This window comes from Pristiophorus japonicus, chromosome 8 (genome assembly GCF_044704955.1).
Source record: "Pristiophorus japonicus isolate sPriJap1 chromosome 8, sPriJap1.hap1, whole genome shotgun sequence".
Taxonomy (NCBI): Eukaryota; Metazoa; Chordata; class Chondrichthyes; family Pristiophoridae; genus Pristiophorus; species Pristiophorus japonicus.
In genome coordinates this window covers 223,973,810-224,117,988 of record NC_091984.1, presented here as the reverse complement: position 1 = coordinate 224,117,988, position 144,179 = coordinate 223,973,810, and the positions used below count along the sequence as shown (strand labels likewise).

The window sequence follows — 144,179 nt, the reverse complement described above, 5'->3', positions numbered from 1 at the left end:
CCGTTCTGGCGCCAACTCCCGCCCGCATAAATATCGCATCTCGGCGGGCGGGAATCCACTTATGCTACTCGGCCGTCCGCTGACGTCAGCGGGCACTTCCCGGCAGCTCTCCCCTCCCGCCCACTGCAGGTCACGACGGCAGTCGGCGGTAAGTTCACCAATTTCAGGCCCCCACTGTCTATGTTTCTTGTAGTCGGTGGCACTATTGGCATATGCAGCAGAGCCTGGTCTCCAATCATCTTGGATATCCTTGCCATTGGACCAAGACCGTGCTCTGTTAAGCCTGTGTGGTAGCTGGTGTGCAAAGGCCACCCCACGATAAAATAATACACGCACAGGCATCTTCCACCCTTATCAAGTCATCCTCGACTCCAAGGGACTGCCTAAGAGAGAGAGTGCTGCTCCTGCATTGTATTTTTTATTGACTACCAGTCATGGTGTTTCTATTTTTTTTATATCGGCACACCCTGAAACCCACATAGTTCCAAACTCTAAAAATCCCCTCCCCAATATGTTTTTTGTAAACTTTCCTGCATAACCTTTGCCTCACTATTCTCTTCACTCATCATCATCATAGGCAGTCCCTCGAAATCGAGGAAGACTTGCTTCCACTCTAAAAGTGAGTTTTTAGGTGACTGAACAGTCCAATATGGGAATTACAGTCTCTGTCACAGATGGGACAGTCGTTGAGGGAAAGGGTGGGTGGGGAGCCTGGTTTGCTGCACGCTCCTTCCGCTGTCTGCGCTTGGTTTCTGCATGCTCTCGGTGATGAGACTCAAGGTGCTCAGCTCCCACCTGGGTGCTCTTCCTTCACTTTGGGCGGACGACACTTGCATCTGCACACTCAGAGGTCAAACTCCAAGCCATCGTCAATGTCATGTATTCAACTGTCATTGCAACCCATGTATAAGCTGACCTAAGTTGTACACCGTGAGAACATTGACCACGAGGTGGTGAACTTGTGGGAGACACTCCTAACCTGGACTTTCAGGTATAAAAGGGGAAGCTCCACCCACCTTCATCACTTCAGTGCTGGCTAATAAAGGTAACTGGTCACAGAGTGACCTTCTCTCAAGTATGGGCCTCGTGTGCATTTATACTGTATAGTAAGGACATATTAGTCAACACCTTCACCGAGGCATACGAAAGCATGGGCCTTACGCTATACATCCATAAGACAAAGGTCCTCCACCAACCTGACCCCGCCACACAGCACTGCCCCCTGGTCATCAATATCCACGGCTTAGCCTTGGACAATGCGGACCATTTTCCATACCTCGGAAGTCTACTATCAGCAAGGGCAGACATCGATGATAAGGTCCAACACTGCCTCCAGTGCACCAGCACAGCCTTCGGTCGTCTGAGGAAGGGAGTGTTTGAAGATCATGACCTCAAATCTGGCAGCAAGCTTATGGTTTACAAGGCAGTAGTGATACCTCTCTTCACTCGAATTGCCCTAACTCCCTCTTTTGAACTTATATCTCACCTAACTAACCTCTTCTATGGTTATCACTTGCCAGCACCAAACTCTGTGAAATTCCTAACTTTCCTCATCCTTCTTGCCTTCCCAAATCCTTCACAAATGCTTCTTTCCCTAATGTTTCATGCATGCCCACCATTCAATACAAACTCTCCATTTACTACCATATTCCATACAATTAAATTGAATACACACATTAAATGGAATTATTTCATTTCCACAGAGTTTATATAACTATATTAAAAGTTCTATACAAGCATGCACTTCATTTAAATGTCACAAATACTTCCTGTAACACTTCCCCATCACGTTTTGTTGATAACATAAGAACCTAAGAATTAGGAGCAGGACTAGGCCATTTGGCCCTTTGAGCCTGCTCCGGTATTCTACAAGATCATGGCTGATCTTCTATGTCAACTCCACTTTCCCGCCCAATCCCATATCCCTTGATTCCCCTAGAGTCCAAAAATCTATCGCTCTGAGCCTTAAATATAATCAACGACTAAGCATCTGCAGCTCTCTGTGATAAAGAATTCCAAAGATTCACAACCCTCTGAGTGAAGAAATTTCTCCTCATCTCAGTCCTAAATGGCTGACCCCTTATTCTGAGACTGTGACCCCGTGTTCTACATTCCCCAGCCAAGGGAAACATTTTCTCAGTATTAATCCTGTCAAGCCCCTTAAGAATTTTATCATCATCATAGGTGGTCCCTCGAATTGTGGATGACTTGCTCCCATGCCAAAAAGGGATGAGTTCACAGGTTTTTCAATGAAGGACCTAATATTCCAGGTCCTGAACTACAGATGCCTGTGCATGGAATTTTTAACATGTGGTAGCCGATGTACACCAACCACCACACGGGCTTGACACAGTTAGGTCTTGATCTAGTGGCAGGGATTAACAAAGACGACTGGAGACCAGCTCTGCTGCACAGACCTAGTGCGCACACATGTTGCAGTGTGGGCTGGCCCATGCTGCCCCTGGGCCCTCACCTCTTCTGGGCCCCGAACTCACGCCTTTCCTGGGCCCCGATCACATCGCTCTATGAACTCTCACCGCTCCTTCGCCCCGACCTCGCCACTCCTGCTGTACCTGCCCTGCGCTCCAATCAGCGACCTGGATTTGGATGACAACAAATCCGGTCACCCTTTTCACAGCCATCGCCCTCCTGCAGCAGCACACGCTGTACTTGCAGTGGCACACCTCCACGCTCTTTTTAAGGCCCCGACCGGCCTCTGGTGTTCCTCACAGGTCGGGGTCGCACCAAATGCTGGGTCCACTGCCTCCATGCTCTTTGTAAGGCCCTGATCTGTGAGGAACACCAGAGGAAGGTCGGGGCCTTAAAAAGAGCGTGGAGGTGGCGGCCCCGACCTGTGAAAATGTTATATGTTTCACCTAGATCACCTCTCATTCTTCTAAACTCTAGGGAATATAGGTCTAGTCTACTCAATCCCTTCACCCCAGGAACCAGTCTAGTGAACCTTTGTTGCATTCCTTCTAAGGCAAGTATATCGTACACAGTGCTCCAGGTGTAGCCTCACGAGAAGGTGCACGATGTTGATTCCTGAGATGGAAGGGTTAACTTATGAAGAAAGGTTGAGCAGGTTGAGTCTATACTCATTGGAGTTCAGAAGAATAAAACATATAAGATTCTGAAGGGGCTTAACAAGGTAGATGCAGAGAGGATGTTTCCCCTCATGGGGAAATCTAGAACTAGGGGGCATAGTTTCAGAATAAGGGGTCGCCCATTTAAAATGGAGATGAAAGGAAGTTCTTCTCTCAGAGGGTTGTGAATCTTTGAAATTCTCTGCCCCAGAGAGCTGTGGGAGCTGGGTCATTGAATATATTTAAGGTGGAGATAGAATGATTTTTGAATTATAAGGGAGTCAAGGGTTTTGGGGAGCGGGCAGGGAAGTGGAGTTGAGGCCAAGATCAGATCAGCCATGATCTTATTGAATGGCGGAGCAGGCTCGAGGGGTCAAATGGCTTACTCCTGCTCCTATTTCTTATGTTCTCCAATGCCCTGTATAATTGTAGTAAGACTTCTTTACTCTTATACTCTAATCCCTTTGTAAGAAAAGCTAACATACCATTTGCTTTCCTAATTGCTTGTCCCAATATTATATGCCAGTCTATCTATCAACTCATCACGAGTGATACCACAAGAGATCCATTAATAAGATATTAAGAGTAGTACACTAATGCCACAATGTGACACGTCATATGCCATATTTGCTACAAGTGCAAAATAAAATGTTGGCTGCTTCTGATCTGCAGCCTGAAACTGACAAACACGTTCCAATCTGCAAAGTCACCAGGCCAAACAACAATTAAATCCAGAGTGATCTCAGGCTGTGTTCACTTGTTGCAATTAGACTTTCTGGCCTTAAAAGGATGGACATGCTTGACACACCTCCAACACAGCAGCAGAATAATACCTTGTGCATTATGTGATATATCATCTGATTTACAGTCAGCTATGTTGTGGCGATCAATATACATCAATGGAAATCCAGGTGGATATAAAACAGGCTGCTGACTCGCTATCTAGTGCCTGTTTTTTTTTATTGGTTCATGGGATGTGGGCGTCACTGGCAAGGCCAGCATTTATTGCCCATCACTGATTGCCCTTGAGAAGGTGGTGGTGAGCAGCCTTCGTGAACCGCTGCAGTCCGTGTGGTGAAGGTGCTCCCACAGTGCTGTTAGGGAGGGAGTTCCAGGATTTTGACCCAGTGACAAAGAAAAAAACAGCGATATATTTCCAAGTCAGAATGGTTTGTAACTTGGAGGGGAACATGGAGCTGGTGGTGTTCCCATACGCCTGCTGCCCTTGTCCTTAGAGGTGACAGAGATCGCTGGTTTGGGAGGTGCTGCCGAAGAAGCTGTGGCGAGTTGCTGCAGTGCATCTTGTAGATGGTACACACTGCAGCCACGGTGGTGGAGGGAGTGAATGTTTAAGGTTGTGGATTGGCTGCTAATCAAGCGGGTTGCTTTGTCCTGGATGGTGTCGAGCTTCTTGAGTGTTGTTGGAGCTGCAGTCATCCAGGCAAGTGGAGAGTATTCCATCACACTCCTGACTTGTCCTTGTAGATGGTGGAAAGGCTTTGGGGAGTTTATGCTACAGTCCAACAGCAATTTCACCCCTCTGTCTCTGTTGACATTTTTGCCCTCCACGTTCCACAACTGTGTCTCAAGCCATCCACTGCACACCACCCATGATTGATAAACAGGCAACACATTGCCAAGTCTTCAAAATGCTGCTCCTAAATCACCAGTAGGAATAGCCAAGAATGATTCTCCCTCCAAAACTTTATTTTCATCTCCCTCTGGGTAAATGCCTAACCTTAACTTGGTGCTTCCCCCCGCCCCAAACTAATACCGCTAACACAAATGCATCGCCACAGCCATGCCCTCCTTTACTTATTAATCCTTATCTCTGTTTTCTTTTCCTTTGAATTATCTGTCTCTCTCCCCTTCCCCCCACCTCCTCATCCACGATGATGAAATCTAATAGTGGCCACACTGGCCGCAACCGAGATAAGCAAGTTCAAGCCAACCCTTAGGACTTGAACTTTCTGACCTCCTGAGCTGTAATTCCACTCACCAAGATAAGCTATGTGGCTGCCTCAGTCCCAAGATCTCATTAATATTTAGTAAACAATACAAGGTGTTCACTGCTGCAAAAAAACACACACAATCAGTGTTTCAATCTGCCCTTACTAGGACGGTATTCAGCATCACATGACTGCCCCGTCCTTCATCCCACTAATCTGTGCGATGTTTTTAATCATAATAGAATTTCAAATCCTTTTCCCCACTGGAAAACAAGCTTTTTTAATCCCTCTTTAATTAGATGTCAGGACAGCCCAATAGGACACGGAATAACCTGACTACGAGCCTGGGCCTGTACATTTTGAACAAAAGCAACTCTCCTAAATTATTGATTTTAATATTAAACACTAACCTACTAATTCTACTCGGGTCTGAACAAGCCTGTTTCTAATTATTTCTATATAAATCAGACAAACTACAAAGACAATGAGCATGGACAGGATGGTTTGGGTACAAGCTGTTCAGCATTTGCTACGTGGAATCCACTATCGGGGTTAATGAGAGCGACAGTGATATATTGTGTTATTATATCCTCAGGCTAGATTGTTCCAGACGGTTGAAAAATTTCCCTCATGTGGTTTTAATAATTCTTGTTACAGCACACCTGTGGCACAGCTCCCATTGTTGGAGTTCAGGGTTATTTTGCCCAATCCTCAGCCCTACTGAAGGCACTCTATTTTCCTGGGGTGCAGTTCTGCAGATGCTGGCCACTCTCTGGTACCATGCCTAAGTGGTCATTCTTCACGCATTCGCCTAAACAGTGATGTCAGCAGGTAATTCAACCACGGAGAGGCAGCAGAGCCAAGCCTAGTCCTCACCCAACTTCCACACGTGTACAGTCTGTTTCCAAGGCTCAAACATGAAGAGTGGCCACTGGACGAGTTGCCAGTGGGCTACCGGCAGTCAAAAAACTGTACATGCCAGATTGGCTCAGCAGTAGCATTCTTAACTCTGAGTCAGAAGTACTTTGGGATGTCCTGGTGTGATAAGGCACTATATAAATGCAAGCGTGATCTTTCTCACTACCCATCACAGCTGAAATCTATTAAGATGCACCGACAAGACACAAAACCTAGGTCAATCCTGATTGAATGCCTCAGTATCACACTGGAAAATAGATATATACTCTCAGCCATTGGGCAGCTCTACCATTTTGGTATACTTTTGTGTTCTTTACAAAGTAGTAGATCCGCTCCCACTTGGCAGTGTCGCCCAATATAACTACTGAACACTTCCTATATTCATATTCTCCCATTGTGCAGTGGGCCCTGCCACCATTAACATAGTGCAGCATCTGGCTTGGATGATGTAATTTCACCAATATAAACATTATTTTTCACACATAAATTTTCATATTGCATTTTTCTAATTTACCCTTATTCCGAGTAATGCAGTGATGTAATAGTACTGACAAGATTTAAGTTATGAAAGTTCAGCACTCAGTCCATGAAAGAGTCAATGCTGTATCGTAATTATTCATAACGCAGTAAATTCTAAATCAAACATTACATATCATAGGGCAGTTTTCTAGGCTAGCATATTGTGTTGACTCGGCAGGGGTTATGGTTCCGCGGGTGCTGTGCACCCTGTGTTACATAAGAATATAAGAAATAGGGACAGGAGTAGACCATTCGGCCCCTCGAGCCTGCTCCGCCATTCAATAAGATCATGGCTGATCTGATCATGGACTCAGCTCTACTTCCCGCCCGCTCCCCATAACCCCTTATCCCCTTATCGTTTAAGAAACTGTCTATTTCTGTCTTAAATTTATTCAATGTCCCAGCTTCCACAGCTCTCTGAGGCAGCGAATTTCACAGATTTACAAGAAAATAAATTTCTCCTCATCTCTGTTTTAAATGGGCGGCCCCTTTTTCTAAGATCATGCCCTCTAGTTCTAGTCTCCCCCATCAGTGGAAACATCCTCTCCGCATCCACCTTGTCAAGTCCCCTCGTAATCTTATACGTTTCGATAAGATGACCTCTCATTCTTCTGAATTCCAATGAGTAGAGGCCCAACCTACTCAACCTTTACTCATAAGTCAACCCCCTCATCCCCGGAATCAACCAGTGAACCTTCTCTGAACTGCCTCCAAAGCAAGTATATCCTTTTGTAAATATGGAAACCAAAACTGCATGCAGTATTCCAGGTGTGGCCTCACCAATACCTTATATAGCTGCAGTAAGACTTCGCTGCTTTTATACTCCATCCCCTTTGCAACAAAGGCCAAGATACCATTGGCCTGCCTGATCACTTGCTATACCTGCATACTATCCTTTTGTGTTTCTCACTCAAGTGGCTATTCACCACCTGTGAACCTACACAGCATGCACTGACTGTTTATGTTGGTCTTGGGGAGTTGCAGAATAATGCCTCCACTGGCAAATGCAATGCCTGTTGTGATACTGCTCCACCCAGAACAGGATGGTCCCTGATTCAGTTCCTGATTCAATCCTTGCTCTGTGCTGAACTAGTTGATCTCACGTGGGGTAGCAAATAGGGGCACTACGATTGGGTTCCTGCTCCTGATTACTATCCAATGACCCCGGCTAGAGAGTGCACATGTATGGATGTTAGGTGTGAACAGGATGAGGCTTGGCTTTTATGCCCTCCGCTGTCAATTCACCATCTAGACTCACACACGAAGAATGCCTAGGTACCAGGGCCCTGCAATTGTACCCAGCTTGTGTCAACTCCTTAAGGAAAGAAGAGAAAATTGAGAATAGTAGAAAACATTGGATCGTTGATTATTATCCCATTAAATGCAAGGCATTACATAATGCCCAAATATGGTTTGGAGCCTGGTTTTACAGAGCACTCGCCTCTTTCAAACTTTCGAGCTCATCCAACAACTCTTTTGGGGGGACAAAATTAACAGTTAGATCAAGCGCCCCCAGATCTGGGGGACACTCCAAACATTTTTCAACTGCCCCTTTTTAGCTCATCCAACAACTCTTTTGGGGAGTACAAAATAAACATTAGATCGAGTGCTCCCCGATCTGGGGGACACTCCAGACACTTATACCTGCCCTCTTTTTTTTTTTGTTTTAGCTCATCTAACAACTTTTTTTTAGAGTAAACAAAATAAACATTAGATCGAGTGCCCCCCCCGATCCAACAGCTCCACAACTCTTTTGGAGTAAACAAATAAACATTAAATCGTGCCTCCCGATCTGGGGGAAGCTCATCTAACAATCACCATAGACGCCAATGCAGGTGAGACTCATTACAGTTAATCCACTAATTACTGCCCCCCCTCATCCCCTCCAACGCCTCTGATTGACAATAATTACTTCAGAGGCATCGTTAGCCTCTCATTAGGTGCACACAGCCACTTTTACCTAATGGATAAACAGTGACACGGCTGGTAATTTGCAGTGAATACACTTAAGGCAGCTCCTTTTGTCTTTTACTTACGGGCATTTCATCGTTGCCATTAAAAGAAAGAATGGTTACCATGGTGATTAATCATTCAAACTCTAAGTCAGCAACTTTTGCCAAAATGTCACTATGCTGTACATCAAACGACAAAAGAAAATTAAATGAATCCATTTTTTTTTCTGTTGGAACATTTTTGGCAATAATTTATCGTTACCCTCGACTCTGCTCCTTATTGAGTTGTCGTCTCATTAACGCCGGATGCTTTCGGCTTACTTTTCTCAATTCTAGACTATGGTCAATAGAAATGAGAGAATTGTAATTTATCAGCAATTGCATTTAATATTATTCTTTTCTTTCCCTAGCTGTCAATTCTGGTTTGATTAAAGCATACTGTGACAATCCACCTTAACATTCCTGCTCTAGGACTTCAGAATGATTCGAGGAATGATTAACTCTTTCAAGACTGCAGTGTCAGCTGTGGCTCAGTGGGTAGCATTCTCACTTCTGAGTCAGAATTCCCACTCCAGAGACTTGAGCACATAAATCTAGGCTGAGGGAGTGCTGCACTGTTGGAGGTGAGACGTTAAATCGAGGTCCCGTCTACTCTCTCAGATGGACGGAAAAGATCCCATGGCACTATTTCAAAGAAGGGCAAAGGAGTTATCCCAGGAGTCCTGGCCAATATTTATCCCTCAATCAACATAACAAAAACAGATGATCCGGTCATTATCACACTGCTGTTTGTGGGAGCTTGCTGATCGGAAATTAGTTGCCGCGTTTCCTATATTACAACAGTGACTACACCGAACAAACACATCTGCAGGAGATATCTCCATCCCGGCTCAGAGTCATTGAGCTGGAGTGCGAGTTGGAGACACTCCAACACGTAAGGGAGGGGGAGGAATTTCTGGACAGTTTTATCCAGAGTACAGTCACACCCCAGGAGGAAAACACAGGTTCAGAAAAGGGAGGGTGTGACTGTTAGGGAGCCGGGTAGCGGCGATTTAGGAGAGGTTGAGAAAGAGGTCCCACAGACACAGGTCCTGTCCAACAGGTACGATGTACTTGCTACCTGTGAGGACAAGGAGAAAGACTGCAGGGAGGACAGCTACGATGCAGATCAAGGCACTGTGGCTCAGAAGGCTGTCCAACGGGGCGGCGAGGGGGAGAGAAGAATAGAAATGTGGTAGTGATAGGAGACTCTATAATTAGCAGAACAGATAGCATCCTCTGCAGCCAAGAATCCCGAAGGGTGTGTTGCTTTCTCGGTGCCAGGGTAAGGGATATCTCACGACGGCTGGAGAGGAACTTGGAAAGGGAGGGGGTAAATCCAGTTGTTGTGGTCTATGCTGGAACAAACGACATAGGTAGGAACAGGGAGAAGGTCTTGCTGAAACAGTATCAGGAGTTAGGCTGTAAATATAAAAGCAGGACTTCGAGGGTAATAATCTCTGGATTATTGCCCAAGCCACGTGCAAATTGGCATAGAAGCAGACAAATCAGGAAAATTAACAGGTGGCTAAAGAGCTGGTGTGGGAAAGAGGGGTTCCTTCTCATGGGACACAGGCACCAGTTCTGCGACAGTAAGGAGCTGTACCGATGACATGGGCTCCACCTGAACTGGGATGGGACCCGTGTCCTAGCGGAAAGGGTATATAGGGATTTGGAAAAGGCTTTAAACTAGTAAGATGGGAGGAGGGAGCTACAAGAAATGTAACCAGCCTAATATAAACAAAACAGGAAAAGAGAGCAGAGGAAAGAATAAAGTAAGGGAGGACATTAATGGTAAGGGAATAAATAGAATTATAGAACAGGAGTCTAAAAAGATGGTTAAACATAAACTGAGAGGAAATCCTATTAAAAATGAGAAACTGTCAGTACAGCAATGCACACAGAGTCCATAATAAAACAGGAGAGCTGGAGGCCATCCTGCATTGCGAGGAACCAGACATAGTAGGGATTACTGAGACATGGCTACAGAAATATCAGGACTGGGATTTAACATTGTAGGGTATAATACATTTAGAAAAGATATAAAGGGAAAAAGGGGAGGTGGAGGAGCTGCACTTATTAGGGATAACATAATGGCAGTAGAAAAAAGTAACGCAGCTATCAGCAAGACAAAAATAGAATCCATATAAGAACGTAAGAAATAGGAGCAGGCGTAGGCCATACGGCCCCTCGAGCCTGCTCTGCCATTCAATAAGATCATGGCTGATCTGATCCTGGACTCAGCTCCACTTCCCCGCCCGCTCCCCATAACCCCTTATCCCCTTATCATTTAAGAAACTGTCTATTTCTGTCTTAAATTTATTCAATGTCCCAGCTTCCACAGCTCTCTGAGGCAGCGAATTCCACAGATTTATAACCCTCTGAGAGAAGAAATTTCTCCTCATCTCTGTTTTAAATGGGCGGCCCTTTATTCTAAGATCATGGCCTCTAGTTCTAGTCTGCCCCGTCAGTGGGAACATCCTCTCTGCATCCACTTTGTCAAGACCCCTCATAATCTTTTACGTTTCGATAAGATGACCTCTCATTCTTCTTATTTCCAATGAGTAGAGGAATCAACCTAGTGAACCTTCTCTGAACTGCCTCCAAAGCAAGTATATCCTTTTGTAAATATGGAAACCAAAACTGCACGCAGTATTCCAGGTGTGGCCTCACCAATACCTTACATAGCTGAAGCAAGACTTCCCTACTTTTATACTCCATCCCCTTTGCAATAAAGGCCAAGATGCCATTGGCCTTCCTGATCACTTGCTGTACCTGCATACTATCCTTTTGCGTTTCATGTACAAGTACCCCCAGGTCCCACTGAACTGCGGCGGATAGAGATAAAAGATAATAAAGGAACAATCACACGACTAGTTATAGTCTGCAGATCACCTAATAGTGGAAGGGAGGTGGAGGAATAAATATGCAGACAAATTAGCGAAATGAGCAAAAAACATAGAATAATAATCATGGGGAATTTCAACTACCTTGATATTAATTGGACAGATAAGGGAATGGAATTCCTACAATGTGCACAGGACTCCTTTCTAACTTAATATGTAAAAAGCCCAACAAGGGGATTTGCTATTGGATATAGTAATGGGGAATGAACCAAAGCAGATAAGAGAAGTAAAAGTAGGGGAACATCTAGGCAATAATGACCATAATAAAAGACGCTTTAAGATGATAATTGAGAAGGACATAAGTATAACGAAAACTAGGGTGATAGATTATAGAAAAGCTGATTATGAGGGACTGAGAATAGAACTTGGGAAAATAAAATGGGCAACAATATTGGCAAAAACAATATAGATTACCAATGGGAAACATTTAAAACAGTGTTTAACAGAGTGCAGGAACAATATATTCCGCTAAAAGGAATGAACACACTAAACACTAATGAGATGTCATGGATGAATAAAGGCATAAGGGAACAATTCAGGGTAACGAAAAGGGCATACATTAAATACATAGACAGCAGGGGAGTGTACGATAAGGGAGAATACGAAACGATTAGGAGAGAAGTAAAAAAAAAACAATTAGGAAGGCAAAGAGGAACTACGAAATTAAATTATCAAGGAACATAATATGAATTGTAAAATATTTTACAGGCACATCAACAAAAAAAGGAAGGTCAGGATGGAATAGGACCATTAAGGGATAGACAGGATAATGCCACAGGTAACAATAGAGAGATGGCAGAAATATTAAATAATTATTTTGCTTCAGTGTTTACCAGGGAGATAGGACTGGAACATTGGGTTCTTCATCGAAACACCTGTGAACTCGTGGAACCAAGTCATCCTCGTTCGAGGGACCGCCTATGATGATGAGGAGGTGGTACTCAGGAGGTATTACTCAGTAAGATAATGGGAATAAAGGCAGATTAAACCCCTGGACCTGATGGCTTGCATCCTAGGGTCTTAAGAGAAGTAGCAGCAAGGATTGTGGATGCATTGGTTGTAATTTACCAAAATTCTCTGGATTGGAAAACTGCAAATGTAACGTCCCTATTTAAAAAAGGAGGCAGACAAAAAGCAGGAAACTATAGATCAGTTAGCCTAACATCTGTGGTTGGGAAAATGTTGGGAAAATGAATTAAAGAAGCAGTAGCCAGACAATTGGAAAAGCAAAATTTGTTCAGGCAGAGTCAGCATGGATTTATGAAGGGGAAGTCATGTTTGACAAATTTGCTGGAATTCTTTGAGGATGTAACGAACAGGGTGGATAAAGGGAAACCAGTGGATGTGGTGTATTTGGACTTCCAGAAGGCATTTGACAAGGTGCCACGTAAAAGGTTACTGCACAAGATAAAAGTTTACGGGGTTGCGGGTAATATATTAGCATGGATAAAGGATTGGCTAACTAACAGAAAACAGAGAGTCGGGATAAATGGTTCATTCTCTGGTTGGCAACCAGTAACTAGTGGGGTGCCGCAGAGATCAGTGCTGGGACCCCAACTATTTACAATCTATATTTACGACTTGGAAGAAGGGATCGAGTGTAACGTAGCCAAGTTTGCTGACGATATAAAGATGGGAGGAAAAGCAATGTGTGAGGAGCACACAAAAAATCTGCAAAAGGACATAGACAGGCTAAGTGAGTGGGCAAAAATTTGGCAAATGGAGTATAATGTTGGAAAGTGTGAAATCATGAACTTTGGCAGAAAAAAAATCAAAGAGCAAGTTATTATTTAAATGGAGAAAGATTGCAAAGTGCTGCAGTACAGCGGGACCTGGGGTTACTTGTGCATGAAACACAAAAGGATAGTATGTAGGTACAGCAAGTGATCAGGAAGGCCAATGGAATCTTGGCCTTTATTGCAAAGGGGATGGAGTATAAAAGCAGGAAAGTCTTGCTACAGCTATACAGGGTATTGATGAGGCCACACCTGGAATACTGCGTGCAGTTTTGGTTTCCATATTTACAAAAGGATATACTTGCTTTGGAGGCAGTTCAGAGAAGGTTCACTAGGTTGGATTCTGGAGATGAGGGGGTTGGCTTATGAGGAAAGGTTGAGTAGGTTGGGCCTCTACTCAATAGAATTCAGAAGAATGAGAGGTCATCTTATCGAAACGTATAAGATTATGAGGGGACTTGACAAGGTGGATGCAGAGAGGATGTTTCCACTGATGGGGGAGACGAGAACTAGAGGGCATGATCTTAGAAAAAGGGGCCCCCATTTAAAACAGAGATGAGGAGAAATTTCTTATCTCAGAGGGTTGTAAATCTGTTGGAATTCGCTGCCTCAGAGAGCTGTGGAAGCTGGAACATTGAATAAATTTAAGACAGAAATAGACAGTTTCTTAAACGATAAGGGGATAAGGGGTTATGGGAAGTGGGTGGGGAAGTGGAACTGAGTCCATGATCGAATCAGCCATGATCTTATTGAATGGTGGAGCAAGCTCGAGGGGCCGTATGGCCTACTCCTGCTCCTATTTCTTATGTTCTTATGATGAGAACAGGTGGGCATGACATTGGACGATGAGATTAGTAATGAAATAAGTACATTTAAAATAAAAGAGGGGATATATTAAATAAACTAATTAAACTCAAAGAGGATAAAACCCCTGGTCCGGATGGATTGCATCGACGCATTTTAAAATAATCTAGGGAAGAGATAGCAGAGGCATTACTACACATATTTAATAATACATTAGAAAAAGGTGTAGAACGGAGGACTGGCGATAACTAACGTAATACCTATTTTTAATAAGGGGGATAGAACATGTCCAGGGAATTCTAGACCAGTCAACTTAACATCGGTGGTAGGAAAAATAATGGAATCCCTACTAAAGGTGAAAATAGAAGAACATCTAGAAACCAAAAATATAATAATGAATAATCAGCATGGAATTCAAAAGGGAAAGTCTTGCTTGACCAACCTCATTGAATTTTTTGAAGAGGTAACAGAGAGAGTAGACAATGGTAATACAGTAGGTGTAATTTATCTAGATTTTCAAAAGGCCTTTGATAAGGTACTGATGAACAAGGTCAGAAAATACGGAGTCAGGAAACAAGTAGCAGAATGGATAGTTAGCAGGCTGCAAAACAGAAAACAGAGAGTAGTGGTAAAAGGTAGTTATTCACAGTGGCAGTGGTGTTCCACAAGGATGGGACCATTGTTGTTCACAATTTATATTAACGATTTAGACTTTGGAATCAAAAACACAATTTCTAAATTTGTAGATGACACCAAATTGGAATTTGGATTGTCAATACTAAGGAGGACTGCAACAAATTACAGGAGGGCATTAATATACTTGCAGAATGGGCATTTAATTGGCAAATTAAGTTCAACATGGATGATTGTGAGATACAGGTTGAGCGTCCAAAATCCAGAGTTCCGGAATTCGGAATGTTCCGAAATCTAGACACTGGGCCGATCTGTGGCGAGGTCATCTGGAATCCGGAAAATGTTCCGAATCCGGACCCACCCCACCCACACTCCGCCGGACCTACTCCCGCTCGCACCCCCCCTCCCCCCCCCGCCCCCCCCCCCCCACCCTTACCCTGCCCAGGCATTTCCAGATTCAGGATGTCTGAAAGACGTTCCGAAATCTGGAAATACCCGACCCTTAGCCCAGGTGTTTCCGGATTCGGAACCTTGGAAAGATGTTCTGAAATCCGGAAATACCCAAAATTCGGAATGGCCTCGGTCCCGAGGTTTCCGAATTTTGGGCGCTCTGCCTGTATTACATTTTGGTAGGAAGGAGGGGTAGAGGAACAAAGGGATCTCGGAGTACAAATACACAAATCCTTAAAAGTTGCGACACAGGTTAGCAAGGCCATAAAAAAAGCAAACCAAGCACCAGGGTTTATTTCCAGAGGTATAGAATTGAAAAGTTGGGACATTATGCTCATCATCATAGGCAGTCCCTCGAAACGAGGATGACTTGCTTCCACACCGAAAAGGGATAAATTCACGGGTGTTTCAATGAAGGACCTAATATTCCGGATCCTGAACTACATCTTGAAGGGTGGAAGATGCCTGTGCGTGGATTTTTTAACGTGTGGTTGCCGTTGCACACCAGCCACCACACGGGCTTGAAAGAGCTAGGTCTTGGTCCAGTGGCAACGATTAACCAAGACGACTGGAGACCAGCTCTGCTGCATGGACCTAGTGCACAGTGTTGGCTGGCCCGCCCCTGGGACCTCGTCTCTTATGCTAAACCTGTATCAAACCTTGGTTATACCACAGTTAAGAGTACTGCGTACAGTTCTGGTGCCATATTATAAAAAGGATATAGAAGTACTGGAGAGGGTGCAGAGATTTACAAGGATGATACCAGAAATGCGAGGGTATACATATCAGGAAAGGATGAACAAGCTGGGTCTCTTTTCTCTTGAAAAAAGAAGGCTGAGAGGTGACCTAATAGAGGTCTTTAAAATTATGAAAGGTTTTGATAGAGCTGACACAGAGAGAATGTTTCCACTTGTGGGGAAAAGCATAACCGGAGGCCATCAATATATGATAGTAACCAAGGAATCCAACAGGGAATTCAGAAGAAACTTTTTTACCCAAAGAGTGGTGAGAATGTGGAACTCGCTACCACAGGGAGTGGTTGAAGCGAATACTATCGATGCATTTAAGAGGAGGCTAGACAAGCATATGAGGGAGAGGGGAATAGAGGGTTATGCTGATAGATTTGAGGAAAGGCAGGAGGAGGCTCGAGTGGAGCATAAACAGTGGCATGGACTGGTTGGGATGAATGGCCTCTTTCTGTGTCGCATACCCTATGTAATCCTATGAATGACCACTTCGGCAAGAATTGTTTTCATTCATGGGATATGGCCATCCTTAATTGCCCATGAGAAGGTGGAGGGTAGTCAAGAGTCAATCACATTGCTGTGGGTCTGGAGTCACATATAAGTCAGCCTAAGTAAGGGCGGCAGATTTCCTTCCCTGAAGGACATTAGTGAACCAGATGGGTTTTTACGACAATCCGACAGTTTCATGGTCACCATTACTGATACTAGCATTTATATTCCAGATTTATTTAATTCAAAGTCCTGAAAATGGATCTACTCACCGCACCAAGAGTTCCAGCTAAAAAAATCATAGGTGTGCCTGCTTTCTGGTGCACCTGAATTTCGGCCCCCATGCTTCCTGTGTAAGCAGGCTATTCCACCGTGCAGAACAGCACAGATGAGGCCAATCCTGTTCTTACTGAATTTCAGTGATCAAGAGCAAGAACCCTGGCTGATTATTGCACCTCCCAAGCCCAGTGACACTAAGGCTAGCAATAGTTCCCTTACTCCTCGTGGAGATAACATAACTAAGGACAGACCTGGATTAAACCTTGGACTTTGCTGGTCTGTATGGCTCAGTAGCACAATGAACAGTGTATATAACTAAGCGTTCGAGAAAAGGATTGACAGAAAGTTCCTCTTGAACTGCTTCAGGAGAGATACAGCTGCCTTTCAAAACACTTCCACTTTTCCTAAGTATGAAAACATAATTTTATGGTGGCAAGTATAAATTATATGTTAATCAACGTGAGGTTCTTGTTGCATTGAAGATTAATAGAGCTCCATGCCTCGTCCCTTGCTAATGGGTGCTCTTGGGGACACAGTTTATTTTTGACAATTATGACTCATAATTGATTAGGCTTCAGTGATTAAGATTTATGGCATGTCCTGTGGTCAGAGCACAAGCAAGGAACAGGAAAAGAGAGTGTACTCAACTGGCTTTCTGTCTTTCTTATTCAAGCCAAACTACAAATTTGAGCACATAGACTATGCTCAGTGCAGTATTGAGGGAGTGCTGAATTGTCAGAGGTGCCATCTTCCTGATAAAATGTTAAATTATTGCCCGTTCTGTCTGCTCCACTTCTGCACCTCCCTCTGCAAAATTCTTCCATTGTGGCCGCGGCAGTGGGCCCTCCCCTTTAAGGGCCGCCACGCTGCCAGGCCGCACACAGTCTTCAGAGGGTGCACCGGCAGAAAAACCTGCAGGGGGCACCGCGCGGTGGGGGATTGTCGGATCGAGCTGAAAATGGATAGGTAAATATTTCTTTGATTTTAATTGGGTGGGATGGGGTCCAGGCCGAAAAATCCCCGACTTGAATTTTGATTGGGGTGGCCTTGTTGACCCCAAAGCGGCAGCCATTCAATTTTTAGGAATGGCCGCAGCAAATAGGCATTAACGGGTCTCTTTGAGACCCTGAATTTCGGCCCCATGGTCTCTTAGGTGAGGTACAGGAGGATGAGTGTAGCTTGGTGAACCATACCACAGCATGAGTCAGTGCCTTGAGGAGAGGAAGGAGGGGAAACTGTGTCTACTCATGAAACACTAGGGTTAAAATGTTCATAATACTTCACAGAATGTAATCCGCATTATCATCAAAATTATTTACAGTGAGAATGCTTCATTAAAAGAATTGGTACATTTTACCACCGCCCCCCAAATTCAAACTGTGCTTCAAGTGTTGACAAGCTATTCAACCATTAGTGGGTGGGAGGGTGAATATCACAACTGAGCCAGACCTGTCCTCAACCAATCTAGATAGGGTCACTAGATAGGGAACACTGGCTAATTATTTTCCCCTCCCTCGCCCAGTTATAACAATCCTGCAGAGAGGTGGAACTTGGGATGGGAAAGGGGAACGGAATGAGTGACAGAGAGATGAGCAAAACCCAACTCTCTGCAGCTTTGTAGTTGATTTTACTTTTTGATCTATCGTTTTTCTTGCCAAAACTCGAGTATCAAGCAGAGCAGGAGCCCGGCTGTGTCTCGTCAGTAACCAAGCTCAGTCATTTCCAGTTGCAGTCGAGGTGTTAATAGCTGAGTTTGTAACATATGGAAACAACAGTTCTACAAAGCAACCCCCAGGGCCGAGGCTTACCATCAGTGCAATGTCATAGCAATCAGTCAGAGACAACTGCTGCTTGATGAAGGACAAGGAGAAAAGATGATGAGTCACCAGTAGCAGTGGAGTCACACCATATATTTCTTTATATTGCCGTTAATACATGCTTTGCTGGTTTTACAGCATCTTGCTGCTGTTTAATAGATCGTAAAAGTGGCTCTGCCTGCTGTCCTCAGCTCTTTGCCTCTGCTTCTTTGTCACGCACGGCTATCACATTAGGAAGAGTAAATAGTTTGGATTTGGCAAATGATGTCCCTTTAAGGGAATTTAATTGTAATTGTTTTCCCACTTTCACTTCTTTAACTTTTTTTTACCTCAATATTTAACTCTCCTCTTGTAAAGATTTTGACTCATGCTGGGGTATAGTTCCACAGGCCTTCTAATACGCCTCTACGTTGCCATTCTACACATGAGCTGAGACGGTGTTGTCAGCGGGTTATTTGATTACAGCGTGCATCACAGCGAGCTACAGTACACGGACGATGCTTACGTCTGCGCACATTCAGAGACTGAACTCCACGTTATAGTCAACATCTTTACTGAGGTGTACGAAAGCATGGGCTTTACACTAAACATCCGTAAGACAAAGGTCCTCCACCAACCTGACCCTGCTACACAGCACTGACCCCCCCAGTCATCAAGATCCACAACGCGACCCTGGAAAATGTGGACCACTTTCCATACCTTGGGAGCCTATTAACAGCAAGGGCAGACATCAATGACGAGATTCAACACCGCCTCCAGTGTGCCAGCACAGCTTTCGGCCGCCTGAGGAAGAGAGTTTTCAAAGATTAGGCCCTCAAATCTGGCACCAAGCTCATGGTCTACAGGGCTGCAGTGATACCCGCCCTCCTATATGGCTCAGAGACATGGACCATATACAATAGACACCTCAAATCACTGGAGGAATACCACCAACGATGTCTCCGCAAGATCCTGCAAATCCCCTGGGAGGACAGACACACCAACGTCAGTGTTCTCGATCAGGCCAACATCCCCAGCATCGAAGAACTGACCACACTCGACCAGCTCCGTTGGGCGGGTCACATTGTTCGCATGCCTGATACAAGACTCTCAAAGCAAGTGCTCTACTCGGAACTCCTACACGGCAAGCGAGCCCTAGGTGGGCAAAAGAAACGTTTCAAGGACACCCTCAAAGCCTCTTTGCTAAAATGCAACATCCCCACTGACACCTGGGAGTCCCTGGCCAAAGACTGCCCTAAATGGAGAAAGAGCGTCCGGGAGGGTGCTGAGCACCTCAAGTCTCGTCGCCGAGAACATGCAGAAAACAAGCACAGGCAGCGGAAGGAGCATGCGGCAAACCAGACTCCCCACCCACCCTTTCCTTTAACGCCTGTCGGTCCCACCTTTGACAGAGACTGTAATTCCCGTATTGGACTCACTTTTAGAGTGGAAGCAAGTCTTCCTTGATTTTGAGGGACTGCCTATGATGATGATGATAATGGCATCACAGCCAACTCAATCCTGTTCTCACCTGACACCCCGGGATAGCAATCAGGAATGAGAACCCTGAATAAAAGACGGGCTACATTGGAAACAGTCAGCAGGACAGGCAGAATCTGTGGTGACAACAGGCAACTTAATGTTTTAAATGTAGCCCCTTTATCATAAGCCTGCCCAATATTAACCTCTCTATAGCCTAGACTGGAGATTGAACCTACAACCTAGGTCCTGAAAATGTGCAGGTCTTTGACCCTGGCTTAAATGCCGAGATCTGCTCGCTAGGAACTTCTGTTACTGGCATTGAACCACCAAAATATCTGGTGTAAAGGAGAGATTCCCTCATTCCAGTAAAACGGGTGGGCACCAGCGCCACAGTGGAATACCTCGGGCAAGCGCCAGAGCAGGGATCGGTGCCAGTGGCCAGCTCCTTCTTAGATCAGCAGCAGTCTCAGCCATAAATGTCCTTTTTGAAAAACCAATTGGCCTCCTAATGAGTCTTCAAGGGGTCCAGGCCAAGACCCAAGTGCCAGCTGAGAGGCCAATATGCCTGCTTTCGCCTGGCATACCACAAACCAACAGAACCCAGTCTGAGGCCAAATAAATTCCTGGTCTGGGAGTTCCTGGTCACATCCCCTCTGCATAGGGGGTAGGGGTGTGGGTGACAGATGTTCCACCCCAAACAGGCCCCTCAGAAATCTCTGGGAAAGGCCAAAAAAGAGAACCCCCCCCCACCCCCCCCCCACCGCCGAGACCAATTTAGGAAAAACTCTGGGAAATTCCTCTCCACCCCCCAAATGCAGTCAAGCAAGCTCTAGGAGGCCACAGTAGCATATCAAAAATCTTTGCTACCCCTCCTCTACCTACTAAACTCAAGGTGTGCCAATTAGTTCCACAAATAAACCACCGTGTGGGAGATTGGGATAGGACACACGATGGGATCATGGATTGTGTTCTTTGCTGCTGATAAAAATTAATTGAACACCTTAATAACTAATGTCCCCACATCCTAGGCAGGGCAGGTGATTGGGTAAAGCACAAAATTCTGCAACAGATCCTGCAGACTGCTACACTGTGTATGTGGCACAATTTGCTACCCAAGTACCACAGTTTTGCATAAATAGTCCCAGAGGCCATGAAAATGGCAGTGACGGAGCAGATTTGAATGATAACAAGTCATGTTGTCCCTATCATAATTCACAGAAATATGTTGGTAACAGGCTTTTCCAATTACAGTGTATAATTTCCAGACAGCTTGCTCAAAAACCAAGCTCCAAGATTGAACAAGAAGCGACGCTAAGCAGCACTGTTGTAGCTATCCCCAGGACAACAATGGTGTGAAAGAAATCACAAACCTAACAGCATACCATTCACATTCCCTTGTTAAAACTCAGTGTTCAAGTACCGTTTGATGAGACACCTGTGGGACTGGACCAGTGTAAATTGCTCTCACTAGTTTTGCAGCTCTGTAGAAAATTGGCCATATGGGGTTGGAAATCTAAGGCTCCTCTGAGAATTAAATAGTGGGTGAACTGGATAGTAAATGTGAAACAGATGATTTTCAAGTATTAGGGTCAACTAGAGCGCATGCAGTCAGATCTGGCTAGCTGTGCCTCTCTTTCTGTACATGTGCTGTCTCTGCGCTGGAGGTGGGTGCTGAGCTGACTCCATACTTTCCTGTCTCTGCACAAGTGGATTGTGTTAGTCTATACCCATTCCATCATCTAGCCCAGTTCTTCTTTGCCTGCCTCTTAATTTTTTATCAGCAACTTTTCCAGATTGTAACAACCAAACAGTTTTCATACAATTCCTGAATAATGTGCCCACAGTTTTCTCATGGTCAGCTTCAACACATCTCTAAGTTTGTGTTACTTCAAGGAGTCTCTCAGTAGTCATTCTTCTTGTCCAAAGAATTTTAAACATATATCTACAGAACCATAACATAAAGTCTCCAGTCTCCTTTGATGTTCAAGTTACAATGTTCATACCGTGCAAGCTGTTGATTACATATAACACTTAACCATTCTACTTGATTTTATAGTTTACAGAAACTCCTTCATGGCTTTTTTGCAATTGCTGTCTTCCACTTAACTTCTTTATTACCTTAGCCATCTAGTGATAATGAGTTGAGGGAGTAGAAGAAGATAATAAGTAATGTGGGAAAGCGGGGAGGAAAGGGATGTGATAAGGCAGCCCAATTTTGAGCAACTGCCATATTGGTTGGAATTATTTAGGTCTGAACTTGTACCAATGAACAATGAGTCAGAGTTTTGCGCTTGCAATTCCCAACACACTTAGTTCCCAATCTCAGCCATATCAAACAGAAGCTAGGTGCTTCCCCACAGAGAAGGAACTGAAATAAGTGGGAATTTGATCCTCAAGGCTGTAGAACTATTACCAATCAATATGAAGCAAGTTGCCCCTCTGCCTACCCTCAGTCAGGGACTGCTGAGACAAAGTCAATGAGGGAAGAAGATGTTACAATTCTTTTTCAAATCACATTCATCACTCAGAGAGCCCACGTCTATCCTGATGAGGCGATATTGAAGTTAAACAACCATTGTCCAAACATTAAGTACAGGTACAACATCATTGAAGTCTACTTACAAGCATGTGACAGTCCTTGCAAGAATACTACAGCTATCATCCTCAAAAAGCTTTTCAAAACTTAAAGGGCATTGTCTTCATGAAAAAGTGTTTGTCATTTTTAGTCTTGCTTGGGAGAAATGTCTCAGAAACATAGCAATTTACAGCGCAGAAGGAGGCCATTTCGGCCATTGTGTCCGCGCCGGCCGACAAGAGCCGCACGGCCCTCGGTCAGCAGCCCTGAAGGTTACATATAAACCTATGAACAATGACGGAAAGGCAAAGAGCACCCAGCCCAACCAGTCCGCCTCACACAACTGCGACACCTCTTATACTGAAACCTTCTACACTCCACCCCAACTGGAGCCATATGATCTCCTGGGAGAGGCAAAAACCGATAAAAACCCAGGCCAATTTAGGGAGAAAAGATCTGGGAAAATTCCTCTCCGACCCATCCAGGCAATCGACACTCGTCCAGGAGATCACCCTGGCCGCATTCTATTCCCTGCAGTACTTACCATTATATCTGCGCCGTCCAATAAAAGGTCATCCAGTCTAATCCCAATTACCAGCTCTAGGTCCGTAACCCTGCAGGTTACTGCACTTGAAGTGCCCATCCAACCATCTCTTAAAAGTGGTGAGGGTTCCTGCATCCACCACTCTTCCAGGCAGCGAGTTCCAGATCCCCACAACCCTCTGCGTAAAGAAGCCGCCCCTTAAATCCCCTCTAAACCTTTCAATAACCACCTTAAAACTATGCCCCTTCATAATAGCCCCCTCCACCAATGGAAATAGACCCTTACTATCCACTATGTCCAGGCCCCTCAATATTTTGTACACCTCAGTGAGGTCTCCTCTCAAACTCCTCTGTTCCAATGAGAACAAACCCAGCCTATCCAATCTGTCCTCATAACTAAGATTCTTCATTCCTAGGCAGCATCCTAGTAAATCTCCTATGCACCCTCTCTAGTGCAATCACGTCCTTCCTATAATACGGCGACCAGAACTGCATGCAGTACTCCAGCTGTGGCCTAACCAAAGTATTATACAATTTAAGTATAACCTCCCTGCTCTTATATTCTATGGCTCGGCCAATAAAGGCAAGCATTCCGTATGCCTTCTTAACCACCTTATCCACCTGGCCTGCTACTTTCAGGGATCTGTGGACAAGCACTCCAAGGTCCCTTTGTTCATCTACACTATTAAGTGGCCTACCGCTTAATGTGTATACTCTTTCCTTATTAGCCCTCCCAAAGTGCATCACTTCACACTTCTCTGAATTAAATTCCATTTGCCACTGCTCTGCCCACCTGACCAGTAGATTGATATCCTCCTGCAGCCCATGACTTTCCTCTTCATTATCAACCACACAGCCAATTTTAGTGTGTCTGCAAACTTCTTAATCATACTCACCATATTCAAATCTAAATCCTATTCAAAAAGCAAGGGACCCAGTACTGAGCCCTGCGGAACCCCATTGGAAACATCCTTCCAATCACAAAAACATCCATCAATCATTACCCTTTGCTTCCTACCTCCAAGCCAATTTTGGATCCAACTTGCCACTTTGCCCTGTATGCCATGGGCTTTAACCTTCATGACCAGTCTACCATGTGGGACCTTATCAAAAGCCTTGTTAAAGTCCATATACACTACATCGTACCTCATCGTATCCTCATCGACCCTCTTACTTACCTCCTCAAAAAATTAAATCAGGTTAGTCAAACACGATCTTCCCTTAACAAATCCATGCTGACTGTCCCTAATTAATCCTTGCCTTTCCAAATGCAGATTTATCCTGTCTTTCAGGAGTTTTTCCAATAATTTTCCCACCATTGAGGTTAGGCTGACTGGCCTGTAATTACTCGGCCTATCCCTTTTTCCCTTCTCAAACAAGGGTACTACATTAGCAGTCCTCCAATCCTCCAGCAGATCCAAAGAGGACTGGAAAATGATGGTCAAGGCCTCTGCCAATTCCTGCTTTATTTCGCTCAACAGCCTGGGATGCATTTCGTCTGGGCCTGAGGACTAATCTACTTTCAAAGCTGCTAAACCCCTTAATACTTCCTCTCTCACCATATTTATTTCATCCAGAATATCACACTCCTCCTCGATAGCAGTATCTGCATTGCCCCTTTTCTTTGTGAAAACAGATGCAAAGTATTTGTTAAGAACCCTACCAACATCTTCTGCTTCCACACAAAGATTGCCCTCATTTCTCTAATGGGCCCTAACCTTTCTTTAGTTACCTTCTTACTCTTAATATATTTATGGAACATCTTGGGGTTTTCCTTAATTTTACTGGCCAAGAATTTCTCGTGCTCTCTCTTAGCATTCCTAATATCCTTTTTAATTTTGCCTCTTAACTTTCTATACTCCTCTAAAGCTTCTAAAGTATTTAGCTGCTGGTATATGACATTAGGGTCCCTTTTTTTCTTAATCCTCCCCTGTAAGTCTCTAGACATCCAGGGGCTCGAGAATTATTTTTCCCAGCCTTTTTCTTTAAGGGCACATGTTTAGCCTGAACCTTCTGGATCTCCTCCTTGAATGCCTTCCACTGTTCCGGCACTGATTTACCCATAAGTAACTGTTTCCAGTCCACTATGGCCAAATCACTCCTTAATTTAGCAAAATTAGCTTTTCCCCAATTTGGAACTTTTATTCCAGGCCTATTCTTGTCCTTATCTATAACCAACTTGAATTTGACTGAATTATGGTCACTGGCATCCAAGTGCTCTCCCACTAATACACCTTCAACCTGCCCAGCTTCATTCCCCAAAACTAAATCTAAGACTGCCCCGTCTCATGTTGGGCTTGCTACATACTGACTAAAAAAGTTCTCTTGAATGCATTTCAAGAATTCTGCACCCTCTATACCCTTCACACTATATTTGTCCCAATCAATATTAAAATCCCCTACTATTACTACCCTATGGTTTTTAGACTTCACAGCAATTTGCCTACATATTTGCTCCTCTATCTCCCTCCCACTGTTTGGGGGTCTATAATACATGCCCAGCAGTGTGATTGCCCCTTTTTTATTTTTCAATTCGACCCATTTGGCCTCATTTGATGATCCCGCTAACATATCATCCCTCCTCACTGCTGTAATATTTTCTTTAATCAGTACCGCAATGCCCCCCCCCCCACCCTTTTTACCCCCCTCGCTATCTTGTCTAAAAATCCTGTAACCAGAAATATTGATCTGCCAAACGTGCCCCTCTTTCACCCATGTTTCTGTAATGGCTATAATGTCATACTCATAAGTGTCTACCTGTGCTCTTAGCTCATCCGCTTTATTCGCTATACTCCTTGCATTAAAGTATATACCATTCAGCACAGGAAGACCTCCTTGCTTTCTACATACTAAGCCCTGTTTCCTCTGTCTTACAGATTCGCTTTCTAGATCTTGCTATCCAAATTCTGCTTTACTTCCTTCCCTTTTGAATTCATTCTCTGGTTCCCAACCCCCTGCCAAGCTAGTTTAAACTCTCCCCAACAGCACTAGCAAAACTCCCAGTGAGGATATTGGTCCTGACGCTGTTGAGGTGCAACCCATCCGGTTTATACAGGTCCCATCTCCCCCAGAAGAGATCCCAATGTCTCAAGAATTTAAAGTCCTCCCTCCTACACCAACTTTCCAGCCACGTGTTCATCGTCTCTATCTTTCTACTCTCATACTCATTAGCACGTGGCACCGGTAGTAACCCGGAGATTACTATCTTTGAGGTCCTACCCTTTAATTTTCTTCCTAGCTCCCTGAATTCTTCCTGTCAGACCTCATCCCTCATTTTACCCATGTCGTTGGTCCCGATATGGACCACGACCTCTCGCTGTTTAGCCTCCCCCCCCCCAGGATGCCCTGCGTCTACTCTGTGACATCCTTGACCCTGGCACCAAGGAGGAACAAAACCATTCAGGAGTCACGTCTACGGCCACAGAAACGCCCGTCTGTTCCCCTAACTATAGAATCCTCTATCACTAGGGCTCTATTTTTCTTCATCCCTCCCCCCTGTGCAGCTGAGCCACCCGTGGTGCCTTGGAATTGGCTCTGGCTGCACCCCCCAGAGGCACCATCGTCCTTGCTGATACTCAGAAGTGAATATTGGTTTGAAAGCGAGATGGACTCACGGGGGGACTCCTGCGCTACCTGCCTAGCACACTTGCTACGTCTGGTGGTCACCCACTTCCCCTCTACCTGTACGTCTTTGAGCTGTGGGGTGACCACCTCCTGATACGTGCTATTCATGGAGCTCTCAGCCTCGCGGATGCTTCGTATTGACTCCACCCGCTGCTCCAGCTCCGAAACGCGGAGCTCGAGCAGTTGAAGCTGGAGACACCTCCTGCACATGGTTGTCTAGGCCGCAAGATGTGCACTCCATGGGACTGAGCTGCACTGCTATCCCTCTAGTTAGCCTTATCTAGTTTAAAATCTACTTAAAAAGAAATAGAGAAAAGTGCAATGGCATGGTCCTTTAAAATGTGCTTTATAGGTACTGGGTAGTATTAGTGTTCTTATATTTCACCCCGAGCTCGAAATTATTTTGGCACAGTCCCATCCACTGTTGATGGGACGGGAGGGGAGGCGGTGGGGAGTTATACATTGCCCTTAATTGAGCGCAGATGGGTACTAAATTGGCAATCTTAAATCGGTGTGGGAAAATGGAAAGCAGCCACACTGATGCAGTATACCATAGAATGCTCTTCTGAGGTTACCGTTGAGGCATATTGTTGGAACAGAATAGACTGATCTTTTCTGTGTGTCACCTGTACTACACTTGTCCTGGGAATGCTCAACACTGGGTTCCAAAATGGAAGGCAAAATGTTCCATTCCTCAACTTCGACATTCCTCACAAAAATTAACTAAAGCTGTAATAGTACTTTTTTGTATCAGAAATATGTCACATTTTTTAAAAGGTTGATTAAAACAGGAAAACATTTTGAATTCACTGATCTTATTTACAATTACACTAAAACCTCGACTGTCACTTGACCTTTAAAGCCAGTTTTGTAATATTCTGCAATTTGATTATGCTCCTGCAGAAAGTCCTGATTTGTGATAGGTTCATTGATATCCAGAGAATGTTAACTGAAGGGCAAATCCTTTTAGCTTTATTTAACATTAAGCAGTTTACAGAGCATGGGGAATGTTAATGGACAGTATCCAACTATCATCTGGAACTAATGGCAGGGGAATGAAAAACCTGTATATGTTTAAGGAAGGGCTACTCTAAACAATGATTTCATCAGTGAAAGTATGGACAGAGTTTCCTGTTGGAAAGTTCATGAGTGTGAACATCAAATGAGTTGCGGGCAAGATCAGGCTTGGCTGTGATGACCTCCACAATCAGATACTCTCCGAGCCTACACTAGACAAAGGAAGTTTTGTAATATCCTATCCTAACTCGCACCAAGTCCCGTTCACTCATCACCCCTGTGCTCACTGACCTACATTGGTTCTGGGTCCAGCAACTCCTCAATTTTTAAATTTTCATCCTTGTTTTCAAATCCCTCCAAGGCCTCGCCCCTCCCTATCTCTGTAACCTCCTCCAGCCCTACAACCTTCCAAGATTTCTGCACTCCTCCAATTCTGGCCTCTTGAGAATCCTTTATTTTAATCGCTCTACCATTGGCAGCCATGCTTTCAGCTGCCTAGGCCCTAAGCTCTGGAATTTGCTCCTTAAAGCTTTCTGCCCCTTTTCCTCTCTCTCCTCCTTTAAGACGCTTCTTAAAACCTAGTTCTTTGACCAAGCTCTGCCCTAATATCTCCTTATGTGGCTTGGTGTCAAATTTTGTTTTTTAATGCTCCTGTGAAGTGTCTTGGGACATTTGACTACTTTAAAGGCACTATATAAATGCAAGTTGTTGTTGAGGCGGTCCAAGACACAACGTACAGGCCAAATGCTGTCTACAAGCTGCTTTTTACTGACCCACAGATCTCGATGGTCTCTTTATTTATGCACTTGCATACAAAATCAACTTTGGCTTCTTCTCTTTAAATTTCTCAAACCTGGGGATGGGAAAAAGCTGCTCCCTGGTTGGTGCATTTTGCCCAATAAGGAATCCGCCTTTACCAGTCATTCAAATATAAAAAGCTAAAGTTTTCCTGTTTTCAATCTTTGGGAAAGCATGAGAAGGATGGATGAGGATAATTGGGCAATGATGGGTGAGAGGAATGGCGGAAAGGCTAGAGAAAGGAATGGGGACGGGTGGAGAAAGTGGAGAATGAGGTAAAGGTGGGGAGTAGGAAGGGATGGGGAAGCAAGAGGGAGAAGGATGGAGAAAATAGTGAGACAGCATAATATTTTGTAATTGTGGCTTTGACTTTTTGTGTACGGGGTTCTCTATTACTTTTGTATGGCAGGCCTTGCATTTCTTCTGTCAGGGTCTCACTTTTTGGGGTATGAAGGACTCATTTTAGGGGGTTGTGCTTGTTGTGTATATGCAGTTCTTGTATTTTCTGTGCATGGGGTATCTCAAATTTTTAGGTATGGGGGCTCTCATTGCTCTGTAATCACATGGAGCCCACTCATCGGTTTTCAAGTATGTATCTGGCTCCCACTTTCAAAAGGTTGGACATCCTTGATTTAGCCTCACGTATGAATAGACAAAGTACCAGAGAGCTGTTAGCGACTGTGGAACCATATTCCAGCATAATCCAGAAAAGGAAGAGAGATAGTTGGAGGAAGTAAAAAGAAAATTCACAGAATCTGGGACTCAGTTGTGGATTGATACTCACACCACCCAATCAGATTTCAGTATTTTAATAGAAGTTATTAATAAAAGTTATTACATGAGATATGAAGCTTTGATATCTTTCCCATAGAAGTTAAAAAAAATAACAATTCCATTTAAAGATTAAATAAATTCCCTGAAAGAAGAATTTTTGAAGAGACTGTGATCTAATCTAGAAAATATCATTATGTTTTTTATGCCTGGTTTTGCACAGCGCTTTATCAAATCTAAGGCAAAGAAATTTAATGTTAATAAAAACTCAAAAGAAAAAATGTGGTTGGAAGAATATTGCAAGGAACTGGTTATGATTATTTTCCTCTTTCAACACACCTAATCTTCTTGTGTCTCTGGAGACGTGCCTTAACATGCTGTGCAATACGTTAGCCACTAGCCACATGTGGTTAATTGGGAATCCAGATGTGGGTAACTGCATTTTTGATTCGTAAATTAAAAATGAGTAATAAACACCATCGTTGGGCATGTGATCTCAACAATCATATTTGCAGTGTATACATGTGTACTTTAACCTTTTTGTGAATTTGTTGGTAAAATGGTAAATATGCGTGAGTGTTTTTTGATCGTTGGGTGTGCATCACTTCCTTGGTTACTGCTTATCTGCTAAAATAGTGTGTAACATGGGTGAAAACACATCATGGAAATACCAACACCATTGTATGGAAAGGGGAGCTGTAGTTATCTCAATCAATTGTAATAACCACTCTAGACCAGCATTAGAAAGTAATCCCAATCAATAATGAGCAGCTCCATCAGGGCACGGGCTCTGGATGGAGAACGGGGCGGGCGGGATGGTGAGCGGGGGCAGAGTCTAGATGGAGAGTGGGGGAGGGGGGGCGGTTTGGATGGAGAGTGGAGAGGGGGGAGGGGGGAGGGGGGAGTCTGGATGGAGAGCGGGGGGAGGGTTTGAATGAAGAGTGGGGACAGGTTTGGATGGAGAGCAGGGGGTGGGAGGGCGGATGGAGAAGGGGGGGGATCTGGATGGAGAGCAGTGGGTGGGCGCCTGGATGGAGAGCGGGGGTGGAGGGGGGTCTGGATGGGGAACGGGTCTAGGTAGAGAGCGGGGGGGGGAGGGGTCTGGATGGAGAGCGGGGGAGGGGTCTTGGTAGAAAGCAGGGGGGGTCTGGATGGAGAGTGGTGGGGGGGGTCTGGATGGAAAGTGTGGGGGTGGGGGGGGTCGGGGGGTTTGTCTGGATGGAGAGCGGGGGAGGGGGGCGGTTCTGGATGGAGAGCGTGGCCGGATTAACTTGTCTCGCTGTGCAATTCAACATTCTCAGCAATCACTGTGTGAAGTCAAAGTACTGCTTGCAACAGCTGGACAAAAACCTAGAAATTGCACTAAGTTGTGCCGTATCTGATAAGTTCATTCCAGGATTCCAAACTTTGGTGAAAGAGAAAGACTGCAAAATTTTGCACTGAATGATGGTAGATGTTTGTTAAGTAAATATATACAGGGTGAAGTATATTCACCTGCATTGTGCCCAAGGCCTTTTCTAATAAGTGCATGTGGCTAAAAAGGTGTTGCCTTGGTCACACCTGTTAGCGATTTCTATTGGACAACATTCCCTGACTGAACTGTGTACAGACTGCCTGCTACCTGGCTGATTCCATTCATTTCTCTGTATTGATGGCTGATTCAGATAATGTTGTTTCTCTTTGATGAAAATATTTGTCAACCCTTCAGGAGGGAGGGGTTCATGAAAACCTACTGCACATCAATCTGTCGAGCACTAGCACATTTGTCAAGGCATCTGTGACATGTGGTGTAATGCTCGAATGTGTTACTGCTGCGGAACATAGTGGATAGATCCCTAGTTCATCCATGTACTCTGCTCACTCACCCTTGGGGAAATCTGACTTGGATTTGAATGTCCGCAAGGTCTGGTAGCTTCTATACTACTCTGCTGTGGTCAGTTTAATTGGTGTCCAGTAGAAAAAATCTGAACCGGTATGACTTTTCTCCCCCAAGAGTGACAAAAGGGTTGGTAAGGGATTAAGTATACAGGTGAGATAAAAGTAATAAAAATGGAACAGGAATTCCCAGACATAATGGGGTCAAGATTGCCCCTTTTTTGCACCGTCAGTTCACACCTCTGGGGGTCGAAAAATATTTTGCCGGGGGGTGGGGGTGGTGCTACTGGTTTCCGAGAAATTGCCCGGAAGTTAGCAGCGGCAACTAGCGATGGCGTCGTCGCCGCGTACGGCGACCCCTTTCTGCCCCGCAGCGGATATTGCCCGCAGCTCACGAGGCTAGCGTGAGTGGGTGTCAGCGCCAGTCTCGCAGGTTGCAAACCGGGCTGACATCCACTCGCGGGGCGGAAGTTAAAGGGGAGGTCGTGAACGCCCCGCCATCTTGGCAGTTTTGCTGACTCACTGGTCAGCTCCAAATCGTCGCTCTTTGCATGATCCAGGGGACCATCGTACAGCCCGTTTTGGGTGCCGGAGTGCTGCCGTGGTGGCCTAGTGGAGTGCCATCAGAAGACATGTAGAGTGTGCAGAGGCCTCCCCTTTAAGTCAAGGGGAGAGTGTTGAAACGTATCAGCGCTACGCGGAGCGTCCACATAGCGCCGGTGGACCCAGCCCATGAGGAAGTGGAGCGCACGAGATTACGCTCTCCTCTGAGGTGCGGTAAGGCCGGGCACAGGAAGTACTGCCCCGAGCAGGTTACCGCCTCCAATCGGGGCGCATGGTAATGTCACTCCCTAAGTTCCCCCAAAGATAGTATAATGTTTGATTGCCAGTCAATGCTAAGTTACCTGACATAACAACATAAGAAATAGGAGCAGGAGTAGACCTTTTGGCCCCTCAAGCCTGCTCCGCCATTCAATAAGATCATGGCTGATCTTCTACCTCAACTCCACTTTCCTGCTCTATCACCATTTCCCTTGATTCCCTTAATATCCAAAAATCTATTGATGTCTGTCTTGAATATACTCAACGACTGAGCATCCACAGCTCTCTGTGACAGAGAATTCCAAAGATTCACCACCCACTGAATAAAGAAATTTCTCATCTCGGTCCTAAATGGCCGAACCCTTATTCTGAGACTGTGACCCCGTGTTCTACATTCCCCAGCCAGGGGAAACATTTTCTCCATATTAACCCTAAGAATTTTGTCATCATCATCATAGGCAGTCTCTCGAATCAAGGATGACTTGCTTCCATGCCAAAAAGGGATGAGTTCACAGGTGTTTCAATGAAGGACCCCTTATTCTGAAACTGTGACCCCTGGTTCTAGATTCCCCAGCTGGGGGAAATAGCCTCCCTGCATCTGGTGGATAGGCAATGGCAAACATTTAAAGATCACATGGATGGACTTCAACACTTGTACATCACTGTCTGGAGTAAAAATAAAACTGGGAAGGTGGCTCAACCATGGCTAACAAGGGAAATTAAGGATAGTGTTAAATCCAAGGAAGAGGCATATAAATTAGCCAGAAAAAGCAGCAAACCTGAGGACTGGGAGAAATTTAGAATTTAGCAGAGGAGGACAAAGGGTTTAATTAAGAGAGGGAAAATAGAGTACGAGAAGAAGCTTGCCAGGAACATAAAAACTGACTGCAAAAGCTTCTATAGATATGTGAAGAGAAAAAGATTAGTGAAGACAAATGTAGGTCCCTTGCAGTCGGATTCAGATGAATTTAAAATGGGGAACAAAGAAATGGCAGACTAATTGAACAAATACTTTGGTTCTGTCTTCACGAAGGAAAACATAAATAACCTTCCAGAAGTACTAGGGGACTAAGAGTCTAGTGAGAGGGAGGAACTGAAGGATATCCTTTTTAGTCAGAAAATTGTGTTAGGGAAATTGATGGGATTGAAGGCCGATAAATCCCCAGGGCTTGATGGTCTGCATCCCAGAGTACTTAAGGAAGTGGCTCTAGAAATAGTGGATGCATCGGTGATCATTTTCCAACAGTCTACTGACTCTGGTTCAGTTCCTAAGGACTGGAGGGTAGCTAATGTAGCACCACTTTTTAAAAAGGGAGGGAGAGAAAAAGCAGGTAATTATAGACCAGTTAGCTTGACATCAGTGGTGGTGAAAATGTTGGAATCAATTATTAAAGATGAAATAGCAGCGCATTTGGAAAGTAGTGACAGGATCGGTCCAAGTCAGCATGGATTTATGAAAGGGAAATCATGCTTGACAAATCTTCTGGAATTTTTTGAGGATGTAACTAGTAGAGTGGACAAGGGAGACGCAGTGAATGTGGTATATTTGGACTTTCAAAAGGCTTTTGACATGGTCCCGCACAAGAGATTGGTGTGCAAAATCAAAGCGCATGGTATTGGGGGTAATGTACTGACGTGGATAGAGAACTGGTTGGCAGACAGGAAGCAGAGAGTCAGGATAAACGGGTCCTTTTCAGAATGGCAGGCAGTGACTAGTGGAGTGCCGCAGGGCTCAGTGCTGGGACCCCAGCTCTTTACAATATACATCAATGATTTAGATGAAGGAATTGAGTGTTAAATCTCCAAGTTTGCAGATGACACTAAACTGGGTGGAGGTGTGAGCTGTGAGGGGGATGCTAAGAGGCTGCAGGGTGACTTGGACAGGTTAGGTGAGTGGGCAAATGCATGGCAGATGCAGTATAATGTGGATAAATGTGAGGTTATCTATTTTGGGGGCAAAAACGGTAAGACAGAATATTATTTGAAGGCGGCAGATTAGGAAAAGGGGAGGTGCAACGAGACCTGGGTGTCATGGTTCATCAGTCACTTAAAGTTGGCATACAGGCGTTGAAAAAGGTAAATGGTATGTTGGCCTTTATAGCTAGGAGATTTGAGTATAGGAGCAGGGAGGTCTTACTGCAGTTGTACAGAGACTTGGTGAGGCCTCACCTGGAACATTGTGTTCAGTTTTGGTCTTCTAATTTGAGGAAGGACGTTCTTGGTATTGAGGTAGTGCAGCGAAGGTTCACCAGACTGATTCCCGGGATGGCTGGACTGACATATGAGGAGAGACTGGATTAACTGGGCCTTTATACATTGGAGTTTAGAAGGATGAGAGGAGATCTCATACAAACATATAAGATTCTGATAGGACGGGACACGTTAGGTGCGGGTAGAATGTTCCAGAACTAGGGGACACAGTCTGAGGATAAGGGGTAGGCCATTTAGGACTGAGATGAGGAGAAACTTCTTTACTCAGAGAGTTTTTAACCTGTGGAATTCCCTGCCGCAGAGAGTTGTTGATGCCAGTTTATTGGATATATTCAAGAGGAAGTTAGATATGGCCCTTACAGCTAAGGGGATCAAGGGGTATGGAGAGAAAGCAGGAAAGGGGTAGTGAGGGAATGATCAGCTATCTTATTGAATGGTGGTGCAGGCTCGAAGGGCCGAATGGCTTACTTCTGCACCTATTTTCTATGTTTCTATGTTTACCCTGTCAAGCCCTGTAAGAATTTTGTATGTTTCAATGAGATCATCTCTCAGCAAGGATGCTAAAATTGGTCTGCATGTCCCCTGGATTAAGAAGGGTTAAATAATTTGGCAAGGGTTCTTGCTTTTGATCTCTGTCCCAATCCCTATGTTTTTGTGTGGATGTCAAGTGAGAAAATAATCAGGATTAGCTATGATGCCTTCCTTGGTCAAATAGCCTACAGACTGTGCAGGTTCACACATGGAAAAATGGCCATTGAGCAAGGTACTGGAGGATGCCTCTTGCCCCAGGAACTGTATCCAAGCACGATCCAGTATCCTTACTTGCAGAGAAAATTAGAGGGGGGAGGGATTACGAAGTAATTTCAGAGCTACTCTTGCACACTGGTTTGTGAATTACTTAGGTTAAGCATCTCTTGCTATTTGGATGGCATGTGAGTGAGTTCCTCTAATTGAGGTCTCTCTTGAATGGATGCTTACTCTGCATACTTCCTATCTGCCTAGCAGCTACACTCTCCATTGCTTCCTTTTTCTGACAAGAATGGCCTTCTCTTCAATTAGGTTCTAATGTTTAATGGACTTTTAGCTACAGGATCAGGCCATTTATTAAATGAACAGTCAGTTTCTCTGGAATGCAAAAGCCTCCTTACCATCAAGTAGACGGAATTATCAGAAGTATTGGTTTTCCAGACAGAGTCTGCATTATCTCCCATGTAGTCGCTCCAGTCATTTTTAATCTTTATTTTTTTATATAGCATTACACTAAAATAAAGTGACATTGGATTAACCCTGAGCAGGAGCTTGACTGATGGGGTAAGCTGAAATGCCAGTCTTGTTCTTATCTAAATATGGTTATGTATTCACTGCTGACCAAAACTCCTTCCACATCTCTAGTTTTTCTCTCCTTTTCCGAAGGTGCCGATTCATGCTGGAATGTAATTTATTGGTGTTGAGCACCCTCTGGTATTTCACCCAAGTGGCCTTTCTTCAAATTCGAGCTTAGACTGTAACTATTGGTCAGCTACTTGATCCTAGTGGGCATCACAGCTAAGCCCAATTCTGTTCTTACCTGATGTATACATGAATAAACGATATAGCAGAGGTCACTGGATAGTGATCAGGAGTGTGACCTCTGGCCCGGGAGCACTAAGATCAATTCTGCCTCAGTTGCTGCCCAAGCTGAGATTAGCTAAATGAATCGAACCATCGATCTTCCGGTTTGGATGGTTTCATTCTCTTTCTCTTTGTGAATGTCTTTCTTTCATTCATTCATTATGACCGGAATTCTGTACGTTTCTCATACACTGTCTACCCCTTTCTGTCTGCCTTTTTTTTCTATATGTTTTGTACTCTCTTTTTACTTTCACCTGCCAAACATATATTCTTTTTCTTCCCTGATTAAGTGCAACATCCCTACCTACACCTGGGAATCCCTGGCCAAAGACCGCCCTAAGTGAAGGGAGCACTGAGCACCTCGAGTCTCATCGCCGAGAGCATGCAAAAATCAAGCACAGGCAGCGGAAAGAGTTTGCGGCAAACCAGTCCCACCCATCCTTTCCCTCAACGACTTACTGTCTCACCTGTGACAGGGACTGTGGTTCTCCTATTAGACTGTTCAGCCACCTAAGGACTCATTTTTAGAGTGGAAGCAAGTCATTGAAGTTGTCATGCAGGTACAGCATGTGGTGAAGAAGGCAAATGGTATGTTGGCCTGCATAGCTAGGGGATCTGAGTATAGGAGCAGGGAGGTCTTACTCCGGTTGTACAGGGCCTTAGTGAGGCCTCACCTGGAATATTGTGTTCAGTTTTGGTCTCCTACTCTGAGGAAGGACGTTCTTGCTATTGGGGGAGTGCAGCAAAGTTTCAGCAGACTGATTCCCAGGATGGTAGGACTGACATATGAGGAGAGACTGGATCTACTGGGCCTGTATTCACTAGAGTTTAGAAGGATGAGAGGGGATCTCATAGAAACATATAAAATTCTGATGGGACTGGACAGGTTAGATGCAGGAAGAATGTTCCGATGTTGGGAAAGTCCAGAACCAGGGTACATAGTCTAAGGATAAGGGGTAAGCCATTTAGGACTGAGATGAGGAGAAACTTCTTCACTCAGAGAGTTGTTAACCTGTGGAATTCCCTACCGCAGAGAGTTGTTGATGCCAGTTCATTGGATAGATTCAAGAGGGAGTTAGATATGGCCCTTCCGGCTAAAGGGATCAAGGGGTATGGAGAGTAAGTAGGAAATGGGTACTGAGGTGAATGATCAGCCATGATCATATTGAATGGTGGTGCAGGCTCGAAGGGCCGAATGGCCTACTCCTGCACCTATTTTCTATGTTTCTGTTTCCTCGACTCCGAGGGACTGCCGATGATGATGATTATTCTTCTTCTTCTACGTGAGTCTGGACAGTGAGTGTCCTTTGGACTCACTCAACGGCGGCTCACAGGCATTTTCGAGAAAGGTCACTGAAGAGTGATCAGAAGTGGCAAATCTAGCTGTTTTTTTCTCCTCCTTAACTTAAGATGTTGAGGACAATGATAGCGATCTCAATGCTTCCCCTGCTGAGAGCAGCTAATCGAGCAGAGACTGGGGGTTGAACTTGGGCCCTTCGTGGTCTGTAAGGTTTTGTATCACACCATGCACTGAGCCTTCTTTCAGATACTCCTTAGAGGAGCTCCTAGTACCTGTACTGGAGCTGCTGATCTGTTTCCCATCTTGTTTCCATCTCTAAAATGCAGGCTGGATTTTTTTCCTATGTGTTGATACATACACAAACAGTCAAGACTGCCACCTGAAGATGTCTGATGAGTTTCTTTTCATAAGTTCTGGTGTGAGGATGACATTCCTGTTCCTTCTGAGGAATGGCATTTTGATGCATGTTATGAGATTTTATTTCCTCACTGGTTTTAACTCACTGGTTAAGATGTTCTCGTCAAATTTCGGTTTGTACTACATGTTGCAGTTGCTAACCTATTTAAACCAGTGCACTAAAAATAGTGCACAGAGGAAATTAAACCTCTAAACGAGTAGTGTCCTGAAAGAAACATGATATGTTAGGCATTTTATCTAGTTTATAAATAGAGGTGGCAGTGACATTGCCATGACTCAGATTTTTGTCTACCGTTGTTAATTTGAGTTTATTGTTATAAAGAATGTTTTTTGGCTCCCTGAAAGCTCTGTTGGTATATGCACAGACCAGGAAAGTCCGGTTTTATGCAGTAAGCTGATCCCAGCTGGGATCACCATAGAGGCACTACAATTGCAGGTCACATTTAAACGAGGCCCAGGACTCAGTATTGGGTGGGACTCAGGCCTATCCATTCAGCGTAGGGATTGTCCCCTGCACCCAATTCACACCGGCAGATGAACGAATTTCCCCGCCAATCACTACAATCACTCTCTGAGTATTGCAAGCCCAGAAATTACTATTAGCATTTTTAGGGGACAAACACTTTGTGAGATTCTTCTGAAATTCTTTTGTCTGTTATGTTAGCAGAAGCATTAAGTCATTTAAAATAAATTCACTGTTAGAATTTAAAATAAATGAATGTCTCTGTTGAAACAGTAGTCAAAGGAATGTCATATAAGCACATTCAGTGTTTTCGAATATCACTGACAGTAATGTTCAGCCTCAAATTGATACAATTAATACATCTCCCTTAAACTGCACCTTTATAATTCATTTTTTTTTTTAATTTAGCATTGTTAAATATTGAAGTTTCTAAAAATAAAATGGTGCACTAGCTGGGAGTTGTACAACTGGCCTCGATGCTTCTGGGTTAAGGATGGGAAACAACAGCCAAGATTCCTGCTCCTGATCCAGTGATCCCCGTTGGAAAGTGCGTTTGTATGGTTGCCAGATGAGGAGAGGATCATGCTCGGCTGTACAGACACCCATGGTTGCAAATAAATATTTTCAGCTATTTCCAAAACGCTTTCCCTCTTCCAACTTCACCATTTGTCTTACAATCAGAATATGCTTTAACCCCTCTGATTTTATTCTGTTCTCTCCCAAAGGTACTGACTCCCTGGCCCAGAAGCATTAAAGTCAGTTGTAGTATCCTTATCACCACTTCAGTTGAAATCAGCTAACTCACCAGGGATCAAATCTGAGACCGTACTGATCTGCATAGCTCAGCTCCACACTGGGTGGTGTATCTCGCTACTGAGCCATTCAGAGTGCCCAGCAAACTACTGTTTACCAGAAGAGTTTCCATTATTTCCCAGAAGAACAGTAAGCAATACACCATAACACACAGTTCATTGCAGTATGATTAATGAAAGTCAATATGTAACTGTGAGCACATCACATCTTCCTAATTTACTGGATTTTTACACAGATGTGACCAAGTTATTAGATGGGGATAACTCAGTAGATATTAGACATCTTGACTTTCAAAAGGTATTTGATAAAGTACTTCACAAGATATTGTTAGCAGAGAGCAGGACTCAGAAAATTAGGAGAGAATGGTGGATCGAAAATTGACTAGACAACAGGAAGCAGAGGATAATTATAAATGGGAATACTTCCAGCTAGGGAGAAGCGACTAGTGCAGCTCTCCAGAGACAAGTGCTTGGACTTTTGCTTTTCACAACCTACATTAATGAACTGGAAGAGCTTGCCTGCTAGGTTTGCTGATAACACAGATTTCTGTGGGATAGCAAGAAGTACAGTGGAATCAGGTATCATTCAAGGGGTCTGGACTAGCTCATCAATTTGAGTCATGATTGACAACTGTCCTTTTAATATGGATGAATACAAAGTAAGGTAAAGTGCCGTCACTAAGGTTTTAGGAAAGTGTCCTGCTAAATTTTCATACTATATCTACATGAACTGGGAAGAACAACAAACTGTATCAAAAGATATGTTGTCCTTCCTACTGATCTATGTCTGGAGAGACTGGTCTGAGCTGTATAATACGGAGGTGAAATACTGGTGGTTACAGGTTACATTAGTAGAAGTCGTGGTGGGACATATTTGAGATGATGAATGAAGAGCATCACACAAGAAGCATTATATACAATTCGTCCTATAGCGAATTTTTACCAATATGCCAATTAAGCCTTATGTTTTGAAGAGGAGTCCGTACCCAAAATGTCAACTTGTCTGTTCTCTGCTGATTCTGACTTTCCTGCATGTTCTGGTTTTGTTTCCAATGACTACACTGGCGGATATAGTTGCAGAATGCACAAACAAGAGTTGAGATTAGGAGGATTTTGCTTTCCCCAGAGTGTGGATCTGTGCAGGAAAGACCCCACAGCATACCTCATTTGAAAAGGAACTGGACAAATGTCTGGTTCTGAAAGGGACTGGAGGTTAGTATAGGCATGGATCGCATCTGTGGTTCAGGTTCTGTTGGAACCATCTGGGGACGATTTCCTTTACTCATTATGTGTTAGTGAAATCACAAACAGTGGATTTATTTCCATGGATAACTGTTAGTTGGAAAATTGTAGACACATTCTTTTAGAATGCCCTGATTTACCAGAAACATCAATTTTCTAAAATCCCCCTGCTACATATAACCACAAGTAACCAGAGAAAATCTTCCCTTTGGTTTGTGGAATATAAAAGGTCAGGGTTTACTGATACAAATTGATTCGATATTTTTTTTTCTGAATTGATTTTTGGAATGGGGGGCCGGGGGGGGGGGCGGTGGGGGAGGAGGGGGAGGGATTTCCTCTTCTTGATACCTGTGGTTATTTACCACCCTCAGATGATTAAATAAATTAGGGAAGGTCCATCAGATGGATCATGGGTCAGAATGGGCTTGATGGAACAAATGGCCTTTTCTTCTTCGCGCTTCCTGTGAAATACATTAATTCACAGTTTCTGAGTGGCTGTTGATAAATCTACAGGCTCAATGTGGAGCTAAGCTATACAATGCAGGAAGGTCGCAGATACAGCCTCTGTGCTCTGCAAAGTTAGCTGATCTGATCTAAGTCGGCAGTAGGGTGTTACAATTAGCATCAGTGCCCCTGGGCTAGAGGCAGGTAGTAGCAGCCAGGGTTCCCATTCTCCATCAAGATCCAGTGAACCCATTGGAAAATATGCGTAGATTCTACACATTATTTTACATTTATCAATATTTAATTATAATCTGTCAATCAATAGTTAAACTGGTGAGCTTGTCCAGTCCTTTTAAATTTCATTTCTCCAACCACACACGTGTTTTCAGCAAATATGTAATTTCTGATGCTCTCATAAGAACATAAGAAATAGGAACAGGAGTAGGCTATACGGCCCCTCGAGCCTGCTCCACCATTCAATAAGATCATGGCTGATCTGATCATGGACTCAGCTCCACTTCCCCGCCCGCTCCCCATAACCCCTTATCCTTCAATAAACTGTCTATTTCTGTCTTAAATATATTCAATGTCCCAGCTTCCACACCTCTCTGAGGCAGCAAATTCCACAGATTTACAACCCTCTGAGAGAAGAAATTCCTCCTCATCTCTGTTTTAAATGGGCGGCCTCTTATTCTAAGATCATGCCCTCTAGTTCTAGTCTCCCCCCATCAGTAGAAACATCCTCTCTGCATCCACCTTGTCAAGCCCTCTCATAATCTTATACGTTTCGATAAGATCACCTCTCATTCTTCTGAATTCCAATGAGTAGAGGCCCAACCTACTCGACCTTTCCTCATAAGTCAACCCCTCATCCCCGGAATCAACCTCGTGAACCTTCTCTGCTCTGCCTCCAAAGCAAGTATGTCCTTTTGTAAATATGGAAACCAAACCTGCACGCAGTATTCCAGGTGTGGCCTCATCTATACCCTGTATAGTTGTAGCAAGACTTCCCTGCTTTTATACTCCATCCCCTTTGCAATAAAGGCCAAGGTACCATTGGTCTTCCTCATCACTTGCTGTACCTGCATACTAACCTTTTGTGTTTCATGCACAAGTACCCCCAGGTCCCGCTGTACTGTGGCACTTTGCAATCTTTCTCCATTTAAATAATAGCTTGCTCTTTGATTTTTTTTCTGCCAAAAGTGCATGACCTCACACTTTCCAACATTATAATCTATTTGCCAAATTTTTGCCCACTCACTTAGCCTGTCTATGTCCTTTTGTAGATTTTTGTGTCCTCCTCACACATTGCTTTTCCTCCCATCTATGTATCGTCAGCAAACTTGGCTATGTTACACTCAGTCCCCTCTTCCAAATCGTTCCGTTATCTACTCGTGTAAATTTTGAAATGGGGTGTCTATAAATAATTCCCCCCCACCCCAAAAGCTAATAGAACTTGTTTTCCCATGAAGGCATCCTTTAGAATATTGAAACGATATACTGAGTTATAACTTTCCACTGTGTTTTCTTTCTTAAAATGAAAATAATCTTACTAAAGGTCATTAAGCTGAAACATTAACCCTACCTTCTTCTATCCACAAATGCTGTCTCTACCTTCTTCTATCCACAAATGCTGTCTGACCTGCTGAGTGTTTCCAGCTTTTCCTGTTTTTATTTCAATTTCCCGCATCTGTACTATTTTGCTTTTCTTAAAATAAAACCCAACCATTTAAATAGACCATAACGTTTCTAAATGGGACTGTTAGTGCCTCATCAAATCATTTCCTTTTTTTGTGAATGGGAGAATATAAATTTTGAGACTGAAGGTAATTAACAGGAAGAAAGTGTGTGTGGGTAATTGATAACCCAATAATTTCTCTGAAAATCACTGGAACTGCGTAACTCCGATCCAAAAGTTTTAAAAAGACGCTTCCTTGTCCTAATTGACTCCGAATAAATACCGAAATTAAGACTAGAATTTCTTAGCAATTTCCCAAGAAACAAAATGCAAAATAACAGCACCAAAAGGCGCTGTCTCTTTAACAGGGAGTGAGCGATGAGGTGCCGGCTTCCATTTGCTGCGGGGAAATTATTATCCAAAAGCTAGCTGGCACCAGCTGCTACTTGACATCACTGTGCAACTGGTTTGAGTTTGGGTGAAGATGCGGTTACACATTGCTGATGCCAAGATTTGTGGCGTGAGGGGGAAAATGACACGTCAGATGCTGAAATGAATGTTTATTTTTCTTTCTCTGAGCTGTTGACTGAGCTGCTGGTAATAATAGGACAATGCTGGGTGATGGATGAAGCTTCACGCGCTACATATACCGTCCCCGCTGCTTTATATTTTCTTCCATGACGAAGTAAAAGGTAAGAAATTAGAGGATCAAATTAGAGAGCACGGTGGAGCGGTGGGAGAATAAAAATAACTGGATTAAGAGAAAAACGATGGAACTACATGGAGGAGAAGACGGTTAGATTTGACATGGCGTGGGGGGGGGGGGGGGGGGTTAATTAATCAGAAGGTATTTCGACCCCAGCAAGGCTGAACATTGAGGGGAAAGAAGACTGTTGAGCCCGGGAAGGGGACGATCAGTCGGCTGAGGCTCCGGAAGAGATTGTGATCGCAAGTGTCAGATGAAAAATAAAGGAGATTTTAGAAAGAATTGGAGAAAGATTCGAGCCGGGGAAATAGACGGATAAGCGAGCGCATATGTCTAAAGAGAGATCAGCTCACCAGTCACGGGCGGTACGAGACCTGGTCGCATAAAGGCTCGCAGGCAGCGGCGACCCAGAACTCGCTACAGATCCAGCAGCAGAGGTAGCTTGTCACCCTCAGCACTTCCACCGAGGGTGAAAGTGTGAACTTTGACTGGTCGGCTAGTCCTGTATTTAACAGCAAATCGACCTTCTCCATCCCTGACAACATTCATGCTCGCATCCAGCGCTTTAACTGACGCAACCTCTAGCTGGACGAGAACTCAGCCCCTGGCACCCTTGACTTTGAACACAGATAGAGATATAGAGAAAAAATAATCTCTCTTTTGCTGAAAACCATTAATAAAAGATTAAATTGTACCACAAAAGCCACTCAAAGGGATAAAAGTCCACCACTTTTTGCTACAGGTTGGTGATGGTCAGACTTTCCGTGTTGATGCGCAGCTCTTGGCCAGCGATGGTGCAGGGAAGGGTTGGTGCACTCGCTGCTTGGGAACTTTTCCCGAAGAGGACGTATTAGAGTGTGGAATTGTTGTTCTCTCCCATGGAGACCCTGGATCCGGGGACCACCAGGATGGTGCCGTTAATCAGACTGGTTAAGGAGAACGAGTTGCTGTGGAGGAAGTTCCATTCAGTGGGCACCGAGATGATAGTGACGGGCAGAGGAAGGTACGGTAACAAACATTGTCACCTTCTCGTTTTTCATATAAAATGTCACCCCACCCCCCATTTTCTTTCTTGAATTCCGCCCCACTCGACGGTGCTGATTCATACTAGGGTGTGGTTCCATGGGAATATGGCCCAAGTGGCAATTCCTCACACCTCGGTCTTGTCAGTAAATTGTAACAAGCTATCCGACTGTGATGGGAATCACAGCATTTTAGACACTCTAAACTCGAATGGGACCACATAATCTAAATTGGCCCGAGCTCTTATTCCTTACAAGATATTTTGCCAGTTTTTAAAACCGCGACGAGCCCAACAGTGTTGATGCGATCACCCCACCAGTGTCTCCAGGCTAAGGAGTCACCAAGCAGCCAGGGTTCTTGCTGGGAAGCGCGCCCGTGTGCATCTCAGGGGAGATAGGTTTCGGCTTGGCTGTGATATCCTCAATGGTCAACAAAGTCATCAATGTTCACGAACTCAAAGCAGGAAGAATGGGCACTTAGCGAGGTACCAAATTGCTGCCAGCATCCATGGAACTGTAGGCCAGTAAGAGGCAGGAATAAAAGAAACTTCACTGCAAGAGTTCAGTTTACAACAGATTAAGCGCCTTGGGAAGTTCCACTGTGTCAAAGGTGCTATATAATTGCACTTGTAGTAAACAGCACCTGCTGCAATGTGATTTACCCCACTCGTCAATATGACAGACCATAAACATTGTTTCTGGGGTGGGATATTCCTGACTGAGGAACACTCCGGGTTGATGTCAAGATCCTTTAAGAATTGGCTGCTACTTCCAATTTCTGGCTTGATGAGCCCCGACCCTCCCTCTGCTTTCTTTGCATCATTTTATTGACATAGAATAGTACATAGAATGATGACTTATCAAAATGTTTGGATTACATTTCACTAATAAAACTATTAGTATTGATTCCCATTATATTCTGTGAAACTTTTAACTTAATATTTCATTAAATTTGGTGGTGATGGAGTGTGTATATCTAAATAAAATGGATGCATCCCTTTGTATAGAAATATAGAAAATAGGTGCAGAAGGGCCATTTCGCCCTTCGAGCCTGCACCACCATTCAATAAGATCATGACTGATCATTCCCTCAGTACCCCTTTCCTGCTTTCTCTCCATTTCCCTTGATCCCCTTTGCCGTAAGGGCCATATCTAATTCCCTCTTGAATATATCCAATGAACTGGCATCAACAACTCTCTGCGGCAGGGAATTCCATAGGTTAACAACTCTCTGAGTGAAGAAGTTTCTCCTCATCTCAGTCCTAAATGGCCTACCTCTTATCCTAAGACTATGTCCCCTGGTTCTGGACTTCCCCAACATCGGGAACATTCTTCCTGCATCTAACCTGTCCAGTCCCATCAGAATCTTATACGTTTCTATGAGATTCCCTCTCATTCTTCTAAACACCAGTGAATAAATGCCCAGTTGATCCAGTCTCTCCTCATATGACAGTCCAGCCATCCCTGGAATTAGTCTGGTGAACCTTCGCTGCACTCCCTCAATAGCAAGAACGTCCTTCCTCAGATTAGGAGACCAAAACTGAACACAATATTCCAGATGAGGCCTCACTAAGGCCCTGTACAACTGCAGCAAGACCTCCCTGCTCCTATACTCAAATCCCCTAGCTATGAAGGCCAACATACCATTTGCCTTCTTCACCGCCTGCTGTACCTGCGTGCCCACTTTCAGTGACTGATGAACCATGACACCCAGGTCTTGTTGCACCTCCCCTTTTCCTAATCTGCTGCCATTCAGATAATATTCTGCCTTTGTGTTTTTGCCCACAAAATGGATAACCTCACATTTATCCACATTATACTGCATCTGCCATGCCTTTGCCCACTCACCTAACCTGTCCAAGTCACCCTGCAGCCTCTTAGCGTCCTCCTCACAGCTCACACCGCCACCTAGTTTAGTGTCATCTGCAAACTTGGAGATATTACACTCAATTCCTTCATCTAAATCGTTAATGTATATTGTAAAGATATACCAAATCCCTGACTGGAATTTGACAGGTCACCCATCTCATTAGATATTGTCATCAGTTAGCAACTTATGAAATACATTTCCCCAGGGTTGTAACCAAAAGTGTACCCAGTGATGTGGTCACTAGTTTCCCCAATAGCCAATTTCATTGATGTGATACTAAGCCATACACACCAGGAAGATTCCCGTGTGGCCTTTAATCTGTGCAGTTGGTTGATCTCAGCAGAAGTACCACAATTTAATGTCCAAACCCCTGGGATGGGTAAAAAAAAAAGTGGACCAAGATCTTGCTCCAGCGCCCCCTGCTAGAAGTGGATGTGGATGTTAGTTGAGAACAGAATTGTCTCAACTGTGATGCCCGTCCACAATAAAATGGCATGGAGAATGACTGGTTAGAGACTGTTGAACTGCACTGTGGCATTAGTCAGTGGCTTCAGGAAGGAAGAGGTAGAGAGAGAGAGAAAATCAGGGCAGCACAATATACAATAGGAACTCAAATTCAGTGGCCCATGACTGACACAGTGGTAATGGAGAGCTTTCCAATGAAGTTAGGGCAACAAGGATCATCTGTTGTTATTTTTGCTGTGATTTGGAAGGTTTTATGAACAACATTCTTCCTTGAGTAGTACACTCTTGAGGATTTCAAATGCTACCACTGTTCTTCATTTCCTAGTGGCAGGTTACAGAATGGCAATGGTTTAAGAGCAAGTTGGCTGGCCATTTTCTCAACTGGAGAATGTATTGAGAATGTTGGGGCGGGGGAAAGAGAAGACAAAATAATTAAATAATGTGGTCAAGAAAATGAGTCTTGTGTTGAATAGTGGCACCGTTTTCAACTATGCGGAAAGTCCCAGAGAAGCTCAGCCACTCACAGCAACTGGCACATGTCAGATCCCAGTAAAGGACTGTGCTAGGAATCATTCAGCTTCTAACCCCCATCTCTAAGGAAGCAAGTACCCACCCAGAAATTTTACTTTATTTCAAATTTCCTCCCTTCCTCTCCTATAAACATTAACTCTTGCTGTGGTACAGTTCCGTGAGTTCCAGCCAATTAGTCCCTTATCTATGTGGCTATTTTTTATGTGTGACCCTGGACAATGAATGTTAGCAGCCATAGAGAGGATCACAGCTGAGCTCAGTCCTGTTCTGATCTTATGTCCATACAGGTTCTAGGGGTTACTTTCTCGGGGTCCATACTTTCTAGGGATTACTGGTGATGGTACAGGAGCAGGAACCCACGCTGATTATTCTTCTCCCTTTCCTAACCCAGCACACCAAGACCAATTGTACTGCATCTTACATCACCATGGCTGAAATCAGCAAACTTAGCACAGTTAGAAATTGAACCTCGGGCTCCTGGTTTGCATGACTCAGCTCTACATTGGCCAGTGCAATTACACTAAGCTGTCACTGCAGCTAAACTGGTCTATGCCGTTACTGCAGTTATTCCACCTCTTTGTTCTTCCCAGCAGGAGCAATGCACTTCTTTAAAGAACATCTTGACCCACACTTGTGAAACAAGATCAGCTGCACTCCATGTGCTTATTGATTCAGTTTGTAAATGCTGCACAGCTGCAGAAGAAAGACATTTCTGTTTTAATGAATCACAATATCTTTATAGAAAAGCTCTTAAATTACAAATCAACCAGCACTAGTTACCTTAGTAATTGCTTTTTTTTCTGTAACTTAGCGAACACAGAATAAAGGAACAGTGTTCCCCCATTTGTTCCCTCTCTTCTGAAGACAGTGTTTCATGCTGGAATACAGTTCCATGAGCACTGCTAGTGTTCTGATACTTGCCCTAGTCATCACTTGAAAGCCTAGACAGTGAGAATCAGCAGCTTGCTGGGGGTTGGTAAACATGTGAAATTTCTAGCAAGGGATATTAGTTAGTATATATACCAGCTGTCAACGTTTTGGAGGTCCAGTTTACGTGTCAATGTTCACTGACAAAAATCAGCATGAATTTGGACCCTTGCCCTTCGAGCCCTATTGCTAATGGAAGTGATTGTAGGCGGAATTTCTTGTGAACACAGAAGGACCTATCTACAGTATGCAACAGCTGGAATCACTCTCATAACCAACAGCAGTCAGGTAGGAATGGCACTAAAGGAAGTAAATCATGGGAAATGAAGGGGAGAGAGGAGGAACTAAAGAGAAGGGAAATGTGTGGCAATGGTGGGGAGAAGGAAGGGGTAGAAGTTAGGACCAGTGATGTTGGGGTAGGATGGGAGAGAAGAGGGAAGAAGAACAGTGCCAGATGAATTAAGGAGGTAGGAGAAGAGTGGCAGATTGAATTGAGAGGTAAGAGGGAAAAAATGTATTGGAGGAGTGAAAGGTGGGAAGTTGGATGGGATACAGTAAGTCTGTAAATTGAGTCGAGGGAGTACGTTGCTTTTGTGAACCGAGGTCTGGGGATTAGATGTGGGAGAGTAACTGTTCATGTAGCTTTTGGGGATTTAATTGGTCTATTGAAAATCTAAATGTCACTTTATTTTTGAAGATAAAAAATATCTATCAATTGTGAAGTATGAAAGTGCTTAAAATTAACTGGAATGCATCACATAATATAAAAACTTCAAACTTTCCGAGGAGAACATGGCCTCTGACCCCTAGAAATGCACCATCAATATTGTGCCTTTAGCTTTTGCATTACCCTCCTTAGGCTTTGACATGCTTATGTTTTGTTTGCCTCCAATTTGAGCAAGGAATGTTGGATAAACCATATCTTGCATTACAAAGCCCGGTAACTCCTGGTTTTCACATATTATAGGTTTATAAATCAGGACCATTCTATAGTCGTCAGCTTTTTTGAAGCTGCTGGTTAGTTTTGTTAATTTCCAGAGTTGGCATGGATGGAAAAATCATAGAATGTTACAGGACTGAAAAATTTTATTCAGCCTATCAAGTCTGTGCCACTGCTTTTATTCACAAGTAACCTAGGCCAAGCCTACTCTGTGCTCACTCCCCATAGACCTCTATTTTCAAGCAACTATTTAATTACACTTTAAAGCTACTTACGGACTCTGCTTCAATAATGGCAAAGAATTCCACGTTCCAACCATCCTCTGAACAGAATTTTTTTTTATAGCTTTCTCTTTATTTCTCTTCCTAATTATCTTAAAATTTATATCCTTCTTACTGCCTTGTCAATCATGGAAACACTATCAGGAGCAGGAACCCTGGCAATTTCTCTCCCCTCTCCCCATCTAGGGGCACTGAGGCTAATTGCTATGCTGACTCAGATTACAATACCTTTGACCTCAGGCCCAGAAGCTGGTTATATCTGGAAAATGGAGGTTCTTGGATTCACAAAGCATTTTGGTACAGTACAGGCTACAGTGATATACGATATGATCAAGTTCAGAGCTGCCTTCCTGGCTATTTACCACACAAGCAGGGCAACTGTGCTTGTTGTTTTCCACATCTGCATGGACTTTTCCTCTTCCATACACGTTTTTTTTAGCACTAAAGAGCCAGCTGCAGTGAATACAAGTACTGAATATGAATACTGCAGGCACAATGTAACATTTTACATGGCCCATAGGAGTCATTAATCAGTCAACTATTCTGAATATTTCAAAGGCAATTGAGGGTTGTAATTCATGTCAGAGGTACATTTTCAGGACTTCTAACTCCTTTCCCCACACAAAACAGGATGAGTGACAACTCTAAATTAACTGGTTCATGTCATGAGCATGCTTGTTAATTATGGGAATATATGTATTTCAATCTTTTGTCTGTGTTTTTATATTTTGGTGCAGCACGTGCCATTTGGCACACCATGCCAGTGCAAGCTCATCAGAGTTAGCTACTGTAATCCTAGTTCCCTGCTATTTTCTGAATCCTTGAATATTTTCCTTTAAATATTTACCTAACTCACTTTTAAATGCTGTGATTGATTCAGCTTTGATAGCCACTTGTGGTAATGCATTCCATATCCTAATAACTCTTTTCAAGAAAAAATTTACTCCAACCTCCCTCTTTTTGCTTCCAGTATTAATTTTAAATGTATGCTCTCTTGTCATCAATTCACTGACCAGTTGAAATCAGTGTTCACTATTTGCCCTCTTAAATCCTTTTATAAAGTTTTGAACTCTTCCGTTAGATCTTTAGCAAAATACTGCGGATGCTGGAATCCGAAACAAAAACAGAAAATGCTCTCAGCAGGCCAGGCAGTGTCCGTGGAGCAAGAAACAGTTACTCTTTCAGGACCTTAAGGGTCTCAGACCTGAAACATTAAATGTTTCTCTCACCACGGATGCTGCCTGGCCTGCTGAGTATTTCCAGTATTTTGTGTGTCTTTTAGATCTTTGTTTGCTCCATTGAATGCAGCCCTAGCTTTTCAAATCTCTCATCATAAATATATCTGCTTATCCCTTCTACATTACAACAGTGACTACAATTCAAAAAGTACTTAATTGCCTGTAAAGGCTTTGGGATGTCCGGTAGTCATAAAAAGCACTATATAAATGCAAGTCTTTCTTTCCCTGGTATCATCCTAATGAATCTATGTTGCACTTTGACCTTGGCTCCAATATCCCTTCTATTTATATTTAGTGAAGTTTGTACTCTCAAGGTGAGGGATGTCAGTGCTGAGAAATGGATCATGGTTCCTCTTTTGGCTCCCGGTTTCAACAACAACCATTCCCAGCTTATGTGTGATACAGTTTAGATGTAGAGTACAGCTCCTTTTGCACTGCCCCTATAATATACCCTCGATTTCAGAAGTGCATTCCCTGCTCCCTTGATGGCTCAGTGAGTTTTACCATCTGTAAACTTATGGTGCTGTTCACCCATCAACCCTATGCTCACTGACCTATATTGGCTCCTAGTTAAGCAATGCCTCGATTTTAAAATTCTCATCCTTGTTTTCAAATCCCTCCATGGTCTCTCTGTAACCTCCTTCACCCCTAATATCCTGTGAGATATCTGCGCTCCTCCAATTCTAGCCTCTTACGCATCCCCGATTTTAATCGCTGGCTGTGCCTTCAACTGCCGAGGCCCTAACCTCTAGAATTCCCTCCCTAAACCTCTCTGCCTCTTTACCTCTTTCCTCCTTTAAGACGCTCCTTAAAACCTACCTCTTTGACCAAGCTTTTGGTCATCTGCCCCAATATCTCCTTATGTGGCTCGGTGTCAAATTCTGTTTGGTAACGCTCCTGTGAAGCTCCTTGGGATGTTTTACTATGTTAAAGGCGCTAGATACATTACATAGGATTACACTGGATGTACGACACAGAAACAGGCCATTCGGCGCAACCAGTTCATGCCTGTGTTTATGCTCCACTCGAGCCTCCTCCCATCTTTCCTCAGCTAACTCTGTCAGCATAACCCTCTATTCCCTTCTCCCTCATATGCTTGTCTAGCCTCCCCTTAAATGCAGCTATACTATTCGCTTCAACCATTCCCTGTGGTAGTGAGTTCCACATTCTCACCACTCTTTAGGTAAATAATTTTCTTCTGAATTCCCGAATGGATTTCTTGGTGACTATCTTATGTTGATGTCCTCTAGTTATGTTCTTCCACACAAGTGGAAATATTCTCTCTGTATACACTCTATCAAAACTTTTAATAATTTTAAAGACCTCTATTAGATCATCCCTCAGCCTTTTTTCAGGAGAAAAGAGACCCAACCTGTTCATCCTTTCCTGATAAGTATGCCCTCGCATTTCTGGTATCATCCTTGTAAATCTTCTCTGCACCCTTTCCAGTGCCTCTATAAATACAAGTTGTTGTTGTTAACTAAGCCATAAAGAGCAAGAATGTTCCAGGTTTTAAAAATGGTCAGTGATGAGATAACTGACTTATCCCAGCTGTGGCAGTAGGGGTTTACACAGAGCACGGTGCGTGAGCCTCCGAGTTTGCAGCGACAGACAGACATAACAGTTTAGCTTGAGATAAAGTCATTTTGAAAACTTTATGGGGGCATTACTAGTTCACCAGCATCGCATTCTACATGCTCTAGCAAGGCGGCGTCAAAAGAGACGTGCTGTTGGCCATGTCGGCGGTCGAAGGAGAGCCAGCCCCTCATTGATGGAGCAGGAGGTCTTACTCCCCATGGCTTTGAGAAGCAGTGTGTCAGAAGGCTGCGCTTCTGAAAGGAGGTCATTACAGAGATATGCCATCTCCTGCAGACAGACCTGTAGCCTTACCGGCACCAGGACTACGCTGCCCATTGCAGTAAAGGTCACGGTGGCACTCACGTTCTACGCCTCCGGCTCCTTCCAGGCTGCATCATAATTCGCAGCACATCACTGCATCCGTGACGGCACACAGGCTCTCTACACATGTAGAATGTACTTCATTACCTTCCCGATGACCAGGGAGAAACAGGATGAGCGCGCATGTGGGTTTGCCAGGATAGTGGGCTTCCCGAGAGTGCAAGGAGCAACTGACTGCGCGCACGTGGTCTTGCGAGCACCATTCCAGAATACAGAGGTCTTCAGAAACAGAAAGGGATACCACTCCCTAAATGAGCAGCTGGTGTGCGACCACATGCAGCGCATCCTCACAGTCAATGCTCGCTATCCTGGAAGTGCACATGATGCATTTATCCTCCGGGAGAGCACAGTGTCTCGACTGTCTATCACTGGAAGACCGAGGCTGGCTGCTCGGGAACAAGGCCTGGCCACCTGGCTAATGACTCCACCCCCTCCGCAACCCACCACAGAGCCGGAGGAATGCTGCAATGAGAGCTATGCCGCCACCCGCAACATGATAGAGCAGACAAGAGGGCTGCTGAAAGAGCGATTCCGATGGCTTGACAGCTCTGGAGGCAGCCTTCTATACTCCTCTCAACAGGTCTCATTATTCATTGTGGTGTGCTGCACGCTGCTGTACAACTTGACCATAATGAGAGCCCAGGCATTGCCAATGGGGATCGCAGGCCCACCTCAGGAGGAGGAGGAGGGGGAGGTAGGAGGAAGAAGAACAGGAGCCTGGCAATGCCCCGAATGTCCAGAAAGACGACGAAGACCAGCAGCAGGCACGGAGGAGGCAGCGTGCAAATATTGGCGATGCAAGGGCTATTTGGCAGCAGCTCATAAGGGATCGTTTGCTTAAATGGAGGGAGCTGAGGGGTGCAGCTAATAATGACCATGCCACGATAATTCCACATCTCCGTCACAAGTCCACAGTCATACACCAGAGACTGAAGGAGATGGTCAAAGTAACAGTTTATTTTTCACACATCCTTCAAAAAAAACCAAATCCCACACCTGCAAATAATGCAAAATGGAGCATTCGCCCCTTCAAAGAACACAAAAGATGATGAGACTTCCTAACATTTCTATGTCCCATGGGGAGACATTTGCTCAGCGGGTCTTACACTGGCATTTCCCACTCTTCTGCCTCAACCCCTCTCCCACCCTACTGCTCCCCCTCAATGTGGCCTCAGTGCCTGTGGCAATGCTGCTGTGTATTTGAAGGAGTCAGGACAGATGGCCTATGTTGATGCCCTGGACCAACTGTGGGCATGGAAGGGCCGACTGCTGACTGCACTGCCGAAGGATGGGCTGCAGCAGTGTTGGATGGCAGGGGTGCTGACCATGGCGGGTGCAGAAGCGGACTGGCAGTGACGGGAGCTGGAATGCTGTCATCATGAGAAAGGACAGCACCTTCTATTTCCAGCGGTACACTGACAGTCCTCCGGGGCGGTGCCAGTGCATTAGGAGCAATATGTGCAACCAAAGATTGTTGACCTCCTGCGGCACTATCTGTTCCCCGTCCGACTGTGGGGATAACAGAGAGCACAGCGGAAGACACTGCTTGCATGGCATCACTCTGAGATTGCATAAGTGCAGTCTGAGATTGCATGCCAGCAACCAGTGTCTGCATGACATCACAAAGACCTTGCGTGGCTTCGGCCTGTGATGTCATGGCTGCTGCCACGTCAAGCATGGCACACTCTATCACCTCTGTGACCTCACTGTTGCTTATTGAGCCCCTTCTTGATTTAGCTGGGCTCAGTGGACTGCTGAGAGACATGGGCAATGCTTGAGGTGTGGCTTCCTCCACACTCACAGCAAGTGCATCCAAGCTCTGCGGCACCCTCCCCATTGCACCCATCATCTCGCGGTGCATCTGCATGGACTCCCTGGACATAGCCTCCCAATCCAGGTCCTCATCTGCCTGACTCTGAGCAGGACACCTGGGCCGACTTACCCTCCGGAGAGCTGGCCCCCGAGCTTCCTCTCGCACTGCGAGTTGCTGCAGGCCACTGGGGCTAGGAGCATCAGGATCCGGGTACCCCAGGAACGGGGACTCCTCCACCGAGCTGGTTTCCCCAATTGCTGGCACTGTGGACGGGCCACACATGTCTCCAAGTCCTCCTCATCCTCCCCCTCGTATGATGACGGCAGCTGATGGGCAGGCTGTGGCTTAGCTGGCTCATAATCCGTAAGCACAAAGCAACACAAGTGTGGGTAGCAGTTGGGGAGGGGGAAAGAAGGAGGGGGCATTGTTATTTTGGAGCTACATGTTGTAAGGAATGTGGGCTCAAGGGTCCAGGCTCTCACAGAAAAGAGACAGCTCATTCACAAACCGTCACTGTCATGCGGGGGGCTCTGCCTCGCCAGCCCCTGCCACCCCGACTGGTGCGCCCATGAGGGCGAACATTCACTCCTCAATCACGGTAAGGTTCTGGAGTTCTGGCTCCCCTCCTCCTGTCCGCTCCTGCTCTTACCTGTTGTGGGTCAGTTTGGCCTGCAATGACCAAAACAAGAAGTTGTCAGTGGGTCTGTAGCCACATGTGTCTGCAGTAAGTGACTCGATACTAATGTTGCGAGGTGTGAATCTCTGCATGTCAGCCTGCGTGGCAGTGTACATAGATGTGACAAAGGTGGGATTTGGGGACAAAGAACTAAGAGTAAGTATGAGGCTGAAGGCCTGTGACCGCATATGGAGAGTTAAAAGGTGCTGGTGGGTGTCAGGCTGAGTCGGGAGCTAGAAGGTGAGAGATGCTTGGATAGGCGGGGCATGTCTGATGAGGCGATAGAGAACTTTTAGGGTGTCTCCAGCAATGAGGGAGCATGGCCTGGTACACAGAGAAGGCGTGAACAGTGTAAAGCCTTTACATTGTGTAAGACAGTGAGGCTCACATGAACGCATTGCAAGGTTAATGTAAAGGGTACTCACCCTGTCGACCCTAGTGAGGTAATCTTATTTCTTGCGACATTGAGTCGCTGTCCTGACCACCGTGTTGCGGGCAGAGATATGCTGGACCATCTCCCTCCACAGCCTCCTGAGCACCCTTGGTGATGGCCTTCGTCACCCTCCAGGATGTAGGGCATTGTTGCGCATCGCTACTGCGTCCAACAAGGCCTCAAGGGCCATGTCCATGCGCTCCCTGCCTTCCTCCCTGCTCCTCCGTTTTCCCACTCTAAGGTCAGTGAGGAGGTGGAGCTGCGCATGCGCATACTTACCTTCCCATGCCTTTAAGACATGGTTTTTCCCAGGATCTGAATCGGAGATCAGATCACGCGCAATGGTTTGGCAAAATTTAGCACCAATATTTTCATTAGTGTCCCCCCTCCCCCCCAGGTCAAGTGTGCAATGGCTGATTTAGCGCCACCTTCAGCTCTTCATCCGATTCCGACAAATTTCTCGGCGGGGGGCACAAACTTTTTCAAGGCACTAAAATTACCGCTCCACGTGGATTAACACCCCAACTGAGGCACGACTGAATTTCCACCCCTAAGACTTGGATTGGTAATGGTCCTTACTTTGAGAAAGAGGAGAGTTTCATTCCATCAGTCTGGGCTGAGTTCAATCCCACTCCTCAAGGGCTTAGAGAAACATAGAAACATGGAAAATAGGTGCAGGAGTAGGCCATTCGGCCCTTCGAGCCTGCACCACCATTCAATGAGTTCATGGCTGAACATGGAACTTCAGTACCCCATTCCTGCTTTCTCGCCATAGAGGAGATAGACTAGTGTACTACCTTACCACCTAGTTCCCAACAAAATTATATGTAAATACCTCCTGGGTGTCTTTCAGAATTTCTCTAAGGCTAAATATGAATACAATATAGGTCAAATTATGCACTTCTAAGAAGGGAATAGACTTAATGGGATGAACGGCCTTTTCTTATTTCATAATTTCCTATGTTCATAAGTGCTGTGGAATTTGCCCTGTAGAACTTGTCCCATAGAGCTTGACCATTGAATCAGGAATAGAAGCTCTTAGCCTACAAATAAAGAAACTGGAGGGATTTTCAATAATTTGTAGCAGGACAAAGGAGAATAAATTAAATACATAGAGTATCCATTTTTTTTGTTAAAAGGTTATGGCTCTTGGAGTTAATTGATAACTAGCTAGCTGCATTGAAAATTGAACAGGAAACAGGTATGATAAATGGAAGAAGCATTATCTGGAGGTGTGACTAGTTGAGTTCTGCAGGGTCCTTTTCATTCGTACTATTTAGAAATGTCTTAGAGAGTACTTCTTGCATATCTATATGCCAATAATATTCTAAAAACAATCAGATGGCATGCATTTCCTTCAAGTTTTACAGTCAAAATATTGCATAACACTTAGAAAACAAAAGTTTAAAGAAGCAAAAGCAGTCATTCAACACAGGATCGAGAATATCTGTAACCTCCGAATTATCTTACCAAAAAAGAAAACCAGGGTTGTGGTTCATAGCCTGAACAGCAATTCATAAGAATTAGGAGCAGGAGTAGGCCATATGGCTCCTTGAGCCTGCTCTGCCATTTAATAAGAGCATGGCTGATCATCGACCTCAACTCCATTTTCCTGCCCGATCTCCAAAACCCTTGATTCCCCTAGACTCCAAAAATCTATCGATCTCAGCCTTGAATATACTCAACTAATGAGCATCCACAGCCTTCTGTGGCAGAGAATTCCAAAGATTCACAACCTTCTGAGTGAAGAAATTCCTCTTCATCTCGGTCATAAATGGCCTACCCTTTATCCTGAAGTTATGCCCCCTAATTCTAGACACTCCAGCCTGGGGAAACAACCTCTCAGCACCTACCCGTCAATCCCCTTTAGAATCTTGTATGTTTCAATGTGATCACCTTTCATTCTTCTAAAGTCCAGAGAGTATAGGCCCATTCTACACAATCTCTCATTATAGGACAGTGCTCTTATTCCAGGAATCAATCTAGTGAAGCTTTCTTGCACCGCCTCCAAGGCAAGTATAGCCTTCGTCAGATAAGGAGACCAAAACTGTGCACAGTACTCCAGGTGTGGTTTCACCAAGGCCCTGTAGAATTGTAGCAAGACTTCCTTACTCTTCTACTCCAAACCTCTTGCAATAAAGGCCAACATGCCATTTGCCTTCCTTATTGCTTGCTGTACCTGCATGCTAGCTTTCTGTGTTCCTTGCACAAGGACACTCAAATCTCTCTGAACACCACCATTTGAAGGTTTCTCACCATTTAAAAAATATTCTGTTTTTCTATTCTTCCTACCAAAGTGAATAACCTCACATTTCCCTACATTATACGCCATCTGCCATCTTACTGCCTCACTTAGTCTATCTATATCTCTTTGTAGACTCTTTTGGTTCTCCTCACAGCTTACTGTCCCACTTAGCTTTGTATCGTGAACAACCTTGGGTACATTACACTCAGTGCCTTCATCTAGGTCATTAATATAAATTGTAAATAGCTGAGGCCCCAGCACAGATCCTTGCGGCATCCCATTAGTTACAGCCTACCAACCTGAAAAAGATCAGTTTATCCCTACCCTTTGTTTTCTGTCTGTTAATCAATCCTCTATCCATGCTACTATATTACCTTCAACCCCATGAGCCCTTATCTTGTGTAATAACCTTTTATGTGGCACCTTATCAAATGCCTTTTGAAAATCTAAACATACTACATCCACTGGTTTCCCTTAATCTACTCTGCTAGTTACATCCTCAAAAAGCTCTAATAAATTTGTCTTTCATAAAATCATGTTGACTGCCTAGTCATGTTATGATTTTTTCTAAGTGCCCTGATACCACTTCCTTATCAATGGATTCCAGCATTTTCCCGACGACTGATGTCAGGCTAGCTGGCCTGTAGTTCCCTGTTTTCTCTCCCTTTTTTCTTGAATAGCAATGTTACATTTGCTACCTTCCAATCTGCTGGGACCGTTCTAGAATCTAGGAAATTTTGGAAGATCAAAACCAATGCATCCACTATCTCTGCAGCCATCTCTTTTAGAACCCTAGGTTGTAGGCAGTCAGTACTTTTTCTCTACATATATTAATTACGTTAAGTTCCTCACTCTCATAAGACCCCTGGTTCCACACCATTTTAGGTATGCTTTTTGTGTCTTCTACTGTGAAGATAGAAACAAAATATTTGTTTAACGTTTCTGCCATTTCCTTATTTCCCATAATAATTTCTCCTGTCTCAGCCTCTAAGGGACCAATGTTTACTATTGCTACTCTCTTCATTTTTGCATACTTATGGAAGCTCTTACAATCTGTTTTTATATTTCTTGCTAGTTTTCTCTCATATTCTATTTTTTCCCTTTTTATCAATTTTTTGGTCATCCTTTGCTGACCAAAAACCCTGACCTTACTGTTTTTATTCAACAGTAGTTAGACTTTGTGGCTTTAAAGGCATACAGATTTACTTTAGCAGAATCATGCATTCTGCATTTGATTCACCGTTAGTGACACCAGAGTGATTTACCAGTATATTAACAAGAGTCATACAGAGGAGGTGGGTGGGGTGGTTTGAACCATCCACCTCCATGGCACGAACCTGGTATTGCAGTACTTCCAGGAACGGTGCTTTGGCTCTAGGCCTTTTGGCTAAGAGCAAAATCATTGGCGCAAAGTGATCCTTGATGTGCGCAGGGTGACCTTTGGCGTTTGTGATCTGACAAGTTGATCTGACAAAGAATTGGAAAGATTGGCAATGAATAAAACATTTAAAAAAAAACAAGAGTCATACAGACATCAGAAAATTGTTACTGATGCAAAACAATCTTAAAATGTTTGGCACTATTCAGCTACAAGCTGAAACTGACAAGCACATTTCAATCTACAAAGTTCCTTGACCAAGCAACAGTTAAACTCTTATGCCATTAAGTGATCTTATGCTATGTTTACTCATAGCAACTAGACTTTCTGACCTTTAAAGAACAGGCTAGCTTGAACACAACTCCACCTTAGTAACGTGGAGTACGGTGTACAGTTTTGGTCTCCGTACCTAAGGAAGGATATACTTGCCTTAGAGGGGGTGCAACAAAAGTTCACTGGATTTATCCCTGGGATGAGAGGGTTGTCCTATGAAGAGAGATTAAATAGATTGTGCCTATACTCTCTGGAGTTTAAAAGAATGAGAGGTGATCTCATTGAAAAGGCTTGTCAGAGTAGATGCTGGAAGGATATTTCCCCTGGCTGGAGAGTCTAGAACTAGGGGGCATAGTCTCAGGATAAGGGGTCGGCTATTTAGGACTGAGATGAGGAGAAATTTATTCACTCAGAAGGTTGTGAATCTTTGGAATTTTCCACCCCAGAGGACTGTGGATGCTGAGTTGTTGAGTATATTCAAGGCTGAGATCGATAAGATTTTTGGACTCTAAGGGAATCAAGGGATATGGGGATATGTAAATCGGGGATAGGTCAAAAATCAGCAATTATTTTATTGAATGGTGGTGCAGGCTTGAGGGGCCTTATGGCCTCCTATTTATTATATTCTTAATAGAATAATACATTGCATAACACTCCTGTGCTTATAAAAAAAAATACAATCTGATATAATGTGAGAAAAGCCTTGAGAAATCCGATCGTATATTATAATGTTTGCTGATGACACTAATCTATGTAGCCAGTTGACAAATATAAGAGACACAATCACCATGAAAGAATATTTGAACCATTTAAACAAGGAATGGCTGATAGAATTGAATCCAATTGTGGTCTCCATGACCTAAAGATACATTTTCAGGCATGCCATGTGATGCTCAAACATACCCTAACTAATAGGAGTAGTTTATTAATTTCCCTATACCACAAAATGAAATATTGACAAAACAATTTTAAATAAACAACATGTCAACTTTCCTACTTCTGCTTCCTTGTCTTCCTGTGCCCTATATTTTTGCTTACCCCATTCTCTTTTTATTTCTTCCCCTTTTCACCACTCTCCCATCTTTTCTAGTCTAACATGTGTTCAAAGCTTTATGCAAGGATCTGAGAGGGCAAAGCTTCATTTGATTTTATTTTTGACCAACCTATCTCATTATGTTCTTTTTTTCTTATGTTTTACATACTTCCTGGATTGCATACTCTTAGGACTGCAGCAATAAACTGGGCAAGGGAATAGACAGTGCAAGGCTGAAAACCGACGAACAGCTCTAGAGTTTCAGTTCTATTTCACTCCATTATTAAAAATGTATCAATGGCAGAGATAAAAAGAAAATATAAAAATGTTGGAGTTTTTTAATAAAAAATTAGGAAATGGTGAAAACGGCCAGCAGCCTGATCAGTAACCTCCACCCCAACAAAAGATATGTTAATCTTTCTGGTGGGACCTTTCATCAGAACATTTCTAATGAAGTATCCCACTCAAAATACTAACATATCTTCCTATCACAGAGGCTGATGAATCTGCTGTAAAAATGTGCTAAATTAGAACTTAAGTCCCTGGGGAAATATTTAAATAAAGTAATTGGCACAGAATGTTGGAAAGTCTGAAATGGCTTACACTGTATGTGCACAGTTCAGGGCCCTACAGGGAGGTCACATCACAACTAAAAGTCTTCAAAGGGTAGAGGGGATAAATGTCAGTCATGTTTGATGTGACAGAGGATATCAGCTTCATATGATAGTGAGCTGGATAGCTGCAAAACCTTTTTGGTACTCCACTTTGAAAAAAGTGAGGGATATGATGTGACCAGATATTTGAGACATCCTCCCTACATTCCTGCAGATGGTAATCCCGCGGTCAATATAAAAGGCTGAGGATATTTCGCACTCAAGAAAGTGAATTAGTAGCTTTGCTGTTTCATTCAGCAAAACAAAGGTCATTTGAACGGATTTCCGGACAGAAACAAGATTAAGGGATATGATGAAAAGGTGAATTGGTGTGGTTGATTTATCAAAAAGGAATGATTATTTTGGCCTAAAGGTGTTTTGCTTCTTAAAATGTTGGTGTTATGATTGGCCATACTGTGCTGCTCGTTCCTCTCCTTAAGCACTGTTAATGTGATACAATTGGTGAGCAGAACTTGTTAGTTGAGTGTGACAAATTGGACAATTTTAGTTTTTCTCCTCCCGTCCCTTCTCCAGCTGTCTACAAGAGGGATTATTGATTATTTTTGCAGTATTTCATTGAGTCACTTGATACATGAGTGCCTAATACATCTCTGAAAACTAGAATAGTTTATCTTCAAACCACTGGCTCTAAGAAGCATGAAAATCGCTCAACTGAAGCAAAGAATTCCAGTGGCAGTCATGAGATTTAAACTTGGTACAAAGAAGACACCAATTCAAATCAAAGAAGACACCAATTCAAACAACATTGTCATTGTCCAGATTTTATCACTATCATTTTGCATAGGATGAGTTAAAGGAACATTGCCACTCTCCTTGATGGTTCAGTTGATATATTCACTGCCTAGTGTGGAACTGAGCCATACAGACCAGAAAGGTCCCATGTTCAATTCCCAGTCCATTTGATTTAACTTTGAAAGCAGATTGTGCATTCAGGGTATTATGGCCCTAATTTTGCCCAGCACTGGGCGCTGTTTTTTCGGCACCCAGTGATTTTTCTGGCGCTGAAGCTCAGTTTAAAGATTGCACAATGTTGGGGCGCCGGCGTCGACTACCAACGCCAGAATGTTTGGTGCCATACATTCTGGCGCTGGTGTATGTTTAAAAGTAGCATACGCGCCATTTCAGGCCATAAAGCCAACTTTCCTCATCAACGATATTTTTAAACTCAATGCACAGACACTAGAAACACCATAGGAAAAAGCCTTACCTGCAGTTAAAGAAATCCACGCTGGCCCGCTCCTATCCCCGGCCGAAGGGACTCCCTGGCTATTTTACAAAAGCTTAATGGAACTTTAAAAATAAAACATCAACGTTATGGAACTTTAAAAATTAAACAGATAAAAGAAAACTTACCTTTGACGCTACTCCTTCGATAATAGAACTGTAAGCATTTAAATAAAACATAAATCTTCACTACCTTTTCCATCGTTGGACCAAGTGGCCCAAAATTTTCGAAGATGTTCCTGAAGTCCAGGGAAATCTTCTAAATCCACATGGCAGGCAAAATCACCAAATAGGAGTCTTCAACCCAAAAACATCAAGGGCAGTCCTCTCCCAATCCTCCATGCAGCCGACTTGACCCGCTGCTATCCCCGGCCGAAGATCCTCTATGCACGCAGCCTGCTTCTATCCCAGGCTGCAGGTCCTCCACACAAGACAATGCAAGACGCTCCAGGCACATAGGAAACCATCAGCGATTTTTAATAAAGACTGGACATTAAATTTTATTTATTAAATAATTCCCCTAAAATGTTTAATGTTTTAATACTGAGTTGGAATGCTTAGGTGCACAATAATAAACAATAATATATTTGAAGGGATATTAAATTAGCGTGAAAATGTCTTTATACAGTGGAATAGGGTCTGATCAGCCTGATAAGTATGTTTTGCACCTTGTTTTGAAGCCTACCTCCACTCTTGCCTTAGCCCATCAGCTGAAACCCTAATGTGTACCTTGTTCAAGTTCAGACTCAACTATTGCAATGTTCTTTGAGACAGGCTAGCATCCTTCACCTCCCTTAAACTTTAGCTCATCCAAAACTCAGCTGCATATAGTCCCGTTGACCCATCACCCCTGCACTCGCTGCCCTAAATTGGCTCCTGGCCCAAAGACACCTCCAATTTATAATTCTCAGCCCGATTTTTAAATTCCTTCGACCTCAGCCGCCCTAACATACTAACCTCCAGCTGTAAAATTCCCATCAGAACTCTACATTCTGTTTTCCCTTGACCCACCATTGGCAGCCGTGCATTCAGCCGTTTAGGCCCCATATTCAGGAATTTACTCACTGAACCGCTCCGTCTCTCTCTCCTTCTTTAAGACCCTCGCAAACCCATCTCTTTGACCATGATTTTCATCACTCTTCCTAATAGCTCCTTTCTCGGCTGGATGTCCATTAAAGTCTGAGTACACAATGTGTGAAGCACCTTGAGACATTTTTAAATGTTAAAAGGTGTAATTGAAAAAATGGTTGCTGCATTTAAAGCTCGGTAAAAATTGGAGGTGCCTAATGACAACTTAATTCTCAATCAGATGTTCTTAACGATCTCAGCATATCAGCGGATTCAACATGTCAAATGGCCTCATTCCTTGTGACCAATACGTTTAAATAAAACAGGGGCATGTTCTTGTACTAAGGCGTTCATGGATCTAGACTGGGTCAGGGTCACTGATACATGCAACATGGTCCTGATTGCATGGATCAGTGACCCAGAACAAGTCAGGATCCATGAACACTGTTGTACTGGATCCTGCCCCTGTATCATTTAAAATGATAGGTTACAAGAAATGAGGCCATTTGACATGTTCAGTCCGCTCCTTTATCCAAAAATATTTAATAGTGCAGCATTAAAAAATGAAGTGCAGGAATCAGGTTAAAAGTCCAAAATAAATATGTTTATTAAACATTTGTATAAAATAGTTGTACTTAGCTTAAATGACTTATCTTTAAACTATCATAACTTTAAAAACTTTAATGAATTACGTGGAAAACTTTCAAAAGAAAAATCAACCAAACAAGCCATCTATCCTCCTTCTTAGTGCGTGCGCCACTCCTGCCCCAGTAGATGTCGCTACCCCTGCGCATGCCCGTTGTTGCAGACTTCTGCTTCCTTGCTCCCCTGAATCCGAGGTTTAATTTTTTCCGACGCAGCATTTCTTGCTGTTGGATTACAACAGGGTCAGAGCCAAAATGTGTCATAGAAACATAGAAAATAGGTGCAGGAGTAGGCCATTCGGCCCTTCGAGCCTGCACCGCCATTCAATAAGATCATGGCTGATCATTCCCTCAGTACCCCTTTCCTGCTTTCTCTCCATACCCCTTGATCCCCTTAGCCGTAAGGGCCATATCTAACTCCCTCTTGAATATATCCAATGAACTAGCATCAACAACTCTCTGCGGCAGGGAATTCCACAGGTTAACAACTCTCTGAGTGAAGAAGTTTCTCCTCATCTCAGTCCTAAATGGCCTACCCCTTATCCCAAGACTATGTCCCCTGGTTCTGGACTTTCCCAACATCGGGAACATTCTTCCTGCATCTAACCTGTCCAGTCCCGTCAGAATCTTATACATTTCTATGAGATCCCCTCTCACCCTTCTAAACTCCAGTGAATAAAGGCCCAGTTGATCCAGTCTCTCCTCATATGACAGTCCAGCCATCCCTGGAATCAGTCTGGTAAACCTTCGCTGCACTCTCTCAATAGCAAGAACGTCCTTCCTCAGATTAGGAGACCAAAACTGTACACAATATTCCAGGTGAGGCCTCACTAAGGCCCTGTACAACTGCAGTAAGACCTCCCTGCTCCAATACGCAAATCCCCTAGCTATGAAGGCCAACATACCATTTGCCTTCTTCACCACCTGCTGTACCTGTATGCCACTTTCAGTGAGTGATGAACCATGACACCCAGGTCTCGTTGCACCTCCCCTTTTCCTAATCTGCCGCCATCCAGATAATTTTCTGCCTTCGTGCTTTTTCCCCCAAAATGGATAACCTCACAGTTATCCACATTATACTGCATCTGCCGTGCCTTTGCCCACTCACCTAACCTGTCCAAGTCACCCTACAGCCTCTTAGTGTCCTCCTCACAGCTTACACCGCCACCCAGTTTAGTGTCATCCGCAAACTTGGAGATATTACACTCAATTCCTTCATCTAAATCGTTAATGTATATTGTAAAGAGCTGGCGTCCCAGCATTGAGCATTGCGGCACTCCACTAGTCACTGCCTGCCATTCTGAAAAGGACCATCTTCTGCAAAGGTGAAAATGGAACTTTTTAAGAGGGGGACCTTCTGAACACACGCAAGGATCACATTTATAGATGTTATTGCAGTGCATAAATATAAATATATTTTAAAACCTAAATAAATTTAAATATAAATAATTACTTACAGTCACTGCTTGTCCGAGGTACTGCGACTTCTTTTTCAGCTGCGCATGGTTCTTGGGGTGATGGAGATTGCACTAAACTGGTACCAAACTTTTGCGAGTACAGAGGGTTTAAGTTTCTTTTTACTGAAGCTCCCCTTGTTTTCAAGAACTTCCCATCTACTCCCAATTAAATCTACCAGGGGGCTCAATTTCTTCCATGAGAAATTTCTTGGCCCTTACAGCTTCCCCTTCTCCATCTCTGTCCCTTTCGCCTTCTCTGTGCCCTTCCCTTGCGGCCACCTTGTGATTGAAACTGTATTTCCCACCTACAAATCCACCTCTGCCACCAATGGATTCTCAATGGTGATCCACACAATCCACACACGTGCTGATTTTTTTTTCTTTCCTGCTGCCCACTGCACATGCGCAGATTTTTTTTCTTTTGCGCATGCGGGTTGCACATGCGTAATGAGTTGGACTTTTTTTTGAGCACATGTGCTGTGCGTTTTAGGCACACATGTGCTGTGCGTTTTAGGCACACATGTGCTGTGCGTTTTAGGCGCACACGCTAAGCACCGCCTCCCAAGATCGACTTGGGTAGCGCCGGCGCGACAGGATGTTTATGTTTGCCGGAAGCTTGGGATTTTTTTCCCCAGCACAGACAGTCCACAATGAAACGTGTGTATAGATCAGTGTACGCATTTATTTTTCTTGGGGAAAATTGTGGCCTAAATACTAGCTGGTCTCCTGCACCTACAAGCGGCAAGTAAGGCAAGAGAACGGAATATAGAATTGGAAAGGAACAAATCAGAGCAGACCGTTACATTTTGCAATATATTTTAAATGGTTACACAGCACCGACTGCATTGTTTTTATTTATATTTATATTCAGAACTCAAAAACAACTACTGTTCCCATAAACAGTACCAAGTTCTGGAAGGTCTGTACCAAAATTCAAGTTTGGATGGAGGTTTCAATAGAAGATCTGAATAAAATTCACAAATTTAAATATTTCTTTAAGCACAACCTTTTGGTAACAGTAGGTACTTTTATATATTGATATTTAGTAAAGAAGGAAAGCTGCGAGTAACTTTAATTTTTTATTTCTTGGCCTTCACTAACTGATGCACATTAAAGGCAAAGAGCTGCTACCCCATATTACATGCAGGTATTTATTTATGCAAGTGTGGTATGCAAGGTGCATAAACAGAATTATGTGAGGAGGACACAAGAGCCTGCAAAGGGATATAGACAGGTTAAGTGAGTGGACAATAAGGTGGCAAATGGACCATAATGTAGGAAGAATAGAAAAACAGCATATTTTTTTAAATGGTGAGAAACTATTAAATGTTGGTGTTCAGAAAGGTTTAGGTGTCCTCTTACAGGAAACAGAGGGTTAGCATGTCGGTACAGCAAGCAATTAGGATGGCAAATCGTATGTCGGCCATTCTTGAAAGTGGGTTTGAGTATAAGTGTAAGGAAGACATGCTACAATTGTACGGGGTTGGAAAAGCTGCTAGTCCAGATGGTGTTTATCCAGGATTCTTAAAAGCAAAGGGTCCCAAAGCGAAGAGATGGTTGACCTCCTTCTCTGAGCTACTGCCAACTGGTAAAATTCCACCTATTTGGAGGGAGACTAAAATAATTTCCCTCCTGAAGCAGGGGAAGAATGCTTGTGAAGCCTCCAGCTACCTCCCAATCTCCTTACTTTACACTTCTTATAAAGTGCTGGAGAGGCTACTACTCCACAGATTACCCCCCATCATCAAACCAACCATTCCTAAGGAGTAAGCGGGCTTCCGGAGCGGCCATAACTGCTGCGACCAAGTGGTAGCTTTAACAACGCACATCAAAGCAGGCTTCCAGCGCTAGCTCAAGACCGCCGTAGCACCCGTGGACCTGTCAGCGGTGTATGACACAGTATGGAAGCATGGAATGCTTTTTAAGCTCTCTACTATTTTACCCTGCAGAGTAGCGATCCATCGTCTCAACTCCATGCTTAGCAACCGACGCTTCCGTGTGCACTCTGGCACCCAGAAGAGCAGATATAGGACATTGGACAACGGACTCCTAAAGGATTCTGTCCTGGCACCTATATTATTCAACATTTACACCAGTAACCTACCAGAAACAGAGTCCCGCAAGTTTGTATACGCCAATGACATTGGCTTGGCCACGTAAAACATGAATCTGTCCATCACCGAGGAGATCCTGACCAGTGACTTAGAGGATGGAGGCCTTCTTCTGCCGATGCAGACTTTGGCCAAACACATCAAAGACCGTCACCCTGACAATTCCACCTCAACACCCATCAAGCAAACCAAGCTTTGAAAGCCTCCTTTTGCGGCACAGAGGTAAATCGTACAAAAAAACCTCCTATTTAGGAATCACGCTTGATCGCGCCCTGTCATATAGACAACAACTCCAGAACCTTGGGAAGAAACTAAAGAGTAGGGCCAACTTAATCCCGAAACTTAACGGATCCACATGGGGAGCAGACGCTCAAACCCTCCGCACAGTAGAACTCACCCTGGTGTACTCTACAGCGGAGTACTGTTCTCTGGCATGGCTATCAAGTCCGCATGTCAAATCCGTTGATGTCCAGCTGAAATCTACTGTGAGAATTATCACCTGTATGCTTTTATCGACACCAACACCTTGACTGCCTGTGCTTGCAAACATCGCACCACCACACCTATGCCACAAATATGCAGTCTCCAGAGAATACAACTGCTACACCAGCAAAGACATGCCGATCCAGGCCAACTTGAACAACCTACCACCAACATATCACATATAGAAGGCCATTTTGGACCATCGCCGCAGCTCTTCAGCGATCTCCCCTCAGCCTTGATGACCGATGGTGAAATGCTTGAGAAAACTGTGACACACAGAATGGATTCCTTATAGAGGACACCACTGTACAACTTGAAGGAACAAACCTTCCTCGCAAACAGTGGACAACCATCAACCGCCTCAGAACTGGTCATGGTCGATGCTGCCATTTCCATAGATGGAAGATTAAAGCATCCATTTTGTGCAACTGTGGAGCTCTTAATCATACCCTGAAGCACATCACTGAGCACTGCCATCAGAGAAAATTCTCAGGCAGCCTACGAGATTTCCACGTTATTACACTGGAAGCTTTAGCCTGGATATCTGACTTAGATATTGACATTTGATTTGCTTTGCTACTACAGGTTGAACCTCTTTTATCCGGAACCCTCGGGACCTGCCCTGTTCTGGATAAGGGATTTATCCAGACGTGGGGTGGTCACGTTTAATTGGATGGTACAGGTACTGAGCAAGGGGATATCTGGGCTGGCTGGCTTGGGGCTGGGAGTGCGGCAGAGAGATCGGGGTGGGGGGGGGGCATCGGTGGATCGCAGGGTCAGGCCAGCGATTGCGGGAGTTGGCAGCGAGGAAGGACTACAATTTGTTCATGTCGGAGTTCTGCGCATGCGCCATTTGGTGGGCGGGAATGGTTCTGGACGAGGGGTGGTTCTGGGTAAGGGAGGTTCAACCTGTATCATATGAAAGAAAAAAGGCTTTGGTGAGACCACACCTGGTTTTGATCTCCTTATCCGAGGAAGGATATACTTGCTTAGAGGCGGTCCAATGAAGGTTCACTAGATTGATTGCTGGATGAGAGGATTGTCCGATGAGGAGAGATTGAGTAAATTGGCCCTATACTCTCTGAAGTTCAGAAGAATGAGAGGTGATCTCATTGAAACATACAAGATTCTGAGGGGGATTAACAGGGTAGATGCTGAGAGGTTGTTTCCCCGACTGGAGAGTCTAGAACTAGGGGACATAGTCTCTGTATAAGGGGTCGACCATTTAAGACTGAGACGAGGAAGAATTTCTTCACTCAAGAGGGTGGTGAATCTCTGGAATTCTCTACCCCAAGGGGCTGTGGATGCTGAATCATTGAGTAGATTCAAGGCTGAGTGAGATAGATTTTTGGAGTCGAGGAGAATCAAGGGATATGGGGATCGGACTGGAAAGTGGAGTTGAGGTAGAAGATCAGCCATGATCTTATTAAATGGTGGAACAGGCTCAGGGGGCTATATTCTCCTAATTCCTATGTTCTTATATCCTTGATGTTAAACGAAATACCATTTATTTTCCAGGAACCAACCAAAAAACACTTAACTATCTCTTGAAGATTTCTTTCACTTTTATGCACAATACTAACCCCCTCTTGCAATAACATAATCTCTGAGCTGTGCTACAGGAGCTCATGTAGCATTCATTAATAATAATCTATATATTACACAGGTATACTCGCCCTTTATATATTACATCATTTTAGTATTTTGTAGGCAGAGTGAATTGAATCTCTCATATTATTTCCCAGGTGTTTGTTTCCATCTATTGTGGTCACTCTGCATGGGCTAGACCCAGAAAAGTCATACACACTTATGGTGGATATGGAGTCAAGCAGTGACCAGCGTTATACCTATACGCAGGAACGAGGCTGGTGCCCATCTGCTCCAGCTCGACAGCAGGTGAGATATCATGACTATGGGAATGAGCAACTCGGCGGCGGGGGGGGGGGGGGGGGCGGGAGATGGATATGGCAAGGGAGAAGTTGTTGAGGAATTCACTAACACACTTGGACTTCTTTAAAAGAAATAGCTCGAAATGGTACAATGGCCAGATTATCAAAATCATCACATTCCTTAGGTATAGATTCATTGTGAAGGCTGATCAGTTTGAATGCCATGGATTGCGATGTCACCCATAAGAAGTCCATTATAAGGAGGAGATATGTTTCTTGTATGTTCTAGATACTGGAGTTTGAAATGAGAGTGTATGACTAGAGATGGCAAAAGGCCTTTTGACATAGGGCTTTAAACTAATTAGTCGGGGGGGGGGGTGGTTGGGGGGGGGGGATTCATCTGAGCGAAAATGTAAAAAGTCAAATAAGGAGAAGGTCATAGGGCAAGGTAGCACTGGGGGAAATGAAAACCAGAGCGTGCCAGGAATGGACAGAATGTATAAACATAAAGGTGAATCAGAAAGTGGGGTCAAAGCAGGAAAAACTGGTTAAAAAAACAAATTTAAAATCTCTTTATCTGAATGCACGTGGCATTCATAATAAATAGATGAGTTGATGGCACAAATAGATACAAATGGGTATGATCTGATAGTATTTACAGAGACATAGTTGCAAGGTGACCAGGACTGGGAACTAAATATTCAGGGGTATTTGACATTTCAGAAGGTCAAACAGAAAGAGAAAAGAGCTGGGGTAGCTCTGTTAATAAAGGATGAGATCAGTGCGTCAGTGAGACACGATATTGGCTCAGAAGATCAAGATGTTGAATCAATTTGGGTGGAGATAAGGAATAATAAGAGGAAAAGGTCGCTGGTGGGGGCAGTCTATAGGCCCCCTAACAGTAGCTAAACTGTTGGACAGAGCATAAATCAAGAAATAATGGAGGCTTGTAATAAAGGAACGGCAATAATCATGGGTGATTTTAACCTTCACATTGATTGGACAAAGCAAATTGGCCAGGATAGCCTTGAAGAAGAGTTCATAGAGTGTATCCGGGATAGTTTCCTTGAACAGGCCATTGCGGAACCAACCAGGGAGCAGGCTATCTTAGATCTGGTACTGTGTAATGAGACAGGATTAATAAATGATCTCATAGTAAATGATCCTCTGGGAATGAGTGACCATAACATGGTTTAATTTCAAATGAAGTTGGAGGGTGAGAAAGTTGGATCTCAAACCAGTGTCCTAAGTTTAAATAAAGGAGACTACAAAGGTATAAAGGCAGAGTTGGCTAAAGTGGACTGGCAAAATAAAGTATGGGAGGGTTGATGACCTGTGGCAGACATTTAAAAAGATATTTCATAACTTACAACAAAAATATATCCCAATGAGAAGGAAAGACACTAAGAGAAGGGATAACCATCCATGGCTAACTAAGGAAATAAGGGATGGTATCAAATTGAAAACAAGGGCATACAATGTGTCCAAGACTAGTGGGAGGCCGGAGGATTGGGAAACTTTTAAAAGCCAGCAAAGAACGACTAAAAAAATGATAACAAGAGGGAAGCTAGATTATGAAAGTAAATTAGCATGAAATATAAAAACAGATAGTAAGAGTTTCTACAGGTACATAAAAAGGAACATAATGGCTAAAGTAAATGTTGGTCCCCTAGAGGATGAGACTGGGGAATTAATAATGGAGAACAGGGAAATGGCAGAGACGTTAAACAAATATTTTGTATCGGTATTCATGGTAGAAGACACTTAAAACATCACTTAGTGGATAATCAAGGGGCAAAAGGGAGGGAGGAACTTAATACACTCACTATCACTAATGAAGTAGTACTCGGTAAAATAATGGGACTAAAGGTGGACAAGTCCCCTGGACCTGATGGCTTACATCCTAAGGTCTTAAAAGAAATGGCTGCAGAGATAGTGGATGGATTGGTTGTAATCTACCAAAATTCCCTGGATTCTGGGGCAGTCCCAGCGGATTGGAAAACCGCAAACGTAATGTCCCTATTTAAAAAAGGAGGCAGACAAAAAGCAGGAAGCTATAGACCAGTTAGCCTAGCATCTGTTGTTGGGAAAATGCAAGAGTCCATTATTAAGGAAGCAGTAGCGGGACATTTGGAAAAGCATGATTCAATCAAGCAGAGTCAGCATGGTTTTATGAAAGGAAAATCATGTTTGACAAATTTGCTGGAGTTCTTTGAGGATGTAACGACCAGGGTGGATAAGAGGGAACCAGTGGATGTGGTGTATTTGGATTTCCAGAAGACATTCAATAAAGTGCCACATAAAAGGTTACTGCACAAAATAAAAGTTCAAGGGATTGGGGGTCATATATTAGCATGGATGGAGGATTGGCTAACTAACAGAAAACAGAGAGTCGGGATAAATGGGTCATTTTCCGGTTGACAAACAGTAACTAGTGGGGTGCCGCAGGGATCGGTGCTGGGTCCTCAACTATTTACAATCTATATTAATGACTTGAATGAAGGGACCGAGTGTAATGTAGCCAAGTTTGCTGATGATACAAAGATGAGTGGGCAAGCAAATTGTGAGGAGGACACAAAAAATCTACAAAGGGATATAGACAGGCTAAGTGAGTGGGCAAAAATTTGGCAGATGGAATATAATGTGGGAAAATTTGAGGTTATCCACTTTGGCAGAAAAAATAGAAAAGCAAATTATAATTTAAATGGAGAAAAATTGCAAAGTGCTGCAGTACAGAGGGATCTGGGGGTCTTTGGGCACGAAACACAAAAAATTAGTATGCAGGTACAGCAAGTAATCAGGAAGGTAAATGGAATGTTGGTCTTTATTGTAAGGGGGATAGAGTATAAAAGCAGAGAAGTCCTGCTACAACTGTACAGGGCATTGGTGAGGTCATATCTAGGGTACTGCGTACAGTTTTGGTCTCCTTATTTAAGGAAGGATATACTTGCATTGGAGGCTGTTCAGAGAAGGTTCACTAGGTTGATTCCGGATATGAGGAGGTTGACTTATGAAGATAGGTTGAGTAGGTTGGACCTATACTCATTGGAGTTCAGAGAATGAGAGGTGATCTTATCGAAACATATAAGATAATGAGAGGGCTCAACAAGATGGATGCAGAGAGGATATTTCCACACATAGGGGAAGGGGAAACTAAAACTAGGAGACATAGTCTCAGAATAAGGGGCCGCCCATTTAAAACTGAGATGAGGAGGAATTTCTTCTCTCAGAGGGTTGTAAATCTGTGGCATTCTCTGCCCCAGAGAGCTGTGGAAGCTGGGTCATTGAATATATTTAAGGCAGAGATAGACAGATTTTTGAGCGATAAGGGAATAAAGGGTTACAGGGAGTGGGCAGGGAAGTTGAGCTGAGTCCATGATCAAATCAGCCATGATCTTATTAAATGGCGGAGCAGTCTCGAGGGGCCAGGTGGCCTACTCCTGCTCCCATTTCTTATATTCTTATGTAGTCATCGCCCTCTGGATCAGACTGCTGCTGCCCTTCAAAAGGGAACTTGACCGGTTCCTGAGTGAAGACAAAATTTCAGTCTATAGGGATGAAGTTGTTGGTAGTTCCAATTGTTAAGATTTATAGGGACTGCAATCTTCTGGAACTTTGCTTGATTGCCTGTTACTGATTGCAAAGAGAAATTTCCCAGAGTCTTTTCAAAATTGGATGTAGGTTATTTCCTTGTTTTTTGCCTCTACCAGGAGACTGCACAGTTAGCGGGTAGATTTGAATGGGGAGGTTTGATTGGCCTGATGGGTCTCGTCTCCCCCATTTCACATGTTTGCATGTATCCAATCTACCCCACCTGCCTAACAATAGCACTGGATAATAGGAATCAGGAGTGGATTGGCAGCAACGCTACCAGGTGGAATTTGGAAGTAGGCAATAGCAGTAACATGCTGAAACTAAGGTTGGAGCGTGCAGTAGTACACATATAGGAGAAGCTCAGGTCAGATACTTAAGCTTTTAATCAAGTATCATGAGAACATAAATGTCCAATGAATGCAAGTCTCAATTCATGAGTCTGCTGTTAACAAGTGGAAATCAGTTCGGTAAATTGTTTAATACCATGTCACAACATTCCGTTCTATTTTAATCATTGAAGATGAAGAGGGTTAGTGCCAAACCAGGAAGTAAATTAAAAATGTCGGAACAATCATGCACGTGGACCTAAATGACATGATGGGGTAGATACATTGAATTACCTTTTTCTATTCCTACATCCTTGATTCTGAATTATTTTTTGTTCCCCCTCTCCTGTAAATTGTATAGCAATCGAGTGGAGTATATATCCACTCAGATACACCTGCCCTTGGAGTGGAGCTGAACGAGAAGCCTGTAACTTTCAAATTGCTCAAAATCTGCACAACAAATAGGACTGACAACAAAGGCATGGTGAGTCCATATTTGCAAAAAAGGCATTTACACTTGTTTCTTTTTTTCTCTCTCCTGATATTGACGATTTCTTTTGGGGACAGTTCTATGGCTGCCAGCAGTCTTCTGGTAGCTCACCCAAGTGACCATTGACTAATGTGTAAATGGTAACAGTTATTGCCAGAGGGCTATTAGTCCATGAAGGACATTGCAGCCAAGTCCAATCCTGTTCTTACTTGACCCATCCAGAGTAAGTTTGCAAGAACTCATTTGATTATGAAAAGGAACAGGAACCTTAGATGATTGGTTGTATTCTCACTGTTGCCTTCACTGAGATCAGTTAACTCAGCATCGTACATCAGCACAGACCAAGGTTGCAACCTGAAACTTTCTTGGCCAGTATTGCTCAGTACCACATCAGGTGGTTTGCTTTGCCCACTGAGCCACCTGAATATGTCTTTCCCAGCTCTTTGAAAGAGCTATCCATTTAGTCCCATTCCCCTGCTCTTTCTTCATAGCCCTGAAAATTTTTCCACTTTTAAGTATCTATCCAGTTCCCTTTTAAAAGTTACTATTGAATTTGCTTCCACCTCCCTTTTTGACAGTGCTTTCCAGATCATAACAACTTGCTGCGTAAACATGTTTTCCCCTCGTGTCACCTCTGGTTCTTTTGCCAATGTGTTAGAATGTGTGGGCTCGGCTGAGGCACTAGATTTGCATAGCACAGTGACATCACGGCTGACTGATTAGGCGTTACTTTCTCTGAAAGGGCTACTCTCTTCATTTAAAAACATGGGTGGCAAACCTTATTTTTGTTCAGTTAGGGAGGAGAATTATGTATTGTTTTAATCACATTAAGAGCAAATAACACGATTTTTTTCAATATGTCTTGCATATGTCTTTCATTGTGTAATCCAATGAAAAATATGTTGCTAAAAATTTTTTTTTTTTTTAAATGTTGGCCCTCTTCAGAGCTAGTTCCCTCCCCTACACTTGTCCACAATACCAAAGAGCACTTCTGTAAATATTGCTTTGGCATCAAAGTAATTTATTTTTAAGAAAAATAATCCTGTTTTTACAATAGAACTGATTGGAGACCTTAGAAACATGACATTTACATTACTCAATGACAGTGCTGTCTAGCCAATGAAATTTTAACAGGCAGTTAAGTGAACAGTTACAAGATTAGCATTTGCAGGGGTGACAATGGAGGACATTAATTGTTTTAAGTGTTTATTGTGCGTGCGCGGACTACAAAACTATACACTTAAATAAAAATTTGTCTTATTTATGAAATGATCTCTCTCTCTCCCTCATTACTAGTCGATTTCCCATGGTCTTACACAGGGGGATCAACACCAAGTGTCTTCAGGTGAAGACTGGACCGAGCCATGCAGATATAACTCAGACCCATTTTAAACTCATCCATTTTTCCCTTATTTTTATAATGCCTTTATAAAATCCGATGTCCATATTTATAATAGAAACTGCCTATGTAAAACAGATGACCCTGATCTGAAAGAAAGCTCTTCACGACCACTGGACGTCCTAAAGCACTTTACAGCCAACTAAGTACTTAAAAAAAAAAAGTGTAGTCACTGCTGTAATGTAGGAAACGTAATGTAGGATCTGCATCCGCTGGTTTCAGGCAGATGTCCATGATGCCAGCTTATCAGAGCAGGTTAAAATAGAATGCTGAGGGAAGTCAGAGAGAAAATAACAAAGGTTCTAACCACAGTCTTTCAAATGTCCTTGGATAAGGAAGTTGTTGCAGAGGACTGGAGAATTACCAATGTAACACATCTATTCAAAATGGGAGAAAGACATAAACCAGGTAACTAGTCAGCCTAGCATTGGTAGTGGGTAAGGCTTTAGAGGTCATAAAATGGGATAACTATGTGAATATCTTCGCACTGGAGCTAGCCACTCCCCAGCCAACCTGTTTCAGTTCAACTATAACATCGGCATCTATCCAACAATGTGGAAAATTGCCCATATATGTTCAATCCCCAATAAATTGGTCAAAGTTAACCTGTTTACCGATGCTCAGTTCGGGTTCATCCAGAACCTATCACAGCGTTGATCCAGACATGGACATAACAGTTGACTATAAGAGAGGTGAGAGTAGCTGCCCTCGACATCAAGGCAGCATTTGGCTGAATATGGTGCCAAGGAGTCATAACAAAACTGAATTCAATGGGAAACCCCTACCGTGACTGGAGTCATACCTGATACAAAGGAACCTGATCGTTGTTGTCAGGCAACATTCACTGAAGTGGGTCTTGGCAGGGATTTCTCAGAGAAATGGCCTCAGGCTAATCATCTTCATCAATGACCTTCCCTCTGTCATAAGGTCAGGAATGGGACTGTTCGCTGACAATTCAACAATATTCAGCTCTATTCACAAAGTAATCTTTTCTTTGGCAGAACCTCACAGACACACAACCTCCATCACTTAGAAGGATAAGGGCAGCAGGTGTATGGGAACACAATCACCTCCAGGTTACAGACTATCCTGATTTAGACATACATCACTGTTCCTTCATTGTTGCTGGGTCAAAATGCTAAAAATTCCAACCTAGCCGCATTGTGGGAGCACCACACTGCAGTGGTTCAAGAAGGTTGTCCACCACTATCCTCTCAGGACAACGAGGATGGGCAATAAATGCATTGTTGCATAATGATAATTTCAAAATGACCACACAGTAAACTGAAGCAGTTCCCTAATTTATAGTGGCTGCCTGATGGCTTAGTTGATAAATTCACTGTCCAATATGAACGAACCCATATAGATCAGGAAAGTTACCGGTTCAATCCCCAGTCTTTGTTGAGCTAACTGATCTCTGTTAGGGTGTTTCAATTAGCCTTAACACCCTGTGCTTGATAAAAAGAAAAGCCAGGATTCACTGATTTCTATCCAGTGACCACTGCTGGAAGGTACGCATATATGGATGTTAAGATGAGGTCAAGATCAGACTCAGCTGTGAAGCCCCCATAGTTCAATAGTGCAAGCACACAATATATAGGCTTGCAGGTGAATAACATGCAGTTTATTAAAATATGGAAGAGTGGATGATGTTCCACAGGCGCCTTCAAAATAGGGAGAAGAAATTTGATCTGGAAGTAGGGCACTAATCCTCCTGTTTTCATACCGTAAATAAAATGTTAACAGGATATTTCAATTTAAAGAAAAACTATACTCATTATACAAAGAGTATTCTAAATAGTTGTAACGTATAACCCCTTATTGCTCATGTCCCAAACTGACTGGTGAATGTTTTTGGTGAATTTGACAACATTTCGCAACACACCATTTTAAGAGTCTCCAGTGAAATATTCTGCTTAAAACCTGAATTACTAATAGAAAAAGGGTTTTAAAATTCTGGCATATAACAGGTTGATTATTCAAATTATAACACTCCAGTTTAAAAATCCTTCAAGCCCCTTCAATTTTATTGTCAAAATATGACACCCTTTTCTGCACATTGGACCGCTCCAGTGATATCATAGGCTGAATCTTACTCAAACTCCTTTCCGCTATGACATCATTCAGCAGAACAGTTCATGTGAAATTAGATTATTGGCAGGAAAGTTGAAGGTGCAGCAAGCGGATTTTGAACTTGTTGAATGATGAGACTTAATGAGGTACCCATTAACTGTCAGAATTCACAGCAAGTGCTTTTAGCCGAGTAATTTGCTTTGAGTGTGCATCCTAGATAAGTCTGTACACAAATTGTGGAAATTAATTTTGACACTTTACAGGAATGTACAGTACAGGTATTACTGAAAAATACAAGCGTGTTTTTCATGTTTCCAGGTTTTTGTGAGCTTTAAAAAAAAACAATTTCACAGTTTGAGTTATGATTGAAAAGTTTAAAAAAAAAATGAAAGGCAGAAAGATTGCTTTTGTAGAACATTGAAGCTTTCAGATTAGAGTTTAAAACATTTGTTTCTACCCCAACTGGCAGGTGGAGCCTTTCAAAGTGCCACATGCAGACTGATCTGGAATCCTCACAATTGACGAAGCAGCAGGGAGCCCAGTTTAATGCTGTAAAGTGTCACAGTTATTTTTGTATGTATTGAACCAAAATGGCAGGTGTAACTATTTTCCCTGCAGTTAGCTAATGGAGTTCTTTTGTAACGAGAAGATTGCTGACAAACCAGCCAGTAATTACCCTGACAGTCTGAGCTGCTCCTCACTTGTGATGTTTGACCGCTATTTTACTGCTGTTCGAATGCTGATAATCCCATCTTTTACTTGTCGAGTTACATTTTTTTTGTAGTGCCATTACAGGCGTAATTAATGTAAATTGAAAAGAGTTGAAAAGATCTTTCCCATGTTATATTCTGGAGACAGGTAGATATTGTACTTCTTTTGTTCTAATTTTGCTGCTCATTCGAGACAAAGAATTGACAGCACACAGAGCTGGGGAATGGACTGTTTTCTCCACGTTGCATATGATACTGCAGTACCACTGGGAACTTGTCAGATGAAAAGGTACAGCTCCTCCAAAAGATAAATGTACTGGTAGGTGTGGTACTGAGCCATTCAGGTGAAAGTTCAATTGCTGGTCTGTGCTGAGTCAGCTGATCTTAGCAAGAGCGGAACTGACAGTGCTGAAATTAGCCACCAGTGCCCATGAACTTAAGAAGGGGTGGGGGGGTGACCCCCCCGCCCCCACTAAAATGGTTGTGTGTGTGTCTGTATGTGTGTGTGTGTGTGTGTGTGTGTGTGAGTTTTCATCCTAGCCTTCAAATATTTATCTAAATTTCCCTTAAAAAATGCAATGGTCCCTGCCTCAACCACTCCCTGTGGAAAATCATTCCATACTCCAATTCTTTGTGACAATTTAAAATCGATGTCCTTCTCATCACTAATTTTCCAACCAGAATAGCCTTTCCCTATTCACTACTTCCCATCATAATTTAAAAAACCTCTATAAAATTCTTCTTAGCCTTCCCTGCTTCAGTGGAAATAATCCCTATACCTCAATATTGTCTTCATTACTAGTTTCCCAGCTCTAGCATCATCTTCCTCAATCTACAAAGTACACTCCCAACAGCTTTAATGTATTTTCTATGATGCCCAGAACTGAACACAGTACTATGGGCCAACCAATGTTTTTTTTAAATTGATCATTACTTATTTACTCTTGTATTTTATTATAAAACTTATAATGCTGGTGGCCATTTTTATGGCTATATCCACCTGCACTTGCACTTTCAGGGAATTATATATTTGGTGTCTCTGTTCATCCACACCCTTCAGCATCTATCTATTGAGTGTATTCTCCCATTCCTTATCTTTCCTTTCAAAATGTATTACCTCACATTTGCTTTTCTACCTGTCCGCCCAGTCCGCTAACCTGACTGTGATAGTGATTTTCAAACTGGGTTCTGTGATCTTGAGGGGTTCCAGGGGTTCATCAAGTAAAATCTGGATTTTCGTTAATTCACCTATATTTCAGACAGAATGGCATTTTGTTAGATAACTGTGAGGAATTTTACAATCACCATGTAAATATAACTGCCCATTCATCACCAAAAATAATTAAAGATTGTCAGTCAGGTGCAGTGGCCATCATAACATCACAAAACCATGCAGGACAAGGACACACTTTTAGGACTAGGTTCCATAGATGTGTATTAATATTTGCAAGAATCCCACACCCAGGACATCAAAAAGTCATTGACATCGCTAATATTTTGATTAGCTTTACATTGATTCAACAGCACAAACTGGTCCTGGAATTTCCTAACAAATGGGATACATACAAAGTTGAAGAACTAATGTCAATCAAAGAAAATCTGTAGACCATTTCAGCGAGTGGTTTCCGATTTATCAACACCGTACTTCTTTTAATGATGTAAGCTATGTTTACCTAATGCGGACTCTTTTAATGTGTCTCAGATCCCCCTGACCCCGATGCACAAGTACAGACCCCGAATTCACTTGATCCAGAATGCTGAGGAGCTGAAGTCTAAGCTTTGTTCGTGGACGTACTGCTTCCAAGAAACAGAGTTTATAGCTGTGGGTCATTACCATAACAAAGAGGTGGGTTTTTGGCTTGGGTGCTATATAATATGTATGACATATTCATTTGTAATTGACTCCGGATTATCACTTAATAAACATTAAGTTACAGTAATTGTATCATATTTCTATGTCACTATGGTGAATCTCACCACACATCAAGGACAAACTATCCTGGTGGTCAGTTTCCATGGCGACATCCAATGCCACTGAAGGAAAACTACTAAAAACACTAAAAGGTTTCAAGCATTGCTTCAATTGGGAAGTGCACCACCAAGTGTGGCACTTAGCTATACATACTAGGAGGTTGCAAATTCAGTCCTTAGTCTGTGTTGAGTTAACTGATTTCAGCCTAAACAGTGCTAGAGACACAGTTGGATTCAGTGGCCCCAAGTTTCCACATGATTTGCTCCTGATTTTTAGGAGCAACTGGTGTAGAACGGAGTATCTTAGAAATCGGAATTCTCATCATTTAGTTTGCTCCAGTTCTAGTCAGTTTCACTTTGGAACAGAATTTCTTTTTCAAAAGGGGGCGTGTCCGGCCACTTACGCCTGTTTTCAAAGTTTCGTGAGTGAAAACTTACTCCAAACTAACTTAGAATGGAGTAAGTGAAGATTTTTGTACACTCGAAAAAACCTTGTCCACACTTTAGAAAATCAGGCGTAGGTTACAAATCAGAGGTAGGGAATGGTGGGGGGAGGGGTGTTAAAGGGAAGTTTACAAACATTAAACACTTCAGTTTTACAAGTAAAGAGCCATCATAAATAATAAATGATAAATACATCAATAAATCAACCAATAAATCAATCAAAAAAAATTAATAAGAAATAATTTTTTTTTAAATCAATAAATAAAACATTTTCTACTTACCGACTACAGCACCGGGCACCCTCCAACAGCGTGCTGGGATGCCCCCCTCAGTGTATCTCTGTCAGTGTCTCTATTTCTCTGTCTGTCTGTGTGTCTCTCATTCTCTGTCTGTCAGTGTCTGTGTTTCTGACAGCGAGGGGAGGGGGAGGAGGGGGGTAGAGGGAGAGAGGGGGGGAGCAGAGGGAGGAAAGGGGGAGAAGGGGGAGGGAAAGGTAAGAAGGGGAGGGATGGGGGAGAAGGGGGAGAAGGGGGAGGGAGGAGAAGGGGGAGTGGGGGAGAAAGGGGAGAAGGGGGGAAGGGGGGAAGGGAGATGGGGGGGAAGCGGGTGTTGGGTCCAGTCCGGGGGCGGGGGGGGGGGCGGGGGGAGCGGGTTTCGGGTCCAGTCTGGGGGCGTGGGGGGGGGGGGGGGGAGCGGGTGTCGGGTCCGGTCCAGGGGCGGGGAGCGGGTGTCGGGTCCGGTCCGGGGGCGGGAGCGGGTGTCGGGTCCGGTCCGGGGGCGGGTGCGGGGAGCGGGAAGCGGGAGTCGAGTCGGGTCGGGAGGAAGCAGGAGCTGGACGTGGGAGGAGCCTTATTCACGCAGCCCCAGTGAGGCCATTCGGCCAGGGCTAGGGGCTGCGTGCTTCGGGCCCCTCCCATACAGTTTTGGGCGCCTGGAGCTACTGCACTTGCGTGCCCACTGTAGCGCGCATGTGCAGAGGTCCCGGCACTGTTTTCAGTGCAGGGACCTGGCTCCGCCCCCTACAGCTCGTGCTGCGCTGCGCCGAGGGCCAGAGGACCTGCAGGGAGGTGGAGAATACGGAGGGTTTTTTTAGGCGCACTTTGTGGCGCGAAAAACGGGTGTCCAGGTCGGGACTGCGCCGTTCTAGGCGCGGCTCGAAATTTGGGCCCAGTGTCCGTGGGCAAGAGTGGTGGCGAAATGGAGCAGGATTTTTCCACCCTCAAGAGCCAGATTTTGGGGGATGGGGTACTGACAGGATATTTTATCCAGGAAATGGAAATCTATTGTACCTACTTTTTTGGTTAATTTTCTCTTCTCAAAGACTCTCTCTGTTTTTTAGGTCCCATTTGATTGTTCAAGTTAACATAAAATAATCTTTTGCTAAAGAAGAGTAGGCAGGTCTGCCGAAGTTCTGGAAAAACATTCCTCCATCTATAAAAAAAAGCACTAAAAAGAACTTGCATTGATACAGTGCTCTTCCTGAACTCTTGACATCCCATTACGCTTCACAGCTATTTAATTACTTTTTGAAGTGTAGTCACTGTTATAATGGAGGGAAACACAGCAGCCAATTTTCACACAAGGTCCCACAAACATCAATGCGATAAATGACCAGACCCGGTTTTATTTTTGTGATGTTTATTGAGGGATAAATGTTGGACAGGACTCTGGGGTAACCGCTCCCCCCACCCTCCTCTTCAAATAGTGCCATGCTACATCGAACCAACCTCGGTTTAAAATTGCATTCGATAGATGGCACCAGCAACAGTGTAGCATTCGCTCAATCCGGCCCTGAAGTGTTAGCTTAGATTAAATGCTTAAATCTCTGCAGCTGGAATTGAACTCATGACTTTCAGATTCAGAAGTGAGCCCACATGCTACCACTGAGGTAAGCCTGACACCTAAATGTAGATTAAACAGTCATTTGTTTAATTGCTGATTTAGAATGTTGCTAGAGTAGAATGGATGCCATGTTTGTCTAATAGCAGTCACTGCACTTCAAAAGTAATTCATTACATGAAGCACTTTGAAACACAGCAGATGAAGTACTTGTGACGTGTAGTCACTGTTCTAATGTAGGGAAACACACAGTCAATTTGTACACAGCAAGATCCCATAAACAGCAATGTAATAATGATCAGATAATCTGTTTTACTGACATTGGTTGGATAAATATTGGCCAGGTAACTGGGACAACTCCCGTTCTCTGCTTTGACTAGTGCCATCCTGGCTCAATTGGGCCGGGATAAGATAATTGACTGTGTTGTGAGCAACAACGTTCGGCAAACTGGCCCATCTAACTTTAATATGCATCATCAATGCTCGTACGCTGGCTTTTTTTTAAACCTGCGTGAATACACTTTGCTTTAAAAAACACCACTTAAACATAGCTTAATCCCAAGTCTTTAACATGAGGAAAAGAAATGATCAAAAATCTCAAAATGAAGACGTTTAAATCACAGAACCTCTCCAAACTCTGGCGGGATCGGTGGTGGAGTGCTGAGGTGGACGCATCTTGGCACTTATACCGAGATGTGGCCTTCCTGTGGAATTTTTGAGGTTCAGGTGTTCTGTGGGAGTGAAACCACAAATGATAAGAAACACTTTTATACTTTTGTGGTATTTTCCCCTTATTCATAGATGAAGAAGATGAAGATAGAGTACAACCCTTATGCCAAAGGTGCTCTACCACATAGCAGAAGACGACACAAGGACACACCACAAAGGTTGGTGTTTATAAATTACTATGGTTCTGAGGCGGTTAGCAAATGTTATAATCAGCAAGGTTTTGCTGTATTGATACGTGAAATCTATTGTAATTATTTCAACCCATTGTGAAAGGAGTAACCATGATAATGATACCTACTAGTGGTGGTGATGGGTACCACAGTGTGGTGGAACACTGGGAAATTGTTATAAAATACAAAGATGGGCAGATATATATTTTTTTAATTGCTACTATTTTTCACTGAGCAAAAAGTGTTAATTGTACTTAAAGAAGAAATAATTCCTAGAAGGAAAACATGCTTCTTTGGAATAGGTGAGGTACTGGCTAAGGGTTAAGGAAAAGCTTCAACAGATTACAATGTGGCAGGTGCAGTTAAGAGAAAATGAAACAGACCTGCAAGTTTTGATGACCTACAGTGACACTCATTTTAATGCATGTCACACTCAAAGGAACCACATCCCTGTGTGTTTAAATGGGTTTACAACCTTTCTCACATGTTTTGATCACAACTCCCACTCTCAACATTTCCTTCATGTTGAAACTCTGGACCATTAAAAGTGTGTGAGATATAATTTGGTGTTGTTTACAAGTGAGGGAGTTGATATGGCTTGCAGCTCAATTATAGTTTATTGGAAGTTGGCAAGTGGAGTTTTCCACCCTTTGTTAAAACACTATTCAATAACCTCTGGGATCTGGGTTTGAATCCAGTCCAGGCTGATAGGATGAAAATGTCTTTGCTCCATTGTGACATGGCTAAGGGCCCGGAGTGAAATTCGTTTGGAAAGCTTCAAGCCAGTTTCTAGTACGGAGATATCCAGAGCACAAACATATCCACAGTCTGCCACTAATTGGACCAACTAAGACTGAAGAATAGGAGTTACACAAATGACTGAATTGTAAATATTCCTGAAAAGTAACTTTTTTTTTAAGGCTTTCATATAATTTAGTACCTCATGATACTTCTGAATTTATTAGATTTATGGAAGCTGTTCAACACAAACCCTTTCCCTCCCAATTCCCCACACCAGCTATTCTTAAGTCTTAGTTGGTCCAATTAGTGGCAGACTGTGGATATGTTTGTGCTCTGGATAGCTCCATACCTGCTAACTATTCTTTTGGGCATGAAACACAAAAGGATAGTATGCAGGTACAGCAAGTGATCAGGAAGGCCAATGGTATCTTGGCCTTTATTGCAAAGGGGATGGAGTATAAAAGCAGGGAAGTCTTGTTACAGCTTTATAAGGTATTGGTGAGGCCACACCTGGAATACTGCGTGCAGTTTTGGTTTCCATATTTACGAAAGGATATACTTGCTTTGGAGGCAGTTCAGAGAAGGTTCACTAGGTTGATTCCGGGGATGAGGGGGTTGACTTATAAGGAAAGGTTGAGTAGGTTGGGCCTCTATTCATTGGAATTCAGAAGAATGAGAGGTGATCTTATCGAAATGTTTAAGATTATGAGGGGGCTTGACAAGGTGGATGCAGAGAGGATGTTTCCACTGATGGGGCAGACTAGAACTAGAGGGAATGATCTTAGAATAAGGGGCCGCACATTTAAAACAGAGATGAGGAGAAATTTCTTCTCTCAGAGGGTTGTAAATCTGTGGAATTCGCTGCCTCAGAGAGCTGTGGAAGCTGGGACATTGAATAAATTTAAGACAGAAGTAGACGGTTTCTTAAACGATAAGGGAATAAGGGTTTTGGGGAGCGGGTGGGGAAGTGGAGCTGAGTCCATGATCAGATCAGCCATGATCTTATTGAATGGCTGAGCAGGCTCGAAGGGCCGTATGGCCTACTCCTGTTCCTATTTCTTATGTTCTTTATACCAGAAACTGGCTTGAAGCTTCAAACTAATTTCACTCAGAGCCCTTAGCCACGTAATGGTTGACGGGTGTTTTTGCGACTGGAAGGCTGTTTCATGGGGTTCCACAGGACTCAGTCCTTTGCTTTTTGTAGTATATATTAATAATTTAGACAAATGTAAGGAGCGTGATAAAGAAAAGTGCTGATGAAACAAAAACCATGAGGTTGACAATGAGGAGAAAAGCTTTAGACTGCGGGAAGATATGGTCAGTTGGGCAGAAAAGTGGAAAATGGAATTCAATCCGGAAAAGTGTGAGGTGATGGATTTGGGGAGGGGCAACAAGGGAATACACAATACATGGGAGGATACTGAGAGGTGTGGAGGAACAGAGGGACCTTGGAGTATATGTCCACAGATCCTTAAAGGTAGCAGGACAGGTCGATAAGGGAGTTAAAAAGGCATACGGACTGCTTTCTTTTATTAGCCAAGGCATAGAATACAAGAGCCAGGAAGTTATGCAGAATTGTATACAACACTAGTTAGGCCATAGCTTGAGTACTGTGTACAGTTCTGGTCACCACATTACAGAAAAGATGTGATTGCACTGGAGAGGGTGCAGCTGAGATTTATGAGGATGTTGTCAGGATGGGAAAACTTCAGCTATGAGGAAAGATTGGATAGGCTGAGGTTGTTTTTTTTGGAACAGAGGAGGCTAAGGGGAGATTTAATTGAAGTGTATAAAATTATGAGGGGCCTAGATAGAGTGGATAGGAAGGACCTGTTTCGCTTAGCAGAGGGGTCAATAACCAGGGGGCATAGATTTAGATTAATTGATAGAAGGATTAGAGGGGACATGAGGAAAAAAATTTCACCCAGAGGGTGGTGGGGGTCTTGAACTCGCTACCTGAAAGAGTGGTAGAGGCACTCATCACATTTTTTAAAATACTTGGATGTGTACTTAAAGAGCAGAGACCTACAGAGCTATGGACCTAGTGCTGGAAGGTGGGATTAGGCTGGGTAGCACTTTTTCAACCGACACGGACATGATGGGCCGAATGGCCTCCTTCTGTGTCGTATTTTTCTATGATTCTATGGGCCTGAATTTGGTGAAGGCCCCCACCCGCCCAAAGAACCGCCAATGGCCGCCGAGGTACCGGACGGTACTTTGGGCAGGGTTTTCATCAAAAAGGTCCTTTAAAGGGCAGCGGGTGGCAAATGAGGGACTTATGCTGCCAATCTGGGCAGCAGCTGTTGGGAGTTCCCAATCTCGGCGGCAAAGGCGCTTGCCGCCTAAGTGCCGCTGAGGATGGAGTCGGGTCCATGGAGAGTCGAAGACCTGCAAAGAAAAAGCATTAAAAAAAAAACAGAAGACCTTCAGGGGACCCCATACAGGTCCTGTAAAGAAAAAATGTTTACATTGTTTAATAACCTTTTTTTTCAGTTCTTCATACCTACAGTCGGGTCAGACCAGCGATCCACCCCTGTTCTGGCGCCGACTCCCGCCCCCACCAATTTGGCATCTCGGTGGGCAGGAGTCCACTTACGCCACTCGGCCGCCCGCTGACATCAGCGGGCGGTTCCCGGCGGCTCTCCCCTCCCGCCCGCTCCAGACCAGATCGAAACTGGCACTGGACGGAATCCGAGGAAGAATGTCGGTGGCAGTGGGCGGTGAGTGCATCAATTTCGGGCCTCATGACTCCCGAGGTCATTCTTGTCCTTTTCAGATTAATTTCTGATGTCCAGTCTCTGGCGGTACAACAGGTTTATAAAAGGTTGATGGAGTGATCCAAAATATTGATGGCAGACAGATCAATGTTATTCTTTTCTCAGAGCCTATGCTGCTATTGATTTTTTGAGTTCCCTGCTTATGTTGTGCCAGCACTTTGGACAATTGGTGTATTTAATGTGCTGAAAAAAAGGTTGTTTGCAATGAAAAGCAACAGTGAAAGCTGCAATATCCCTTTTTATTGGCCTGTACAGCCTGTATTTGTAATCTCATTAAACCAGTGATTTTTTTCCCCTTTACCTCTGAGAGAAGTTATTTTCATATCCTGAGTCCGTATTAATGACTATTAAAATTATAATACATAACCCAATGAACAGCATATTTAGGCACCACTTAAGGGCCAGCATTTTCTGCACTCACTTAATTCTGTTCAAATAAAATTAGAAAGAAGGTAGGCCAGAAAAGCAAACTAATCAAGATGGAACAGATATAAAAAGGCTGAACAAAAGTTTGATCCCCAAGCCCAGTGGATAAAACCACTGCCTGGTGAAGTACAAAGCCATATAAAAAAGAAGATCCAAGATTCAATTCAAGGTCTGTGCTCAGTTAGCTGGTCTTTGTTGAGTGACATTGGTGCTACAATTGGCCATAGTCGCCTGGACTGACAAGATAACACAATTCAGCTCCTGATCATTATCCAGAACCATCTTCTAGAAAGTGTGCATGTTGGATTAGAATAGAATTGAATTTGTGTTTGGTGCTCACCACTGCTGAATAGCCTAGCTGGGCTCACACGTGTAAAAGGTCCATGTGGGAGATGAATTGGCTAGCTTCTGTGCAATGATACCCAGCAGACGTCTGTGCCTTCAGAGAAGCAGAGAAGAAAATGAGATCGGAACAAAAAGTCTTGGCGTAACAATCTTGCATTGGAGTCAGAAAATTGTGGGTTCAAGTCTCACTCCACAACTTGGCCAAAGAAACTAGGCTCACTTTTCAGTGCAGAGCTAACGGAGCTCTCTTTGGAGAAGACATTATATTGAGGCACCATCTACCTGTGGTTCAGATAGACATTAAAGACCTCATGGCATTATCATAGAGTATGTCCAAGAGGTGAACTCTGGACCAGATGTAACTTGCGACATCTTTTACTCCAGACAGTTTCCGTCTTCTTTGTATTTATCTGTAAACCCAATTTCAGTTCTTTAAATTTCCTGAACTTGGAAGACTGTAAAAGGCATCTCCCCAACAACTCAAAATCCAATCAGGGAGCAGCCTTTTTCAGTCCTCCAAACCTGGGAACTTTAAAGAGAGAGAAAGTGGAGGTCTTGCTTTTTGGTCATGGGTGCCTCACTTTTTATGTATATGAGGAGGGGCTCATATTTTTGTGTAGGGGGCCTTACATTATTGCATAATCATATGCAAGCCACTCACTGGTTCTGCCATATGTACCTGGTACCCAGCTCTAAACATCCCTATACTATTGGAAGAAGAGCAGTGAGTTCTGCTGGTGTTCTGGCCAACATTCCTACTTCAACGAGCATGACAAAATTGATCATTTATGCTGATGGCTGTGTGCAGATTTATAAAACAATAGTTAATCTACTTCAAAAGTAATTCTTAGTATGTGAAATACTTAGGGTGTTTCAGTGACGTGATCGACCTCAAGGCTTTCTTTCAGGCATGGTAGAACTCTACCTGCTCTATTTTTTCCAATGAAACCAGAAGCTGATTACAGAGGTGGCGGGGGGGGAAACTTGACACACTGCTTTGCTCTACTAGCGAGTCATCTTTATTCAAATTCAAAGTGCAGTCTATAGTATCCCTTCAATGTTATCTTGACTCACTATCACAATGAACCATGAAAACTAAACTTTGCAGTTGTGAAGTGCAGTTAGTTTCACAGGCGAATCTTGAGGCTCGGCTACCTCTGTTACACTAGCCTCATTATCAGCACTTGCAGCTAGATAATTCTAATCCTGTTTTTGTAAGAGGGCCCGCTAAGCCAGTACTGCATTTCAGCAAGTTCTGATCTGAATCTGTCACCTCAATGCTATTAGCTGACGCTATCTTTTACATCCTAGATTGGATAGACTTTACAGTTATCTCATATTAGCTCAGTTACTGCAACTGAAAGAAATTAAACCAGAAACTTAAATTACTAAAGTATTTGGAAAGATGTTACAGAATTTCATATGAATATGCTGAAAGTATCTCACTCCCAATCTTGATTTATGCAGTCATTGAGCTGAATGGCTAGGGCACTGGGAAGTGAAACTGCTTTCTACATCAAAAATTGTCAGAGTCAAAATTCTGCCGCTTCAAGACCACATTCCACTTATGCATGCTGTTTACCTATTCTAGTGCAGCAGGCGCTTTCAATTTCGACAATGACAATGAGTGCTTAGTTGCTGCAAAAACAAAGCAAGAGATCTGCATTAGGTGCTCATAGCAACCATATCCAAACATTCTAGTCTGAAAAATAATCATCACTGCTCCACTGGTGCATAAGCTCCTCACATTTTTTGGAAGTATGGGTAGAGAGAGCAGGGGAGAGGTGCTTAAAGAGATGGTGGTGGTGAAGAAAAGAAACCAAGGGTTATCTTTACTCTCTGGTGTTATTCTGGAATAGTAATGGTTTTGGCAGAAGAGAGTGAGACCAAATAGTACTTGATGCGATCCAGCCAGATCTGCAGATGGATGACTAAACCAATACCACAGTTTGCATTTTTATAGCACCGTTAATGTAGTAAAACGTCCCAAGGTGCTTCACAGGAGCATAATGGGTCAAAAATTGACATTAGGGTAGGCTTGGTCAGAGATAAGTTTTAAGAAGTGTCTTAAAGGAGGAGAAAGAAGTGGAGAAGCAGACAGGTTTAGAGAGGGAATTCCACATCTTAGGGCCTAGACAGCTTAAGGCATGGTTGCCAATGCTGGAGTGAAGGAAGTCAGGGATGTATGTACAAGAGGCCAGAATTGGAGGAATATAAAGATTTGGGAGGATTGTAGGAGGTTACAGAAATAGGGAGGGGCGAGGCCATGGAGTGATTTGAACACAAGGATGAGAATTTTAAATTTGAGGTGTTGGTGGACTGGGAGCCAATGTAGGTCAGCAAGCGCTGGGGTGATGGGTGAACAGGACGTTGCGAGTTGGGATAGAGGCAGCAGGGTTTTGAATGACCTCAAGTTTATGGTGGGTGAAAGATGGGAGGGCTATAATAGTGCACCAAATGTAAGCTGTATCAGGGACAATGACCAGGATGGGAGAGAGTAAAGGTTTTGCTGGAGGAAAAGTTATCAGAAGTGGAGAAGAGGCAAGAGAGTGGTTGAGTAAATAGATTGCTATATCATTGTATGTGGAGGGCCATTGGCTAGGCAGTTGGGAAATTGAAGTGCAATTGTAAGTGACTCAGGAAGAGTTTTTTTCCAGGCACATACACAGAAGTGGAGTTCGACAGGGTAAGGGGTATTAATGGTGAGGGATACAAGGAAATAATTGGAGATGGTCTTGTTAGTGATCGAAACATGACAGGAAATGGCACAGTTGGGGGTGGTGGTTGTGAATATGAGTAGGGGAGGTTGAGGGAGGACAGCAAAAGGAGCTGAGTCAGAGATTGAAATCACTGAGGATGAGGAATCAGTCAGTGCAGAGTCTGAGGGAGCCTATATCAATTTGGAGTGGGACTTGGGGAGGGTGATAAACAACAAGGATTATAGACAGATGAGAAGACCAAGGTGTGACTTGGTGATAAGGGCCACACCACCACTGTGGCAGTTTGGGCAGGGCAGGTGGGAAGTATAGCTGGGGGTGGGGCATCAGTAAGGAGCAAGGAACTTTTATATTGGAGCAAAAGGCACCAAGAGAATGGCACTGCAGCGGACATCTGTGATATCCAAGCACCACTGCGATTTTGTCAGCGTACTGTTGGTCATCATCAGGCCAATAAGGAGGGACTTTTTTTTCTGTGGCATCAATAACTGATCTTGGAACTCGGGAAAAGTTGGTCATCTTTACGTTGTTGGTGTGCCGATGGTGGTGAAAGTAGCATACATCTTTGGCTGATAGCGCACTGTCAATATACAAATGTCTCATCATTGCGACTGCATTTTAAAAGACATTTCAAAGATTTACAGCATAGGAATTACTGTTGTAATATCAATGGCATTAGTATGATATTCCTCTGTCTGCTATTCTAGCAGATAACTGCATTTAAAATAGATAAAAGAATCTTCTATAAATGTGTAAAGAATTAATCTGCTAATACCACCAACTGTAATGTCTAAATTAATATCATCAACATTCCTGATTTAAAGAAAATAATTTAAACTAGGATAAAACTATCATGGAAATTGGTTTGTTGGAGCCACTGCTGAGTGCAATAGTGCAGGGTGCTGAAATAACATCAGTACTCATTAATCCAGGCTGCTTCAATTTCAACCACGCATGTTAATCCAGTTCCCTTGCAGTGTCAGGTTCAATTACTGTTTCAAGTCAGATTCCCCTGATGTCATCAGCATTCACTGTTTAAGCAGTTGCAAGGAGGGGTACTCTGCCATACCTGTTGCTTAGCACCTTGGAGGGGATGTCAGCCTCCTAACATGCACATTTCTTTGCCAAATGCTCTTACAGGAGCACCTGTATAAAACAGCTGGTAATGAGTAAACCTGATTTGCAGCTTAGGACTTGGGTGACTAGAACATCAAGGTCACTGGTATATTATTACATACTGTCCCAGATAGGTCCTTTCAGCATGCTGAAGACAGTTGACCGTCAAATAGCCAGCAAGGAAACTTTGAAGTTTGGGCTAACAGCTGCTGCAAGATATTACCTGGTGTGTGAACACACGCTCATATCCATAGATATTTTGGCCATGATTTCCCCTACCTTGGTGGATCCAGTATCGCCAGGGTCGGTGGTGGGTCCCGACCTCGCTGCTGGCTCCAGCCCGCTCTGTAGAATGATTTTACGTTGATTGGGCTTGTTAAGCCTGCCCAGCGCATTACCCAGCCAATTGAAGGAAGCGGGTCTGATGATGTCACTTGATGAAGCGTCATAAGATGGTTTCCTTAAAGGGACCACGCGCAAATTGATTTTGACAGTTGTGCTATCCATGTTCTGCAGCACTGAGGTGCTGCAAACACGGACAAGCACTGCACAGAGGTGCAGAGCTGCACCTAGGCTCTCCCATGACTCCCTCCATATGCTTATGAAGGGAATCACAGCACGCAGGGAGAATGTCTTCCCTTCCAATGGGTGGAAGAGACCTCCCCAGGAGACCAACGCAGCCTGGTTGCACATTGCACATGAGGATACAAGCAGTAATGTCGTCAGGAGGACCAGGCTGCAGTGGCACAAACCTTTCAATGATCTCAGTAGATCACGAAACGTTACTGCAAAGTCACACTGAACTTCATCCTGCTGTTCCACTCATCACATCCCCATCACGCTGTGTTCCTTACCCTATTCCTGCAAATCCTTACTCACACCAATTTACCTTGCACCTCCACCCATCCCTCTCTATCTACATTATCACTTCCCCATCTCACTGGCCACCCCTCACGCTCACCCTCATCCTAGTCCAATCATACCAAATAACAATACACAAGGGTAGGCACTTGGGTGTTTTAGCCAATGTTCATGTGAAGTTTCTGCTAATGTGCTGTCAAACATTGAAGTCTTTATTTTCAACACTTCACATTCTTGTGTGCACCTTAGGAAGTGGATTAGTGAGTTGCAGTGAATGGAGATACAGGGAAGAGTGACCATAATATGATAGAATTCTTTATTAAGACGGAGAGTGACACAGTTAATTCATAGACTAGGGTCCTGAACTTAAGGAAAGGTACCTTCGATGGTTTGAGGCGTGAATTGGCTAGAATAGACTGGCAAATGATACTTAAAGGTTGACGGTGGATAGGCAATGGCAGACATTTAAAGATCACATGGATGAACTTCAACAATTGTACATCCCTGTCTGGAGTAAAAATAAAACGAGGCAGGTGGCTCAACCGTGGCTAACAATGGAAATTAGGATAGTGTTAAATCCAAGGAAGAAGCATATAAATTGGCCAGAAAAAGCAGCAAACCTGAGGACTGGGAGAAATTTAAAATTCAGCAGAGGAGGACAACGGGCTTAATAAGGAGGGGGAAAATAGACTATGAGAGGAAGCTTGCTTGGAACATAAAAACTGACTGCAAAAGCATCTGTAGATATGCGAAGAGAAAAAGATTAGTGAAGACAAACGTAGATCCCTTGCAGTCAGAATCAGGTGAATTTATAATAGGGAACAAAGAAATGGCAAACCAATTAAACTTTGGTTCTGTCTTCACGAAGGAAGATACAAATAACCTTCCGGAAATACTAGGGGACTGAGGGTCAAGTGAGAAGGAGGAACTGAAGGAAATCCTTATTAGTCAGGAAATTGTATTAGGGAAATTGATGGGATTGAAGGCTGATAAATCCCCAGGGCCTGATAGTCTGCATCCCAGAGTACTTAAGGAAGTGGCCCTAGAAATAGTGGATGCATTGGTGATCACTTTCCAACAGTCTATCGATTCTGGATCAGTTCCTATGGACTGGAGGGTAGCTAATGTAACACCACTTTTTAAAAAAGGAGGGAGAGAGAAAACAGGTAATTATAGACCGGTTAGCCTGACATTGGTAGCGGGGAAAATGTTGGAATCAATTATTAAAGATGAAATAGCAGCGCATTTGGAAAGCAGTGACAGGATCTGTCCAAGTCAGCATGGATTTATGAAGGGGAAATCATGCTTGACAAATCTTCTAGAATTTTTTGAGGATGTAACTAGTAGAATGGACAAGGGAGAACCAGTGAATGTGGTGTATTTGGACTTTCAAAAGGCTTTGGACAAGGTCCCACATAAGAGATTGATGTGCAAAATTAAAGCACATGGCATTGGGGGTAATGTATTGACGCGGCTAGAGAACTGGTTGGCATACAGGAAGCAGAGAGTCTGGATAAACAGGTCCTTTTCAGAATGGCAGGCAGTGACTAGTGGGGTGCCGCAGGGTTCAGTTCCCAGCTATTTACAATATACATCAATGATTTAGATGAAGGAATTGAGTGTAATATCTACAAGTTTGCAGATGACACTAAGCTGGGTGATGGTGTGAGCTGTGAGGAGGATGCCAAGAGGCTGTAGGGTGACTTGGACAGGTTAGGTGAGTGGGCAAATGCATGGCAGATGCAGTATAATGTGGATAAATGTGAGGTTATCCACTTTGGTGGCAAAAACAGGAAGGCAGAATATTATCTGAATGGCGGCTGATTAGGAAAAGGGGAGGTGCAACGAGATCTGGGTGTCATGATACATCAGTCATTAAAAGTTGGCATGCAGGTACAGCAGGCAGTGAAGGCGGCAAATGGAATGTTGGCCTTCATAGCTAGGGGATTTGAGTATAGGAGCAGGGAGGTCTTACTGCAGTTGTACAGGACCTTGGTGTGGCCTCACCTGGAATATTGTGTTCAGTTTTGGTCTAATCTGAGGAAGGACGTTCTTGCTATTGAGGGAGTGCAGCGAAGGTTCACCAGACTGATTCCCGGGATGGCAGGACTGACATATGAGGAGAGACTGGATCGACTGGGCCTGTATTCACTGGAGTTTAGAATAATGAGAGGGGATCTCATAGAAACATATAAAATTCTGATGGGATTGGACAGGTTAGAGGCAGGAAGAATGTTCCCGATACTAGGGAAGTCCAGAACAAGGGGTCACAATCTCAGGATAAGTGGTAAACCATTTAGGACCGAGATGAGGAGAAACTTCTTCACTCAGTGAGTTGTTAACCTGTGGAATTCTCTACCACAGAAAGTTGTTGAGGCCAGTTCGTTAGATATGTTCAAGAGGGAGTTAGATATGGCCCTTACGGCTAACGGGATCAAGGGGTATAGAGAGAAAGCAAGAAAGGGGTACTGAGGTGAATGATCAGCTATGATCTTATTGAATGGTGGTGCAGGCTCGAAGAGCTGAATGGCCTACTCATGCACCTATTTTCTATGTTTCTATGTTTCTATAACGGTACCCTCTGCAATAGTGATGAGTGTGAAAGGAATGGCTTGGGCATTGTAGGGATGCTTTATGGTCTTGGTGTGGGGTGGTGCCAAACTGGCGCATCATGTGGCAGCCAGGGTGTACAGCATCAAATGAAGTAAATTTGGCTATGGTGAGGACATCCCTGGCCTCCCGGGCAGTAATGTGGTTGGGTGCTGATGCCCTCTGTCCTGTGTAGTATCAGTTGATTGCAGAGAAGGTTGGTGTTGTTGTTGGTTCTGCTGGTGTTGGGGCTGATCAGGCTGGGAGTCTGAGAACCAAGTGAGATACTTTCAAGGGCACCGGTGCTGATGTAATAGATGGCAGCTGAACTTGAGATGACAGAAGCGATCTGTCAATGGCAACAGAGGTTGTTCCAATGAGGTGACACAGGATACAGAGTTTATTCCAAACACTTGCAACCTGCATAAAGCTCAATCTGTCTTCCAAATGCAGTAAGCAACAGCTTCTGAGCTTGGAAAGTGAACAACTGTGAGATGGGACTTTTATAGCACATTTGCAGCTGTTAAGTAAAGAGATGATTTCATGGTCACACAGCTCCCGACCTCCTTACCTGACGTGATCCCCGAGTAACGTAGACTTCCTCGGTGCCTTCATAAAGTGTAAAGGTGGGATCAAAATACTTCTTAATGGGCTGTTAACAAGGTCATAATGACCTGAATTGTCTTCCCCGCTGCTGCGTGTCAGGTCTGTTCAGCAATGACAAACCCGATATCTGGGAAATCCCAACCCGCTGTCAAAAAAAGCATTTTCCCACCCGACCCACTACCGATTGCACCCGCTGATCCCTGAAAAATTCCCCCTTTGAGTTGTAAAGACAAATCAGTTGCTACTCAAGCTCTGCATCTTCTCCTTGTCGATCTCAGGTAATAAGATACCTGAGCCAGATGGGTCTACAGTACTCCAGGACGTAATTGATGATTCACTAGCCAGTTTGATTCATTAATGAGCTGTGGAAGGGTAGAACTATCATTGGAAGCTGAGATTCTTCCCACTCAGCTCCAGTTAAACCAGAATCTGATGGATAGGAATGTCCTAATTGGACAGGCAGTGGAACGTAGTACTCTGTGCTGATAGCGTATCTGGTTTTAGCTAGTTAAGCTCCGGTTCATTTAGGGGGCCGAAGACCACAGAAAAAAAATTTGAAGTTAAAAATTTGCCATTTTTTAAATCTATCACCAATTCACTGCCTGAAGGAATGAGACTCTACATTTTTAGTTGTTCACTTTCTGGGCTAGAGTGGTTGATTTGCAGTCATTAAAAATTATCACGTCGTTAAAAGATTACTTACACTCTTAATCGCTAGACTTAATTTTGTGGTCAGTTTAATGGACAACTAATGTGCAATTCCAGCAATTTCATGAAACTCACGTGGAGGGTAAGGGCGAGACTTCGCGAAGCTAATGACAGAGGGCATCTTTTCCTCAGCAAATTCTGGCCATTATGCTGATAGACAAATATCACAAAACAGATTCAATTGTTCTTTTTTATTTTACAAAAACTACCAAAAAAAAGTACCATTTATGATATTTGTTAGCCTGTCTTCCCAGTGGCCAGATTTAGTGAATTTGACAGGTTTACACTGGTTGATGCCAGCTGTATGAGACTCATCCTTCAGAACTGGCAGCGCAATCATCCCACTGACACCAGTGGAAAAGAAACTACAGCTTTTGTGATGTAGGAGGTCCACTTCTATGGTTAACTTAATTTGCATATGTGAGACGGGTCTAATTAGGTTTGTTCATTAATAGATTATCCGTGAAAGGGTAAAGATGATATTCATATAGGCGTTATAGTTTGAGAGTCACTGAGAAAAGTCCATTTATTTTCTAATTGACCCATGAGAATTGGGTTACATTAGCATATTTAATTATGTGATTCCCTAATTGCATTTCCTCCATATTTTCAGCCAATAATGAAAATATGAAGAAAGCCGAAGCTAAAAACCTCAATGCTAGTTCTTTGTACTGTTATATAGCCAAAGTTTACTGACCAACAGCACCCTTTGCCATAGATTCAGAACCATATTTTTTACAGGGTCTTGCAAAAATCCAACTTGTGACAATGCATACATATTTTTGTTTGAAACCAACTCTGAGACCACCAGGATGACTGCTTTTTCCTACAGTGCACAGTATATAGAATACAGTCTCTGAAGTTATTGTGTTGTACAACTTTCCACTGAATTTTCTGTCATAATAGATGCTTTTTTCTCATTTTCTCCTTTCCTGTACTGAAGGTTATGACATACAGAATTTAGTTTAATGGGCACTGACATTCCTTTGGTATCTCATCGCCACGATCATTCTTTGTGTGTGTCAGTAGGTTCATTGACCATGGAGGGGATCACACCTAGTATCCACGCATGCACTATCCAGCACAACTCACCAGACAGCAAGCTAGAACATGAACTGTGGTTCATTTTCCCTCCCTCCGTAGCCCAGGGGGATAGTGAGCCCAACCTCTAGCAAACCCACCAGCAAACCAATTATGATCAGCTGATAGCAATGACAACTTTGGCAGCTTCCTAGTCTACATGGTTCGGTACTATACCATTGGGAGGAGTCAGTGAAGAGGACCTCTGTTGCATGTTATCTATACACATCTGAGATCTCTCCTCTTTCCAGATGAGAGTGATGAGGTTATGCACTCGCTCCAACAGTACTTCTCCGCCATGATTTAGTACTTCGGCGGGGATTCCATCTGCTCCTGCGGCCTTGTTGTTTTTCAGCTGCCGGATGGCCTTTTCAACCTCATGCCGGGCTGGTGTTGTGCCGAGATGGTGGCTGGTAACATGCTGTGGGATGGAGTCGAGGACACTCACGTCAAAGACAGAATCTTGGTTAAGGAGATCTTCGAAGTGCTCCTTCCAGCGTTCACTGACTGCCTCTCTGTCCCTGATGAGTACCTCTCCATTTTTAGCCCTCAGTAGGTTAGAACCTTGAGTGCTTAGGCCGTAGGTGGTCTTGACTGCGCTAAAAAAGCCGCGCACTTCATGGTTGTCGGTTAGTTGCTGGACTTCCTGCGCCCTTTCCACCCACCATCTGTTCTTTAGGTCACGAGTATTTTGTTGGATCTCGGACTTCAGTTGCCTGTAGATCCATTTTCTTTCTCTCGATACTGTTTCTAATTTAAGATTACCTTGCGTTTACGGTTTATTAGCTCCTGGATCTCCTGTTTGTTCTTACCAGTCTTGATGTTTTTTGGTAGAGTACCCAAGAGTCTCTTCACAGGGGCTGATTATGGTGGATTTGAGGGCAGACCATGCACTATGGGCACTCCGTGGCTCCGGTTCATTTGGAGTCATCAGGCTGGCTGTGAGACGTTGGCTGAATAGGAATTTTTTTGCAGGGTCGTTGAGTGCTTCAGCGTGAGTTTTCTGCGGCAGTGTTTCTGTTGCCGCTAGTATTTTGAGGCAATGTTGATAGAGATAACAGAGCAGATTAGATGGTGATCAGTCCAGCAGTCGTCAGCTCCTGGCGCGGGTGATTCAGTCGTCCTTGCGTCCCTTGCTCGGAAGATGACATAGTCTAGCAGATGCCAGTTCCTGGAATGGGGCTGTTGCCATGAAGCATTGTACTTGTCTCCCTGACGAAACGAAGTGTTGGTTATGACAAGACCGTGTTTCAAGCATTTCAAAAGGAGGCGGGTACCATTGGAGTTAGCTTTCCCTACCCCTTCCCTGCCAGCATTTCTCTCCATAGGTCTGTGTGTTTTCCGACTCTGGCATTAAAGTTGCCAAAGGAGAATCAGCTTGTCGTCCCTTGGAACTCGGGATTGGGATTGTTCAAGGCAGGAGTTGAATTCCTCTTTGGTCTCGTCCATAGCTTCCAGGGTCGGGGCGTACGCACGGATGACCGTAGCATACTGGTTCTGAGTTAGGGTGAGCTGGAGGGACACGAGATGTTCATTTATCCTGCAAGGGGAATCTCTAAGACGCTAGACTAGCTCATTTTTGATGGAGATAGCGTTCTTCTTCTGGTTTGCCTTTCCAGAAGGTGGTGTATCCACTACCTTGTTCCTTGAGCTGGCCTTCTGCCCGCCGGGTCTCACTCGGGATGGTGATGTCAATGTCGAAGTGTCTGAGTCTCGGGCAACGATAGCAGTGAGATGTTCCGATCTGTCGCTGTTGGGGTTGTCCATGAGGTACTGAAGTTCCAGGTCCCGAATTTCATTTTAAAGGGTGGTAGATGCTTGTGCGTGAATTCTTTTAACGTTGGGTGGCCGTTGCACACCAGCTACCACACAAACTTGACAGAGCAAGGTCATGGCCCAATGACAAGGGGACCCAAGCTGATTGGAGACCAGGCTCTGCTGCATGGATCTAGCACACACACATAATCCCACTGACCCCCTCTCTCCCTCAGGTCCTCTCTCCCTGGTTTTCAGGGATCGCGATGTAGGTGAGGGCATTAATCTTGGAGCATTTTCAAGAAAGGTGACAAGACCGATTATGGTAATTAAAGAGGCGTCTCCCTGCTGCCTGCCACAGGGAAAATAATCGCAAGAATCCTCCTCAATCGTCTTCTCCCAGTGGCTGAAGAGCACCTCCCAGAGTCGCAACATGGTTTCGACCCACTTAGAGGCACAACAGACATGATTTTCACCATGTGACAAATCCAAGAAAAATGTAGGGAGCAGCACCAACCTTTGTACATGGCCTTCTTTGACCTTACAAAGGCCTTCGACTCTGTCAACTGAGATGGATTATGGAGCGTCCTCCTCAAATTCGGCTGTCCTCAAAAATTTGTCACCGTCCTCTGCCTGTTTCACGATGACATGCAAGCCATGATCCTTACCAACAGATCTTCCACAGATCCAATACATGTGCATACCGGGATCAAGCAAGGCTGTTTCACTGCACTAATGCTAGTCTCAATCTTTCTCGCTGCAATGCTTCATCTAACCTCCAACAAGCTCCCTACTGGAGTGGAGCTAATCTACAGGACGAACGGGAAATTGTTCAACCTCCGTCGCCTCCAGTCGAGCACCAAGGTTGTCCCAACCTCTGTCATTGAATTACAGTATGTAGACAACGCTTACATTTGCGCACACTCAGTGGTCGAAATCCAAACCATCGTTGACACCTTCACTGAAGCGTACGAGAGTCTGGGCCTTACATTAAACATCCGTAAGACAAAGGTTCTCTACCAACCTGCCCCGCCCCACAGCACTGCCCCTGATCATCAAGATCCATGATAAGACCTTGGATAGCATGGACCACTTTCCATACCTTGGGAGCCTCCTTTCAGCGAGGGCAGATATCGATGACGAAATCCAACACCGCCTTCAGTGTGCCAGTGCAGCCTTCGGTCGCCTTTGGAAAAGAGTGTTTGAAGACCAAGATCTCAAACCTGGCACCAAACTCGTGGTCTACAGAGCAGTGGTGATTCCCGCCCTCCTTTATGCCTCAGAGATATGGACAATGTATAGTAGGGCACCTCAAAACACTGAAGAAATACCACCAATGATGCCTCCGCAAAATTATGCAAATCCATTGGCAGGATAGGCGTACCAACGTCAGTGTTCTCTCTCAGGCCAACATCCCCAGCATCAAAGCATCACGCTCAATCAGCCCCGATGGGCGGGCCACGTAGTCCACATGCCTGATACAAGGCTTCCGAAACAGGCACTCTACTCCGAGCTCTGTCACGGCAAGCAAGCTGCAGGAGGACAGAGAAAACACTTCAAGGATACCCTCAAAGCCTCCCTGAAAAAATGTAACTTCCCCACTGACTCTTGGGAATCCCTGGCCCATGACCGTTCAAAGTGGAGAAGAAGCATTCGGGAAGGCATCAAACACTGTGCATCTCTTCGTCGGGAGCATGCAGCAGTCAAGTACAAACAGCGTAAGGAGTGTACGACAAACCAAGCACCCCAACTGCCCGTCCCTTCAACCACCACCTGCCCCACCTGTGACAGAGTCTGTACATCCGCATTGGACTCATCAGCCACCTTAGAACTCATGTTAGTGTGGAAGCAAGTCATCCTTGACTCCGAGGGACTGCCTAAGAAGAATCTATACACATAGCTACATAGCACAAGTCAGTTACAATGGGCTAGATTTTCAGTATTATCATATCCAATCCGTGGTCTGTGTTGAGTGAGCTGGAGTTGTTTTGTATGGAGGTTGTTTAAGATAATACCGGTTCTGCCAGTAATAGCGCCATAGTAGAATAGGTCACACACACACGCACGAAAAAATAAGCCGTTTGGGTAAGGTACCACAGAACTAATGATGTCTGTTGAACCACAGCCCAATATAAGTCAGGACTTTGAGTGTCAATTTTGGGCAATGATACAAGTGTCAGCATTAAACATTCCTAATCAAATGCAGCATGGGTGAGATGTTGGTGATTTACTCCAACAATGTACCCTCATCCCAGTTTCACAATTTTAGCTGTTTGATATTTCCACTTCCTACACCAGATATCCTAATCATTTCCAACATGACACTGTTTATTTAGTTAAAAATTGAGACAATTTATGGAGATCTTTTTCGCTTTATACTCCCAGTTAACAGAAGCCAGGTTGAGATTGTCCAAAACCTATTTCAGGACCCTTGCATCAGGAGAAAGGACTACCCGTCACACTTGGCAGGATTCAACCCCTGGTCCCATAGGTGAAAGGACAGCATAGAAATTACAGAGAGTCCATTAAGCTCATGCTTCCATGCCAGTGCCATCTGATCAGTTGGAACGATGTACCCTAATCCCATTTCCCTGCCCTTTTCCTATTGTTGTATTCTTCCTTTTCAAATAATTATTCAATTGAATTTTAAATGATATCATTGTCTCTGCCCCCAAAAGCCCCCATTTAGGTAAAGCATTCCATGTTCATTCCATGTTAAAAATAAAGCCTTCCTGGTTCCCCTTTCATTTTGCAAGTGATAATCCTCACATATGCTGCCTCTTTCACTGTTTACCTTCTCAAAACCGTTTATATCTTTGAGAGCCTCTTTTAAATTCCTTTTAACCTAGTCTCCAGTGAAAAAGCCCCAATTTTTGAAACCTTTCTCCTTAACTACAATTTCTCACTAGTGGTATCATTTGTGAATCTTTGCTGTACCCTTTCCATGGCTTTAATATGCTTCCTATAATGGGGTGCCCAGTAACGGTCCCTCAATTTTTGCTTGTACTGAGCGGGCCTTCAACTCCTTTGAGCGCAACCTTTTCGTCAGTGTGCAAAATTTACAACAACAACTTTTATAACAACAACAACAACCACTTAAAAACATATATGCAGTGATGTCATATTGCCACCCCACTATACAAATCATGAAACAATCAGACAAGGTTCAATACAGGTTAAACATAACTTTTGAATTCTATTCCTCTAGAAATGAACCGCAGTGCTTTATTTACACTTTTATAGCTTTTTTAAACCAGCGTTGCTATTTTTAATGATTCGTGATGCTATACCCCACCTCACACTTATCTATATTGAAATTAATTTGTCATTTACATGCCCATTCTGCAAGTTTGTTAATGGCAGAATTAATTAAAAGCAGTACTCCAACTGTGGCCTACCAGCAACTTGTATAAATTCAACATCACTTCCCCTGCTTTTATATTTACTGGCTATGTATAAAACCCAAGATCTTACCTGCCGTTTCTGGGATATTTCAACTTGTATTCCTTTTAAAGACCTTTATATCTGTACCCCTCAATCTCTCTGTTCCTCCATTTTGGATTTTACCATTTAGGGTATACTTCATTTCACAATTCTTTTCCCCCTCAAAATGAACTATTTTACATTTCTCTGCACCTTCCACCTATTTACACAATTCATTAACCCGTCAATGTTCTCCTGCAAACTCCAGCATTTTTCCTCACATGAATTTGATATTGTCTTCAATATCATTTCTTTTGTATCTATAGCCAATTTATTTATATAAATGGAAACCAAAAAATAGGTCCCATCAGAGATCCCTGTGGCACACCACCACCCACATCCCACCAATCTGAAGAACATCCATTTCTCCCTATTCTTTGCTTTCTGTCCCCTCAATCCATGCAGCTACACCATGTGCCTTCATTTTTCCAACAAGTCTTTTAGGTAGCACCTTATCAAATGCCTTCAGATTCACATATATATCTACTATATTCCCTTTATCCACACGCCAATCTCCTCAACAAATGTTATTGTATTAATGAAGTACGGCCTACCCTTTACAAATCCATGCTGACAATACAACAACCCAGTACACCATCCAGAACCTCCTCCTCCATTTTTAATTGTAAAGGTATAGCAGAGTTATCTTTTAAATATATGCTACATCAAGACATTTAAAATTAACAGCACAGTATTTTTTAAATGATTGGTATTAAAATTATAGCTGTGTATAATAGTGATATCAAATCTTCAACACATATATTTGGAAGTGTATTTATCAACGAGGTACTGTGATTAAATAGAATTTCATCATCAGTACCAGTTTCCAAATAAATTGTTATGTGATGTGATGTAGTACCTGAGACTGCTGCATATCAGACAGGGTTGATACCGTTTTCCAAGTCCAAAACTGAACAGGGGGATATGATCAGGGCAGGGAGGGCAGGAGTGGGATGTGGTTTGAATCACTCCACATTCATAATGAGAGCTGAATAACATACTCACCACCAACAATCAGCAAAATACGGGAATTTTTTAATATAGAAGAAAGTTGAGTGTCATCTATTAAGATTGAAGGCACCAAGCAAAAGCTAATGTGACTTTATGAATCTGCTACTGCACAAATTTACTGGAATTTTAAAGAAGGCAATTGCATTACAGTATGAACAAAAATGATAAGCATGTTATATCTCAACATCAAGAAAGCAGCTGATAAAGTATTTTTTTTAAAGTTGCAGTTCACAAAATACAAAAGAGTGAAGCTGCAAGTTGAATGGAAAATTGGTTTCACAATAGAAAATGAGGGTGATTATAAATGGAATTTATTCAGGCCAGGAAGCAATGACTGGCCAATTCTCACAGGAATCATTGCTAGGGCTCCTGCTATTCATTACATTTAATAATGACCTTGAAGAGCGGACTATAGGCAAAATGTTTAAGTTTGTTGACAATACAAAATTAAGCGTGAAGTTAAGATATAAGAAGAGCTGGATGTCATTCAATTGGATATTTAAAGACTATGGGGGCAAAATTGCCCCTTTTTATAGCCCTGTTAGCGCCACTGCTAACTCAATGGTGTTTTCGCCCGGGGAAGGGGGGCTCTACTGCTTCCCGGGAAATTGCCCCAGGGATTTGGAGGGGGGGGGGGGTACTTCCCCGGCAGTGCCGTGCCCTGCGAGATTAATGCCCCGGGCCAGCACGCAACCGGCAATGACCATGCATGCCGACCGCTTTGCGCTCCGCAGGGGAAATTGCCCCACGGGCCGACTCTTGCGTTGGCCCGACAATGGCAGTCCTCGCATCGACCGGGCCGCCATCGTGCAACCCGGCACTCCTTTTTGGGTGACGGGCTGCTGGTCCGGTCGATTGTGTCCCTGGTGGCCCAGTGGCGGCGACCAAAGGGTCTGTGGAGTGCGCAGCAGTCCTCCCCTTTAATGGAAGGGAAAGGGCGTTGTAGTGCTGGCCTTCTCCGCCAGCGCTGGACTCAGCACCGCAGTACCGCCCTGGGAGCGCCTCTCAAAGAAGCGGAGCCTCGGAGACAGCGCTTCGATTCGTTTTTGGCCTACGGCCCAATTCCGTCTCGGGGGCGGGACTACGGGCCGGGCACAGGAAATCCCGGCCCCGGAAGGTTACCACCTCCAATCAGGGCGAAGGGCAATTTCCAGCCCTATATGCTGAGGTAGATAAGTAACAAATATCTTTCAATATTGGTAAATGCATGCAACTAGGTGTTACAAATAGAAATTATAATTATAAAAGATGTCTAATGCACCAGAGAAAGCAAAGATTTGGGTGAGATAGGTTTTGAAAACATCTCCATAATGTAAGAATACAAGAATTCTAGAACATAAGGGGGTAGAAGTTATGCTGCAGCTATACAAAACCCTGGTTAGACCACACCTGGAGTACTGTGAGCAGTTCTGGGCACCACACCTTAGGAAGGATATATTGGCCTTGAGGGAGTGCAGGGTAGGTTTACCAGAATGATACCCGGACTTCAAGGGTTAAGATACGAGGAGAGATTACACAAATTAGGGTTGTATTGCCTAGAATTTAGAAAGTTAAAGGGTGATCTGATCAAAGTTTTCAGGATATTAAGGGGAACAGATAGGGTAGATAGAAACTATTTCCACTGGTTAAGGGTTCTAGGACTAGGGGGCATAGTCTATAAATTAGAGCCAGATCTTTCAGGAATGAAATTAGGGAACATTTCCACACACAAAGGATGGTAGAAGTTTGGAACTCTCTTCTGCAAACAGCAATTGATGTTAGATCAATTGTTAATTTTAAATCAGAGATTGATAGTTTTCTGTTAACCAAAGATATTAAGGAATATGGACCAAAGGCGGGTATATGGAGTTAGGTCGCAAATCAACCATGATCTCACCGAATGGCAAAACAGGCTCGAGGGGCTCAATGGCCTACTCCTGTTCCTATGTAAGGCAGTGATGGCAAGGACAAAGTGAATCTTAAAGGTTATAGTGGATATAATTAGTACCAACAGAAGTGCAAGTAATACTGATGCTCTGTAATACATGAGTGAGACCCGTTCAGATTACTGATACCTTCAAAAAAGAGGGATGTTCAAAAGATTAGGAAGAATCTAGGTTAGGAGATGATCTAGGAACCTAGTTTATCCTCACCATAAAAAGAAAAATTCAATGGGGTGGTGGGCATGTTCAAGAATAGAACTTTATTGATGCTGTTGGACTCAATTTTCTCTTCACCATCACTACGATATGTACAATCTACAAGACGCACTGCAGTAAATCATCAAAACTGCTTCAACAGCATCTCCCTTCCCTGCAATATCTACCATGAAGAAGGACAAGAACAGCAATGCCATGGGAACACTAACCTCCTAGTCACACACTATCTTGACTTGGATATATATTGCCATTCCTTCACCATTGCTAGATCAAAAACCTGGAACTCCCTATCTAACATCATTGTAGGAGCACCCTTACCACAAGCACGGTAGCTGTTCAAGGAGAAAGTCCACCATCACCTTCTCAGACAACTAGGAGTGAGCAATAAATGTACCTTGCCAATGTCATCTGCAATGTATTTGATTCATGGGTTCTTAGCTTAAGAATTCATAGCAATACATTGCTATTAAGAACTAATTGGTTTATTGACAAAGGTTTAACAATCATACTACACATTATCAGTTCATCTACTAGGCTCACAACTGCATACGTCATCGTGGATGACCTAGACCCAACTGACTGGGGTTTTATTGAGTCTTATGAACATCATGTGACTGGCTAAGCCATTCACAATGCAACAGCTCCACAACTATTTAAATTATAATTTTACGCCAATTGCTCCTTTTTTTTTTAAGGGCACCAAAACCCACACTTTAACAAATAAACATTAAAGGGAACCTTGACAAATCAAATAAAAATTCTGTTCCCTGCTGAAATGATGCACTCCAGTCCCTCCAGTGCCCACCTCTCGCAGAAGGCCATGAGCATACCGGTAGACACCGCATGCTCCATCTTCAGGGACACCCTGGCGCGAATGTAGCCGCTGAAGAAAGGCAGGCACATGGGCTGGATGACTCCCTCGACCGCCCGCTGCCTGGACCTGTTAATGGCCACCTTGGCCAGGCCCAGGAGTAGTCCCACGAGGAGGCCCTCCGACCTGCCCGCTCCCCTCTGCACCGGGTTCCCAAAGATCAGGAGCGAGGGACTGAAGTGCAGCCAAAAATCGAGGAGCAGTCCCTTCAAATAATGGAAGATGGGCTGCAACCTCACACACTGAACATATACATGGAATATGGACTCCTCCAGATCGCAGAAAATGCAGGTGGCCTGGGAGTCCGTGAACCGACTTAAAAACTTATTGCATGGGACTGCCCTGTGCAACACCCTCCAGGCCAAGCCTCCCTAGATAAAAGGAGGACTACCGCATAGAGCCCTCTATTGGGAATCCCCGCCTCCTCCAGACGGCAAGGTGGTGCAACAGCTCTACACTATTTTGGTGTGAACGTAAAATCAAATGCCCCCCCTTTTAGCAAGGGCACTAGAACCCACAAATTACCAATTTAAACTTTAACGAAACTTAAATCAAATTAAAATTTGGTTCCGGGGTTGATGATACACTCCAGTCCCTCCGGTGCCCACCTCTCGCGGAAGGCCACATGGACACCGTGTGCTCCATCTCCAGGGACACCCTGGCTCGAATGTACCCGCGAAAGAGAGGCAGAAGAGTCAGGCTGAACGACCCCCTCGACTGTCTGCTGCCTGGATCAGTTAATGGCTACCTTGGCGATGCCCAGGAGCAGCCCTACGAGGAGGCCTTCCGACCTGCTCACTCCCCTCCACACAGGATGTCCAAAGATCAGGAGCGAGGGACTGAAGTGCAACCAGAATTTGAGTAGCAGGCCTTTCAAATCAACAGCTCTTTTTGTTGAACCTATGAATCAAGTACTCTCTTATTAAAGGGGCACCAAAACCGGCAAACAAATTAAACTTTAGACATTAGACAGATCGAATTAAAATTTGGTTGGTGGGGGTGATGATGTACTCCAGTCCCTCAGGTGCCCACGTCTCACGGAAGGCCGCGAGTGTACCGGTAGACACCGTGTGCTCCATCGCCAGGGACACTGGCTCGCATGTAACTGCGGAAGAGAGGCAGGCAGTCGGGCTGAACGACCCCCTCGACTGCCCACTGCCTGGACCGTTTAATGGCCACCTTGGCAATGCCTCGGAGCTGTCCTACGAGGAGGCCTTCCGACCTGCCTGCTCCCCTCCGCACAGGGTGCCCAAAGATCAGGAGCGTGGGACTGAAGTGCAACCAGAATTTGAGGAGCAGCCCCTTCAAAGCAACAGCTCTACAACTATTTTTGTATAACATTAAACCTGCATACATTACATCACCCATATCCTGAGAACAAAAAAAGTGAGAAATAGAAATATTTGAAGAACCAATAGCAAACAGAGTGCCTTTATTATAAGCAATTATAGAGTTAAAATTCTTCGATGTGTTATTTTTAAACACAAAGAAATTCAACTTTGACTTCTTATTAAGCACATTAACGTTGATTATAGTGTTTGCATCAAATGCCTATGAATTTCCACTCTACAATTTAACCTAGTATTAATGTGCAATTCCTTCACTTTGAATTGGGAACTTGAAGAATAGAGTGCAACCTTGTGCAGTGAAGCGGAGTTATTCAGAAGACAGCTGGATAGATCTGGTTTGAGGAAGTTAGAGTGGTATTGGGTTATATTAGGATGAACTGGAGATGTTTCCGGTTGAGAGGGTGTGAAAAGGTATGCACTTTGATTTGGATTTGTGGGATGATGATAGAAATGTCTGTTTCTCAATGACACAGTGAATGCACTGCATTGTGTGATACTGAATTATACGAACCAGGACGGTCTCAAACCTTGATCCGTGCTAAGTTAGCTGATTTCAGTAAAGGTAGCAGTAGAAGCACTACAATTGGCTAGCTCCCCAGAAGAAAAAGCAGTTATAGAATTCCCCCCCATTCCTCACCTCCACATCACAGCTGAGTACTCATCTGACCTATACACATGCAGTTTACTGAATGGTTATCAAAGGGAAAAGAATGATTTTCCTCTCCTGAATTACCACAGAGGCATTGAGGCAATCGTTCCATTACTCTGGCTGAAATGAAGGATTCAGTATAAAATTGTTAAGCTAAACTTGGCCTTGAATTTGTAACATCACAATTGAATATCAGACAAGTTATTCTGCTACCCAATTTTCTATGCCGAGTTGCAATATCACATCCATACATAGTGCAGAACAATTCTGAGTTAATTGAAAATGCTCTGAGTTAAAGGTTTTTGAAGATTCAGCAGGCTTTGCCAGCGAATATCTAAGTAATATAGGCCAGGAAAACCCAGTTTGGATCCTGGGTCTCTGCTGAGTTAGCTGATCTGAGCCAAACAGCTGTAGAGTTGGCTTCAGGGATAGAAAATTGGCTACGTTTCCTACTCCCTGATGGAAATGTGGATTCTGGGAAACTACAGGATTGAGCTCAGCTGTGACTACCATGGTTTCATAGCTGGATATCGCTCAGGCATCAATAATGGCAACATGGGGCAAGGCAATAGTGGCACATCAGCAGGCGCTATCTCAGTAGGGAGCCATTACCTTAAGAAAAGAGTGAAAAAAATTGACAAAGAAAAGATTTTGTAAATAAAAATCCCCCATTCCCTTTGCCCCACCATTGGTGGCTGTGCCATCAGCTGTCTAGGCCTTAAGCTCCATAATTGCCTCAATTAACCGATGTCTCTCCACTTCTCTTTTTTAAGTTCCTCCTCAAAACCTACTCCTTTGACCAAGCTTAGTGACCTCTTGCAATAGGAACATAGGAATTGCTAGACCAAAATAACAAGGTTCATCTAGTTTGCTTTTTACCATCTTGGTAGTCGCATGATAGAATGATAATGTGGCTGTTGACTACTCATTGCATTCAATCTCTATCAATTAGTCTACAGCAGACCCAGATACAGAATGACCAAAACCCCCAGTGGTGGAAAGCTTTGGGAACCATAGGTCCAAAGTCACCTGTTCCTCCCAAGCCATGTATCATTGGCTCGATGTAAATTTTTGTTTGATTATGCTTCTGTGAATTGCTTTGGGATGTTTGCCTATGTTAAAGGCGCTATATAAATGTAAGTTGTTGTTGTTAGAAACCTAAATGTTTTCACTGGAATAATTATTCTAATATACTATAGGATGAATATAGCTCCTGTGTTTGAATTAAAACAAAACTAAGACTCCATTTCATTCCTGAGATATTTGTTGGCCACAGAACATGGGATTCCTGAAAAGCTGTTACCGGATGTGCCAGCTTCCTGCACGTTTTAAGACAATTATGTTGTTTGTATAATCCCAGAAACAAAGCTTACAGTCCTTTGAGCTCCAGATCCTTTCCAAATACCATGAATTGTCAGTTCTACCCAGTGGCACAGTACATTGCAATGAGCCAACTTATGTCTTGCTACAACAAAACAATGAAACCATTTCTGCAACCCAACATTGACCATTGTCTCATCTATACAGTTGCAGCAACTTTTGACTTCCACTGAATCTGTATTCAGGTATGTCAATTACTTTTTCTTCTGTTTTGTTAATTAATTAATTTTCAGAAAATTAGATGCATGTTGAACCACTGACCAATAAAGACACAAAGTACCCCAGACTGTAAGGTTTGGAAAGTCTCTGATAACTTCAAACTGAAGGGTGCTTCAGTGATGTCCTTACAGCTTTCCCCCAGCCAAATCTTCTGTTACTCTGGTTAGTGGAGGTGGTAACTCATCCTGGGATGTGAAACACAGTGGTGGCCTTTTATCTGTCATCACTGAGGTATATGGCACATGGTTTACCATTATTTTGTGCATGATATATCTGTTTAGTTTTTTTTTAATGTTTAAGTGATGTCAAAGGCAAATATTTAAGTTATTTCAAGACCTGAGTGGTACTGCAGGTTACAGCCTAGCTTTAACATCACTGTGACTCCGTGCTTTAAACTGATTTCCTTTTAAGAAGGCTACATTTGGTCTTGCCCAACCATAACTTTGGCCCACCGCTGCCATTGACTCCAAGGCGCAGCCGCAGTGTGGCAAGCAGAGAAGCGAAGCCGTAACTTCAGCTCGGCCGGTAGGCAGCGTCAAGGTCCTCCCAAACCCACGACCTCTACCACCTAGAAGGACAAGAGCAGCAGGTGCATGGGAACACCACCACCTCCAAGTTCCCCTCCAAGTCACAAATCATCCTGACTTGGAAGTATATCGCCGTTCCTTCATCGTTGCTGGATGAAAATCCTAGAACTCCCTCCCTAACAGCACTGTGGGAGTACCTTCACCACACGGACTGCAGGGGTTCAAGAAGGTGGCTCACCACCACGTTCTCAAAGGCAATTAGGAACGGTCAATAAATGCTGGCCTTGTCAGCGGCACCCACATCCCATGAACGAATAAAAATAAAGTCCAATAAACTGACCTTGTATAGAGTATAAACACCAGTACAGACTAGTTGGGGCTGAATGACCTGTTTCTGTGCTGTCTATTCTATGTAATCTCTACCCTCACTCCAACAGTTAATTACATTTCAGATTAATCCTAACCCTAAGTCAATCTTAATGTTTGGCACAATCTCCAAATCTAACCTTGTCCGTAAACCTAATCCCAGAAAGATCTTATTTCAGGGGCAAGTCTGGGGAACACTGAGTGCAGTTTTAGTTTCCATATTTACGACACCAAATACTTGCTTTGGAGGCAGTTCAGAGAAGGTTCACTAGGTTGATTCTGGAGATGAGGGGGTTGACTTATGAGGAAAAGTTGAGTAGGTTGGGCCTCTACTCATTGGAATGCAGAAGAATGAGAGGTGATCTTATCAAAACGTATGAGATTATGAGGGGGCTTGACAAGGTGGATGCAGAGAGGATGTTTCCACTGATGGGGGAGACTAGAACTAGAGGGCATGATCTTAGAATAAGGGGCCGCCCATTTAAAACTGAGATGAGAAGAAATTTCTTCTGAGGGTTGTAAATGTTGGAATTCGCTGCCTCAGAGAGCTCTGGAAGCTGGGACATTGAATAAATTTAAGACGGGAATAGACAGTTTCTTAAATGATAAGGGGTTATGGGGAGCGGGCGGGGAAGTGGAGCCGAGTCCATGATCAGATCAGCCATGATCTTATTGAATGGCGGAGCAAGTTCGAGAGGTCATATGGCCTACTCCTGTTCCTATTTCTTATGTTCTTAAGTCTCTTTACTGACAGTGGTGGCAGCAAGGCCAGCAGAGATGGCATCAAGACTGGGAGCTAGGTAAGAGGATTCATTGGCAAAAAGGTTGCAGGATTGTGAACGAAGCAAAAGGGTTCTATAACAAATAGGAAGCTTTAGGAACAGTGCAGGGGAAAGGGTGGGTGGGGGGGAGTGAGACTAGCTGAAGTGCTCTTGCAGAGAGCCGGCACAGGCTCGATGGGCCAAATGGCCTCCTTCTGTGCTGTAACCATTCTATGATTTTCGGAGGGCTTCGCAGCAAGATTACTGGGACAGGGAAAACCATGATGAAAGGTTAAAAATGTAAACCTACCTGTACTAACAATGGAAAATTACGGATTTGGGAGTATATTGCAATGTCGGAAGAATCATTGTGAAGTAAGCGCTCAGAAATGTCTCCCACAATCGAATAACCAATGAAAGATCACATTTGAAAATCTTTTGACAAAACAGAGTACGATAAATACCCAGTGAGACAACAACTAAACAATGTCCCAGACTGTCCAGCCCCACTTTAATCCCTACTGTGCCAAAGGATTGAATGCAACCAGACTGATAAATTGAATGTCTCGGTATTAACTGTAAAGGTTTTTAAGTAAAGTTAATTTCAGCTATCTCAGCTCAATTCCTATTGATCAGGAGTCTGCAGCACAAACATGCTCATAATTTCAAACTAATAGTCAAATTTAGTCACAGAAGTCAGAGGGATGACTCATGAGAGCTGCAATTAGCAGACAGTGTCCCTTTCTGAGGTTGATGTTAAAGTGTATAGTTGAAAGAGTGTAGCGAGAGCTTTACTTACCAAAATAATCAGACTATTTCTGACCTAAACAGCTTAATGCTAATGCAGAGTTCAAAAAGTGGATACTTTTCTTCATTAACTGCAAAAGCACAAAATTAATTCCAAAATTTTCTTTTATGAAAATAATAAAAACAAAGTTGTATGCACCTTTGGCAAAATACTGTACTCCGTATCCACGTTATATAATCTGCAATCAACAGTTCTGTGAACATTTTATAATCTGTCATTTACAAACAACCTGTAGGTGGTTTGCTGAACCTGTGCAACTGCTAATTTTTCTGAGCAAGACAAGTATCAATCAATTTTGATATCTGTGCTCCGCAATTAATAACTATAACATCTCAAGAAGTAAGTTTGAGTATTAATATTGTTAGAATGTGTTTTTATTGTTTGGATCCCATGTCCGCTAATGCTGGCTTTTCTTAACCTGTGAACTTATTCCAGCTAACCACAACTGGATTGATATCGTTCTTTACTTGTATCTCTATCAAGTTCATACGGTTTCCTCTTCAAGTGGATGTAGTCACTGGACGTTGTGTCATGGTTTGCTTTCTGTGGTTGTTTCTTCATTCTGTGTGATTACTGTTCAGTCATTTGGTGAATGCAACACATATGCTGTTTATTCAAAATAGTCTACAATTTAAAATGACTGTGGGGTAACAGAATTCAAGACTTCATTTCAAGGATTTAAACTAAAATTATTGTTGGAAACTTTTGCATATCATTTTCCAGAAGCAAGATCCATATTTTTCAGCAACTTTATAAACTGTATATTTTAAAAGGCACAGTCGTAATTCCAAACTAGCAATCACAGCTATGTCAAGGAGCGATCAAGTCAATTAAATACATTTTGTAAATTATTTTAATGGACTACCATAAATTTAAAAATATTTAGGAAGGTCCTGAATGCTTTTAAAGTTTCAGTAATTATAATTATGTATAGCTCCTTTTACATTTTAGTATAATTGATGCAATTTATTTTACTATGTATTGAAGGAGACTTGTTTATTTTCCATACTGTAAAAAAATGTCCTCTAATAGATGCACTCGGGGCCCCCTTCAAAATTTACTTGTCTGTCAGCAACCCCTTCCTGGTCCAACACAGAATACATCAAAGTTTGACAGGTCACATTTATGTATATTTTATTTCTTCCCTCCTCCCTTGAAGGTCCTAAACTCTTGTTGCTGAATATCCATTCCGTATGTGTGATTATTGACAGTGTACGTGTGGGCCATTCCATCATGGAATGCATCACAGCTGAGCCCTTTCCTGTCTTTACCCATGTTTACATGTATATTTTCTAGCAGGCAAGACTGAATAGCAATTAGGAACCTTCACTCTCCCACCCCCCGCCTGTCTTTTTAGCTCAGGGATGAGGCCAATTATAGTAGCCCCAACAATTGCCTGACTAAGATCAGCAAGCTCTGTGTGGACTGATGACATTTTATGGTCCGTTTTACTTGGCTCTATGCACTAGTCCAGCAGGGCAATAATCCTTGTTGTGATTGTGACATGACCACATCAATTTTTACATCTTTGCTTTTTGATTGGCTGAAAAACTGGTTAAATATCAACTACAAATGCTAATCAAATTACGCAATTTTAAAGAGATACTTCAACCTCCAAAATGCATGTAGAGGGATTGAAAAAACAAGGTAAGTTAACTAATTCTAACCTGAAAAAGAATAGATTATGTAGGTTAGAAAAAGTAAAATGAAAGTTCAAATAACAGGGCTAATTCCCCTGGTTAGTGCTTCCTGCAGGGAGTGGCACTTGCAGGAGTGCTGTTTGGCAAATTACAGGTCCTGATTTTTTTATCCTTTCTTTTAAATGGTCTGTAGGCCTGCGATTTCCTGACCGTGCTTACTGAATCAGTTCTAACCAGAATAGGACACGGAGAAAAAAATAGGAAGGGAAAAAAAGGGGCAACTGGGTGAGCGAAGTCTTTGAATATTTGTATTTTTATTTAAACTTATACTTTAGAAGTTTAATTTAGTTGTCTAGAGGTAATATTGCAGAAAAAAAACAATTCCTGGTGCTTGAACTGTTTTATTAATGGGTGGTTCTCAATGACACATTGCATGAAAAATTTTTTTAAAAAACTTTCATTTATATACCACTTTTCCTGACCACCGGATGTCGCAAAGCGGCAATAAAGTACTTTAAGTCTAGTCACTGTTGTAATGTAGGAAACATGGCAGTCAATTTGCGCATAGCAAGCTCCCACAAACAGCAATGTGATAATGACCAAATAATCTGTTTTAGTGATGTTGATTGAGGGATACATACTGGCTAGGACACGGAAGATAACTCCTCTGCTCTTCTTCGAAATAGTACCACAGGATCTTTTACGTCCACCTGAGAGAGCAGACAGGGCCTCAGTTTAACGACTCATCCGAAAGACAGTGCAGCACTCCCTCAACACTGCACTGGAATGTCAGCCTCCAGCTGAGCTAAGAACTTAGAAATCCACCAGGCCCAGGGAGACAGGAGTTTCACTGGACTGAATTGCAGTCCAAAAGTTACATTTACCTTCGCTTTACCAAGGATACTATTTTACTAAAACCATTTAAGTTTATTTTTAAATAATTTAAAAAATGGGTCATGGCTGAGAATTGATCCTAGAACCAATCTATTGTATCTGTCGCTGTACTACACGGTACTTGAGAAATGGGGTCACGCACAGCTGCAGGTTGGATAGATTATCATTTAAAAATGATGGCCCTGGTGGGGATAGGAGATGTAACACGCCAATTCTAATTAATTAAAAAACATATTTCTATATGGTAGATTTTCATGATAGAATTGTATTAATAATTCTACTGCCAAACACTAAAGCACATATATTCCTTTGTTAATGTCTGTAATGTCTCCTAAAGTTATTTCTCACAATAGTGCAATGCTCCCTGTAACTATTTTCTTCTCAGCTAATTAGGGTTGAACTGAAGCATCACCTTGGGGGAACCAAGATTCCAACCATTATGCTCACCAAACAAGTGCCACCTGTCAGAGTTTTGACCCTAAGCTTCTGTAATGATCCTGGGGGACTCGGCTGTGAGAAAGTTAATGGATCCTTCCTCTCTTGGGGAAGGGGAGGAGGAAGCTGGGCACAGATGACAAAACCAAGGATGTTCTGTGGGAAGAGAGAAAGAAGGCAGAGTGCTGTTGCAGTTGTTACTAATTAATATTAAATACATTATGCAATATACACATCTTGTTTGAAGCGTTGTCGGGAAGGAATTGAAAACTCACTCATCCAATCTTTATGTGAGTCTTCCCACTTGCTACTGCCTTAGCTGGTGAGTCATGGGTGTGTGATCATTAGACTACACCCTGCTGACTTTACACCTGCAATTAATCCAGATCTATTCCTCCCGAAGTTGGAAAATCATACTATGTTTCTGCCATTCTTCAACTATAACATTTTTTCTTTTCAGTTTATTGAAATTTCTGTATTGGATTTTTTTGTAAAAGTATAAAACCCCTCTATTTTGCCCTTTTTTTCTCCAGTACAGGTCTTACCAGTCACACATCTCTGGCAGTCAAGATGATGAGTTGTTTCCAGGCCTTTGCAATGCAACTCTCTATCTAGTTGCAAATATGTGTTCAACAGTAGTGTGGTGATGATTCCTTGATCTTCTTTAAAACAGTGTCCTGGGATCATTTATGTGCACCTGATAGAGCAGACTCAGTTTAACGCCTCATCCAGAAGATGGCACCTCAGACAGTGCACTTCTCCCTCAGCACTGCACTTGAGTATCAGCCTAGATTTACGTGCTCAAGTCCCTGGAGTAGGACTTGAACCCACAACCTTCTGACTCAGAAGCGAAAGTGCTGATACCATAACAGCATGCATTCTGTACGGAACTATGGCTTGGAAGAGTGTGCAAATCTTGCACACCATAAAACCAAACGAAAAATAACAGCTACAAGCAGAAATCACACGCATCTCCCAAGATATTTGCTGCTATACATTACGGCTTTGAAAAGGGGAGATGTGCCAAAGGATTGAAGGGGGTCAAATCCTGCTCCCCTCCGAAAGAGAAAGGGCTAAGCCAGGAAATTTATGGGCCAGTTCGACGGAAACCTCTGGATCCCATAAGACAGAAAAGCATGAGCTAATTAAGAGACAGTCAGCGTGGAATTGTAATGTTGGGGAAGTCCAGAACCTGCGGTCACAGTCTAAGGATAAGGGGTAAGCCATTTAGGACCGAGATGAGGAGAGACTTCTTCACCCAGAGAGTGGTGAACCTGTGGAATTCTCTGCCACAGAAAGTAGTTGAGGCCAATTCACTAAATATATTCAAAAAGGAATTAGATGTAGTCCTTACTACTAGGGGGATCAAGGTGTATGGCGAGAAAGCAGGAATGGGGTACTGAAATTGCATGTTCAGCCATGAACTCATTGAATGGCGGTGCAGGCTCGAAGGGCCGAATGGCCTACTCCTGCACCTATTTTCTATGTTTCTATCTATGTTTCTATCTCTCTGTGGTGCCTTGCCACTGCAGCAGAGTTAAACCTGTGTTCCTCCACTTCACTGTGCTGCATGTTGATTGTCCAACCATACTGCCAAGGCGTTTTTTCTTTATAACTTGCTTTTCTCCTCTTCCAAACATGTTGATTTGTTGCTAGGGTACAGTTCCACAGGCATTAGTTCCCTTCCAATACGTTGTCCAAGTGCCATTATTTCGTGCTTTCACTGGTGAATGTTGGCAGTCTATTTTACCATGAGGCACATCACAGCTGGCTCTGATTCTATTTCCACCTGATATCCACAGATCTGCACCTCCAGCAGGGATCACTGGATAGTAATCATGGGCTCAAAATTGGCCAGGAGTTGCTCCGTTTTTTTGGAGCAACTTGATTTTTCTGGAGTATCTTAAAAATCTCCATTTTGCACATTCAATTTGCACCAGTGTAAGTGAGTTAGTTAGGATTTTTTTAGTTTTGTTTTTTTTTCAAAGGGAGACATTACCAGCCACCTATGCCCGTTTTGGCCACTTGTGGCTGCTTGTGAAAACTCTTGCAGAGAGTTAAGAAATCAGCGCAGATAGGTACATCGGAGGCCAGCAGAACTTAATGACTTGACTAAAGAATGCGAATAGGATCAAACAGCTATACAGGACATCATATAACAAACTTCGCAAAGTTAATTTACTATACAACAGAAGCATTCATGGAAGCTTAAGCTACAAAAATAAAAGTAAAAGATAATTGCCCGAATCTCACAACTAATTTAAACAACTATTTGTCTGCAATGATTATACTGGGCCAAAATTGAGCCCATATTATCTAAATAAAATCTACTTCAATAAATAAGATATTCTTTCAGTGTTCCTCCGTCACTTATGTTCTTCTTTCACAATAGAACCAGGTAAATAGGCTTGACAAATGGTCACCACTATTCACAAGAGACAAAACATATTTACATAATTTTTTCAAAATATCCAAATAAAAAAATAGAAGTCCTACCCTACCTTCATCTTCAGCCCGGGAAGCCAGTAGGCCAGCCTGTGCAGTAGGCCACTCGGCCTGGGATGGGGCGGGACGCACCAGCAGCTGGTATGATGACGGTGATGATGATCGGGTCCCACACTGCAGCATGCACACTGAGAGGCTAGGGGCAGGAGCTACTGCGCGTGTGTGCACACTCCAATGTGCATGTGCAGACGTCCCGACACTGTTTTCAACACGGGACACTGGCTCCGCCCCCGACCCGACTGGCCACGCTGCGTGAAGACCCGGGAGAGGCCGGACAGCAGCCAAAGTGGGGAACGATTTTTTCACAGCACTTTTCAACGCAGAAAAGCGGCGCAACTCCGTGAGTGCGTCGAAAAAAGGGGTGGGCCAATTTTAAGGCCCATGAGAGGGAACACTGGATCTTCCATTTCCCTGACATAGGGGATGCTCAGGCCAATCGTAGAACCTCTACCTCCACCCTGATTTAGATCAGCTAACTCAGCAACAGACTGATTACTCAAACATCCCTGACCTGTATAGAATAGAATAGTACAGCACAGAAGGAGACCATTTGGCCCATCAAGTCTGCATCGGCTCTTTCGAAGAGCAATCCATTTAGTCCCACTCCCCCGCACTTTCCCCATATCCCTACAAATTTTTCTCCTTCAAGTATTTATCCAATTCCTTTTCAAAGGCTACTATTGAATCTGTATCCACCGCCTTATCAGGCAGTGCATTCCATATCCTAACCACTTGTTGCATAAAAAAGCTTTTCCTCATGTCGCCTCTGGTTCTTTTGCCAATCACCTTAAACCTGTACTCTCTTGTTAGCAACCCTTCAGCCATTGGAACAGTTTATCTTTATTTTCTCTATCTAAATCCTTCATAATTTTAAACACCTCCTCTTAGCCTTCTCTGCTCCAAGGAGAATAACTCCAATTTCTCTAGTCTATCCATGACTTAGTTACTAGATAAACTCAGTGAGCCATTGGGGTAATTCATTGTTGAATATTTTTTAATTAAAGCTTTCTTAGTCATTTGTTTCTGCTATGACTATTCCTTAAGGGTTTGTTTGTTCAATTAAAAAACACAACTATAAAAATAATTTCATCTCCCAAATATTTACTTCCTAATTCACACCTGTAAAGTCTCAAATATAAATAAACAATTACAGGTTGGCCACACCATTTATTGTGTTGTAGAACAATATCAAAATGCTTTTGTTTGTTACTATTAATATTTCATGCACTTCTATTTATAAAATTGCAAAGAAAGAACTTGCATTTATATAGCAGTTTCAGATCTTCAGGGCATCCCAAACCAGTCCACAACCAATGAACTATTTTTGAAGTATTGTCACTGTTGTTACATAGGTAATTTGTGCACACACCACAGGTAAAGGCAACCTTCAGCGGCAGTTCTGAGTCTGCTTTCACTGAAAATAGTGCTGTTCGGTAAGAATAGCTAAGTTTAGTTACACTTTTTGAATGGTACTTTTCATATACTTTTGTTCAACATCCCCACTAACACCTGGGAGTCCCTGGCCAAAGACTGCCCTAAACTGGAGGAAGAGCATCCGGGAGGGCGCTGAGCACCTCGAGTCTCATCGCCGAGAGCATACAGAAATCAAGCGCAGGCAGCAGAAAGAGCGTGCGGCAAACCAGTCCCACCCACCCCTTCCCTCAACGACTATCTGTCCCATCTGTGACGGAGACTGTGGTTCTTGTATTGGACTGTTCAGCCACCTAAGAACTAATTTTAAGAGTGGAAGCAAGTCTTCCTCAATTCTGAGGGACTGCCTATGATGATGATGACTTGTTTTCTCTATTTTGCAGATTTTTAAAGGTTAATTGGAATCTTAATATTCTACAGCCAAATTAAAATGTATAACTGCCTTAAATTAGCAGTTAATATTATAATTCTGAAGGAGATTGACAGGGTAGATGCTGAGAGGTTGTTTCCCCTGACTAGAGTGTCTAGAATTGTGGGGGGGGGGAGGTTATAGTCTCAGGATAAGGGGTAGGCCATTTAAGACTGAGATGAGGAGGAATTTCTTCACTCAGAGGATTGTGAATCTTTGGAATTCTCTGCCCAGAGGTCTGTGGATGCTGTGTCTCTGAATATATCCAAGGTTGAGATAGATAGATTTTTGGAGTCATGGGGAATCAAGTGATATGGAGATCGGGCGGGAAAGTGGAGTTGAGGTCGATGATCAACATTATTGAATGGCGGAGCAGGCTCGAGGGGCCGAATGACCTACTCCTGCTCCTATTTTTTATGTTCTTATAATTGTGTATTTTTAAATGGTTAATTTAACCCAGCTGGCTGATAGGCTTTGCAGCCAGGTAATTACCAGGTAACTACAACGATGTAGTTAACTCTAATATATATAAATACCTCATTTGGGCATGACATTTTGTGACATGTAGGAAAAAATCTTTTGAGGCATTATAACTGCATTTAACTTATCATTAATCACTCCTCATTGTTTTAGATTTCTGGGTAACTTAGCTTTTACTGTCTACATATGGAATGGGGCTGGTCCATTTTTTTAATAAATATGTGGCTCTTTTTTAAAGCTAACCTGTAAATGACTCATACCGATGAGAAGGGCCTAGCTTTGGTCCTCAGTCTCTGCTGAATTAGCAGATCTTAGCTGGAGAGGCCTTAGGGGTGCTACAATTGCCTTCAGTGCCTCTGGACCAGAAAAGAAAATGGCCAGGGCTCGCACTCCTGATTGGTATCCAGTAACACTTTCTGTAATATTGGGTGAAAAATATCTGGTGAGGAATAGAATTGGGCTCAGTGGTAATGCTGAATGCATGGAATAGCCAAGCAACACACAAAGTTAAGGTTGACACAAAGAACAGCCGTCTGGAATATAAAAAGTTATGGGGTGATTTGATTTAAGTTTTTAAGAGTTTGAAAGAAATTGATAGGGTAGACAGAGAGAAACTTTTTCTGCTGGTGGGGGAGTCTAGGACAAGAGACATAACCTTAAAATCAGAGCCAGGCTATTCAGGAGAAAAGTTAGGAAACAATTCTTCACGCAAAGGGAGGTAGAAGTATGGAACTTGTCATGTTTGTAACGACAATGTAACACCACTGTATTACTGTATACACTCAACTTAGATGCACACATTGACCACAGGGGGTGAACTTGTGGGAGACACTCCTTACCTGATCGTACAGGTATATAAAGGGAGGTCCCACGCAGGGTCATCACTTCTGGAGTCCTGTAATAAAGAGTTAAGGCCACAGAATGGCCTTGTCCCTGGAATGTGCCTAGTGTGGTTTCATGCTGTAGAGTAAGGACTTTACATTGGCGACGAGAAATGGGAATTCACGACCCACGAGAATGGCCACCGGTAGCACAGAGGATCGGTACTGTGTTGGGGAAGCCTGGGACAATTTTGTCGAGAGGCTTCAGCAAAGCTTCGTTACTAAAGACTGGCTGGGGGATGCAGTGGCCGACAAGCGACAGGCTCATCTCCTGACCAGCTGCGGGCCAAAGACTTACGTGCTCATGAAGGGCTTACTGGCACCTGAAAAGCCGTCGGACAAAACCTTTGAAGAGCTTAGCAAATTAATCGGGGAGCACCTCAAACCGGCGAGCAGCATACACATGGCTCAACACAGATTCTACACCCACCGACGTCGTGAAGGACAGAGCATACCGGACTTTGTAGCGGACCTCCGGCATTTGGCCAGCCTCTGTAAGTGCGCAGACGCTTGCAGGGGGAAGATGCTAAGGGACTTCTTTATCAAGGGTATCGGTTATGCGGGAATTTTTCACAAGTTAATTGAGACCAAGGACTTGACCTTGGAAGCGGCAACGTTGTTAGCTCAAACTTTCATGGCGGGGGAGGAAGAGACGAAAATGATTTACGCGCGCAATTCTGCCTCTAACGCGGCGATGGATCAGGGAGTCAACATCATCAATGCTACTCAGAGCCCCGCAGGCAGGCAGGGGCAGTCCGACATTTACCAGGCAGCAATAGACCCCAGAGCAGGACCTCAACAGAGACAATGGCAGGCTGAACGGACATTCACGCCATCACAGTGGACAATGCGGCCCGGGATGGGGCCTTGGACATCCACTAATAGGGTACTTAAGAGCAGTCAAAGGGACAGTCAGCGCAGAATTCCTGGCCATAGTCCCTTTGTCCCCAACAATGGAAACTTTAACTCATGCTGGAAGTGTGGGGGCAAACACTCAGCTAGATCGTGCAGATTCCAACAGTTTGTCTGCAGAAACTGCAATCTCAGTGGCCAATTAGCTCGAATGTGCAGAAAACCTGCAACCAGACTAATATATGAGGCAGATGGACCAGAAGAGGGTTCTGTGAGGCACAAGATGACTTTTGGGGCAAATCGATGGACGCTGAGGTTCAGCGGGTACATCCTGCGAATATTTACAATTCATACACCAAAACGCCACCTATGATTATGAGGGTTTTGTTCAATGGTATCCCGGTATGCATGGAGCTGGACACTGGGGCCAGCCAGTCACTCATGGGCGTTCAGCAATTTGTGAAGCTATGGCCACTCAAAGCCAGTAGACCCAAATTAGAACGTATTGGGACACAACTATTGACTTACACCAACGAAATCATTCCGGTGCTAGGCAGTGCAATGATGGCTGTCACACACAATGGGTTAGTGAACCGGCTGCCACTCTGGATTGTCCCGGGCAATGGTCCCGCACTGTTGGGGAGGAGCTGGTTAGCCGAGATGAACTGGAAATGGGGGGATGTTCACGCAATGTCCTCGGTGGAGCGAAGTTCGTGCTCACAAGTCCTACAACAATTCGAGTCAATATTCCAACCGGGCGTCGGGACTTTCAAAGGCACTAAACTAGTGATACACATCACTCCAGACGCCAGGCCAGTGCACCACAAAGCCAGAGCGGTGCCGTATGTGATACGGGAAAAAATCGAGAGCGAATTGGACCGGCTGTTTCGAGAGGGCATCATCTCGCCTGTTGAATTCAGCGACTGGGCAAGCCCCATTGTTCCCGTTCTAAAAGCGGATGGCTCTGTCAAGATCTGTTGCGACTACAAGGCCACCATCAATCGGGTGTCCCTACAAGACCAATATCCGCTCCCAAGAGCGGAGGACCTCTTCGCCACGCTGGCAGGCGGCAAGCTGTTCACCAAGTTGGACCTCACTTCAGCTTATATGACCCAGGAACTGGCCAATAAATCTAAACTACTGACCACCATCACCAAGCACAAGGGACTGTTTGCGTATAACAGGTGCCCGTTTGGCATTCGATCAGCGGCCGCGATTTTTCAACGTAACATGGCAAGCCTGCTTAAATCCATTCCGGGAACGATCGTATTCCAGGACGACATCCTCATCACGGGTCAAGACACCGAAGAACACCTCCACAACCTGGAGGAGGTGCTACGCCGACTGGACCGGGTAGGCCTGCGACTCAAGAAGTCTAAATGCATGTTCTTAGCTCCTGAGGTTGAGTTTCTGGGCAGGAGGGTTGCTGCAGATGGGATTCGGCCCACCGAATCCAAAACAGAGGCGATTCGACGAGCACCCAGGCCCGACAACACATCGGAGCTGCGTTCATTCCTGGGACTGTTGAACTATTTCGGGAACTTTCTGCCGAACTTGAGCATGTTGTTGGAGCCGCTACACGTGCTCCTGCGTAAGGGTTGCGATTGGTTTTGGGGGGACTGTCAGGAACGGGCTTTTGATCGGGCGCGAAACCTACTTTGTTCAAACAAGTTGTTGACCCTGTACGACCCCTGTAAATGTTTAGTTCTGACATGTGATGCATCGTCCTATGGAGTTGGGTGCGTGTTGCAGCAGGGTAATGCTGAGGGTCAGCTACAACCTGTGGCTTATGCCTCCAGGTCGCTCTCTCAAGCAGAACGGGGATATGGGATGGTCGAGAAGGAAGCGCTTGCATGTGTCTATGGTGTAAAAAAAAATGCATCAGTACCTCTTCTGTAGGAAGTTTGAATTAGAGACGGACCACAAGCCATTCACGTCCCTGTTGTCAGACAGCAAGGCTGTCAATGCCAAACCATCAGCTCGCATACAGCGGTGGGGGCTCTCACGCTAGCTGCTTATGACTACTCCATCCGGCACCGGCCTGGCAATGAAAACTGCGCTGACGCGCTCAGCAGGCTCCCACTGGCCACCACTGAGGGGGCAGCTGAGCAAAGCGCTGAGATGGTCATGGCTGTCGATGCCTTTGACAGTGCAGGCTCCCCCATCACAGCCCGCCAGATCAAAATCTGGACAAACAGAGATCCCCTCTTATCCTTGACTAAGAAATGTGGCCTGACTGAGGATTGGGCGCCCGCACACGGAGCATGTCCTGAGGAGGTCAGACCGTTCCACAGGCAGATGGATGAGCTCTCCATCCAAGCCGACTGCCTACTATGGGGCAGCCGGGTAGTCATGCCCCAGAACGGCAGGGAGGCATCATCAGGGAACTCCACAGCGAGCACCCAGGCATTGTGATGATGAAGGCCATTGCCCGGTCACACGTTTGGTGGCCTGGAATTGATTCAGACCTGGAACACTGTGTTCGCAGGTGCATGACCTGTGCCCAGTTGGGTAATGCCCCCAGGGAGGCCCCGTTCAGTCCGTGGCCCTGGCCCACCAAGCCATGGTCACGCATTCACGTTGACTACGCGGGCCCGTTCATGGGGAAGATGTTCCTCATTGTAGTAGATGCGTACTTGAAATGGATCGAGTGAATCATCCTGAATTCATGCACGTCATCCACCACCGTGGAAAGCCTACGTGCGATCTTTGCAACCCATGGCTTGCCGGACATCCTGGTTAGTGATAATGGCCCATGTTTCACGAGCTATGAATTCCGGGAGTTTATGTCGGGCAATGGCATCAACCACGTCAGGACTGCGCCGTTCAAGCCGGCCTCCAATGGCCAGGCGGAACGGGCAGTCCAAATCATTAAGCAAGGTATGCTCAGGATTCAAGGACCCTCCCTACAATGCTGCCGATCACGCCTCCTGCTGGCCTATAGATCCCACCCGCACTCGCTCACGGGGGTCCCGCCCGCAGAGCTACTCATGAAACGGACGCTCAAAACTCAATTGTCCCTCATTTACCCAGTTCTGACCGACATTGTTGAGGGCAAGTGCAAGTCACAAAACGAGTACCATGACCGTAATTCAAGGGGGGGTGTATAGAAATAAATTATCCTGTATTCGTCCTCAATCACGCCATGGGGCCCAAATGGCTTGAGGGTACTGTAATTGGCAAAGAGGGGAATAGGATCATCGTGGTAAAACTCAACAATGGCCAGATATGCCGTAAGCATCTGGACCAAGTAAAAAAAAGGTTCAGCATGGACATGGAGGAACCTGAAGAAGACCATGAGATGGAGCTCACACTATTGCCAGCGAATGTGCAACAAGAGCAATCAGAAGAATGCACAATCACTGAGATCAGAATCACCACAGGTGACAGACACTCACGTCAGTGTCCAACAACCAGAGCCCCAACTGCGGCGCTCCACGAGGGAGCGTAGACCACCTGAAAGACTAAACCTATGATCCCAGTAAGACTTTGTGGGGGGGGGGGGAAGGTGATGTCATGTTTGTAACTACAATGTAACACCACTGTATTACTGTATACACTCAACTAAGATTTGTAGTTTTGTGTCAGGGCTTTACATTCCCCACTTCCAAGTTTAAATTGACTGGCTTGTAGTTGCTGGGAATATCCTTTTATACCCTTGTCTGGCAAAAATCTATCAATCTCAGATTTAAAATTATTAATTGAGCTAGCATCTACTGCTTCTTGTGGGAGAGAGTTCTGTAAAGTCCTTACTCGACAGCATGAAACCACACGAGGCACATTCTATGGACAATGTCACTCTGTGACCTGCACCTTTATTCACAGGACCAAGAAGTGATGATCCTGCATGGGACCTCCCTTTATATACCTGGATGACCAGGTGAGGAGTGTCTCCCACAAGTTCACCCCCTGTTGTCAAGGTGTGCATTTCTCAAGTATATACAGTATTGCAGTGTTGTTATATGAAGGTTACATACATGACATCACCTCCCCTCCCTCGTGGAGCGCTGCAGTTGGGGCTCTGGCTGTTGAGCCTTGGCCTGCATGTCTGTCCCCTGTGGTGATTCCGGCCTGTCCGGGCTGACCGCAGGGACTATGCATGCTACTGATTGTTCTTGTTGCTCGTTCACTGGCGGTGGTGTGAATACCATCTCATAATCTTCTTCAGGTTCCTCAGAGTCCATGCTGAACCTTTTTTTTAAACTTGGTCCAGTTGCTTGCGGCATATTTGCCCATTGTTAAGTTTAACCATGATGGCCCTATCCCCTCTTTGTCTATTACAGTACCTTCAAGCCATTTGGGCCCCAAAGCGTGATTGAGAACAAATACGGGGTCACCAATTTCTATACATCTCCCCCTTGAATTACGGTCATGGTACTCATTTTGGGACTGGTGCTTGCCTTCAACAATATCGGAAAGGATGAATGAGGGACAGCTGAGTTTTGAGTGTACGTTTCATAAGGAGCTCCGCGGGCAGGACCCCCGTGAACGAGTGCGGTCGGGACCTATAGGCCAGCAGGAGGCACGATATGCAGCATTGAAGGGAGGGACCTTGAATCCTGAGCATGCCTTGTTTTATTATTTGGACCACACGTTCCACCTGGCCATTGGAGGCCGGCTTGAACGGTGCTGTCCTGACATGGTTGATGCCATTACCCGACATGAACTCCCGGAATTCGTAGCTAGTGAAACATGGGCCATTATCGCTAACAAGGATGTCCGGCAAACCGTGGGTCGCAAAGACCGCACGTAGACTCTCCAAAGTGGTGGATGTCGTGCACGAATTCAAAATGATGCACTCGATCCATTTCGAGTACGCATCAACTACAATGAGAAACATTTTCCCCATGAACGGGCCAGCGTAGTCTACATGAATTTGTGACCATGACCTGGTGGGCCAGGGCCACGGGCTGAGCGGGGCCTCCCTCGGGGCATTTCCCAGCTGAGCACACGTCGTGCACCTGCAAACAGTGTTCCAGGTCTGAATCAATTCCAGGCCACCAAACAAGTGACCGGGCAATGGCCTTCATCAGCACGATGCCTGGGTGCTCGCTGTAGAGTTCCCTGATGAAAGCTTCCCTGCCCCTCTGGGGCATGACTACCCAGCTGCCCCATAGTAGGCAGTCAGCTTGGATGGAGAGCTCATCCATCTGCCTGTGAAACAGTCTGACCTCCTCAGGGCATGCTCCATGTGCGGGCGCCCAATCCCCAGTCAGGACACATTTCTTAATCAAAGATAGGAGGGGATCTCTGTTGGTCCAGATTTTGATCTAGCGGGCTGTGATGGGGGAGCCTGCGCTGTCAAAGGCATCAACGGCCATGATCATCTCAGTGCTTTGCTCCACTGCCCCCTCAGTGGTGGCCAGTGGAAGCCTGCTGAGCGCGTCAGCGCAATTTTCAGTGCCAGGCCGGTGCCGTATGGTGTAGTCACACGCAGCCAGCGTGAGAGCCCTTCACTGTATGTGAGCTGACGCATTGGCATTGACAGCTTTGCTGTCTGACAACAGGGATGTTAACGGCTTGTGGTCCATTTCTAATTCGAAACTCCTACCCAAAAGGTACTGGTGCATCTTTTTCACCCCATAGACACATGCGAGTGCTTTCTTCTCAACCATCCCATATCTACGTTCTGCTTGAGAGCGCGACCTGGAGGCATAAGCCCTTCAGCATTGCACTGCTGCAACACGCACCCAACCCCATAAGACGATGCATCACATGTCAGAACCAATTTCTTACAGGGGTCGTATAGGGTCAACAACTTATTTGAACAGAGTAAGTTACGCGCCCGATTGAAAGTCCGTTCTTGACGGTCCCCCAAAACCAATCACAACCCTTACGCAGGAGCGCGTGTAGCGGCTCCAACAATGTGCTTAAGTTCGGCAGAAAGTTCCCGAAATAGTTCAAGAGTCCCAGAAATGAACGCAACTCCGATGTGTTGCCGGGCCTGGGCGCTCATCGAATCGCCTCTGTTTTGGATTCGGTAGGCTGAATCCCGTCTGCAGCAACCCTCCTGCCCAGAAACTCGACTTCGGGAGCCAAAAACACACACTTAGGTTTCTTGAGTCGCAGGCCTACCGGGTCCAGTCGACGTAGCACCTCTTCCAGGTTGTGGAAGTGTTCCTCGGTGTCCCGACCCATGATAAGGATGTCGACCTGGAATACAATCGTTCCAGGAATGGATTTGAGCAGGCTTTCCATGTTTCTTTGAAAGATTGCGGCCGCTGATCGAATGCTAAACGGGCACCTGTTGTAAACAAACAGTTCCTTGTGCGTGGCGATTGTGGTCAGTAGTTTCGATTCGTCGGCCAGTTCTTGGGTCATGTAGGCTGAAGTGAGGTCCAACTTGGTGAACAGCTTGCCGCCTGCCAGCATGGCAAAAAGATCCTCCGCTCTCGGAAGCTGGTATTGGTCTTGTAGTGACACCCAGTTCATAGTGGCCTTGTAGTCGCCACAGATCCTGACCGAGCCATCCGCTTTTAGGACGGGAACAATGGGGCTCGCCCAGTCGCTGAATTCAACGGGTGAGATGATGCACTCTCTCAGCAAACGGTCCAATTCGCTTTCAATTTTCTCCCGCATCACATACGGCACAGCTCTGGCTTTGTGGTGCACTGGTCTGGAGTCCGGGGTGATGCAAATCATTACTTTGGTACCTTTGAACGTCCCGACGCCAGGTTGGAATAGCGACTCAAATTGCTGTAGGACCTGTGAGCATGAACTTCGCTCCACAGATGACACTGCGTGCACATCCCCCCATTTCCAGTTCATCTCAGCTAGCCAGCTCCTCCCCAACAGTGCGGGACCATTGCCCGGGACAATCCAGAGCGGCAGCCGGTTCACTGATCCATTGTGTGTGACAGCCAACATTGACTGCCTAGCACTGGAATGATTTCTAGTTTGGGTCTGCTGGCTTTGAGTGGCCATAGCTTTTCGAATTGTTGAACGCTCATGAGTGATTGGCGGGCCCCCGTGCCCAGCTCCATGCGTACGGGGATGCCGTTTAATAGGACCTTCATCATTATAGGTGGCGTTTTGGTATATGAGCTGTGAATGTTTGCCACATGAACCCGCTGAACTTCAGCGTCCATTGATTTGCCCCATGCATCATCCTGCCTCGCAGATTCCTCTTCTGGTCCATCCGCCTCGTAAATTAGCCTGGTCGCAGGCTTCCTGCTCATTCTGGCTAAATGGCCAGTGAGGTTACAATTTCTGCAAGCGAACTGTTGAAACCTGAAAGTCCTGGCAGCATGTCTGCCCCCACACCTCCAGCATGAACTGAGATTTCCATTGTTGTGAGCAAAAGAGCTGTTACCAGGCATTCCTCGCTGATTGTCTCTTTGACTGCTCTTGAGCACCCTGTTAGTGGGTGTCAATGGCCCCATCCCAAATGCATTGTCCACTGGGATGGCATAAATGTCCGTTCAGCCTGCCATTGTCTGTGTTGAAAACCTGTTCTGGAGTCTATTGCTGCCTGGGGTGTGTCGAACTTCCCTTGCCAGCCTGCTGGGCTCTGAGTCGCGTTTATGATATTGACCCCCTGATCCATCGCCGCGTTGGAGTCAGAGTTGCACACGTATATTATCTTGGTTTCCTCCTCCCCCGCCATAAAAGTCTGAGTCAGCAACGTCGCCGCTTCCAAGGTCAAGTCCTTGGTCTCGATTAACTTTCTGAAAATCCCTGCATGACCGATGCCCTCAATAAAGAAATCCCCTTAGCATCTCCCCCCTGCAGGCATCTGTGAACTTACAGAGGCTGGCCAAGCGTCGGAGGTCCGCAACGAAGTTCGGTATGCTCTGTCCTTCCCGACGTCGGTGGGTATAAAATCTGTGTTGGGCCATGTGTATGCTGCTCGACGGTTTGAGGTGCTCACTGATTAGCTTGCTGAGCTCTTCAAAGGTTTTGTCCGCCGGCTTCTCGGGTGCTAGCAGGTCTTTCATGAGCGCGTAAGAATTAGATCCACAGCTGGTCAGTAGATGAGCCCTTCGCTTGTCGGCCGCTGCATCTCCCAGCCAGTCCTTCGTGACAAAGCTCTGCTGGAGCCTTTCAATGAAATTGTCCCAGTCCTCACCAACACAGTACTGTTCCTCTGTGCTACCGGTGGCCATTCTCGTGGGTCGTTGATTCCCGTTTCTCGTCGCCACTGTAAAGTCCTTACACAATACCACAAATCCACACGAGGCACATTCTATGGACAAGGTCACTCTGTAACCTGCACCTTTATTAACAGGACCAAGAAGTGATGACCCTGCGTGGGACCTCCCTTTACATACCTGGATGACCAGGTGAGGAGTGGCTCCCACAAGTTCACCCCCTGTGGTCAAGTGTGCATTTCTCAAGTATATACAGTATGGCAGTGTTGTTACATGAAGGTTACATACATGACAGGGAAGCTTTTAGAAACAAATTAACAGTCACTTGGATAAGTGTGGATTAATTAAGGAAAGCCAGCACGGATTTTGTAAAGGCAAATTGTGTTTAACCACTTGATTGAGTTTTTGGATGAGGTAACAGAAAGGGTTGATGAGGGCAATGCGATTGATGTGATGTACATGGATTTTCAAAAAAGCGTTTGACAAAGTGCCACATACAGGTGCAGCGTCCGGGATCCGGAACTCTCGGGACTTTGGATCGTCTTTCTGATGTCACGAACCCGAAAACACTCGAGTCCAGGTTTGACTATTTCCGGATTTTGGAACATCAGAAAGGGGGATCACCGCCGAGAAGCTGTTCGGGCCGCCGGCCCCATCGAGGTGGAGCTGTTCAGCCGGGCCTCACCGAGGAGCTATTTGGGCTGGGCCCCGCCAAGGAGGAGCTGTTCGGGCGAGTCCCCGCCGCTGTGGAGCTGTTCACGCTGGCCCCGCCGTTGAGGAGCTGTTGGGGCGGGCCGGTGAGGAGGCCCTGAGGTAAGGGCAGCGACAGCGAGCGAGGTGTACGGCGGGGTAAGAGCAGCGGCGGCAAGGCAAAGCCTGGGGTCGGGCAGCGCCGGAGCCCGAGGTCAGCAGGTCCGGATTCCGGAACATTTTACGAATTCTGGACGACCCTGCCACCGATTGGTCCAGTGTCCGGATTCTGGAACATTCTAGATTTGGGACGCTGCACCTGTAATAGGCTTGCCAGCAAAGTTGAAGCCCATGGAATAAAAGAGACAGTGGCAGCCTGGATACGAAATTGGTTAAGTGACAGGAAACAGAGAGTAGTGGTAAACGATTGTTTTTCGGACTGAAGGTGTTTGAACAGTGGTGTTCCCCAAGGAAGAAAGGGTACAATCCTAAAGGGGGTGCGTGAACAGAGAGACCATGTATATGTGCACAAATCCTTGAAGGTGGTAGGGCAGGTTGAGAAGCAGTTTCAAAAACTTACGGGATCCTGGGCTTCATGAATAGGGGCATAGAGTACAAAAGCGTGGAAATAATGATGAACCTGTATAAAACACTGGTTTGGCCTCAACTGGAGTATTGTGTCCAATTCTGGGCACCACACATTAGGAAGGATGGGAAGGCCTTAGAGAGGGTGCAGAAAAGATTTATGAGAATGATTCCAGGGATGAGGGACTTCAGTTACGTGGATAGACTGGAGAAGCTGGGGTTGTTCTCCTTATAGAAGAGAAGAGTGAGAGGTGATTTGAGGTGTTCAAAATCATGAGGGGTCTGGACAGAGTCGATAGAGATAAACTGTTCCCATTGGCAGAAGGGTCAAGAACCAGAGAACACAGATTTAAGGTGATTGGCAAAAGAACCAAAGCTGACATGAGAAAAACTTTTTTACGCAGTGAGTGGTTAGCATCTGGAATACACTGCTTGAAAGGGTGGTGGAGACAGACTCAATCATGGCTTTCAAAAGGAAATTGGATAAGTACCTGAAGGGAAAAACTTGCAGCGCTACGGGGAAATGGACGGTGGAGTGAGACTAGCTGAAGTGCTCCTGCAGAGAGCCAGCACAAGCTCGACGGGCCGAATGGCCTTCTTTCATACTGTAACCATTCTATGATTGTATGATTCTATGATATGGAGCCAAGGCAGGTGGATGGAGTTAAGATACAGATCAGCCATGATCTCATTGAACGGCAGAACAGGCTTGAGGGGCTGAATGCCTCCTCCGGTTCCTATGTACTTGGGTGAGGTGCCGGAGGGTGATCAAGAAACTGTATTCCAGCTAAAGATAATGCTATTAGATGGGATTTAAAAAGATGTTTGAAAAGGAATATAAAATGCAATCCATTTTAAGCATCATACTCTTAAAAACAAACACAGCTCTGTGTTTAAATTGGCTTGTGATTTGTCTCACTCTTTTCAATTACAGCTCACGCTCTTTATATTTTCCAGAAATTGATGGCCCTAGAATCTATTTCTATGCAATTTCTACAGTTGAAATCTCCTCAGATCACATCTTAAAAAATTATTTCCCACTTATTTTGCTCACAGCATAACAACTTGCATTTATATAGCACTTTAATGTAAAAAGTATCCAAAGACGTTTTGCAATTGGTGTCATGAAATAGGTGCTGAGCTAGAAGGAAGAACTAGAATGGGTAACATATGGCTAGATTGAAGAGATGGGTGTTGAGGAGATATGTAAAAGCTGGAGAGAAGTGCAGAGACAGAGAGGTTTAGGGAGGGGGTTCCAAAGAGTAAGACCGAAGAGTTTGAAATCTGTGTCCCATTGAAGGGGAATCCAGAGTAGACCAGAGAAAGGGTGGGGCAAGGCTGCAGAGGGATTTATGAATAAGGACAATGATTTTGAATTGAGTGCTTTGGGGGAGAGGGACCCATTGTAGGACAGCATCTTGGATCTGGACTGGAGGTGACGAAGGTTGAACAGATTCCCACTGGTTCTACAGTTTAGTTCCACTCCAGCGGGGAGCTTGTTGAGTGTGAGGTGGAGCATTGCAACGGGGAAGATCGAGAAGAGGGTTGGCGCGATGATGCAGCCCTGCTTGACCCCAGTCCGGACGTGGATTGGGTCTGTGGTGGATCCGTTGGCCAGGATTTCGGCTTGCATGTCATCGTGGAGCAGGCGGAGGATGGCGACAAACTTTTGGAGGCAGCCAAAATGGAGGAGGACGCTCCATAGTGCCTCGCGGTTAACAGCGTCAAAGGCTTTTGTAAGGTCAAAGAAGGCCATGTACAAGAGTTGGTGCTGTTCCCTGCATTTCTCTTGCAGTTCTCCCAAAGCAAGCGCTCTACTCGGAACCCCTACACAGCAAGCGAACCCCAGGTGGGCAGAGGAAACATTTCAAGGACACCCTCAAAACCTCCTTGCTAAAATGCAACATCCCCACTGACACCTGGGAGTCCCTGGCCAAAGACCACCCTAAGTGGAGGAAGAGCATCCAGGAGAGCGCTGAACACCTCGAGTCTCATCGTCGAGAGCATGCAGAAAACAAACGCAGGCAGCGGAAGGAGCGTGTGGCAAACCAGACTCCCCACTCACCCTTTCCTTCAACGACTGTCTGTTCCACCTGTGACAGAGACTGTAATTCCCGTATTGAACTGTTCAGTCACCTGAGAACTCACTTTTGGAGTGGAAGCAAGTCTTCCTCGATTTTGAGGGACTGCCTATGATGATGATGTAGGTCAGCAAGGTTGGGAGTGATTGATGAGCAGGACTTCGTACCAGCAGGACAATACTGGACAAGATACATGTGGCAGAACCTTGAACAAGTTGGAAATCATGGGAGTGGAGGATCGAAGGTCAGCAAGGCGAATGTCATAATCGTAGAGTGTGGAGATGACAAAAACTTATACAAGGGTCTCAGTGGTAGAAGGACTTAATTAGGAGTGGAGGCAGGTAATGTTGCAGAGGTGGAAGTTTACAGTCTTGGTGTTGGATAGGATAGGGGATTGAAAGATCACCTCAGGGTCGAACAAGGTGCTAAGATTGCCAATGGTCTCGCTGAACTCTTGAGTAGCTGGATAAGGACACAGAGTTTATGCCAGGGGTCAAAAAGGTTGGCTCTGGTTTCCTGATGTTGAGCTGGAGGAAGATTCAACTCATCAAATATGCAGACATTTAGTCTGACAGCATGGAGACAGTTAAAGGTTTGAGAGAAGTGAAGGTGAAGAGTCTGGGCATCATCAGTGTACATTTAAAACCTGACCCCACATTTGTGGATAATTTCACTGTGGGGTAACATGTAAATAAGGAAGAGGAGGGAATCAGCCAGGGTTAGTTTCTTAGGGACCCAGGAGGGGAGGGAATAATTTATTGGAGATGTGCTGGCTGCATTCAGGTTGACAAGAATGGAACCATGCAAGTACAATCTTACATGGAGAGTGGAAGAGAGGCATTTGAAGCGTAGTCAACCGAATGCTGTAGATATGTAGAGGAGGGATAGTGCACCACAGTCACACTGGATGTCATTTGCTGTTTTGGTGCTTTTAGAGCAGAAACTAGACTGGAGGGATTCAAACTGGGAGTTTTGGCAGAAATGGACACAGAGCTTGGAGATGACAACACATTTGAGGACTTGAGAAAGGAAAATGGGGGTAGGGATAGCTGGAGAAGACAAATTGGGCAAGCATGATTTTTTTAAAGAGGCTGATAATAGCAGTTTTGAAGGAGAGAATGATAGTGAAGCAAAGTATGATAATGCTAGATGTAGTCAAGCCAATTAGTGACTGGCTAGCTGTGCATCAAATATGCACCTCTCAATTGAAGAAGGAAAAATGGGGGCTTTATTGAGGGATTGACAGGGCTGTAAGACAATGACTGATTTACTGGGATCTTGGACATCAAAGGGAGAGGTTAGATAGGTCGACAGTGGTGAGTCAGATTATGAGGGATCAAGGGAGAGTTTTTCCATGGGCAGATGGTGAGGAAAGTGGGATGGGAGAGAGTAAGCAGTTATGGGTGGTAAGGGAAGCAAAGAAGTGGTCAGAGATGACTTTGACAGTGATTGGGAGGACATAAGAACATAAGAAATAGGAGCAGGAGTAGGCCACCTGGACCCTCGAGCCTGCTCCGCCATTTAATCATGGCTAATCTGATCATGGACTCAGCTCCACTTCCCTGCCCGCTCCCTATAACCCTTTATTCCTTTATCACTCAAAAATCTGTCTAGCGAGCGATAAGGGAATAAAGGGAACTTGGATGAAAAGAGCCTGCGAGAAATGAAAAGGTCAAGAGTATGCTTTGAGGAGTTATAGAAGGGAGGACAGGAAGGTGGTAAAGTTGGAGAAGAGGATATGGGAGCTGATGTGTAGGTAGAACTTCCTGATGATGAGGCGACACTGAAGAGAGGGACATCTCGTTAAGGAAGCCAAAATGGGTCTTGGGATGATGAGAATTTGTAAAGAAATGTGAAAGATAGAAGAGTGCTAAGTCATCAAGAAAGAAAAGTGCTGCTGGAGAAGGGTGAGACTTGGACCACTGCCATGGCTGTTTGGGTAGGGCTGGTGGTGGAAAGTGTAGCCAAGCAGGAAATCTCCAAGGGGTAAGAAGTCACCACCCAGGAGTCATTCTTTTCTTAATCAGTGTTGGGGTGTCAACAAAATTATCCGTGATGAGGCTGTGAATGGTAAGGGCTTTAATCACAAGCAAGCAAAGCCTGGAGAGATATATGGGAAAGGTGTAGATTTGTTTATCTACCAGCAAGGTCAAAGGAGCAGCAATAGAAGAGGTGAGCGGGATGGGGAAGAGGCTGAAGCAGCTAACACCTGAAGAAGCATGCAGTGTGAGTTGATCACTGGAAGTGGAAAATGAGGCTCTGGAAGAGCCAGTGACAGTTTCCACAGTGGGACCAGTGAACAATTCCAGAAAGAGAAGTAATTGGCTCATTCAAGAAAGATTCAGCAGAGGTTACATAGAAAATAGGTGCAGGAGTAGGCCATTCGGCCCTTCTAGCCTGCACCGCCCATTCAATGAGTTCATGGCTGAACATGCAACTTCAGTACCCCATTCCTGCTTTCTCGCCATACCCCTTGATTCCCCTAGTAGTAAGGACTTCATCTAACTCCTTTTTGAATATATTTAGTGAATTGGCCTCAACAACTTTCTGTGGTAGAGAATTCCACAGGTTCACCACTCTCTGGGTGAAGAAGTTTCTCCTCATCTCGGTCCTAAATGGCTTACCCCTTATCCTTAGACTGTGACCCCTGGTTCTGGACTTCCCCAACATTGGGAACATTCTTCCTGCATCTAACCTGTCAGAATTTTAAACGTTTCTATGAGGTCCCCTCTCATTCTTCTGAACTCCAATGAATACAAGCCCAGTTGATCCAGTCTTTCTTGATAGGTCAGTCCAGCCATCCCGGGAATTAGTCTGGTGAACCTTCGCTGCACTCCCTCAATACCAAGAACGTCCTTCCTCAGATTAGAAGACCAAAACTGAACACAATACTCCAGGTGTGGCCTCACCAAGGCCCTGTACAACTGTAGCAACACCTCCCTGCCCCTGTACTCAAATCCCCTCGCTATGAAGGCCAACATGCCATTTGCTTTCTTAACCGCCTGCTGTACCTGCATGCCAACCTTCAATGACTGATGTACCATGACACCAGGTCTCGTTGCACCTCGACTTTTCCTAATCTGTCACCATTCAGATAATAGTCTGTCTCTCTGTTTTTACCACCAAAGTGGATAACCTCACATTTATCCACATTATACTTCATCTGCCATGCATTTGCCCACTCACCTAACCTATCCAAGTCACTCTGCAGCCTCATAGCATCCTCCTCGCAGCTCACACTGCCACCCAACTTAGTGTCATCCGCAAATTTGAGATACTACATTTAATCCCCTCGTCTAAATCATTAATGTACAATGTAAACAGCTGGAGCCTCAGCACAGAACCTTGCAGAACCCCACTAGTCACTGCCTGCCATTCTGAAAAGTACCCATTTACTCCTACTCTTTGCTTCCTGTCTGACAACCAGTTCTCAATCCATGTCAGCACACTACCCCCAAGGTTGATCCAAGGAGCTGAGAATAATAGACTAGCAAAGGAACCTAGTGCAGTGGAGGAGTGGATTAATCCAGGACTGAGTGAACTTCATGTCATAAGAATTAGAAGCATGAGTTGGCCATATGGCCCCTCGTGCCTGCTCCGCCATTTAATAAGATCATGGCTGATCTTTAACCTCAACTTCACTTTCCATATCACTTGATTCCCCTCGAGTCCAAAAATCTATCTATTGCAGCCTTGAATATAGTCAATGATTCAGCATCCACAGCCTTTGGGGTAGAGAATTTCAAAGATTCACAGCCCTACGAGTGAAGAAATTTCTCATCTCAGTCTTAAATGGCCAACCCTTTATCCTGAGATTATGCGGCCTAGTTCTAGACTCCTCAGCCAGGTAAACAACCTCTCAGCATCTAGCCTGTCAATCCCCCTCAGAATCTTATATGTTTCAATGAGATCACCTCATTCTTCTAAACTCCAGAGTATAGGTCCAATCTACTCAATCTCTCCTCACAGCAACCCTCTCATCCCAGTAATCAATCTAGTCCCAGGAACTTCCAGGAAACTAGAGAACCAAATGAGATCAGGATTGATCCAGGAGATCAGCAGAGGTGGGGAGAATGATCCAGAACACACTAGTGGAGGAGATGAAGAGTGTGAATGCCTGGTCATATCAACACTTCAAGTTACAAGTGAATTTAAAATGTTTTTTCTCTCTACTTCAACTGCTTCAGACAACAGTTTACTTGTCATCCATCCAAGCCTTTTTATTTCGGTCTCCTGACCATTGATTTTTTTTCAGGACTGAAATGAGAACTTTTGCTTTCTCCTTCGCACCTGCTGCCCGCCAACCACTCCGACCTCACTCGCCGCCCAGAACCTGTTCTCGCGAGACTGGCCGCCCCTTTCCCCGGCGCGGGGCGGGACGGCTAGCGTCGGTTCCGGTTGTTGTGCGCAAGCGCAGATCAATTCTCCAGCAGCGGTGTTTCGTGAATGTGGAGCTTTCACTCGGCTGCGCCAGTCAGTGCAATGGGCTGTTTTAAGCGTCCGCGCTGCCCAGATGCCACATCGGCGCCGCAACAAAGATTCAAGAGGGCAGGTGAGTGGGAAGCAGTGTGTTTTTTCAATCTTGTGTGTGTGACATATGTGTGTGTCTGTGTATATGGGGGGGGGGGGGCGGTGGCGATGATGATGGTGGCAGACGAATAGGTGTTTGACAACTGATCATCGGAGACCGGTAGTGGGAAAGTGAGGGACTGTAACGGGAAGCTTTGTGAGAGAGAGATGGGATGGGATAGGGTGTGTGTGGTGGGGTGGGGGAGTGAGAAAGAGTGAGGTGGTGTGGTGGAGGGCAACGCGAGCGAGGGTGGTGGAGCGAGCGAGCGAGAGAGAGAGTAGAACACGGGAGGTGTTAGCGCGAGCAGCGGCGGTTGGGGAATGGCAGGGGCAGCGCGAGCACAAGCGGCCGGCCGGTGGGTGTTGGGGCAGCGCGAGCGAGCAGAGACGCTGGGGCAGCGCGAGCATAGGCGGCCGGTGGGTGCAGGGGCAGCGCGAGCACAAGCAGCCGGCCGGTGGGTGTTGGGGCAGCGCGAGCGAGCAGAGACGCTGGGGCAGCCCAAGCACAGGCGGCCGGTGGGAGCTGGGGCAGCGCGAGCACAAGCGGCCGGCCGGTGGGTGTTGGGGCAGCGCGAGCAGAGACGCTGGGGCAGCCCGAGCACAGGCGGCCGGTGGGCGCTGGGGCAGCGGCGGTTTAAGGTGTTAGCGCCAGCCGGTTGCAGGGGTTGCACCAAAGAGCGAAGGCGGCTCGGATTTTTTTTTTTCCTCACCGGAGACACGAACCAAGTTAACAGAGGTCGCTTGTAGCTCGAACAGATGCGGTGTTGGGAGAGGGGTGGGTAGTGCGGGGAGAAAGGATACGAGAGGGGAGAGGGTGACAGCGCAAGCAGCCGGGTGGGATTTGTTTCTGTATAATATGCACATAACACACACACAAACGATCTGAAATCAGTTTGCACTCTTGCAGTCCTTTCAGTCCCGAGTGTTTCCATGTCCATCGCAGACTTACTTATTGTTTCATCTGCTGTGTGTGTGTGTGTGCGCGGATCTGTCTCCAGCTGCATCGAAAGGGAGCTGTCCAGAATTAATATTAATTATAAATCTGGATGCCTCTCACTACTGTTGCTGGCTTTGGGCATGATCTATAAGGAGAAAAGCTATAAATGCGTTTCATTTTATTCAATATTCCCCTCCCCCCCCCTCCCGAACGTTGTCGTCATTTCCAAGACCAGATACAAAGTTTAATAGGTTTCCTCCTCCTCCAGTTGAATGTCAAAAAAATGATAGATACGTGAATTCCCCTCCTGACTCGTAAATACTACGATTTTTGTGGCGATGTCTAACGCGAACCAGACCTTTGTTTTCTTTCAAGAGAGGATTGATACTGTGCGAAATGTTAATTTCTGGCTTCTCACAAACATTTTCTTAATTTAACATGCAACTGCGTATCGGGAGATCGAAATCGTGTCATTGCTAAATGAGGTTACTGCCCTTTACATCATTTACATTCTTGCGATTTTTTTTCCTCGAGGTCAATATTGACCGACTTGATCGATAGGTGAAAGGCGGTGATTTCAGCCAAGCGTTTCTGAATCATTTTGTAAATGTATTTTTATGACTTTAAAGAGAGATCGAGACTTCTCGACAGGCGGGCGGGGGCGGGTGTACATTGGTGCGGATTGCAGTTTATTTTGCAGCCTTTTATATATATTTAATTTATCTCTCCCACCACTGTGTTTATTTCATCATCTTGTCAATAGACGCGCTGGATTTGTTCGTGGATCTGACTTCGGCTGAGTCTCATTTTCATTCTCGAGGGTTTTCACCCATGTTTACCTCGAGAGGAAGACGCTTCCCTTCCCTTTTTAAAATTTATTTTAATGCTGTAGTTACGTGAAGATACATATTCTTTGTTGAGGGAGAAAATGTGTGAAATATTCAAATAATGAAACTTCTATCTTTAGAAATTCAACGTTAATCTGTTTGCACCATTTTCTGCTAATACCAGCTTTAGTCCAAAACTTATTAAATTGCTATGCCTATTCTTTATCTGTTAGAGTAAAGTTGGTCTGTGTATGGAAAAGTTAGTTAGTTGGAGGAACTGGACCTGAGGTTTTGATTTGTTTAACTGACAAGTTGGCTTCAAAATAGATTGCAAATTATAGACTATATAAACATTTTTGCATTAAAATTATTTGAAATTAAAATACTAACTGTTCTATAACTGTGGGTAGCTTTTCAAATTGTACAAGAAAATTAATTTTGTAAATTCTGTGTGGAATAAACTGTGATTTAAAAAAAAAAACGATTGAAGGATTAAGTTCTGTTATTGGTCAGTCTTTTGGACAGAAGCAATGGAAGTGCCTTCTACAGGCAAAAGGTTAGAATAGGTGTGCACAACATGTCCATTGATCAGATTGAGAGGTGCTTTAAAGTGGACTTGTTTCTGTTTTTAATAATGAGCCTTAGTAATTTGTATGCTGATTTCAAATAACATTTTGATTTCCTTGACTGCAAAATTTCTTCCAGTGAATATGAATGTGTGTATTAGGAAATAATTACATTGCAGTAGTCTCTCTTAACTGCTGATTTTAACTATTTAAGTTTCTGTTCACATTATTGAGACCAAAGTATTTGTTTAAACAGACATTTGGGACTGAGTAAGGTTGTAATTTTATCTCTGGGTTTGGTTGACAAATAACATACTACATAGACTATTGGCTTTTGAACTGCAAAATAATTCATGGTGTTAGTCTGTGAATTCAATAGTGAATACATCAAAATTATCTATTTAATTAATTAACAAACTTTAAGCAATAAGGTTGCAGTTTTAATCTCACGGGCATCTGCAAGCCCATCAGCTTCAGATCATGACATCTGAATTTCTTTAAAAATAATGCAAATGTTTTATCTTACCATAATTCACAATTTTATATATAAATAATAACATTTTAAAGGTAACAATAATCTGGAATGTATAGAAACATCACAGTATTTGTTTTATGTTTTGAGTCTTTGTGTTCTATCCCTGTATCAATACAGTGTTCAGTTGCTTAGCTCGGAGCGTTAACTAGTTGGCTAGAATGTCAGCATGTCATTGAAAATGCATCTATGTCAGGAGAGCCCATGTGGTACAAACAGTACTGTTATGTATGGGCATAAATAAATGGTTTTTAACCCCCCCTTGCTCATTCTCCAAGATGTAAAGTGTTGCATTAAGGTGGGAGAGAGCTGAATGTTTTGCTGGAATTTTTGGAGGTGATGTGGCGGAGGTGGAGTTCAAAGATTGACAGATTTTCCAACAAAAGGGTTTCACAATAATCTATTTATATTGAAGTCTAGTTCTCTTTCCCCCCCCCCCCCCCCCCCCCCCCTCCATACTTGTTTAAGAAAACCTGTTTTCATATTGTGCTATCTTTGGGGAAGTGAGTAGCAACAGTTTAAAATATATATTTGTAAATCCGCTTTTGTAACCTTCACAACACATCTCTCTATAAAATGTGTATGTATTTTTATATCGTGGAATAGTCTTGGCTTCTTGTGTACACACAAATTTATTTTACATTACTATTATGAATGAAACTCCAGAGAAGAATCTTAGTGTAAATGCCTTACTAAAATGAACTCCTCCACCCTGCTCATCGGTTTCATACCCATCATATAATGATGTTGATTCAAATCTATGTTTGAAAAGTACTGTGACTGCAGGCAGTGGGGAGAAGGAGGTGGGTTGGGAATGGTTATGTGGTTACATGATATAACTTCATTGATTGTTCTGAGGTTCAATCTGCAGTTCTTGAAATGCTAGAAACTACAGATCTGTGTCCAAAGTTGCTCCGCAGTAAGTCCATAGTACAATTGGAGCTTGTGCTCTTCTAGTGAGTTCTAATGTCCAGCATGTATTTGTTTTATATATTGTGAATACAACTACAGTGTTAATATAGTTCTAGGCAATATGAAGAAAAAGCTTAAACCCTTTCTCTAATTATGGTATTTAGCACTGAAAAATTGCTGCCATCAAAGGTTTATTTTCATTTTTCCTCCCAACCTAATATACTTAATATAAAAAAGAAATACATGTTTACTTTTAATGATGTTAGCAAATTGTGCATGTTAGACTGCTTTATCAGCATCAGAACAAAAATTACATGAATGATATAAAGGCTTTTTGTCTTTCCAATGCACTATTTACTGCTTAGATGATTTACCGTGATCTTTGTAGCCCAGTCGATAACATGGACACTAAGATTTAATTGGTGAGTCTCTCATGAAAATATGTTGATTATGAAACTTTTTAGTACTCAATAGTATAGTGTACCTGCATATATCCTTAAAATAATTCCAATTTCTTAGTATTTTTTTTTGTCTTAGTCTGCCATGACTTTGTTTTTGTAGCTGGCTAAATATTAAATGTATTTTATAGGTATTGAGTGTTCTCTGCCATTGAACGTTTGAAGTATTCTTTATCTCCTCTTGCCCCAAGTACCTAGTTACTTTTTTTGGTGCTGTGAATATGAGAGCATTAAGTATAAAACTTATGGCACATACACATGGCTTTGTGATTTGAGTGAACATATTAAAGTGACTCTTGATATTCACCCATAGTCAAAATTTCAACTGGCAATACTCAACCATTCAAATCTAAATTATATAGGTACACAAATTCAGGTCTATGGAGTGCATAAGTGATTTTTAATACAAGACTTCACTATAAAAGGATGCACAAGCAGTGTTGACCTCGGCATCCCATTCAAACCTGTCCTTCATAAAGACCATATTTACAACTGCTCATTGTTGCCTGCCTCCATCTCTACCTCAGCCCCTCCACCACTGAAACTTTATCCTCACTTTTGTCACCTTTTAGCCTCAATTTCTTTCATATCCTTGTTGGCATCGAATATTGCTCTCTCCGTAAACTTCAATCTGTCCAAAATTCAGATGTCCATATCTTATCCAACACTATATCCTACTCGCCCATTTTCTATGTTCTTGATCTAGCCTTCAATTTCTACAAACTTCTCCAGCCTTCTATCCCCTCCCACACCCCACTGCCTCTAGCTCCAGCTCATTGTGTCCCCAATCCCCATCCCTTTACTCCACCATTGGTGGCAGAACATTCAGCTGCTTAGGCCCTGCTCTCTAGAACTAACTCTCCAGTTCTCGCTCCGACTTTAAAAACCTTTCTTTGCCTTATCCACTGTAAAATGATTTGCATGATTTCTGTGGTAAAGGTATTATAAAGACCGTAGAATCATAGAACGATACAGCACAAAAGGAAGCCATTCAGCCCATCATGCCTGTGCCGGCCCTTTGGTAGTGCTATCCAATTAATCCCAGTCCTCGGCTTTTTCCCCATACCCCTACAACTTTATTCCCTTCAAGTATTTATCCAATTCACTTTTGAATGTTACTATTAAGTCTGCTTCCACCAGTCTTTCAAGCAATGCATTCCAGATCACAACAATTCGCTGTGTTTATAAAAAAAAAGCTTCCTTGTATCGTCTCTGGTTCTTCTGCCAATTGCCTTAAATCTATGTACTCTGTTTACCAACCCTTCTGCCACTGGAAACAGTTTCTCCTTATCTACTCCATCAAAACCCTTCACGATTTTGAACACCTATCAAATCTCCTCTTAACCTGCTCTGCTTGAAGGTGAACAACTCCAGCTTTTCCAGTCTCTCCACATAATTGGAGTACCTCACCCTTGTATCCAGGGCATAATTTCAAAGTGTGCAGTTGACACAACTCTGAAAGGTAGTAAACAGTGAAGACGTAGTAACAGACTTCAGGAGGGCATAGACAGACTTGTGAAATGGGCAGACACATGGCAGATGAAATTTAACGCAGGGAAGTGTGAAGTGATTCATTTTGATAGGACAAGGCAATATAAACTAACTGATACAATTTTAAAGGAAGTGCAGTAACAGAGACCTGGGGTGTACGTACACAAATTTTTGAAGGTGGCAGGACAAGTTGATAAGACTGTTAAAGCATACAGGATCCATGTATTTATAAATAGAGACAGAAAATAAAAGCAAGGAAGTTCTGTTAAACCTTTATACAACACTGGTTAGGCTCCAGCTGGAGTATTGTGTCCAATTCTGGGCACCACACTTGAGGTCTTGACTTCCTAAGGGTGCAAAAGAGATTTACTTGAATGGTACAAGGAATGAAAGACATCAGTTACATGAAGAGACTAGAGCAACTGGGATTGTTCTCCTTACAGCAGAGAAGATTACATTTGACAGAAGGGGAGATTTGATAGTGGTCAAAATTAAGGGTTTTGATAAGAGTAAATGGGAAGAAACCATTTCCAGTGACACAAGGGTCAGAACCAGAGGA

At 44.1% G+C, this 144,179-nt stretch overlaps 1 protein-coding gene across 2 annotated transcripts; it reads left to right on the top strand.

Moving 5' to 3' along the window:
• The first annotated feature begins 43,471 nt into the window (after positions 1-43,471).
• LOC139269029 (T-box transcription factor mls-1-like) lies at positions 43,472-109,862 on the top strand. Of its 2 annotated transcripts, none has more exons than XM_070887981.1 (6): positions 43,472-43,696; positions 69,184-69,334; positions 73,609-73,731; positions 79,622-79,765; positions 82,975-83,060; positions 109,822-109,862. In XM_070887981.1, exons 1-6 carry the CDS (start codon positions 43,572-43,574, stop codon positions 109,835-109,837), a joined length of 645 nt encoding a protein of 214 aa, XP_070744082.1. In that variant the 5' UTR covers positions 43,472-43,571; the 3' UTR covers positions 109,838-109,862. The 2 variants fall into 2 exon arrangements, with proteins under 2 accessions (XP_070744082.1, XP_070744081.1); XM_070887980.1 differs by lacking the exon at positions 109,822-109,862 and adding an exon at positions 109,494-109,539.
• The last annotated feature ends 34,317 nt before the right edge of the window (positions 109,863-144,179 follow it).

Excerpts from the sequence above, each read along its gene's own strand:
- LOC139269029 (XM_070887980.1), top strand. The coding sequence starts at position 43,572 with ATGGAGACCCTGGATCCGGGGACCACCAGGATGGTGCCGTTAATCAGA. Across the intron at positions 73,732-79,621 it reads GGACTGACAACAAAGGCATG|ATCCCCCTGACCCCGATGCA; the intron begins GTGAGTCCATAT and ends AATGTGTCTCAG. Across the intron at positions 83,061-109,493 it reads CACAAGGACACACCACAAAG|GATGAATATAGCTCCTGTGT; the intron begins GTTGGTGTTTAT and ends AATATACTATAG.